Source organism: Lissotriton vulgaris, chromosome 10, assembly GCF_964263255.1.
Source record: "Lissotriton vulgaris chromosome 10, aLisVul1.2, whole genome shotgun sequence".
In the NCBI taxonomy this organism is placed as follows: Eukaryota; Metazoa; Chordata; class Amphibia; order Caudata; family Salamandridae; genus Lissotriton; species Lissotriton vulgaris.
In genome coordinates this window covers 1,052,391,547-1,052,535,725 of record NC_141698.1, presented here as the reverse complement: position 1 = coordinate 1,052,535,725, position 144,179 = coordinate 1,052,391,547, and the positions used below count along the sequence as shown (strand labels likewise).

At 46.4% G+C, this 144,179-nt stretch overlaps 1 pseudogene; it reads left to right on the top strand.

The window, feature by feature from the left end:
- Nucleotides 1–78,461: 78,461 nt before the first annotated feature.
- LOC147689299 (uncharacterized) lies at nt 78,462–126,788 on the top strand (annotated as a pseudogene).
- The last annotated feature ends 17,391 nt before the right edge of the window (nt 126,789–144,179 follow it).

The following is a 144,179-nucleotide window of genomic DNA, read 5'->3' as shown; positions in this document are numbered from 1 at the left end:
CACCACATCCACCATCACCACATCCACCACATCCACCACCACCACATCCACCACCACATCCACCATCACCACCACATCCACCATCACATCCACCACCACCACCACATCCACCATCACCTCCACATCCACCATGACATCCATCACCACATCCACCACAACCACCACCCCATCCACCACCACCACCGCATCCACCACCACCACCGCATCCACCACCACCACATCCACTGCATCCACCACCACCACATCCACCGCATCCACCATCACATCCACCACCACCACCACATCCACCATCACATCCACCATCACCTCCACATCCACCATGACATCCCTCGCCACATTCACCACCACATCCACCACCACCACATCCACCGCATCCACCACCACTGCATCCACCACCACCACCACACCCACCACCACTTTATCCACCACCACATCCACTACAACCACCACCCCATCCACCACTACCACCACCACCACATCCACCACCGCATCCACCATCACCACATCCACTGCATCCACCACCACCACATCCACCGCATCCACTACCACATCCACCACCACATCCACCACATCCACCACCACCACATCCACCACCGCCACATCCACCACCGCCCCATCCACCATCACCACCACATCCACCATCACCACCACATCCACCATCACATCCACCACCGCCACATCCACCACTGCCACATCCACCATCACCACCACATCCACCATCACCACCACATCCACCATCACCGCCACATCCACCATCACATCCACCACCACCACCACATCCACCATCACCACTTCCACCGCATCCACCACCACCACATCCACCTCCACATCCACCATCACCACCACATCCACCATCACATCCACCACCACATCCACCATCACCTCCACATCCACCATGACATCCATCACCACATCCACCACAACCACCACCCCATCCACCACCACCACCGCATCCACCACCGCATCCACCACCACCACATCCACTGCATCCACCACCACCACATCCACCGCATCCACCACCACATCCACCATCCCATCCACCATCACCTCCACATCCACCATGACATCCCTCGCCACATCCACCACCACATCCACCACCACCACATCCACCACATCCACCGCATCCACCACCACTGCATCCACCACCACACCCACCACCACTTCATCCACCACCACATCCACTACAACCACCACCCCATCCACCACTACCACCACCACCACATCCACCACCACCACCGCATCCACCATCACCACATCCACTGCATCCACCACCACCACATCCACCGCATCCACTACCACATCCACCACCACATCCACCATCACCACCACATCCACCATCACATCCACCACCACCACATCCACCACCACATCCACCACCACCTCCACATCCACCATGACATCCACCGCCACATCCACCACCACATCCACCACCACCACATCCACCACGGCCACATCCACCACCACATCCACCATCACTACCACATCCACCATCACCACCACATCCACCATCACATCCACCACCACATCCACCACCACATCCACCATCACCTCCACATCCACCATGACATCCACCACAACCACTACCCCATCCACCACCACCACCGCATCCACCACCACATCCACCATCACCATCACATCCACCACTACCACCACATCCACCATCACCTCCACCATGACATCCACCGCCACATCCACCACCATATCCACCACATCCACCACCACCGCATCCACCACCACATCCACCATCACCACCACATCCACCACCACCACCACATCCATCGCCACATCCACCATCACCTCCACATCCACCATGACATCCACCGTCACATCCACCAGCACATCCACCACTTCCACCGCATCCACCACCACCGCATCCACCACCACCACCACACCCACCACCACTACATCCACCACCACATCCACTACAACCACCACTACCACCACCACCACCACATCCACCGCATCCACCACCACATCCACCACCACATCCACCATCACCACCACATCCACCATCACATCCACCACCACATCCACCAACACATCCACTATCACCTCCACATCCACCATGACATCCACCACCACATCCACCATAACCACCACCCAATCCACCACCGCATCCACCACCACCGCATCCACCACCACCACATCCACCACATCCACCACCACCGCATCCACCGTAGCCACCACCACATCCACCATCAAATCCACCACCACATCCTCCATCACATCCACCATCACCTCCACATCCACCATGACATCCACCGCCACATCCACCACCACAACCACCACATCCACCACCACCACATCCACCACATACACCACCACGGCATCCACCACCACCGCATCCATCGCCACCACCACACCTACCACCACTACATCCATCACCACATCCACTACAACCACCACCCCATCTACTACTACCAACACGACCGCATCCACCACCACCACCGCATCCACCACCACCACATCCACCGCATCCACCACCACCACATCCACCGCATCCACCACCACATCCACCACCACATCCACCATCACCTCCACATCCACCATGACATCCACCGCCACATCCACCACCACCACCGCTACATCCACCACCACATCCACCATCACCACCTCCACATCCACCACCACATCCACCATCACCTCCACATCCACCATGAAATCCACCACAACCACCACCCCATCCACCACCACCACATCCACCGCATCCACCACCACCGCATCCACCGCATCCACCACCACATCCACCATCACCACTACATCCACCATCACATCCACCACCACCACCACATCCACCATCACCTCCACATCCACCATGACATCCACCGCCACATCCACCACCACATCCACCACCACCACATCCACCACATCCACCACCCCCGCATCCACCACCACCGCATCCACCACCACCACCACACCCACCACCACTACATCCACCACCACATCCACTACAACCACCACCCCATCCACCACCGCATCCACCACCACCACTGCATCCACCATCACCACTGCATCCACCATCACCACATCCACCGCATCCACCACCAACACCACATCCACCGATTCCACCACCACATCCACCATCACCACCACATCCACCATCACCACCACATCCACCACCACATCCACCATCACCTCCACATCCACCACCACATCCACCGCCACATCCACCACCACATCTACCACTACTTCCACCACCACCGCATCCACCACCACCGCATCCACCACCACCACATCCACCGCATCCACCACCACCACCACATCCACCACCACATCCACCACTTCCACCACCACCTCATCCACCACCACCACATCCACCACCACCACCACATCCACCACCGCATCCACCACCACCACATCCACTACACCCACCACCATCACTTCCACCACCACATCCAACACCACATCCACCACCAGTTTCACCACATCCACAACCACCACATCCATAACCACCACATCCACCACATCACCACCACATCCACCACCTCCACCACCACCACATCCACCACCACCACCACATCCACCCCCTCATCCACCACCATCACCACCACATCCACATCCACCACCACCATATCCCCCAGATCCACCATTACCACATCTATATGTGTGTGTGTGTGTGTGGCTCTGTGTGTGTGTAGGTGCAAATGCAATGTTCTTGGATTTTGGTCACAATAAAATACACTGAACATAATCTTCACAAAAGTTATTTTCAAACGTTTAAGCTATTGCCATTATAAATTACAATAACTTTTATTTAAGTATTAATTATTTACAAAATTAAAAGCCATTGTTATTTGTGATATAAAGACATCTAAGTCACGTAAATACAACACACATTGCATTACAAATACTATAGGTGTCACATTTGCAAAAGTTAAAACTATTGACATTGTAACTGACAAAGCTATTAATTTTGCTACTTTCAAAACCAACACATAAATAAAAAAAGTGTCATTTACAATACCAATAGCTCAAACTTTCCTAATACGAGACCTATTGCATTTTCAATGCTTGTTTGTGTACTTTCTGGACAGGGGACTACATCTTCGGAGTCCTGTAATGTCATGCCGCAGAATTCTTGTTCATGTTGTGACCAGCCAATCAGAGCGCTCACTCTCGCAGAAGCAAGAAGGGCCAAAGGAAGAAAAGACCCCTCTGCCAATCAGAACTCTATATTTTTCTAATTTGTGCTCATGGGACTCTCGCAAAAGTCTTCAGACCCAGTCATCCAGATATACAAATATTTTGTAACCCTCGGCTCTGAAGCTCCTGAGAGCCTGCCACTTTGCTGCACCGAGCCGTGGCTGCGACGGTGTGATGAGTATGCCCTGATCGCAGCATCCTTGCTGTTTCTTGCCTGGGTGGCTGCTGTGACCCGCCCTGGCCCACCACCAATCGTGGCCTGTTGCAGCCCTCGGAGGACTACTGCGACAGGGGTTGCGAATGAGCCTGAGGACTGTGCCAAGCTTGCATCTGGCGGCTGGGCACAAATCGGCGCTGTAGCCTCCTACCTCACTTCTCTCCCATTGGGGCTACTGCAGAGGCTTTAAAAACGCAGGGAGATGGATGCCCTGTTCCGGTGCAGGCTTCAGTGAGTGAGCCGTGCCCCTGGGACCCTTTGCCCTTATTTTTCTCAACCTTACCTGCACGGGACGGCAGACCCCGTGGGAGGGCTTTCTATGTGGCACACTGGGCTGCACGGTCTTGGGCGCTATTATTATTATGCCCATTCCTCATCTGCTACCTTAATGAGACTGCCGTTTACTGCACCCAAGGTCAGTGTTCATGCTAGGGGGCCTGGAGGTTGCTGTATCATGGCTTAGTGCTCAGCGGCCCTGGATTACCTCTACTCTTTCTCCGGACAATGGGCTGCCTTGTTAATTGTTGTGATGACTTTGGCCCACAGCAATTCCCAACTGCATTCCTGGGTGCAGTGACCCAAAACATCAACAGCTCACCTTAAACCCTGCCAGTACCTCCTGGCGGGGGGACACCGAGGGTGCCCTAGAGGATGACCTGGAGGATGCCCCGGGATTATCTACGACTGAGTGTTCTGCACCTGAGAGCATTGTGGCAATCATGGGTGAGCTAAAAGCTGGGCGCAAATCAATTTGCTCCCACTTCAAGGTTCTCTCCGCCCTATTAGACGGCATGCATGAACGCATGGACAAGCACGAAATACAGCTGGACGCCATGGAGCAGCGTATATCCAATATTGAAGACATTGAGGTTCCACAACAAACAAGTGCCTCGAGAAGGCAGAGAGGTTTCTCAAGATGATGGCTGCCAACACTGAGGATTTAGAGGCCCGCTGACGTCGGTATAATATCCACTTTGCCGAAGTAGCGGAATCCATCAATACTAGGCGCATGGCCAGTTTTGCTGAGCACCTGCTCCTGGAACTGTTCGGTAGGGAGGCACTTTCATCTACATTTGCAGTGGAGAGGGCTCACAGGACCCCTGGCTCAAGACCAGTGCCTGTCACAAAACCTTCACTGATCATTGCTAGACTCCTCAACTACCTCGACCGAGACACTGCACTTCGCCTAGCCCGCGACAAGGGCAGTGGGGATGGATGTGTCCCTTTTCCCTGATTTCACACCACTAGGTCAAGAGGTACACCGCAAACATGCCACTGTTATGCGCACACTTTAGAAAGCTAGTGTACCCTCTTCACCCACCAACTTTCTGAAGATCCATGAACTTCCTCCTCACCAACACATAACACTGCAACGAAGTTGGGGCACGTGACTGCGGCCAGAGGCAAATGTGATACCGACCGCCTCGTACTAGGGCACTGTTTTACTTTTCATATTACTCATGTAGCTTGACATGCTGATAAATATTATGCTAGGATTATGGCCAATTATCATTCTCCTTAGAGTGATGCCACCCCCATAGGAGTACTTCATTTGATAGCTTTCTCCTTGTTCTTGGGATAATTATGTGTTTCACCAGATACTGTTTATTTGTTGTTCAGTGTGGGTGGTGGGTATGGGTTTTCTCTTGTTCTACTATTGTATTGTTCTTTCTTTTCTTTCACAATGAAAACACTGTGTTGCACGCCATGCACTGTTTTATCGTTGACACCTTTGCACAGCCATTTCTGTACCTTGATTCAAATGGGTCCCCTGGATAGGGGGGCTTGGGCGCTGGCCTTAAGATGTATGACTTTAAATGTCAGGGGGTTGACTGAGCCACATAAGGGGAGGCAGATGTTGTCCGACCTGTCCAGACATGGTATTCAACTGGCCATTCTACAAGAGACCCGCTGTGCACCAAACTCCCCCAATTACTGTGCATCAACCTGGGGAGGTAACCGCTTCTTTGTTAATGATAGCACTTTTCCTAGAGGTGTCTGCATTCTGATACATAGAAGAGTACCTTTTGTCAAGCGGGAGGTAATAACAGATCCAGAGGACACTACTTATTAGCCTCTGGCACTTTAGCTACTAAATCTAGCAATGGGGAGAGAAGTTGGCCTAACGGCTAGGGCGGTCGACCTCGAATCTGGGGAACTGGGTTTGAGTCTCGGCAATGACGCTGAACATCCTGTGATTCTGGGCAAATCACTTAATCTCCCCGTGCCTAACAAAAAAAACAAAAAAAACTGAATGTGTCCTCATGTAATGGAACTGGTGCTATGTAAAGTGCTATGATACCCGATTCAGGTCAAGTTTGTGCTATATAAAACTCTGTAAAAAAAATTGTTGACATACCTGACTTTTTTCGTGATATTTCCATACACCTTACTCGCTTGCACTCTGAGTGCATCCTACTTGGTCCCTCAATTGTTGACATAAATTTTTGGGGCTAGAAGTAGGTGGTTGTAGTGATGCATTTATTGCACTTGTTGTATCACAATATGTCAATTCTCGAACCCAAGTCTCAACTGTCGTGCCAGTGGCGCTACATCAGTGTAGGGACACTCAGCGTTTAGCCAATAGCAACACAAAATCGATATAGCGCTTGACCCTGCCCCTAATAGTTTACCATAGCCCTGCAGGTCTATCATACGTAATAAAGTGGAAAAGACTTCCATCCTTTTGTAGCTCACCATGCCACCCCAGTTTAGACCCAGTCAAATGCAAATCAGTTTTGACCCTGCTCCCACGGCAATAGTCCAGCCTGAACTGCCAGGCCAGGTCCTCCCTGGACCGGAAACAAGCATCCTGGTACCGGTTGCGGGGTATCATCTCTCATCAGCTAGTCTACTTGAATCCAGTGGCACAGTGGGCAGTGGACCAAAGTCTGAGCGTACCTTTCTCACTTAAGGTGACAAAAAGAACAAATGATGGACGGAATGCTGAACAAATCAGACATTCACCACCAGAGACAGGCCTGTGTTATACCATTGATTGAATACAAACAATAAGGTAGTAAACATGCATGTTAGTAATGTAAAACTTGTAAACCTTTCATAATGCTCAAATAACACGTTAAATACAACATGAAAGGATATAACAACACTCAAAGTGAACACAAAAGGTCCCTGTTCTCAAAGCGCATGTGCACTTAAGTGAGTGAAAAAGATACACTTACCATCACTCTGCTGCTCAATCTCTTCCGGCTGAGCATGAAGGGTCAGCCTGGCAGCTCTCAGGGCCTTCCTTACAGTGGTATCAGGCAGGGGTGCTGATAATGTGGCTGGAAGGACAAGCCCTAATGTCGCACTGAATGTCCCCGGCCTTATTTCGGGCCAGGCGACAAAGGTCCTCTCAGCGCTTGCGACAGAACTTCCCCCATTTTACCCACCATGCAGGGCGATCCACCAGATATGGGCCAGTGTTGCATTACTCCGCTGGGTCTGTGAACCCCCAAAAAGCTGTGGATAATTTTGAACCACCCCCTCGCTGATAACATCTAATTCAGTGTCCATGAATGGGGTCTTTCCTGTCAAGACCCCTAGTCATGGGGTAGGGTGAGTGCAAGGAGCTGCAGGACGGAAGAGGATGGAGTTGTGGTGAAGTAAGGATGCCTCAGAAAAACCACAAAATGGCCAACTTTCTCTTAATATATCGCATTTCCTGTTTGTTGCAGTGAGCGGAGAGAATCCTTCACATATGAGAGGGAATCTATTGTATAAGGAGGAGATACTTGTCTTGACTTAGAGATGCTATTTGTGCTCATCTTTTGATCTATGCCAAAGGCAACCACCTTGGAAACCTATCATTATTTTGGCTGCCAGTCTGTTGATATTTTAGGGTTTGAAAAGGGGATACATAAATCAAACAAATGTGCGAAATGATTCCCATAGAAGCTTGACAATATATTTAACTTCAGCTGCCTCGTAATTCTAAAGCAGCGTAGGTAAAGGGTACACATTTATACTATTTTCAAATAGCACCTTCACCAAGATAAAGCAGAATTGCTGCACATAGTCTAACTCTGCTTGTGAGGAGCACAATATATGCGATCATCTCACAAAAGCATCCTCCTGTTTCATAAATGGTTTCATCAATATTTTAACTTGTCTTGAAAGGAATATTCAGTCACTGTGTCAATCTGAAATATAATTCTCAGCATCCTCCTGTTCACATGCATGTTTCATGATACTGATCTGTGTAATTACTCTCTTCACATATATGGGCATTAAAAATTGAAGCACATCTTGTAAAACCATAAATGTAAATGTGGTTTAATTTATGTCAGCATTTCTATTCTCCTGTGTGTCACATGGGGGACCCTCTCCAACTGTGTGGACTAGAGGTCTGCATAATTAAAGTGACACCACATGCATATGTCATGCCTTCCTTTCTTTTTCCCACAGTCATTTTATCTGAAGCTGAGCATCGTGTGGGTCTGCATAATGCATGAGGAATTTGCTCCTGTAGCTTCAATGTGAATCCAATTCTCTTCTTCTCTACAATATTCTCTCCAATAGACAGTGATTTATTTATTGAGACAATAAGTGTCAGGGCCCAAGGGTATTTTTGGGAAGCCGCTGTGGCTGGCACAGCTCTACCAGAACCGTAGTGTCTGCGCTTCCTACTTCCATCCCACTCACACAAGAGGAACATGTTGAACTTTTCCAGATCACCTTGTGCTGTAATAATGGCACGGGCTTGATGGTTTTATTATGTTTTTAAATGATGTTGGATTGTTAAACACTCTACAGATTTACTCTGTTAAAAAGTAGACAAACACGCCACCATGTGGAGGACTGTCATAAACAAGTGCAGGTGTTTACATATAGTACCGGCACCATGTACCGGCAAATACCAGCACAAATTAAGACTGTGATTAAACCATCAATTCGAACACTTCGGTATGCGCATTTCGCCAGTCGGTGGAAATTGGACATATTGAAGGTGACTAACAGCAAACCCACTAAGGGATCAACAGTTTATACATTTTGGCAACACGCACTATGCAATGAATACCGTGGGTACGACATCTACAATAATGCAAAGCGAGCTAAAGTCAGGAGGGGTGTGTATTAAAGAAGGCGCAGGTGCGCCTTGAACGTTTGCTGCTTCATGAACTTGCCTAAGCCAGTGATCAAGGGCTATGCTGCCCAAAACATGTTTGCAAAAGAGGCATGCTGAATAATATGCTTGAAAGGACACTGCTTGCAAACCTTCCTTTCAGCCAACAAGATGGGAAATTCTTTTCACAACTGGTGGGCCTTCGAATGCAGAGTGGGTTTTTGGTGGATGTATATATATATATATATCAAACTTTTCAAAGTGTGCATGCCTTTATGGCCAACTGCGCCAGACATGCGCACTTTGAAATAGCTAACCCAGCTGTCTTAAGACTGCTGGGTTAGAGCAACTGCAAGCCTCCATAGCACTGTGGAGTGCTGAGACAGGCGCTCCTTCCAATTAGGGCATTGCTCTGATGCTGGAGAGAGCATCACCCTGATTGGTTGATTGGTCAAGGGAGTTTCCTGGTGGCAGGCTGCAGCGCAATGAAGTCCGGAGCAGGAGGTCCTGTTATCAGGTAAGTGTTTCTTTTCTTTTTTTAAAAAAATATTTTTATTATTCAGCAAGTCAGCAAGAAATTATATATGCAGTATTCATTGGTTTCATACAATTTTGTTAAGCAGGGTTTTTAGTATTAAACAGTAATCGTATTATAGTGAGATAAAAAAAGACATAAAGAACAAGTTCAAATAATATAGAGATTATACTGACACAAAAGACATCGAATATAACCTACTCATTCTGGTTCCTATCAAAAACATTCTGAAATTAGTCCCCAAACAGAATTAAATGTGGTCTGGGCCTTTAAACCCCTAGATTTGGCCAGTATATATTCCAATGAATAAGTCTCCTTCAAAAGAGCCCACCAATCCCTACAATTAGGAGGTTGCACATCAATCCAAGCTCTAGCGATGATCAGTCTACCCATCTTACGAGGTCCCAAGATAATGTCCCTTGAGTTTACAGAGAAGTCAATCCCTAATTTCTCAGAACAAACTTGAGCAAGCTGTTGCCAAAAATCTTTCAATTTAGGACATTCTAAAAGCATGTGTATCAAACCTGCAGCCGGAAGATCACATTTAGGGCATTGCGTACGTATACTAGTTTGATTAGTGTGGGCCCATTTAGTTATTCTTTCTGGTGTGTAATATAAATTACAGATAGTACGAAATTGCTGCATTTGTAGATTAGTGGCATGAACAGACTTCCTCACTATATGCAGGCTTTGCTCAATGTCATTTTCCAGGATTTCCTCACCCAGCATCATGCTCCATTTATGAGCCAATTTATTACTGTCCCCTTTTCGGCTGCTAGTGAGGGTTTTGTACATGCCACTAATCTTGCCTTTAGCTCTATCCTGATACAAAAAGTCCCACATATCGGACTCCGCAATACTAATCAGTTTCAGATGCATCCCAAGAAATCTATTAATTTGTAAATATTTTAAAAAACATATAATCCGGTAGTTTAAACAGGTAAGTGTTTCTTTAATGTATTTTAAGTTTATATTTGTGAATGCCCGTTTATTTAGATTTATTTGAGAGCGCGTGCACCCACTACTCCCATCCCCCCTAACTGATGCTAGCCACCACAGTAGCTTTGTCCTGGGGAGCCCACCCCGGGAAATAGTGGTCTCCCTGCTAACAACAAACTGCATGGACATTTTCGATGAAATTACGTATATACACTTGCTTATGATATTTTTCGTTATCCCATATTTCTTTCTGTTGATTTCATATTCTTTTATTGAAAAACCTTGTTTGTAGGCTGTTCGACCTGGCATCCTTGGGTTGATTTCCCCTGACTTTTTGCCACTACCTCCTGTATTTTTCATGCTGTGCTGGATTTTGTTTTTGCTGGCTTTGATGCTTTGGGCACTTTTCCACTGCTGATCTGTGTCAAAGTGCAAGCACCCTGTGTGCAAATTGTTATTGTAATTGGTTCTCCCTGATTGGCATATTTGTTTTACTAGTAGGTCCCTAGTAAAGTGCACCAAGTGTGCCAGGCTGGTAAATCAAATACTACTAGTGGGCCTGCAGCACTGTTTGTGCCACCCGCATGCGTAGCCCTGATAATATGTGTAAGGCCTGCCACTGCAGTGCCTGTGCACAGTTTGTCGACTTGGCAAGTACACCCACTTGTCAGGCCCTAGCCTTCCCTTTTCTTACATTTAGGACATCCCTATGGTAGGCCCCAGGTACCCCCCTGCAAGGGTGCGGTGTATGTGAAAGGTAGGATATGTACTGATATGTGTAAGATGTCCTGATAGTGAAATACTGCCAATTTCGTTTTTCTCTATTGAAGGGCTATCTTGCCACATAGGACAGAATGGAGAATGCTTTGTAACATTTTACAAGCATATCTTCCCATAGGGATAAGATTGAAAGTTTGTTTGAACTGTGTGTTTGAAAATACTATTTTTAGAAAGTGGCTATTTTCTTGCTCAACCATCCTGTGTGCCTCTGCCTATTTGTGGATTGACTGTCTGGTTTTGGTGTGTTGGGTGGAGAGTTAAACATGGAAGAGCATGGAGAGACAATGAGGAAGACAAAATTGGCCCTCACATGCACTGTAGTGTGAGTCTGACATCAGCAGTGAAAGGACACATCACCCAATCAAAATACTAGTGGGACCACAATGCACCTGGGTGGGACAAACAGAAAAATAGGGAGGAAAGTTATTAAATCAGGAGCAAGGAAATGAGATAGCCAAGAAAGCCATCCAATCATGACCCACTGGTTGACACAAACTTCACTCTATGGAAAAGTCATATATTAGAAACAGGAGGTCTGGCCAACAGACTGCTATAACTGTGTTGATCTGAAACCGTGATAAAAAAGAATTTATGTTTGGAATCATTTTTGTACACATTCTGGCTTCTTTAGTTTCCTTTTTCACATGCCTTTCGATTGCTGTTTCTGCCAGTTAAAATCTAATGGTAAGAGTGAGTGCACAATTTTGCACTTGCCTTAATATATGTAGAAAGACAAAAACTAGTGCACATTTTGTGGCCATTTCACACTGTCATACAGGTGTAAGCAACTCTGTTAGTGGATACTTTAAAGACAGTAAAATGTCAAATATTTCATGTAACATGACAGCACTTTAATAGGCTTTAACATGTTCCCCAAATAATAAATGTACAAAGACAATCCGCTATCCGTATCTGTTCCTTGTAGGACTCTTCAACTCGCTGACTCCCTCTCTTTGTCCTCCCTGACCCTTGCCTTTCGTGGATCCTGTATTTTTCTGGATCGCTAACTTACCCTGGTATTGAATGTGTTATCTTTCTGTAATTAATGCGATTTTCTTTTGCCGTTTGTTTCCCCTCTGTTGACCTGCCGGTTCCGACCCGCCTCCTAGCCCCCTGTCCCTTGTGGCCCTTTGACTAAGCACTTCTTCTCCCCTTGTTCAGGAAAGATCCAATATTCTTACTCTGGAGTCTCAGTCACCCCTCTGGGAGAGTCCACACTGTCAAGTGAACCATGCACAGCTGAGTCATGGCATGCGCCTCTTACCAAAGTACTCCCTCTCCCCTTGTTGGGGAAGGATCCAGTAGGTAGGCCTGGGAGTCTCAGCGACCCCTCTGAGAGCGTCAAATGCATAAAGGGAGCCTCATGCAGCGGAGATGTGGTATTGATACCACTTCCCCTGGGATCACAGCTTACCGGACCTTGGACAAGGTTTTTACCCGTTTACCGGTTTGTGCCCATTTCATGCTCTATCTCACCCTCCCCTCCCGCTTCCCCTCTTTCATTCTTTGCCTACTTACTCTGCCCCTATTCCCTCTCCCCTTAATCTCTCCCCTTGCCTGATACGCCGCCTAGCCCCTGTCCCTTGTGCCTTTTAACTAAGCACTCCTTTTTCCCTTGTTGGGGAAAGATCGAATTACTTATACTCTGGAGTCTCAGTGATCCCTCTGAGAGAGTCCACAGTGCCAATGGAGCCACTCACAGTTGAGGTATTGTATGGTGCACCTTGCCAAAGCACTCCCTCCCCCCTTTTTGGGGAAGGATCCAGTAGGTAGGCCTTGGAGTGTCAGACACCCCTCTGAGAGAGTCCACTGCATAAAGGGAGCCTCTCGCAACAGAGTTGGGAGAATGATACCACTTCCCCTGGGATCACAGCTTACTGGACTTTGGACGCAGCTATTACTCGTCTACCGGTTTGTGCCCCCATCACCCTACCCCTCTTCGTTTATGCTGTGTCTCCCACCCTCCTCTTTCCCTCCTTCATTCGCTGTCTACTTCCTATGCGCCTACCCCCACTCCCCTGAACCTCTCCCCTGCTTTTTCCCTTGCGCATATTGTCCTTATTGCCAGTCTCGACCTCACATGTAACTATGTAGCTATGCTTTAATAATTAGGTAACCTTTGTAATGATGTAACCTGTAACTATGGTCTGATACTCATGTAAAGGGCTCTGATACCTCCGGGTCTAGCCAGCGCTATAAAAAAACCTTTCAAATAAAAAATAAATAAATAAACAATCAAATAATATTTGAAACACATTTGTGCTATTATATTAGCAACTTTCAATACTGAGGAGGAGACTTGCACAATTTTCAAATACTAGTATAATATAAGGAAAAAAAGAAAAAGTCAAGCTACATAATGCAACTTTTTACATCTTAAGAAAATCCTGCATTCTTCAGTGAACTATTGACTTAAACACATAGGAACATGCTGTGGTAGCAGGCAGGAAGGAGGCATGAGCAGTGATAGGTTAACTGTAGAACCCGTAAGTGCAATAACTTCCAACATTATTTTCCTGAGGATGGAGGAAATTCCTACAGTGGAGTGTCTGTATATTAGAATTCATTAAAAAACACCTTGGCTAGATGAGTTACTCGTGGACCAAGTTGGAAAAGCTGGCCGATGAAGGTCTTTGCCTGTATCATGTATGTAAACTTGGTTAGGTTATGACCCTTGCTAACAGACCCTGACAAGATGGAGTAAATCTTTCTGCTGGTGCTGTTGTGTGGCGTTTAGGCTCTGATTGCATTTTCCCGATTCATGCCCTTATTTAGGTATAATTCATATAGCCCTTATATAGGCATAAGAAATCAAGCCCTTATTTAGGCATTGCCCATGCTACCCAAATACAGGCATGGCTACTTCCATCCGTTCACCAAACGTCACAACGATTTCTTGGAAAACCAGACTCTTAAGCAGAACAGACTTCCCCTTGCTTGAATATTGATTTCTTAATGAAACTCATTATTATGCATGAACAACTATTCCTTAGGGGTTCATCCATGACGTTCATATGCCCGACTTTACGTCAAACATGGCATTCCTAAACACCTTCAAGGTATAAATATACCTTCACTAGCTATAGCAAGATACGGTGGTTCGGAGCAGTTCGAAGACCTACTTGCCCGATGCAGCTCGCTACAGCAAGTGCCGAAGGTAGCCGACTCTCCAGCTGACGTACTGATCAGGAAGCTGCCCTCCTCTGCTGAGAAATCGAGCTCCAGTGTTTCTGACTCCCCTTGTCGGGTGTTGGGAAATCGAGTCCCGAGAAAGAGATACCAGACCTCCTTCATTTTAAGGTATGAAGCTGATAAGAACCTAGAGAAACCTTTAGTAGATTCTTGGCAAAAACTAAACCTATGCTAAAGACCATACTTACTTCTTCCGTCGTACTAGACCTAGGTTAGGTACATTGGGGTAGGTATATTTTAGAAGCACCAGTTGAGTATTTTAGTCTGTGTTATTTATGCATGTATTTTTATGGCTTAGAAACCATACAATGCTATTCAAGTATTATTTTATAATACTATTCTCGCTGTACGCATTATACTTTGCATTCTGTCTAACGATTGTAGGAGTTCACCTCTCTTGCATGAGAAAGAAGACTGTTCAATAAACCCTTTTTATTGAAAACACCCATCTCACTATTTCTCTGCAACTCTGTAGAAATGAAGCATGCACGATTTACTGAGTGAAATACTTATCTATTGTTTCTACATCTCTGAGAGATATATTCTTATTCTTGGGAAACAAAGTTGTCATGTTTATGCGGTTGTCAGAAACTAATCCCTTCTTGTGTATTCGAGAAAGTTTCTAGTGACCTCTGAGCTAGCTGGCACTCACAATTAAGTTTAGTGCATTCGATAGAGACCTATTGACATAAGTCCTACGTCAAATCTATAAGATATAATATTCCAATGCGCAGAGCCTATTGGGAATATAGGAACCACACTACAGTTCGCTATCAACTTTGTGGCCCATTTTCGACACAGCATGTGCTGAAATGTGAGCATGGCTGCAGTTTGTCTATGATTCTTGAGACAACTCTAAGAATCCATTGCAAGTCCAGCACAGGGATATTAGATTGTTTAAATATGTAAGTAAAGATGTGATGCAACAAAAACCTCACCTTTTGATCCATGTGTGAGAGTTCTGCCTCAGCCAAGCGGGGGTAACAGCTCCATTTAGCACAGTTGTAAGTGGTATTACCACATGAAGAATGGAGTATTTCATGGACCACCATTCGTACGGATCTGATAGCTCATATGGCAAAAGTACTGCTAGAGTTTCTTCTTCCAGTGGTATGAAAGGTCCTCTCTAATATCCAGGAAAGTGGCTTCTGCATGTCCTTGGTGAAGATGCTGGACATGAGTTCCCTTGGATACTATTTATGTGAATGTTTTGAAAAACTTGGCATTGTCCCATGGCCTTCAAGGAGAAGAGAAAAAACAGTACAAAGTGGGTTAACAGGACTTATGGAGAAGTAGAGAAATGCTTCCTTGGTTTGAGTTAAGATCTGGATAATTATTATCATGTTATCAAAAAACACTAAGTGAGCCACTCTCTGCCCGTGCTTGGAACGGGCCCTTTTCTAGATTGATGCTGGTGCATTGATCTCCTTGTAGATCTCGAACAATTCTCCTGTGTGATTTCTTTCTTTACCAAATGCATTGTAGGACTTTTTGGTCCTCCATGCTCCTCTGTGAAATCCTTTCATGTGGTTGGTGATTGTTTTTTGTCTTTGGGTACACTGAACATTTACTGGGTGTTGGATCAATCTCTTAAAAGCTTCTATTGTTCCAGATTGGAACCATTGTTTTTTGTTGATGTTGATAACCTTTTGTCTTCGGTTTCATCAATACAATTATGACAGAGTAATTTATAGGTTCGGCATAGGAAATGAGAACATACATCAAACGCTAATGCCAAGTAGTTCATAGTTACGTATTACTATCTCATGCGGCCTCATCCAGTTAGCAGTCTAATGACTCTCTGGTCACTCTCCTTAACAGATACACTCACATCTGTCTCGGATTCGTGCAAAGTATTAAGGCCCGTGTTGGGGTTCAGAAATGCATTCCCTCCACTCCCTGAGATCTTCCTCTAGTTTAACACAAAAGGATGGGAGGTAGAGGGAAGAAAGGGCATATGCTCACCCTCCAAAATTACCTTAGTCACAAAAAACGATCTCTGGGGAACAGAAATCGAGAGCCTAGCTGCTAACTATAGTCCTATTCACAACATTCATTGGGGTTGGAATAGTGGATATAGTGATAGAAAAAGAGTATTGCTCTTTTTCTTGTTGTCCCCTCACTCACCAGGGTTGCCCCACGGTGACATGCTTCATCATAGGGGCCATCCCAGTCCGCTGCGGACTGGGGCGTGCTGCGACTTGCGAATTACGTAGGAGCACTTATAATTTGACTATGTGTGGTGCGGGTGTAGTGATGGAGTGGAGTATGTGAAAATGATTAAAAATACCTGCCTAGTAAGCTTTAAATAGTTTATTGTTGGACTGGGATGGCCCCCATGTCACCGTGGGGCAATCCTGGTGAGTGAGGAGACAACAAGAAAAAGAGCAATACTCTTTTTCTATCACTATATCCACTATTCCAACCCCAATGAATGTTGTGAATAGGACTATAGTTAGCAGCTAGGCTCTCGATTTCTGTTCCCCAGAGATCGTTTTTTGTGATCTTCCTCTAGTTTCTCATCCCTTCTGCTTAGTTTCATGTGTATCTCCTCAGCCAGTGTAGATTACTGTATATCCTGATGCCAGAGTTCTACCGTAGGGGCATGTTGACCCATCCATGTTATTGCTACTCTGCCTCTAGCTAATACCAAAAGCAGATGCAGTATTTTATGTGCCATCTTGCGCCTCTTTCGTTTTTTAGGGCTCGCCCCTTTTCTATTTCGCAGGGGTGAGCCCTTATGTCGCTGATCTGCTTCTTTCCCCAAAGGCTCTATTCAGGCAGCTGATAGGCTCTCTTCAAGCCGGATTCCCAAGAGTTCACGAGAATAGAATCACGTGACAAGCTCCTCATGCACAAGCTTGCCCAAGCCTTCCCCCTGCCAGCAGCATTTCTACTGCACTCGGCCCACCCCCCTCCCTCTCCATATGGTGCGCTCTGCCTCAGGCCAGCATCTCACCTCCCATAATTATTCACTGCAGGGCCTGCGTCTTGTCACCCTTCCTCCCAGTCCCCACCAGCAGGCTTCTCCAGTGGCTGCATGCAAATCTGAGCCCCAACCACTACTTGAGGCACCCCCCTCCCTCTCCATATGGTCGCGACAGCACATCAAAGGCAGCCCTTCTCCCAGCAGGCAGCCCACCCCCCTCCCTCTCCATATGGTGCGCTCTGCCTCAGGCCAGTATCTCACCTCCCATAATTATTCACTGCAGGGCCTGCGTCTTGTCACCCTTCCTCCCAGTGCCCACCAGCAGGCTTCTCCAGTGGCTGCATGCAAATCTGAGCCCCAACCACTACTTGAGGCACCCCCCTCCCTCTCCATATGGTCGCGACAGCACATCAAAGGCAGCCCTTCTCCCAGCAGGCAGCCCACCCCCCTCCCTCTCCATATGGTTGCTCGAGTTCCAGGCTTCCCCAGTGTGCGCTCGTTCACTTCACTTTTTCACGGCCGCAGGCGGTGACTCCTTTACCACTGCTTGTTGTTTAAGCACTCAATGAGTGCTTGTTAAATAAAGGGAGATCTGCTTTTCAAAGCAAACCGTGTGTGCGTAGGCGCGCAGCTTTAGATTAGCCACATAAAGACAGCCTTTCCACCCGTATAACTCTCATGTGCGCTGGCTTTTCAGTCTGGGAAACACCGTGAGAAAACAAAGTATACCTTGGTAACAAACGTTGGCTGTGGTGCCTTTAGCCCCTCCTCATGCTGTCCATGGTGAAAATTCCACGCGACCAATTCTTTTTATTTTCTGTTGTGTTCCGCGGTTTGCACGCCCAGATCACTTTCTGCTGATCTGCAGCCCAGAGCTGTCCACTAGGGCTTGCAACAGCATGCAGTTTCCTTTCAGAGGAAGTCTGCAGCACCGAGCCTCGCATTCTCTCGTGCAACCCCACCCGATCCCAGGCAGTGCCATACTTTACCCTTTAGCTGTGCTTCAGTGTCGTGTGCGCTGGACTTTGAGAGCCCCACTGATTTGCAAGATCTGATAAGGGAAACAGTGACGCATATCTCATTTGCATGCAGTAGCCAGCCGAGCAGCTGTCTGAATAATTAAACCCATTTAAGCATTTTACTGATCAGATGGCGAGCTTTTGCTACATACTTAAATGTTCGCACCGTAAATGCTCGCACCGTGTGCCTTTGATCACTTCTTATTGTAAAAAAAACATTATTGGCTTTGAGGTTTCTTTAGGACTCATCTGACTCAGCATGTCATCATTGATCTCCCACAATCCTCCACTCCTGGTGCACCCTTCCCAGTGTGCCTTCTCTTGTCCAGCTCGCACTGTAAACTAATCTACATTCTCCATATCACGATAGGTATGACTTTTTCACAAGTCATGTATGTGCTGTTCTTTAGTTGCCCCTACTACGCCTAAAGTATATACATTGGTTGGCCCTCAACATTTTGAACAGGTGCAGCACCACCAAGCCTGGAATTGAACAACGCTTGGTATGCATGCATTCAAAATCCTTCCTAAGAGGTTTGCATCCTTGTGGACGTCTAGGGCAAAGTTACACTATGGCGAGGCTGCTCAAAATAACAATGGCCTACTAGGTGATGGCTAATTCTCAGTCTGTGGCTCACCAAGGATTCACCAGAAACAGAGGCTCTGCAAGTGACAGCAGCATTCTTCAGATTGGATTGTATTGTAGTGTACAGATGCGGACATGAAATATCAGCTGAGCTAACCAAGAATGTGGTCTAAACTCACACATTCACCAACTCATCCACCTGCACATTCATCCTACTGATAAGGCACCCACTCTAGAGTTGTGTCTGCAGCCTACACCTGTGGTGTACTTATTCTGTGGGCGATGAAAGTTTGTGCTAGGCTGCCCTGCTGGTTTTGTTCTACTGTAAATGGAAGATAGACAAATTGTCTTCTGTGAGAGGGAACAGCTTGATTTACTAATGCCATATTTTCCCTTTTTGGTGAGAAAGTTAACGTTGTGCTGCTGCTGCCTAACTTACACCTGTCCTGTGATGGGAACACATGTGCTGATGCTACTGTAGTTGTCTGTAACTTCCTTCTGAAGTTGGGAAGTTTGCATTGTTTCTTCCCTCAGTGTACCTGTTCTGTGAAGAGGGTTGCTCCCTATGTGTGAGAGACTCTTGTGATAGTCCCTCTGTCACTGCCACCTCTCTTTCACTTATTATTTTTAAGGAAGGTTGCTCTGATAGTGTCTGTTATACATTTACTGTGTTGTGAAGCTATGTATGACACTTTCCACTAAACAGAATACCAAACTATTCACATCGCCAATACTTGTTTTAATGCACGATGTACGTGAGTTAGAGGGAACGCTTAAGTTTCACGCGTGAAACAAGTAATTTTTGTAACCGAATAGAAGACTGTAGACTATGAAAACATAGCTGACTAGTGGCTCTGTCATGCGTAACACCCCCAGCAACTTCTGGCATTTTAGTCATCAACACTTTGTATGCTGGGATTTTGAGCCTATGATGAAACAGTTAGAAGCAAAACTACAAGCCCAGTGATGCAGAATGATGTTAGTAGGAAAAAAATTAAAATAGACCATTGTATCTTTTTCATGATACCAAAGAGCAGAGTTGTGAAAGGCAAAATACAATGTAGTTCCTAGCTTGGTCCCTTTTATTCTTCTAGCCAAAAGTTGGTTTACAGTCTAGTATGTGAGAAGGGAAAGGTAGCCTGTCAGAATCAAATGCCTGCATCTTACTGCTAATGGATTAGCATTAGAACTCCCTTGAAAACCAAGGACATTGTTTTACCAGAACAATGTCAGAAAGCAACGGTTAGACATGTGGAGACAGAGAGAGAGGAAAAAATGACCTGCTCCCCCCTCTAAGCACATTCTTGGTCTTGAAGATGGTTCAAATATGTTATCTCAATGTCTCAAGCTTTATTACAAATGTAACAAAAAGATGTTAATATTTCACTTCTGTTCTTGGATTTTCGTCACAATAAAATACACTGAACATAATCTTCACAAATGTTATTTACAAAAGTTTAAGCTATTGCCATTATAAATTACAATAACTTTTATTTAAGTATCAATTATTTAAAAAAATTAAAGTTCATTGTTATTTGTAATATCAATACATCTAAGTCATGTAAATACAACACATATTGCATTACAAATTTTATAGGTGTCACATTTGTGAAAGTTAAAACTATTGGCATTGTAAATGACAAAGCTATTAATTTCGCTTTTTTCAAAACCAACACATAAATAAAAAATGTATCATTTAGAATACCAATAGCTCAAACTTTCCTAATGCGAGACCTATTGCATTGCAAATGCTTGTTTAACATGGCCCAGCAAACAGTGTAATGGTAGTCTGTCTATGTGAAAGTCCGTACCCCTCCTACATCTGACACCATCCGAGTCCAGAAAGAGTATCCCATAGGACACCTCCACGGCAAGTGTAAGAAATGGGCTACCCCCACACCACCCCGTGGGCAATCATCGGACCGTGCTGGGGTGATGCGGCGGAGTCTCTCAGGTGACATGTATGTCTTATGCAAAAAATTATAATGCACCAGCTTGAAGCGGGCATTGCAGGATATTGTCCATGTGAGTCCACTTGTTGAATCGTAGCCCATATTACTATCGATGCCCGGGCTGCTGGCGCAAGTCGCCTCTTAGTTTCCATTCTGAATAGTTACCAAATAAAGAGACGGGCGCTGGAAGCAGGAATCACAAGAACAGGATTTATTTCTCATGAGGAGAGCCTGTCATTTCGGACACGAAACACAGTGTCTTTCGGGAGGTGCTCTAACAAGTGAGCTGAGACATCGTCTTTTATACCTTACAAAAACACTTGGCATTACAATCATGACATTGTGAAACAACGAAAAGACATTCCCATAATCCTCGTGTCAATCCTACCCCACATATGTTTACAATAGAGACCCTTGAACTGTCTATAAGAGAAGGGGTGATGACGCAGCTGAGTGTTCTGCTGATTATTAGGATATGTGCGCCTGATCGTATCCCAAGGGGTGGGGAAGCCAGAATCAATAGTGGGTTCTTTGAAGAGGAGTGACTCCATACAATAAGGGGCAATAAACAGTATCTTCCGGCTTAGGCGATGGCCTCGGACATGTGGACAGTCCATCGCGGAGGGAGGGTTTACTAACAGAGGGGTTGTTCATGAAAGGAAAGGAGGTGCTGGTCAGGTGCGGCTGTGGCTCCCAAGGACGGGGTCTTGCAGATGAAGGAGGTTTATGACTTGCCCATGTGAGGGAGGAGGGGAGAGCCAGGGTCAGAGTCGCACAGAGAGAGAGAGAGATCTTGTGACCTGTACATGAGAGAACGGGGGCAGTCAGATACAGCTGGGGGGTTATGTCAGCTGAGGCGAGGGATGCTTTATCAAGAGGAAATGGGGGCTTTGCATGGGTCAAGCAAGAGGATTGCTTTTCATTGCAGGGTCGCGCAGAGGGAGAGGGTTGCATGGTCTATGGATGTGAGGGGGGGGGGTTCAAACACGCGCAGGAGGGAAGCCGGGGATTCTGATGAGTGGGCAAAAGGCCATGGTGTCTAAGATGGCTATCAGGTACATGTGGGTACGGGCCTTTACTGGCGGAGTGGTATGGCTAAAGTACAGGGAAGGGAATGGGAAAGGGCAAATGAACGCTGCTTATGTACATCAATTTCATTATTTTTCCACACACTGACTGCGGTCCATGTAGTGTCCTCTAACGGAGTTCCTAGGTCTATATCCCAAGCTGCTCGTAATTTAGCCGGGGGACAAATCCTGTCCAGCCTCATTGCTCTATACAACAGGGTTCTCAAATGTTGTCCTGAGCCACAGGTTAATAATATGTCCAGTGTTTGGGTGGTCTGCGGGATAGCAGGGTATTCGAACCACGTTATTTTGGAATATTTCAGCCAAACCAGTGTAGTGTAAGCAGTGCCCCTGTCCCAATGCAATATCCCCACAAGCCGGTTTGTATGTAATGAAGGGTTCACCAGGGTATCAATCACCTCACAAACACAATCCCTCCACGCCTCAAAAGACATGACGATCAAAGAAATATATAGTGATGAGGGAACAGATTCCTAAAAGTGTTTTCCTCTTAAATTACCTTAATTAATCATTGGTGCTTTCACATACATCTAGCATATTTATTTTGACTATTCGAATCAGAGTCACAATTAGCTCCTTCAACATAAATTATAAATTCTGCTTAGTGTCAAACAAAACATTTATGCAGATAAAAAATAGACTGTAAAATGACATATACATACACTTAAACAGTACATAAAACATGTACCATACATATACTATATTACTCCTCTCAGTCTTACGATTAATTAATCAAAAGTGGTGCTGGCGGAGCGGAGTCACCCACCCGGGGTTAATCCTGCTCAGGCCCCTGCGTTTCCATAGACCCAAGTTGCCTAGTACCATCTTCACTGACCCTAACCCTACGCTCCCCCAGCTGGACTGTGTTCGGATCTTCTGCGGACAGACTGAGTTGGCGAGTCCCCCTCCCAGCACAGGAGCCCCAGCCACGATGCTGGCTGCCTGCCTCGTGGGATGGCAGTGCATATCTCCTGATCTCAAGCCGTTCCCACACTTCCTCAGGGGTCTCAAAAAAGGGTGCTCTCCCCTGTGCCAGAACTTTCAGCTCAGCAGGATACAGGAGCATGTATTGGAGATGGTGGTGGTGGCGATGGTGTGGAAGGAATCATCCTTTATTTGGAGCCCCCTCAAATCTCATTTTGAGAGCATCAGGACCACCGCAATAGGGCCAGGAACACTGCCTTTCACTGTACTCTAAATGAAGTGGGGGGGACAGAAGTGGGAATATGAGGCTTCTGTCCCATGGCTTTCATGACATGGAACCGGGAGTGGGACAGTAAGAGCAGTACCAGACAGCCACTGATTCTACTGGTGACGCCTCATCCATGAGTGTACCTCTAATATAATTAATGCATCAAGTTTAGGAAAGCAGAATGTCTCCTAACGTACAAAATAAAGTGTTTCTATTGCATTATGCAAGAATGCATTCTGCATTCCTCTAAGAGAACGTGTAGAAAGATATTTGGCAAAAGGTGCTGTCAGGATTTCCTTACCATGGGTATTTTCTAAAAACGCATGCTTCTGTAATGTGCCTTACAGTATGCCTATGTGGCTACTGTGTATGTGTGTGAGAGGATCTCTATACTATTGAAAGGTATACCCACTTTCCACCATAAGCACTGACTACCAAGCCAGAAGGAAGGACAGAAGGATTAAGAGTCTGAATGCTGATAGGAGATGGCTTTGTATTTATTAATGATTTAGTTTCAGATAGATATAACAGTGATGCATTAGAATATTGAATAAAGAAATATAATCTTTCTCGAATATTGTGCTATAAATATTGTAAACAATCAATCAATCAATCAGTGACATTTATAAAGCGCGCTACATACCCGTAGGGTCTCAAGGCGCTGGGGGGGGGGGGGGGGGGGGGGGGGGGTGCCGCTACTGCTCGAACAGCCAGGTCTTCAGCTTCTTCCTGAAGGAGAGGTGGTCTTGGGTCAGGCGCAGGTCGGTCGGGAGGGAGTTCCAGGTCTTGGCGGCTAGGTAGGAGAAGGACCTTCCTCCTGTAGTTGCTCTTCGGATGCGGGGGACAGTGGCGAGGGCGTGGTTGGCTGATCGGAGGTGGCGTTTGGGAGCGTAGAAGTTGACTCGGCTGTTGAGGTAGCTCGGGCCTTGGTCGTGTAGGGCTTTGTGTGCGTGGGTGAGGAGGCGGAAGGTGACTCTCTTGCTGACGGGGAGCCAGTGGAGGTCTCTCAGATGTCCGGAGATGTGGCTGGTTCGTGGGATGTCGAGGATAAGTCTGGCTGAGGCGTTTTGGATCCGCTGGAGTCTCTTCTGGAGCTTGGCGGTGGTGCCGGCGTAGAGGGCGTTGCCGTAGTCCAGTCGGCTGGTGACGAGGGCCTGGGTGACGGTCTTCCTGGTCTCTGTGGGGATCCACCAGAAGATCTTCCGTAGCATGCGTAGGATGTTGAAGCACGCCGAGGAGACGTTGTTGACTTGCCTGGTCATGGAGAGGGAGGAGTCCAGGATGAAGCCCAGGTTTCGTGCATGGTCTGTCGGTTTGGGTGCGGTGCCCAGGGCGGGAGGCCACCAGGAGTCGTCCCAGGCGGAGGGTGAGGAGCCCAGGATGAGGACCTCCGTCTTGTCCGAGTTCAGTTTCAGGCGGCTGGTCGTCATCCACTCGGCTACCTCTTTCATCCCTTCGTGCAGGTTGGCTCTGGCGGCGGCGGGGTTGTTGGTCAGGGAGAGGATCAGCTGGGTGTCGTCGGCGTAGGAGATTATGCTGAGGTTGTGTTTGCGTACGATGGCCGCGAGGGGGCTCATGTAGACGTTGAAGAGGGTGGGGCTCAGAGATGATCCTTGGGGGACGCCGCAGATGACTTCGGAGGCCTCTGACTTGTATGGTGGTAGGCGGACTCTCTGTGTTCTTCCGTCGAGGAAGGAGATGATCCATTCCAGCGCCTTGTCCTGGATTCCGACGTTGCTGAGGCGCCGTACTAGGGTGCGGTGGCAGACCGTGTCGAAAGCCGCGGAGAGGTCTAGGAGGATGAGGGCCGCTGTTTCTCCATTGTCCATCAGGGCACGGATGTCATCGGTGGCGGCGATGAGGGCGGTCTCGGTGCTGTGATTGGCTCGGAAGCCGGACTGTGAGGGGTCGAGGGATCCGTTCGTCTCGAGGAAGGCGGCCATCTGCTTGTTGACGGTCTTCTCGATGACTTTGGCTGGAAACGGGAGAAGCGAGATGGGGCGGTAATTCTTGAGGTCGGTGGGGTCCGCTGTTGGTTTCTTGAGTAGAGCGCTGAGTTCGGCGTGCTTCCAGCTCTCCGGGAAGGTGGCGGTGTTGAAGGATGTGTTGATGATGTCTCGCAGGTGGGGTGCGATGACCGCGTCGGCCTTGTTGAAGACGTGGTGAGGGCAGGGGTCGGTCGGTGATCCGGAGTGGATGGAGTTCATCGTGCGGATGGTGTCTTCGGTGCTGATCGGGGTCCAGGCGTGGAGGGTGGTGGTGGGGGGTGGTTGTTCGGTCATGGTGTGCGTTGGTTGGTTGTTGAAGCTGTTGTGTATGTCCGCGATCTTGTTGTGGAAGTATGAAGCGATGGAGTTGCAGAGGTCTTGTGATGTCGTTGTTTCCTGCGCTGGGGTTGGAGAGCTCTTTCACGATGTTGAAGAGTTCCTTGCAGTTGTGTGCGTTGTTGTCCAACCGGTCCTTGAATGCTGTTTTCTTGGCGGCGCGGATCAGCTGGTGGTGCTTCCGGGTGGCAAGCTTGAGGGAGGTCCTGTTGTCCGGTGTCGGTTCCCTTTTCCAGACTTTCTCGAGGGCTCGGCAGTTCTTCTTGGAGCTCTTGAGTTCGTCGGTGAACCATGGGGCCTTCTTGCTGCCGGGTCTGCTGGGCGGGGTCCTCAGAGGGGCGAGTTCGTCCGCGCAGTTGCTGATCCACTTCGTGAGGTTGTCGGCGGCCTGGCTGGGGTTCGCTGAGCTGGCAGGAGGGTGCTGGCTCAGGGAGGTGGCGAGCTGGTCTGCTGTGATCTTGTTCCAGCCTCTGCGGGCGGCCTGTTGCTGGTGATGGTGGGTCGTCGTTCTCTTGAAGGTGAAGTGGACGCAGCTGTGGTCCGTCCAATGAAGCTCTGTGGCGTGGCTGAAGTCGATGTCTGTGCTGGATGAGAAGACGGCGTCGAGTGTGTGTCCGGCAAGGTGGGTGGGGGTGGACACCAGTTGCTTGAGTCCCAGGTTGGCGAGGTTGTCGAGCAGGGTGCTGGTGTTGCGGTCGTTGTTGTTCTCCAGGTGGAAGTTGAGGTCTCCCAGGAGGATGTAGTCAGCGGAGGGGAGGGCAAGCGGGCTGACGAAGTCGGCGATGTCCTCGCTGAATTGTGTGCGTGGTCCCGGGGGTCGGTAGATCAGGGTGCCTCTGAGGGTGGTGTTCGGGTTGGTGTGGATCTGGAAATGCAGGTGTTCGGCGCTGGTCAGGGTGTTGTCGGTGCTGGTCGTGAGACGGATGGTGTTCCTGTGGATGATGGCGATGCCTCCTCCCATCTGGTTGGCGTTGCGGTCCCTCCGGACGATCTTGTAGCCCTCTGGGATAGCGATGGCGATGTCGGGAGCTGAAGAGGCGTTCATCCAGGTCTCCGTGAGGAAGGCAACGTCAGGGGCTGTGGCGTCTAGAAGGTTCCAGAGTTCGATGGTGTGTCTGTGGACGGAGCGGGTGTTGAGCAGGATGCACTTGAGGTGGGTGCTGCTGGTGTTCGGCTTGGCGGGTGCGGGGCTGGACCGGATGCATGAGAACTTGCAGGCGTGGCAGCTGAAAGGTCCGTTGGTACGTCTTGGAGTGGCTTGATGGCATTCTGGGAGTCGGCCGGTGTTGAGAGCGCTGAGGGTGGCGGCTGAGTACGTCAGGCGGGTAGGTCGGGGTCTTCGTGGGCCAGGGGTCCTGGCGCTGGGCGCGGTCCGGTCGCGGACGGGCGCAGACGGGCTTACCTTTGGCGCGCCTTCGGCGCACAATCGGCGCACCCGCTGCGCGTGGCCGCTGCGCGTTCGCACGGTCGCCATTTAAGGCGAAGTGCGCGGGTGGCGGGAGCGGGGAGGGAACAGAAGGCAAAAAGGGGCGGGGTCTGCGGTGGTGGCGGGAAGCGGGGAGCGGGGAGGGAGGACGGAGGGCGGCGCGGTAGGCGGGCAACCAGGAAGGAAACACTGACACGGCAACGCAAAATACAATCACAAACCAATGGGGATAAAGAGTTAACACGGGCACAGAATTTAGACAGCAAGCACAAATTACGGTCAAAACAAGGGAAAAAAACAAAACAATCGACAGCGGAGTCAGCCGGCAGCCGGCAGCGAGGCGGGCAGTGAGCGAGGCAGGGTGCACACGCAGCAGCTGGTGGCCGTGCGGCGCGGGGGTGTCCCACAAGTGGGTCACACTTACCTGTGTCGCACGGTCGCCTTTTAAGGCCAAGTGCGCGGGTGGGCGGAGCAGCTGGGAGGCGGGAGCGGGGAGGGAACAGAAGGCAAAAAGGGGCGGGGTCTGCGGTGGTGGCGGGAAGCGGGGAGCGGGGAGGGAGGACGGAGGGCGGCGCGGTAGGCGGGCAACCAGGAAGGAAACACTGACACGGCAACGCAAAATACAATCACAAACCAATGGGGATAAAGAGTTAACACGGGCACAGAATTTAGACAGCAAGCACAAATTACGGTCAAAACAAGGGAAAAAAAACAAAACAATCGACAGCGGAGTCAGCCGGCAGCCGGCAGCGAGGCGGGCAGTGAGCGAGGCAGGGTGCACACGCAGCAGCTGGTGGCCGTGCGGCGCGGGGGTGTCCAAACAATGATTCTAATATTAACTTTGATCGGTCATATTCTGACACAAATGTTATTTTACCACATCAATTGTGAGAGGGACAGAATAGGATGAGTTCACTGGAAAAATAAATTTCGTTTTCTCCTCAGACGACTGACAGACGATGAAGAGTATCTCAAAGTTCTTGCCCTGCTAAAGCAATCAGTGCCAATCAAGCTAGAATATCTAAGCTGAAAAAAAAACGTGTTTATTCCAACAAAGATCAAAAAGTGCATAACGCAGAGTATTGGCCAGCAGACAAGAGGAGTTGTCAGTCTAATACAGACTACATGCGGTTCAATAAAAACAACATACAGGTGAAATGAATTGAAATAATCAATCCCCCTGGGACTAAGGACAGTATTGAAGCTATGACACATACGGATATTCTTAACCTCATATTAAGTGATAAAGCATGACAGAGCATTGTAGTTTAAATCCTCGGTTATCCCATTAGGGCTGCTCTGCTGCAAGTGCTGAGAAGAAGCTTCCTAAGATGTTAAGGAAGGCACCTTCAAATGCATCAAGAGACTAACTAGAAATGCACTTAAAGGAATGTATTGCATATATGTTAAGATTATAGCTCTATATATATAAAATTCAGTTTCCCAGAGGTTTTGCTGCCTATTCGAACTGGTGCTCAGTGCAGAAGCCATCAGTCCCTCCTGTCATCGGAGAACAAACAAGCACATCACACGAGGGCATCCAAATGATGGTAGATTTAAATAATTGTGCAAATATACAAACACAGAATGGCCTGTGCACAAACTTATTATTGTATGTGTGATGTAGTATTACAGTAGTACTACTAAAGTATCTCGCCTTCACCTCGCCTATCCTTTCTACAACGAGTACTCCGCCACCTGTGCAGAGATCTCTGCGCACATGCATGTATGTTGCTTTAGTAAGTGTGGGAGGGGCTGGAAAGGGGTAGGAATGCCTACTACTAAATAGGAGTAGATTATAGAGGGGATGGGGTGGGTTTAGGAAGGTGTAAGGAGGGGTTGAGAGAGAAACACATACAAATACACACTCACAAAAGACTAAGGGCATGATTGCGAGTTTGGCGGTGTGGCCGCGGGCCACCACGCCTCACTGCCAACCTCATATTGAGACTGGCTGCCAGATTCCGCCTTGAATCGAGGTCAGGCTCATATCCCAAGTAAGGATCGACTTGGGACAGCTAAGCATGTTTCTGCATGCATTGGCCTGTGAAGTCCATGCTGTGAAGCAACTGGGGGTACAAGCAGAAAGGGAGCACACCATGCACCCCCTAGCCCTGAGGAAACATGGGACCCCCCTAGTTTCCTAACCGCCACACTTTTCATTGCGGGTTCACTGCCATGAAAACTGTAGGGGTGAGGAAACTCATAATAGGCTTGGCGGTGCCACAGCGATACTGCCAGCATATTGCGGGTCTCAGACTGCTGCAAGACTGCCAGGGATTTTGGGTTCCTGACGGTAGCAGCGGTACCATGGTGATCCAATCGCCCAACTCGAAATATGGCAGTCAGACCGCCAGCGCAGCGGAAGCCGCACCGCCACCGTGGACCACCAAACTCATAATTGGGCCCCCATTCCATTGCTATTCACAGACTGCACGTCTAAAGTTACTACATCCAAAAAGGACTCAAAACAGTAGCTCATGTACTCCAGCCCAGTGTTGGGTTAAGTCTAGCACCACAGCGGCCACTCACAGGTGCATCAACACACTCCCATAGAAACAAGCATTTGCAATGCAATTCTCGCTGGTGGGACCTTGTAAGTGTTTAGCCAGAGCTATTGCCACTGCCAATGTGTTTAGGTTATGTTATATAAAAATACTTACTCTAAAAGCTATTAGCGATCCCTATAAGTGATGCCTCCACCCACTATGGTGCAGCAGAAGGCAGCAACTCAGCCCTTCACAGTTATGATTCAGAGCAGTAACCTGTAGTTACACACTTTTGGAAGCGTGTTGGAAACCGGAATTACGGGTACATCCAAAGATGTCCCTAAACTGGTTTATAGTCTCCCTCCTGTCACTTGTCCTGAAGTAAGGTCTTTTACTGCTGCTGGCGGCACTGAACTCCAGAGGTCCTGCCACCTATACTGCTGCGATAAAAAACAAGATGCTGCAAACCTTAAACCAAAGGAAGTGAAGCACGTGCTAATCAAAGAATTTTAAATCAGGGTAAAAAATATATATATACCTGCGTGTATATTTATGCCCTTAAATGCTCCCTCTCTCACACTCACAAAACACCTGTAAATATTTAGATATTACCATACAAAAGGATATAAAATGCACATATGCATATATGGTTGCATGCATATTTAGACACACATGTACATAAACACTCTTACAAATGCGTCTGTTATATATATATATATACACACATATACATACATATTTATTTCATATGTTACAAACAACCCCTACTCCACTAGGAAGAGAGCACGCACACGAGGGCTGTAGGGTTAAGGCTTCTCTATTTCATGGGGCCTCCTCCGACCTAGGGACTGGAGAAAAGCGAGCCGGCTGACTCAGCAGCCTTTCTCAATCTGGTAAGCGCCAATAACTTTCAAACATTTATAACTTAGCCCCCTCATAGACATGGAAAAAATTCATAGACATAGAAAAACGTTGGCATGGTCATACATTGAAAAATGTCAAACTGTCTGTGGGAAACCGAAAGATACCTTCATGATAAGTGCATTATGTTTGGCTAGTGGATACTACTACAGCTGAAAACATAGAAATGCAGAGTGCATGAAATGCTCAAATTAAACACGTAATGCATGTTCTGGCCACTTTGCCATGTGTACAACATATACAAAATTGACTACTACACAGAGAAGGCCTCTTCGTGCAATGTAGGGTCATGTAAAAATACCATATCAAATTTAGAAACCCAATATTTAAGCACAAATCCCCTCAGTCCTTACTGATAAATTAAAACGTGCTGCGTGTTAAAATAAAACATTGGGGCCGATTAGGATGGCAGACGGATGCATGACCGCTGAGCTGGAGGCAGCGGAAAATGCACCTCATCGTCCGCCAGCAGCGGGCCTTCCGTCCGCCATATTAGGAAGGGGAACTGGGCACATTTACCGTCCGCCGCGTAAAAACGTGAACCGCCGCGGGAACACACCAGACACCACGACGGACTGAGCCAATCCAGGCTCACCGCCGTGCGGAATGACGTCCCGACCGTCCACAATATTACGATGTCGCAAACAAACCAGAACACCGCAGCTGAAACACCTCCATCTCATAGACGGCGGAAGCACCACAACGGAGAGGGAAAGCATTGCCACGAGACCCACTGCATGGACCCGACCGCCCTACATGCCTTCCCGGCCCTATTCCTACTTCACTACCAGCAAGTCATGCACCGTCGTGGACGCCGCCGCAGGTACGCAAGCATGCAATACACACATACCACGCCACAGCATGCATGAACACTGTCCACACCAGACACCCTGGTGGGGACAGGAACACACACAAGTGCACCCACACCAGTCCCACCTCAGCACAATCACCCCCGCATCAGGCACATGCCGCCCACGCAACACCACAGCCCGCCCACGGACGGACTCCGCTGCAATGTCGGCGGTTGAGTCTGTTACCGCGGCCACTCCCTCCGCGATGGTTGTTTTTTCTATGGTTCCGCCCGTGGTCGGCGGTCTTTGGAGACATCCGTCCGCCGCGGTCGGGTTTTACTGGAGGGCAATCCTAATAGCACCGTCCATTTCCCCACGGTGCGGTCGGACGGTCATTTCCCGCAAGACTGGCGGTCCGGACGTTTTCCGTCCGCCATCCTAATCGGCCCCTATGTGTGACACTGGAGAGACCTATTCAACCTTCAGTACTTCATTCATTGGTGTGAAGACTCGTCCGGGCCGAGCCTATGAACTTTGCTTGTGTTGTTAGACTGGAAAATAAAACTGTTCATAGCCGCATTAAATGGCCAAAGCTGTTATAGACGTGAGGTTGAAGACACGTAATGTGTACTTTTAAAACTCAAATGCTGGCCTCGAGGTTACATCCATTTGATGCTCAAACTACTATTCCCATAATGCCCAAACAACACAAAAGTGCACAAATTACTGCAAAACTTCAGACGTCCAAAGGCAATTTTTTTTTCGTAAAGCAAATAATCCTAAGAAATATCTACAAGATTGTGAAAGCACTCAGAACAGTTCCAGTCCAAACACAAAATCACTCAATGGATCCAATTTGTTCACTAAACTGTGGACACAGCCTCCAAGTGAAAGCCATGTAATTGAACAAGTAGTTCAAACCCAAGCAAAATGTCAGTTGATGTCTCGAGGTCTCCACAGCCACAGGAATGCACTCCGAAGCATACAATACTCACACACACACACATATGGCTATATTTAGAAACGTACTCTCACTGAAGCAGTGCACACGCACTGTATGCAGCAACAGATGTTCAAACACACAAATATTTAATCACACACATACAATAAATAGAGGTGCTCTCACGCACAAAAATGATAATTTCTTGATATTTACACACACACAGTTGCATACACATATTTTTAGGCACACACGCATGCAACACAAAATAATTGAGAGTTTACGAGCTCAGGTAATTTTATGTCCGGTGGCTTCGTAGACCGGCAACCTCAAACCACGTTTCGTGCAGCCAAAGTGAGCGTCGCTTCAGCTCCGTCCCCCGGCTGCACTGCTCCCACGTTGAAGTTCTTGGTAGGAATGGAAACGTGAGACGTGGCAGTTATGTGAAGAGTAAACAAAAAGTGGGTTCATGGATGTCACCCGCTGTGTGGGAGTTCAGAGACAGGCAGGGTCCCGTGGGTGGTGTGTGCGGCGGCCGCCATTGTGAAACAACAATGAAAGTGAAAGCTCGTACAGTGTGCAGAAAATAACAAGCATTGGCAAAGGTGCAACTCCGCTCCTGGGCACCTCTCTCCCTAGAGTACTGGTGGCAAGCGGGCAGGGCGGGGGGTATGGAGCGGGAAGACATGGAACAAAATAGTGCAGGAGTGAAGGGCGATAGCTGTGGAAGGATACAAATGACAAAATGCTCATCAGGAGGAGGGACTAACAATGGCCGAAACCAATCAGAAGGCAGCATTTAGTGAGCGGAGTGTATACTGCATGCCTCGCAAAGCATTCGCTCTGCAACGCTCGGCGAGACTTAAAAAGTGGAAGCAGGGACTTAAAATAATACTAATAGGAATAGGAAATGATGTTAAATAACTAAAATTAGATCAACTTTAGAATTAAATAAAAAACACGTATATATATATAAATATGTATCTAGAAAGAGTGAATATATACATATTTAAATGTCAAAAGCTATATAGAATTTACAATTTTCAAAGATTAAACGCAGTTCAAACTAAAACTAATAAAAAATTAATTAGACAGTTAGGTTTTAATAAAATGTCCTAAATAATAATTGCATATCAAATGCTAGTGAGGATTTTGTTTATTATTTTAAATAATAATATTTTGAAAATAAATTATTAAATGTAATCTATTTATTTATTAGACATTTACTTTGATGGGTTAATGTGCTGTAACTTTGAATTCCTTAGTTCTAGGTCAATGAAAATTATTTTCAGCTAATTTACATGTTTATTTTACATTTATTTTAAATTAGCATATTTTAATATGTTTGTGATAATTATTACACTATATAATTTTTTTCCCTATACATTACCAGACTGGGACCTGACTTTCAAAAAGACTGGCTGCTGAAAGTGGTTGAGGCTCTCTCTCACAGCTATCTGCGACCTAGAACCATAGAACCTTTCCTAGCAGTTCTGGAGCTTTAGGACTCCTTAGGAGGAACGTATCGGGTATCTGAAGAAATCGGGGGGCATATTATCAAGGACCGGTGTTAAAATTATCGCCGTTTTAGCGGCAGGAAACCGCCGATAAAACGGCGATAATGGGCTTGATAGTATGCCCTTGTTAATTCCCATAGACGCCCATGTTCTGATGTTAACATGGGCTTCTATGGGAATTAACCCTTCTAAGGAAGAGTGGGAGTATACTCCGTCCATAAATCAGACCCTCCAAAAATGGCCCCCGATTACAACTGATGCTCTCATCTCCATTATGAAAACGATTAAATCTGGCTCTCCACAGGATCCTATTCCCATCAATATAATAAAATTATTAGATATGCCCGCCTTCAAAATCATTGCAGACACCTTAAACTCATCTTTAGAGCTTTCCACAGTACCAACTATATGGAAACATGCCATAGTGACCCCACTTCTGAAAAAACCTACAGCAGATCCGGATAAACTGGCCAACTACAGGCCAATCTCACTTCTTCCTGCTTTTTCCAAATGCTTGGAAAGACATGTGCACTCAGCCCTGACTCTTTTCTCAGAGGAGAATGCCCTTCTTCACCCCACCCAGTCAGGTTTCCGAGCGGGTTTCTCTACAGAAACTGCCCTAGTGAGGTATTTCTGAAATCATTAGGAAACTCCTCGATGATGGACAGACGGTTGCGCTTATTTTACTTGATTTAAGTGCAGCTTTTGACACTGTGTCGCATAAAAGGCTACTCGACCCTACTGGAAAAAAACGGAATATGTGGAAATGCACTGCAATGGATTAGATCCTTTCTGAGTCAACAGACTTTTCAAATAGCTTCGGCTGCGGCATGCTCGGGAAGTTTCAATTCCCCTCATGGAGTACCTCAGGGCTCCATCCTTAGCCCGCTCTTTTTCAATCTATATCTTAGACCCCTAGCGGATCTTGTGGAAAAAGCAGGTCTTACCTTCATGTCGTATGCTGACGATTCTCAGATTGTTTTTTCACTGTCTGAACCCCAAACGTCATCTTCATCTCTCCTTAAAGATGGCCTGCTGTCCATTTTCAACTGGATGTCAACCAACCAGTTGAAATTAAATGGAGACAAGACGGAGATTCTCCTTCTGGGCAAGCAGCCAGAGCTCTGGAGCTCATTACATTGGCCTGCTCAGATGAGAAATCTCCCTACACCAGTACCTCATGCTAGAAATCTGGGTGTAATCCTGGACAATTCATTGTCCATGAAACAACAGGTTAACAAAGTAGTGGGCCTCTGCTTTACCATCATGAGGTGGCTCAAGAAGATCCTTTGGATGCTTCCTAGCTCCATGCAGAAAACGGTGGTCAATGCCTTAATTACATCCCGGCTTGACTACGGGAACATCCTGTATCTAGGTGCAAACAAGGCAGTTACAAAGAGACTGCAGCTTGTACAAAATGCGGCTGCTCGACTCCTTTGTAGCATACCTAAAAACAGCAGCGTGTCCCCCTACCTGCGCGAGCTGCACTGGTTGAGGGTTGAGAATCGTATTAGGTTTAAGGCCTTAAACTACATGTTTAAAATCAAAGCAGGTACCGCTCCCAAATATTTGCAGGCACTAGCTTCTCCCTACATTCCTAAAAGAAACCTACGATCCCAATCAGCGGAAAAATTCTGTGTACCCAGATTCAAGCTGGCCAGGATGGGAGGAAGATCTTTTGCCCACCTGGGTCCTGTCATCTGGAACACACTTCCAATCCACGTACGAAAGGAGCAAAGTCTTCTCAGGTTTCGAAAGGAGATAAAGACCTGGTTGTTCGCCCAGTAACCCTGAACGACCTCTGCTGTATACTCCATCTACCGTGCTGTGTTCTAGACGCCGGGAAACCCTTTTTGGGTAGCTGTTTTGCGCCATATAGGTTTATAAAATAAATAAATAAATATAAATAAATTAACAAGGGCTTATTATCAAGCCCATTATCGCCGTTTTATCTGCAGTTTCTGCGGTCCTTGATAATATGCCCCTCGGACTCTTGACAGTAGCCCTACAGAAGCAGAAGTAAAGGGATTCTGTCTCCTCCATAGATGTGTGGCTCAAGTTGCTCCAGAATAACGCTTAGCAGACTGGGAGCACTTGGGTGTACCAACCTGGAAGTTAATTGACTGCTCCCCTGCTATCTCAGCCCTGCGGGCACAGCAGTACAGGTACATGCTTTTGTTTTTGGGGTAAGACTGCCCTGCAAAGGCTGCATTTAGCAATAAAAATAGGCTAACATTAACTAGTGTTCTCTCATTGTTTCTATGGGTATTTGTTGACGTATTCTTCCAAAATTAATATCTCATAATCCCCTTCTCCCTTCTAATGAAATATTGCTGTTTCTTTTTATTGCTACCAGGACAAAGGCTACGTTTTTCAAACTAGAACTGTTTTTTTTACCCCTGAAAGCTTTCCTACTTAAATGGAAGGATCTCCCTAACCAATAACACAGGATGGCAACAAATATTAAAAGCAATAAGACAGAATTTTCTTCATGAATTATGATGCTTTCTAAGCCTCTGTTCCATATTTGCAGATAAAGAATTCTGTCATGCCTGCGTTCACTGTCCTTGTCGTTGTTCTTTCTATGAGACAGCATGGTTCCATCATCAGGAGTAGTACAAGAACATGTGGGGTGGTGTGGTGAGGTGAGGTGTGGTGTGGTGGTGTGTTGTGTGGTGTGGAACAGTGTCAACAACCTTTCTTCCCTTGAACAGGTACAAAGAAGTACATTGAATAATCAGGTGCAGATTGTTGGAATAGCCTTGAAGGAACAAGCGGGTGTCCCACTTGACATTGAGGCATAAAGCAAATGGTATTCAACTTGTTTAGTTCAGGGTGTATATGAACTTCACAGTTTTCCCATTTGTTGGACCACCTTGTGGCATTCTTAATATGCCTGGGGGTCAAAGCTCTCAGCCAACCAGCAAGCAACTGGATCTAAATTGGAGAGCCATTTTGAGTTGGCAGTTCCTGGATCTGCCCTTGAGTTGCAAGCAGGTTTTCCACTTTCAGGATGACTTCATCTGCACAGGTCACTTTAATAATCTCAATTTCATGATGCCCATAATTTTCGCCTTTCACAGACAATAATAGACTGTGTTGTGTCAGGGCATATGTGTCACTCTACTGTTGTTGTTCTTCTAGGTGGGCACTGGAAGGAGGAGATGATGCCTGTGCAGGGAGTGCAGCTGTAGGTCCTAATGCAATGGGGCCCTCTGGAGTTAAGGAGGGGTTGGGTGCAAGCCCAGATAGTGGTGTTACTTGTTCTTTAGTCACCACAGTTAGTTGCTGCTGAAGGCCAAAAAGGCCCCTACCTCACTGGTTGGGCCTCTTCTAAAACATTAAAAAGATGTGTTTCAAGTATTTATACAAGGCAACAAAGCATTGTAAAAGATTCTTTTATTTGAAATTGTATCAAAATATTTTACTAAGTATTTATTATTTTTGCGATTTTGTAATTTAATGGGTTACAAAAATATAGTGGTTAGAAAGTGAGGTGAAGATACACAATGTCAGCATCACACTAACTTTGACAAAATGAAAATATAGCATCACACAAGATGTATTTGTAAAGCACATGTTCACCCCTTTGGGAAGAATAATAGATGTTGTTTGATTTTTAAAATCAATATTATTGACCTCACAAGGATAAAAGGTGGAGTGGAACCATGGGGATTTGAACCTGGGACCAATCAATCAATCAATCAATCAGTACATTTATAGAGCGTGATACCCACCCGTGAGGGTTTCAAGGCGCTGCGTGAGGGTCTCAAGGCGCTGCCAAGGTGAGGTCAAACACCGACTCCTGAATGGGATGCTTTAGTCCACTGTGCCACCAGACCCAGCTACACGAACATGAATTTTAGATTTCGATTTTAACTGTTACGTTTTCACAAAATATAGATTTTTAGGAGCAATTCCAAAATGCCAATTTCAGATGATTAAAGCAAAAAATAACAAATGATGCTCGGAACACTGAACAAATCAAAAATTCACCCCAGTAACATATCTGGGTTTAATCCATTGTTCTTTTGCTCACCATGCCACCCCGGTTTGGACCCAGCCATATGCAAATACGTCTTGGCCCTGCTAACCATGGGAACAGTCCAGCCTGAACTGCCACGCCAGTTCCTCCTTGTACCAGAAACAATCATCCTGGGACCGGTTTCTGGGTTTCACCCCATATCAGCCAGGATTGCTTGAATCCAGTGGCACAGTGAGGATGGGACCCACATCTGGGCATACGCGGCGCACTTAGGGCAACAGCAAAAAGAACAAATGATGGACGGAATGCTGAACAAATCAAATATTCTCCCCAGTCACGGATCTGGGTTTAATCCCTCCATTGGTTAGTCAATCCAAACAAGCCCTTAAATTCCTGGGCCATCTTTCGGGCCCAGCGATAAAGGTCCTCTCAGCGCTTGTGACAGAACTTCCCTCATTGCACCCACCATGCAGGGCGATCTGCCAGATATAAGCCAGTGCTGCATTACTCAGCTGGTTCTCTGGACTCCCATACATCTGTGGATACATTTGAACCACCCCCTCACTAATGATATCGAATTCAGTGTCCATTTTTTTTGAGTTTTATATAGTGCAAACTACATTCGAGACATAGGGTATAAGAGCGCTTTACATGAGCACCAGTTTCGTTACATGAGGACACATTCATTTCTGTTAGGCACCGGGAGATTAAGTGATTTGCCCAGAATCACAGGATCACTCAATGAATCAATCAGGGGTTTATAAAGTGCGCTACTCACCTGTTAGGGTCTCACGGCACTGGGGGGGGGGGGGGGGGGGTGAGCTCCGGATCAGTCGAAGAGCCATGTCTTGAGGTGCTTCCTGAAGGTGTGCAGGGTTTGCGAGCATCTGATGTTGACGGGGATCTTGTTCCAGGTCTTGGCTGCGATGTAGGAGAAGGCTCTGCCACCTGTTCTGCTCCTGAGGAAGCGGGGGACCTCTGCCAGGTTTGCGGAGCGGAGGTTCCTCTTGGGTACGTGGAAGGAGAGTATCGTTGAGGTATTTGGGTCCGATGTTGTTGTGGGCTTTGTAGGCGTGGGTGAGGAGTTTGAAGGTGAACCTCTTCTCAACCGGGAGCCAGTGGAGATCTCAAAGGTGTTGGGTCATGTGCTTGTGGCATGGGGTCCCGAGGACAATTCTTGCTGCGACATTTTGGATGGTCTGGAGTCTGTGTAGGAGAGATCTGTTGATTCCGGCGTTTAGGGCGTTGCCGTAGTCCAGTCTGCTGGTTACGAGCGCATGGGTGACGGTACTTCTGCAGTCGGGGGTTCATTTGAAGGTCTTGCAGAGGATGCGCAGGCTGTTGAAGCTGGTGGAGGCAACGGCGTTGACCTGGTGGTTCATGGCGAGGGAGGAGTTGAGGATGATGCTGAGGTTGTGTGCGTGGTCTGTGGGGGATGGTGGGTCCGAGGACGAGAACCTCTGTTTTTCTGCTTTGTGCTTGAGGCAGCTGTTGTTCATCCAGTTTGCCACGTTCTTCATATCCTCCTGGAAGCTGAGTTTGGTGTCAACAGGGTTCTTCATGAGTGAGAGGATGAACTGGGTGTCGTCTGCGTAAGATACGATGCTGAGCCCATGCTGTCTGACAATGGCGGCAAGGGGGGCCATGTAGATGTTGAAGAGCGTGGGGCTAAGTGATGAGCCCTGGGGTACTCTGCAGTTGATGTCGGTTGGTTCAGAGAGGACGGGTAGAAGTCTGACCCTTGGGGTTCTGCCAGCGAGAAAAGATCGGATCCAGTCAAGGGCGGTTCCTTGTATCCCGGTGTCGTGAAGTCTTGCTGCAAGGGTGCGATGGAAGACGGTGTTGAAAGCAGCAAAGAGGTCTAGAAGGATGAGGGCGACAGTGTGTCCCTGGTCCAGTAGCAGGCGGATGTCGTCTGTGGCGGTGAGGAGAGCGGTCTCAGTGCTGTGGTTGCTGCGGAATCCAGACTGAGAGGTGTCTAGGTTGGAGTTATATTCAATGAAGGTGGTCAGCTGGGTGTTCACAAGTCTCTCAGTGACTTTGGATGTGAAAGGGAGGAGGGAGATGGGATGGTAGTTTTTCAGGTACGTAGGGTCAGCCGTGGGCTTCTTGAGGAGGGGTTTAACCTTCGCACGCTTCCAGTCATCTGGGAAGGTGCCGGACAGGATAGAGGCATTCATGGTTCATTTCAGTTCGGGTGGGATGGCGGCGGCGGCGGCCCTGTGGAATATGTGTGGTGGGAAGGGGTCAGTGAGGGCTCCGGAGTGGGTTTTGTGCATGTTGGCAGTGATGAGTTCGATGGTAGCGGGCTTCCAGGTCAAGATTGTTGGCTGGTCGGCCGCGATGGGGGGAGGGGGGATGTCCTGCGTTGGTTCGCTGAAGTTGTCGTAGAGGTCCTTGATCATATGGTGGGAATATGTGCTGAGCTTGTCGCAGAGTTGCTTGGAGGGTGTGATGTCCGTGGCTTCACAGAGTGGCTTGTTGAGCTGCTGTATGACGCTGAACAGTTCCTTGGCATTGGTTGGCCTGGATTTGGTCCTTCATGAAGGTCCGTTTGGTGTCCCTGATGCTTGTGGTATTCCTACAGGGCGTTCCTGTGGGTGTTCCATGCTTCTACGGTTTTCTGGTTTCGCCAGGTTTTCTCTAGGCGTCTGCACGAGCGTTTGGTTTAGTTCGGTGGTGAACCAGGTGGCCTTCAGCGGGCGTTGCTTGGCGGGGTGCCAGAGGGGTGCGAGTGTGTCAGTGCAGCGGGTGATCTAGAGGTGGAGTTCTGTGGCTGCGGAGTTGGTGTCAGTCGAGGTGCTGGCGGGGTGTTGGCAGAGGGTGGTGGTGAGGAGTTCCTCTGTGACCTTGCTCAACTTTCTTTGTGGCATTCGCAGGACGGGCTTGGGTGCGCTGGTGGTGTTGCAGTTGAAATGGACTGAGTGATGGCCTGTCCAGGGCGGGTAGGTGGTGTGGCTGGTTGTTTGTTCCTCCCGCAAAGATAGGGTCCAGAGTGTGGCCAGCTCTCTGCATCGATGTGTTGACCATCTGTTTCAGTCCGAAGTTAGTGAGGCTGTCGAGAAGGATGTTGAGCTTCGTTGCCGAGACTCGAACCCGGTTCCCCAACTTCAAGGTCGACCGCTCTAGCCATAAGGCTACATCCTCTCCCTTCCTGTCAAGACCCAGAGTCATTGGGTAGGATGAGTGCAAGGAGCAGCAGGATGGAAGAGGATGGAGTTCTGGTGAAGTAAGGATGCCTCATAAAAACCACAAAATGGCCAACTTTCTCTTCCTATATCTCATTTTCTGTTTGTTGTAGAAAAAAGGAATCCTCCACAAGTCGTAGGGAATCTATTGTATGAGGAGGAGATGCCCGTCTTGACTTAGAAATGGTATTCATGTCCATCTTTGGAAGTATGCCAAAGGCAACCAACTTGGAAACCTATCATTATTTTGTCTGCCAGCCTGTTGATAATTTAGGGTTTGCAGAGGAGATATATAAATCAAACAAATGTGAGGAAAGATTCCCATAGAAGCTTGACATTTTTTTGAACTTCAGCTGCCTTGTAATTCTAAAACACCCTAGGTAAAAGGTAGCACCCACTGAGTTACTAATATACAAACACAAATGTATACTATTTTCAAATAGCACCTTCACCAAGATAAAGCAGAATTGCTGCACATAGTCTAACTCTGCTTGTGAGGAGCACAATATATGCGATCATCTCACAAAAGCATCCTCCTGTTTCATAGATGGCTTCATCAATATTTTAACTTGTCTTGAAAGGAATATTCAGTCACTGTGTCAATCTGAAATATAATTCTCAGCATCCTCCTGTTCACATGCACGTTTCATGATACTGATCAGTGTAATTACTCTATTCACATATATGGGTATTAAACATTGAAGCACATCTTGTAAAACCATTAATGTAAATGTGGTTTAATTTATGTCAGCATTTCTATTCTCCTGTGTGTCACATGGGGGAACCTCTCCAACTGTGTGGACTAGAGGTCTGCATAATTAAAGTGACACCACATGCATATGTCATGCCTTCCTTTCTTTTTCCCACAGTCATTTTATCTAAAGCTGAGCCTCGTGTGTGTCTGCATAATGCATCAGAAATTTGCTCCTGTAGCTTCCATGTGAACCCAATTCACTTCTTCTCTACAATATTCTCTCCAATAGTGAGTGATTTATTTGTTGAGACAATAAGTGTCTGGGCCCAAGGGTATTTTTGGGTAGTCGCTGTGGCTGGCACAGCTCTACTAGAATCGTAGTGTCTGCGCTAGCTACTGCCATCCCACTCACACAAGAGGAACATGTTGAACTTTTCCAGATCACCTTGTGCTGTAATAATGGCACGGGCTTGATGGTTTTATTATGTTTTTTAAACAATGTTTATTTGTTAAACACTCTACAAATTTACTCTGTTAAAAAGTAGACAAACACGCCACCATGTGGAGGACTGTCATAAACAAGTGCAGGATTTTTACATGTACTACATTTACATGTAGTACCTGCACCAAGTACTGGCAAATACCACCACAAATTAAGACAGTGGTTGAACCATCAATTCAGACACCACTGTATGCACACTCCTGCCACATCAAGAGATTTGACCTCCAGTTGAACTGCTGGCCTGGTTACTAATGCTGCTATAGATTACACACACACATATGTATATATATATATATATATATATATATATATATATATATATATATATACATATATATATATATATGGAACAATCCCTGCTAACTCTCGCCCGGAGCCCAATCCTGGATACCGCAGCGCAGGAAGAAGAGAGGAGACCTCAGGTACAGGTGAGCAGTGTATTTTTATTTCGTCGGGGAGACGGCACACCTCAGCATGACGTTTCGGCCTTCACAGAGGCCTTGATCACATGACGCATGCTAGGGAGGGGGCAATTTTTAAAGTGCTAGTGCTCGATTAAGTGCAACATCATTGGTGGAACAAGGTCACATGTAGAATGATTAATATCATAGACATAGACAACAGTTATATGCGCAGCTCATCGCGGGATAATCCCTGAATTCAGTCTATATCGCTAAGTGCAAATAACAATACTTAAAGTGCAAATACTATATAGCCACTGTGCGCAATACACAAGAAGAATAACTGGATTATCCAGTTAATTTGCAGTGCAAAATAGGCAAAAGTGCAATATATTTGATAAAGTGCAAATAGTGTCATGTAAACAATTTGTCATTGCTATAAATAAGCGCAACATACCTAATGTACAATATCATGTTTAAAATCAGGTGTAAAAAAAGGTTTTTTATATACAATATAGATCATGAGTTATAAATATATATATATAAGTATAAAAACATGAATGTACAAGCATCTTGCCAATAAATATATATACACCCAACATACACTATTTACACAGGATGAGACCTCAGGTGGACAATTAGAACATAACTGCATGAATGCATGTAAGGCCTTACCACCGAGATCGCAGCATCCTGTTTGCATTATACGCACAAATTTATCATGTGTCTATGTAAGGCTAGAGGGTTAGGAGGAGAGGAGATGTTAACTCACCGCTAGGTTAGGAAAACATCGCAGCCTCTCCTCCTATATCTCCCTGGAAAAACAAGTGACCATTGGTTGAACCACACCATACCAAAGATATACCTAAGTGAGTAGTGAAAAGGACGTTACCGTGTGCATTTTTGTGAAAGTTTTTTTAAATGGAGTTTTTTATCTATGAGTCCTCTTGTTTTTTATTTGGTCATGATTTCTCATGATCAAAATTTTCTTACGCTTTTGATACATCCTTGTGCAGCCTAAGCCTAGGCTGCACTGCACACTGAAACCATCCGCAAAACTAGACATGTGCTGGTTCATGAAGAAATAATCTTTACTCATTAACAGTCAGATGAATTAACAAAACAACTAGGAGGATGGTATCCTGTTGGAAAAGGTTAGGCCCACAGGTTTACACTTATGTTGGCAATTCAGAGACACGTGTAAAAATCTTCTGTAGAATTAAATCCCCCCGGGGCCCGACTATCCATTTCCAGTATGTACCTAGTCTCCAATTTTCTTAGAGCACCATCCCTATCTCCTCCTCTTTTGAGAGGGCCCACACAATCTACAGCATAGTATCGTAACAGGGAACTGTCATTGTTGTGGTGCTCTTTGAAGTGGCGGGCCACCGGATAAGCCGGATCGTTAGTGTTGATGGCCCTTATGTGCTGAAGTATCCTCTTGTGCACCTGCAGCTTGGTACTACCCACATACCGCAGGGCACACGGACACTCCAGCACATACACCACATATTCACTCTAGCAAGTCAGTTGTTTTTTGATCTTGCGTGCACTGGGGGTGAAAGTGACTACATATTCAGTTTTATTCAGCCCATGCTGGCATGCCTTACAGGAAGAACACTTCCTGAAGCCCTTACTCTTCTCTAACCAATTCTTTCGCATAGGAACTACTGGGCTGGATTTGACTAAGGCATTTTGCATGGAATATGCCCTCCTATATGTGATAGAAGGAGTGGTTGGAATTTTGTCACCTATGACAGGATCACATTTAACCAAACCCCAGTGCTTAGAGATAATTTTGCCAAGTGCCCCATGCTGTCTGTTGTAGGCCCAGATCAATCTTACTTTTTGATCCAGGGAGGTGGAAGGCGCATTTGTAACTTTGCGTTGCAAGGCTTGATGACGAGACAGGGCATTTGCTTTAGTTATGGCCCTATCAATCACTGCAGCCTTGTACCCCCTTGCCAAAAATCTAGACCTACTGGCTTGCTGAGCTAGATTGCATTGAGCTTCAGTACTGCTCAGACGTCTAATGCGCAGCATCTCGCCATACGGGATACTGCGTATAAGGTGAGCAGGGTGATGGCTGCTGGCATGGAGTATTGTGTTTCCAGCCGTTGCCTTGCGGTACAACCTGGTTTCAAGTTTGTCTCCTCCTGGTGTGACTGTCATGTCTAGAAAATGCACCTGATCTCTGCTAATGGTCGAGGTAAACTTCAAGTTGAAATCATTACAGTTTAACATATCAACAAATTGCTCATCTTCTAGATGAGTGCCCTTCCAGACCAGGAACACATCGTCTATATAACGATACCATCTTGTTATAGACCGCCTGGCAATGTCAGAGTGTTCGCCAAAGAGGACCTGTCTCTCCCAGTAGCCCATATGGAGACAGGCATAACTGGGAGAGAAACAGGCCCCCATGGCTACACCCCTGACTTGCTGATAATATCTGTTGTTAAACATAAAGAAATTATGGTGTAAACAGAATGAAATCATAGAAAGTAACATACGATTATGGTCAGCCATGATGATTGGTCTCAAACCTAAGTAGAATTCAATGGCTCGCAGTCCGTCTTGGTGGTTGATACTTGTATATAAAGACGTGACGTCTAATGTAATGAGCCATGAGTCCGAATCCCATTCAATGTCCTGTATCTTCCTCACAAAATCATTGGAGTCTTGGACAAAGGATGGTAAACTCTGCACAAACTCCTGCAGGAATGAGTCCACATAGACAGTTGTCTTTTCTAGCAGCCCCCCACACGCTGCTATTATTGGTCTTCCCGGGGGTTTATGTGGGTTCTTGTGGATCTTCGGGATTAGGTATAGGACTGGCATGACCGGATTGTTGTTCTTGAGGTATTTAAGTTCATCCATACTCAGCAAACCAAAAGATCTCCACCCCATTAATAGCGAGTAGAAATCTTCTTGGGCTTTCTTGATCAGTGAGATGTCGCTGTGTCTGTAGCAGTCTGAATCGTTTAATTGAGAGAGGGCCTCTTCTAGATATAGTTTTCGCGGCCATAAAACTATATTCCCTCCCTTGTCAGACTGTCTAACAATGACATTTTCATTAGCCTGAATCTTATGGATGAGTCGCAGGTACTGGTCATTCTGTGTGTATTTCTTTCGTTTTGAATTGAGCACTTTAGAATGCAACAACTTGATGTCTTTTACTACAGCATCATGGAAGATGTCAAGGTTGTCGTAGAGCATTACAGGAGTATAAGTGGAGCGTGGTTTGAAAGACGTTAATCCCCCCACCCTGTTATGCTCACATCCTGAGACTTCTTGGGATGATGACTGCTCCATCCTCAGGGATTCTAAAGCCTCCAAACCTGGCACATCACGAGCTTGCAGCCCTTCATTCGCTGTTTCAATCCTCAACGGGGGACTACGCGTTTTGCCACCTGCAAAATGCTTCTGCAGCTTTATCTTTCGGACAAATTTGTATAGGTCAATTCTAGTGTCCGCATAGTTGAAGTCGCATGGAGGACAGAATGAAAGGCCTTTTGACAAAATGTGATGTTCAGCCTCTGACAAGACCATATCCGTCAGATTAATAATGGAGGGGGCGATGTCTGTTGCTCCTGATTGTAAACGTACTTCCTGTTCCATCTCTTTGTACTTTTTTTCTTCTTTTTCTGTTGATTTTTTTCTTCCTCTTGATTTGGCCTTGCGGCGTTGGTAGCGCTTGGCATTGAGTCTTTTGTTCCTGAGTGCAACTGGGTTCTCGGGCGTAGGGTCTCGCGCCAATCTTTCCTTATGCAGTCGAGTTCCTCTGCTGGCGTAAGTTTGGTAAACCCCAATTGCCCGCCTGATTGTGTTAAACTGGAGTCTGAGTCACTATTCACACTTGAGCTGAGATTAGACTCTGAGGAGTCGTCCTGCTGAGCTGCACCTGATCCATGCCCTTGGTTAGGGCGATTTGCTGCTGCCCCAACTTTTAGACGTCTTGAGGCTTTAATGGCATCATATTTTTTCGCAAAAGTGAAAATGCGCCCCTCCGCATAGTCCGCCTTATCACGTTGAAATTTCCAGGCTTTCCTTTTGCTAATCGCATCCTCTTCTTTTTGGATCCTTGCCATCATGTCACTTCTAAGTTTGGTGCATTCACTCATGCAGTCCACACTGGCTGCTTCGATGACCTGATTGAGCTCCTCAATTTTGGTCTGCGTCTTAAGACGGTCACTCTCTGCATAGCGCACCAGTATCTGGACTAGCTTGCGCGATGACTCCAGGTTACAATCTGCCCATTCTCTGAGCATTTCTGGGTCTGGGTCCTCGTAACTCGGGGCCAACATAACCCGCAGACCTCGCGGTATCCTGTTGACCTCCAAGTAACGACTCAGTGAGCGGTGCTCCCACCACTTCGAGAGTTCTCTTTTCATTAATTTCTCCAGTTGTTTGAATTTTTCACGAACGCTACCAAGTTCGTTAGCTGGTACATTGTGTGCAGATGGTTCAGAGGACCCCCCAGCCGGGGAGTCATCAAACGCATTTAGCGCTGCCTGTTCCCTTGCTCTCAATGCGTCAGCCGACATGCCGCTCCCCCGCAAATATTACGCGCAATGCGCTCTCACAACTGCTATGACGATGTTAGTCAAATGCAAACCGCCGTGCAGTCAGGTACAAACTTCTCTCACCGGTGTAATCTGTGCCGAATCGGAACACCGCAACCCAACTTGAAGTGTCTCGTAGAGAGCAGGACGCTCTCCGGGCTCCTCGTCAGGTCCGTGGACAGATCGGCGTTAGCAGTAACCGGGGGCTGGAACAGTTACTCCCTAACGGGAGAAGACAAACGACTTCCGGGTCAGCAGAGGTCTTGGCTTCCTGTAGTTCCGCCACTTCCAGGAGAAGGGGTCATCCAGGTACCGGCGAAGCACTCTGCCGGTTTTGAAGATATGGAACAATCCCTGCTAACTCTCGGCCGGAGCCCAATCCTGGATACCGCAGCGCAGGAAGAAGAGAGGAGACCTCAGGTACAGGTGAGCAGTGTATTTTTATTTCGTCGGGGAGACGGCACACCTCAGCATGACGTTTCGGCCTTCACAGAGGCCTTGATCACATGACGCATGCTAGGGAGGAGGCAATTTTTAAAGTGCTAGTGCTCGATTAAGTGCAACATCATTGGTGGAACAAGGTCACATGTAGAATGATTAATATCATAGACATAGACAACAGTTATATGCGCAGCTCATCGCGGGATAATCCCTGAATTCAGTCTATATCGCTAAGTGCAAATAACAATACTTAAAGTGCAAATACTATATAGCCACTGTGCGCAATACACAAGAAGAATCACTGGATAATCCAGTTAATTTGCAGTGCAAAATAGGCAAAAGTGCAATATATTTGATAAAGTGCAAATAGTGTCATGTAAACAATTTGTCATTGCTATAAATAAGCGCAACATACTTAATGTACAATATCATGTTTAAAATCAGGTGTAAAAAAAAGTTTTTTTATATACAATATAGATCATGAGTTATAAATATATATATATAAGTATAAAAACATGAATGTACAAGCATCTTGCCAATAAATATATATACACCCAACATACACTATTTACACAGGATGAGACCTCAGGTGGACAATTAGAACATATATATATAGTGAAAGATATGTGTTTCTTTTAGGCAGGCTGCGCAATATAAAACATGCAATCGTAAGTTTAAAAGTTAACCAGCATTTATAAAAGGCAGCAAAGTGCTAATTAAAACACGAACTTTCAATCACATTTGAAAATCATAACGCAGATTGTCATTAAGTAATTGCGTGCACAGCAGTAACAGACAAAAGCAAGAAAGGAACATTAAACAAATATAGGCGAACATGGACAAAAGGGATGCAAAAAGGAAAGAGCTTTTGACAAAAATGTTTGAAAAGGGTAACAAACAAGCTGCAACAACAAGTGATCCAGATAAACAAAACACATCAATAACAACGGACATGAAAAGCAAACTGAGACAATGGGAGAAATTAAGCAGGAAATAAATAAATAAATCCTGGGAATTAATTACCCTAAACAAATATTTGGAAGTACGTCGTATCCCAAGGGGATTAAGAAGCATGCTAATACCAAATCAACAAGATGCTTCCAATGAGCTTCTACAGCAATGGGGTGAATACACAGGAAAGCGGAGAACATGAACGCCGGGAGAAGCATCTGCGTGAGGGCTGCGTTGCAGCCCCCAGCCCCTTTCTGCCCCAGGCAAGGCCGGGGCGGGCTGCTAGTATATATGTATATATATATATATATCCAAATGAAACAAAGGTTGCCGCTTGGTTGTCCCCTTGGAAGGAGGCCACACAGCAGGTAAGTAAATTATTTGCTTTTAATATGAGAGCTGCAGCGCCACGTATGATAAAACGGCATTCAAAATAACAAAGTCCAATTGCCGACGCATTTCGTGCGCGAAGCGCACTTCTTCATGGGCGGACACTAAAAAGGCGCCAAGCAGTCCACGGCACCTGAAATACTTATGACACTCAAGAGAATGGGCGGAAACATTCGCGCTGCCTTCTGGTCATCCGAGTGCCGTGTAATCAAATTCGAGTGAATTGCTGATGCGCCCTCAGGATAAAACCAAAGATTGTCCACAGTAGGTTAATGCCCGCTTTTCACATGGGGGGCTGCACCATATGACTCTCACTCCGCTCGTACCTGCCCCAACAGCTGGCGTCGTTTGGAGCCCTCCAGGACTGTGCAAGCACAGCAGGGCTTCTTCCGCGGCAGGACTGGCCGCCAAACATCCAAACGAAACAAAGGTTGCCCCTTGATTGTCCCCTTGGAAGAAGGCCACACAGCAGGTAAGTAAGGTCTTTGCTTTTAATGTGAGAGCTGCAGCGCCACGTATGATAAAACGACATTCAAAATAACAAAGTCCAATTGCCGACGCGTTTCGTGCGCGAAGCGCACTTCTTCATTGGCGGACACTGAAAAGGCGCCAAGCAGTCCACGGCACCTGAAATACTTATGACACTCAAGAGAATGGGCGGAAACATCCGCGCTGCCTTCTGGTCATCCAAGTGCATTAACCCACTGTGGAAATCTTTTGTTTTATCCTGAGGGCGCATCAGCAATTCACTTGAATTTGATAACACTGCACTCGCAATACGGGTGTCCCTGCCGCACAAGTGACCCAGACGCTGGATTTGCTTCACAGCAGTTTTGGAGTCGAGGGATCGACTAGTCCGGAGACCACCACAACGCTTTGGAGGGACCTAGGAGGTCCGAGGTATTTACCTCGGGAGGCCAACGTGCACTGCACAAGAGGCCCCTGTTTAGTATTTTTCCAGAACCCAGTGGCAGCGACAGCCCGAGAGGACCCAAGGGCAGGCTTTGTGACTTTGGATGCGGAGTTAATCAGCCCGTATTGAAAATCTTGCACCATCAACTGGCATTTGTTTGACCTCCGTTTCACCAACCAGAGTGTGCATCATGGAGCATTCTGGGAGCTGTAGGAAGCATTGGACTCCAGTAAAGCAGCAGGTGAATGCTATTTGGTGGGGGAGGAGCAACTGACATCTGTAAACTTGTGAAGGGGAGCGGGACTGAAAAGTAAACTTTTTATAGTGAAGGGCGCTGATGAGGGCACACACATTCGCCCGAAATGCATACGCCACCACTATTTTGCTGTGCCCAATTAATAAAAGCTTACCTGAAGGAATCCCCTCTGGACCCCAGCCTGCTTTCTTCGGAGGAAGGTGTTTTTCGATATATATATTGGACTTCTAACTGCAGGGGGCTGTGGCAGTAATGAGGAGACCAGAGGAGAGGCTTGGTAACCATGGGGACAGCTGAGGAATTTCACCGTGCTCTGCTTGACTGTGTGCTCCGCAGCTTTGAATTTCTATACCAGCTCTCCCCCTATTTTTGACCTACCTGTGCTCCTGAACATTTGAAGCATTCCGGGAACTGGAGTTCGGTACTATACAAGCGAACTGCAGCAGGTGATCGTTATCAGGAAGGGGAAGGCGCAGACTCAGGCCAATCATTTAAAGGCAGCAGAAATCAGTACACCTGGATTTCCACTACAGGTGTTGGGCGCTGAGGAAGGAGCAATCCGAAATGCATTCGCCGCCGCTTGAATTGTCACGTGGTGAATAAAGGCTCTCCAAACGGTCTCCTCCGGGCTCCTGCTTCTTCTTTTGGGGAAGGTTTGTCGATATATATATATATATATATATATATATATATATATATATATATATATATATATATATATATATATATATATATATATATATACATATTCTGTCTCTTCTTTTTCCGTGAAGAAGGTTGGTGTGCATCAATTCAGCGCCACCCAGGGGCGCTTTCAGAGACCCACATCGCACTAGGGAGAAACCAGCCTCACTGGGACTTTGGACTCTAGAGGTTCGTGTATTTTGCCAGCGTTTGTTGGACAGGCTGGGAATCCGCCACTGAAATCCAGGGAGAAGTGTGTGCAGTTTTGGGATTATTAATCCCATGCCGGGTAGGGCCCACTGTGGCTCGTCCCCTGCAAAATACGGACTCTTGGATCTACGTGGTTGCGATGTTAAAGGGGGACTGGAGGAGGCGCCCACCAGTTGGAAACTCCAAAGCAAGACAGCACGCTCCTCTCCTGCCAGCCCGCAATGACTTTTCAATATTTCCAGTCATTCCCCTGCACCATGGTTCCTAACATCGATCCTGCTGCATTCTGGGACCTGCAGTTCCGCGCCACACGTGGAACTGCTCACAGGTGCGGGGACTTCAGCAGAAGGGCGGAGCTGACGTGCACCAACAAGCCTACTTGAGAGGAACTCACACACAGCGTGGTGCTGCATCGAAGGGACGCTTTGGGCGCTGAGGAAGGCAGTACTACTGCCGAAATGCATTCGCTGAATTTCCAATAAACTGACGTCTCCTACCTGGTCCTCCTGGGGTTTCTGTCTCTTCTTTTTCCGTGAAGAAGGTTGGTGTGCATATATATATATATATATATATATATATATATATATATATATATATATATATATATATATATATAAATATATATATGTGCATCATTAGATGTTAGCAGCCCAGAATTAAAACAAAAGGACACTTGGTTAAAGGCCAAATCTGGTTTTCGTAAGTGTACCCACTGTAGGGCATGTAAATTTGGTGAAAACAAGACACATTATCGTACGCCATTCAGCCCTACAGAGATTCCAATAAAGGGTTGCTATGATTGCAAAACTGAATTTGCAGTCTATGTTCTGACGTGCACCTGTGGGCTACATTACATCGGAAGTACTAAAGCCCAGGTGCACGTCAGAATTCTGCAACACCTTAGGGCAGCGGTCTTCAATCTGTGGGGCGCGACCCCCAGGGGGGTCGTGGAGGCCTGGGAAGGGGGTCGCAGATTCTGCAGAGTGCAGTTCCTGGCATTGGGCTGAGGGTGCTCACGGTGGAGGCCTAATTCACACCAAGGTGTGAAAAACATCAACGCCTCATTAACAAGTAAAAGGTCTTTTAAAGACCTGTCAAGTACTTGGGTGTGACTGTGTGTGTGTCCCTGAAGCTGTTACTGCCGGACTCACATACACGAGCTGGGGGGAGCTGGGGGGGGGGGGAGAGTGGCTGTAGTGTGGCCCTTTGAGTTCAATGGATTTTGCGCACCTGGAGCTGTGGGTCCCGTGACACGTCCCCCGCTCCCAGCAGGGAGGCACAGAGATGCCCTCCCCTGAGCGGGAAAGAAGAAGGATGACGACACAGAGAGATACTGATCCCCCCCCCCCCCCACCCCCCCATGAGAGAGGCACAGAAAAGGTGGTTGGATGAATGATGGGTGGATGGATGGATGAAAGGCTGAAGGATGGATGGATGTGTGAAAAGGTCGGTGGATGAATGATGAGTGGATGGATGAATGAAAGGGTGGATGGATGAATGATGGATGTAGGGATGGAAGGATGAAAGGGTGGATGGATGATGGATGTATGGATAAATGGGAGGATGAAAGGCTGGATGGATGAAGGATGGATGTATGTATGGATGGGAGGATGAAAGGGTGGAAGGATGTATGGATGGATAAAAGGTTGCATGGATGAATTATGCATGGATGGATGTGTGAAAAGGTGGGGGGATGAATGATGGGTGGATGGATGAAAGGGTGGGTGGATGGATGTATGGATGACAGGGTGGATGGATGTATGGATGGGAGGATGAAAGGGTGGAAGGATGAAGGATGGATGTATGGGTGGGAGGATGAAAGGATGGATGGATGAAGGATGGATGTATGGATGGGAGGATGAAAGGATGGATGTATGAATGGATAAAAGGTTGCATGGATGAATGATGGATGTATGTGTGAAAAGGTGGGTGGATGAATGATGGGTGGATGGAAGGAAGGGTGGATGGGTAAAGGATGGGTGAATGGGTGGATGATGGATGTATGGATGGATGTGTGAAAAGGTGGGTGGATGAATGATGAGTGGATGGATGAATGAAAGGGTGGATGGATGAATGATGGATGTATGGATGGAAGGATTAAAAGGTGGATGGATGAAGGATAGATTGGTGAAGGATAGATGTATGGATGGAAGAATGAAAGGGTGGACGGATGAAGGATGGACGGATGAAGGATGGATGGATGAAAGGGTGGATGGATGAATGATGGATGGATGGACATGTAAAAAGATGGATGAATGAAGGGTAGATGGATGAATGAAGGGGTGGATGGATGAATGATGGATGTATGGATGGAAGGATGAAAGGGTGGATGGATGAAGGATGGATGTATGGATGGGAGGATGAGAGGGTGGATGGATGAAGGATGGATGTATGTATGGATGGGAGGATGAAAGGGTGGAAGGATGTATGATGGATGTATGGATGGAAGGATGAAAGGGTGGATGGATGATGGATGTATGTATGGATGGGAGGATGAAAGGGTGGATAGATGAAGGATGTATGTATGTATGGATGGGAGGATGAAAGGGTGGAAGGATGTATGGATGGATAAAAGGTTGCATGGATGAATGATGCATGGATGGATGTGTGAAAAGGTGGGGGATGAATGATGGGTGGATGGATGAAAGGGTGGGTGGATGGATGTATGGATGACAGGATGGATGTATGGATGGGAGGATGAAAGGGTGGAAGGATGAAGGATGGATGTATGGATGGGAGGATGAAAGGATGGATGGATGGATGGATGGGAGGATGAAAGGGTGGATGGATGTATGAATGGATAAAAGGTTGCATGGATGAATGATGGATGGATGAATGAAAGGGTGGATGGATGAATGATGGATGTATGGATGGAAGGATGAAAGGGTGGATGGATGAAGGATAGATTGGTGAAGGATAGATGTATGGATGGAAGAATGAAAGGGTGGACGGATGAAGGATGGATGGATGAAAGGGTGGATGGATGAATGATGGATGGATGTGTGAAAAGATGGGGGATGAATGATGGGTAGATGGATGGATGAAAGGGTGGATGGATGGATGGATGAAAGGGTGGATAGGTGAAGGATGGATGTATGGATGGGAGGATGAAAGGGTGGATGGATGTATGGATGGGAAGATGAAAGGGTGGATGGATGTATGAATGGATAAAAGGTTGCATGAATGAATGATGGATGGATGTGTGAAAAGGTGGGTGGATGAATGATGGGTGGATGGAAGGAAGGGTGGATGGGTAAAGGATGGATGTATGGATGGAAGGATGAAAGGGTGGATGGATGTATGGATGGAAGGATGAAAGGGTGGATGGATGGATGTGTGAAAGTGTGGGTGGATGAATGATGGAGGGATGTGATGAGGTCTAACAGGCGCATTTATGGTTGTCAAAAGTTGATGATGAGGAGTACCAGTTTCTAGAAACTTTTGTCGGAAGGGGGTCCTTACGCCTAAAAAGGTTTTACAAGGGGGTCTCGGCATCAAAAAGTTTGAAGACCTCTGCCTTAGGGCGATATTGCACACTGAACCTTCCTACCCTGTTGCCCGCCACTTTGCAGCTAGGCATAATAAAGATCTCAACTGCCTCAGGTACTTTGTGGTAGGATCAGTATTGCCCTTACGGAGAGGAGGCAACAGAGAGTTGTTATTGCGACAACTCGAAACACGGTTTATCCTAGAGTTCGATAGTAAATGGCCAAATGGCCTGAATAACACCGAAGATTTTTACAATTTTTTGTAAAGGTACTACGAATTCTCTCAAATGTCTAAAAGGATCCAGTTGCCCCTCTTCTAGTAGTAACCCTGTGGAATATCTTGTTGTCAGTCTCAGTTACACATATCTCTCTGACTTAATGAGTAGTCAGGTTTCCTGTTGCTCATTCCTGCACCGAAGGATGGAAATGTATCCATTACCACTATTTATGACAATTAATAAATAGTCAGGTTCCCTGTTATCTATCAGGGTTTGATACTCATGACTGTTTGCACTTTACATATGTATAATAACATGAATTTTCTTTTATCCATGAGTTACATAATTTTGTGCAACTTTTCGATTTGCGCCCCTCTGACAATTTTAGATCAATGGTATGCTCACTTGTTGGTATGTTGTGTTGGGTCATGTGCTTGTGGCATGGGGTCCCGAGGACAATTCTTGCTGCGACATTTTGGATGGTCTGGAGTCTGTGCAGGAGAGATCTGTTGATTCCGGCGTTTAGGGCGTTGCCGTAGTCCAGTCTGCTGGTTACGAGCGCATGGGTGACGGTACTTCTGCAGTCGGGGGTTCATTTGAAGGTCTTGCAGAGGATGCGCAGGCTGTTGAAGCTGGTGGAGGCAACGGCGTTGACCTGGCGGTTCATGGCGAGGGAGGAGTCGAGGATGATGCTGAGGTTGTGTGCGTGGTCTGTGGGGGATGGTGGGTCCGAGGACGAGAACCTCTGTTTTTCTGCTTTGTGCTTGAGGCAGCTGTTGTTCATCCAGTTTGCCACGTTCTTCATATCCTCCTGGAAGCTGAGTTTGGTGTCAACAGGGTTCTTCATGAGTGAGAGGATGAACTGGGTGTCGTCTGCGTAAGATACGATGCTGAGCCCATGCTGTCTGACAATGGCGGCAAGGGGGGCCATGTAGATGTTGAAGAGCGTGGGGCTAAGTGATGAGCCCTGGGGTACTCTGCAGTTGATGTCGGTTGGTTCAGAGAGGACGGGTAGAAGTCTGACCCTTGGGGTTCTGCCAGCGAGAAAAGATCGGATCCAGTCAAGGGCGGTTCCTTGTATCCCGGTGTCGTGAAGTCTTGCTGCAAGGGTGCGATGGAAGACGGTGTTGAAAGCAGCAAAGAGGTCTAGAAGGATGAGGGCGACAGTGTGTCCCTGGTCCAGTAGCAGGCGGATGTCGTCTGTGGCGGTGAGGAGAGCGGTCTCAGTGCTGTGGTTACTGCGGAATCCAGACTGAGAGGTGTCTAGGATGGAGTTATATTCAATGAAGGTGGTCAGCTGGGTGTTCACAAGTCTCTCAGTGACTTTGGATGTGAAAGGGAGGAGGGAGATGGGATGGTAGTTTTTCAGGTACGTAGGGTCGGCCGTGGGCTTCTTGAGGAGGGGTTTAACCTTCGCACGCTTCCAGTCATCTGGGAAGGTGCCGGACAGGATAGAGGCATTGATGGTTCATTGCAGTTCGGGTGGGATGGCGGCGGCGGCCCTGTAGAATATGTGTGGTGGGAAGGGGTCAGTGAGGGCTCCGGAGGCACAAGCAGGCAACAGGGGCACACGGAGGCACAAGCAGGCAACAGGGGCGCACGTGGGCACAAGCAGGCAACAGGGTCAGGAAAACAAGCACAATCAGGCAAAAGGGTCACAAGCAGGAATTGTAATTTAGACGGGGCTGAAGTGGAGAACGGTCAGTAGGGAAGTAGTGCGACTGGTGCAGTGGTACCAAGCCGAAAGGTGAGAGGGGCTGTCTGCACCCCAGTTTGGACAGTTTCCACTACCTAACAGGGATTGGTGGGAGGGGGGCGTACATCTCGCTTGCTTTAGGGCTGTTACTTTGGGGACGCAGTGCACGCTCCTGCCTGCTGCCGCCGGGACACGACAACAGGCAGGGAGAGGACAGGCTGGAAATTCTGGTGGAAATGCAAGAAGCTGTCAAGTTGAGTTGCTCTCACCTTGTGCAATATCAAACAAGTCTCTGCCACAGCAAAGCCAAGTGAAATAAACACGGAGAAGGCGGTCTCAAAGTCGTAGACCCCCACTTCCGGAACCAACCAGAGCTATCCTCGCGAGATCAGCTTAACCACCTGGGGGGTGCAGTGAGCTCCTGCAGGGAGGGCTGTGAGGTGCAGGGAACTCCTGTAGGGAGGGCTGTGGGGTGCAGTGAGTTCCTGCAGGAAGGATTGTGAGGTGCAGTGAGCTCCTGCAGGGAGGGCTGTGAGGTGGAAGGAGGGCTGTGAGGTGGAAGGAGGGCTGTGAGGTGGAAGGAGGGCTGTGAGGTGGAAGGAGGGCTGTGAGTTGGAAGGAGGGCTGTGAGGTGGAAGGAGGGCTGTGAGGTGGAAGGAGGGCTGTGAGGTAGAAGGAGGGCTGTGAGGTGGAAGGAGGGCTGTGAGGTGGAAGGAGGGCTGTGAGTTGCAGGGATTCCTGCACTGTGGGCAGCATCTCCAGAAATCACAGAAATATTTGTAATGACCGGTAAATAAGCCGGCCCTACCAAAAGAAGCAGCATATAGACATGTACACACGCATACATACAGAAAGACAACTTGCCCAACGTAATGGTGCATTTAATACACTGCTCCGCCACCCCCAAAAAATATTTAACGTTTGTCAATTCTGCCTACACTACAAGGGAGACTCGCCCTTTCACCTTCTTAGATCTGTAAATTAATGATCACCTATTTGGGTACAAGTAACAGCTGACATTTGCAGCGTTTTGGAAAGGCCTGAAGGGAGGTAGAAACAGTGTAGAGAAAACCCAAGATATTTTAAAGATGGCAATTCTGTGCCTGCCCATGGAAAGCACAAACTACTTCCTTGGGAGCAAGGGTCTGTTCGTTTCAAGGAAGAAATGCCACTCAGAACACCAAGAACCCAGCCCCGGGTGTCATTTGGAGGCCTGATGCATCCTGGGAGCTGTAGTCATCCACCTAGACAACGGATTGTTGCAAGGTAGCAGATGACGGTTGGTCGGGTATCGGAACAGGCAAGGCATCCAGTAACAATTAGTGAAACTGGTACCCCCAAAAAATAGTGTGCATCTTACACTACACCCTGAGCGTGCATAATGATTCATTCAAATCAAACCGTTTTTTATACAGTAACTACCCCCCCCCCCCCCAAGAGCTGAATTATTTTGTTTGTTAGAAGCCCCTTGCACCCCCGGAGATCTTCCCACCCCTACAAAAACGAACCTCTGAAGGTAAGGAGTATTACAACTTCTGAGCAGAGCGTACAAAACAGGTCTCTGAAAGAGTCATTTATCCTGCTTCACCTGGAGGCATCTCGACACGTGGGAAGGGGGTGGGGCACACGAGCACCGCACGCCGTCTGAAGGGACTTTCTTTAATGGTTGCTTATTACTCTGCGCAGCACACATGCGCCCGCGCCAGTAACAATTAGTGAAACTGGTACCCCCAAAAAAATAGTGTGCATCTTACACTACACCCTGAGCGTGCATAATGATTCAGTCAAATCAATCCGTTTTTTATACAGCAACTACACCCCACCCCCCCAAGAGCCGAATTATTTTGTTTGTTAGAAGCCCCTTGCACCCCCGGAGATCTTCCCACCCCTACAAAAACGAACCTCTGAAGGTAAGGAGTATTACAACTTCTGAGCAGAGCGTACAAAACAGGTCTCTGAAAGAGTCATTTATCCTGCTTCACCTGGAGGCATCTCGACGCGTGGGAAGGGGGCGGAGCACACGAGCACCGCACGCCGAAACAGTTGCATTCTCCTCCAAATGTCATTAAAGAAAGAACAAACGTCCAGGTTCGTGGGACAGGATGTTGTCTCTTGGCGTGGAACCAGTGGGTGTCACTTTTACAATCGGGGGAGTTTTTTACCATGGGGAAGGCAAACTATGTACATACTTGTTTCAACATGTTAAATAAATATTGAGAAAAGTTCTATTGTGTGGAAAGATTTCTGTTTGAAATAGTTTTAGGAAAGTTGCACGTGCGGGGTTAAGAAAAACAGGTCTAAGACAGTGACAATGTCATGGGCTATTCATTCAAATATATATAGTCAAAGTAATACATTTACTTCATTAAGTGCACACATCTATGGGAAGCTCTTAGATTAAAAGCATATAAACACAATCGTTTGGTCACAATATTTAAATTTTATTACATATTACACAATGTAAAAACATATTAAAAACATTTTTCATAAATATGACCACCACAATGTTAAAAAGTCAAAGAATCAAGAGGTCGACGCGGCGTTTCGGCTTTTTTCTAGTATGCCTTCATCAGGACTGATTCTAAACAATTAAAATCATAAAACACAAAGTTACCAAACGAGTAGAATACATGAAAATACATTTTTTCGTGAGCACTCATATATCCTAACCCCCTTAATCTAGGATAAGCAGTTTTTCTTGCTATACATGCATATTGTCAGTACATTCCCTTAAGCCTTTCTTTATTATTGTGTTTTTCGAACAGTGCAATTTTTTATATATCCTCTTATCTATGTTTTTGCCTTCCCCTTGGACCCTAGTGCCCCGTTATTAAGGACCCCCAGTGATGCCATTACCAAAAAAGAAGTACCTCCCATATATCAGGTGCGTACCTTGTTTATCCAAATGGATATAGTTATCCATGTGGTTTGAACTGATAGTTCTGACAGAAGTCCTTTCTGGTAATATGGACCTCGCTGCTTTGCCTCAGAATTATTCGCAAAGTTGCTCTATTTCATAAATAAACAACATACATATGCTTGATAAATATTATGTTAAATCTTTTTATGACACAAGCTTTAGTTATTTATAATGATAACCCTCTTTCATACCGAAGTTGTGGGTGAGTTAAATTTCCCCTCTTTCAACTTTTGCTTGGATTCCCAGTGGTCAAGAATTTCATTTTCAATTTTAGTCCGCCTGAGGGTATAAAGATGACAATGCATATCCCTGTTTTTTACCACCAAACTTGTTCTTGTATACTCATTTATCTTTAGGTAGACACATACCTCAATATGGCTATATTTCTGCCGTGTATTTAACTGCCAGGAGGAGCCACCGTTCTGTGATTTAGGTGCCGAGCTCCCTATGGGGTGAGTATTTCTATTAATAAAACAATTTTCCTTTGTATTTTAATTATTCATTTTTGACAAAGTGTGGTACATTTACTTTTATGGCTGCTTACCGTTGGAACTGTCTGGTTGATTATGGACCTCAAACCTCTTTAAATTAGGTGAAGGTAAGTTTCACTGACATCATCTTCTTTCAATCGCTGATGTCTGTGGGGGTTATATTATCAGCATTATAATTTTATTTTCTATAAGGTTTTGTTCTTCAAGTTCTAAAGTATTAAGCCTTTTAGTACACTTCCATTTTTACTCTAATTATTATCTTTTATCTGCTCTATTGAGTTTGGAACTTTAATATTATGTTCTAGCGCTAAGTCTATTCACAAGATTCTTCTTACAGGACCATTTGGTCTTCAGAGCGCTGAGCGGGGCCTCTTACCTGTGATATAGCAGTCGGCCTCCCTGCTCCTTCCTTCCTGGCAGTTCCTTCGTCTGATCTCCGCACGGCGTTCAGTTGGAAATGAAACGACCGTGAAAGGCGGTAGCTTAAATAATGCTTTCTGGATAATTTGGCGCCAAAAAAGGCACTGCCGGCCGCCTGGGTGAAAGCGTGATCGCGTTGCCGCGTTGTTATGGTTACCTTTAATCACTCGGCGTTTGGGTGAAAGCGTGCTCGCGTTGCCGCGTTGTTATGGTTACCTTTAAACACTCGGCGTTTGCATTGCCGTGGTAACGTGTTTCTATAAGCGGCGTATAACTTGTGCCGAAAGTGGGTTTACGCAGCGGCTTTCCTCCATCCCGAGGACATTTTCATAAAAAGAACACCAATTACTTAGGCGCCTCTGGTGTGTTATTGTTATTTATTTGATTTATGTTGCCGGCGGATTACTGTTTTAATAGCGCTCCCACCATTGGTTATCTGTGTGTTCTAAGGCCATCCGCTATTGGTTTAAAATAGCAAAGCAAACGGCCGCGTCATGAATGCTTTGTTGCCGCGTTGCTATAGAAATGGAGAGACATCATTGCTAGGAGGGTGCATCTCGTCCACGTCTCTCGTGGCACTGATCTTTTTGTTGCAGATCGGACTGCCCGATGCTGCTCAGCATATTTTTATACGCACAAACCTTGGGGTTTTGGAATTTATTAGAGGGGGACCTTGTTTTTTTATTAGATTTTATTAGGACCCTATTGGGTACATGAGGCCCACTATTTGCCGCTAGGTTCCAAATGACCAAATTTGACCGCATTGTTCTTTACGCTTACCGGTCACTATGTACGGTTTTTATGTGAGGATTTATAAATCATTAGGACATGTAGTTATGGCCTCTGGTTCCCGGTACAATAATTTAATCGCATTATTCTTTTGGAGTAAAGGGTAACTATCGTTACTATTTATGAGGGAAATCTAAAGCGATTGCAGCAGATCACTATCCTTCGTACTGGATTTAAGCGGAAATGGATACATTCGGATCTCAGAGACACTTATTTACATAAGTTATGTTCTTAATTCAGAATTATCTTCTCCCAGTCCTCCCTTGAGTTCAATCCACATCTCACACTGTTAAAAGAAGACATGTAAAATTGCTCTCTCCTTTTCCTCTTGTTATCTAGATTGCCGCCTCTTTTGGTCCCTGTGATTTTCTCTAGTCCGCACCATTTTAAGTCCTCAATTTGGTGCCCTGCCTCCTTCCAATGTTCAGTGAGAGGTGCCCCTAATTTGTTTGTCCTTATGGCTGACTTGTGCTCATTCAAGCGTAGTCTGACTTCTCTGGACGTTTCCCCTATGTAGGATTTCTGACACGGACATTGGATTAGGTATATGATATTTTTTGTCCTACAGTTCATGAAACTTTTTATGTTCACTGATCTTTCATTAACTGTCACTGTTTTGCCTTTAATGATGCTACTGCAATTATTGCACCCTGAGCAAGGGAATGTTCCTGTTGGCATCGGGGTATTATTGATGGTACGCTGGTTGATAGTGTTACTCTCTCTATATGTGTGGACTAGGCAGTTCCTAATCGTTCTATTTCTTCTGTATGAAAAAATGGGCCTAGCTATCGGGATCTGGGTTTTATCTCTTATTAGGTGCCAGTTCCTGTTTATAATGTTCTTTACTCTATGGCTCACTTGGGAAAAGTTAGTTACAAACATAATGGGATCCTGAGGATCCTGGGTCTTTTCTTTGGGTTGAAACAGATTATCCCTATTAAAATACTTGGCCCTTTTGTACGCGTGTCTAATCATTTTTTTGGGGTAACCCCTATTTAGGAACTTCTCCTTGAGGTTGTCTGCATGTTTTTCATAATCCTTCATTGACGTACAGTTCCTTTTAAGCCTTAAGAACTGGCCGAAAGGGATATTGTTCTTCTGTGAAGCGGGGTGATTACTTTGAAAATGCAGCATTGTATTTCTGTCCGTGGGTTTCGTGTACAATTCCACGGTCAGGTGGCCATCAGTGTGCTTGATTATAATGTCTAAAAACTCAACATGTTCTTTATTGATATGTGAGGTGAACTTGAGATTGGGGTCTCCAAGGTTTAACCAACGGAGAAATTCCTCCAGTGTTTCTTCTTCCCCTGTCCAGATGAAGAAAATGTCGTCTATGTACCTTCCCCATTCTGAGATATTCTCATAGAAAGGGGCAACAGGATTGTGGATATGTATATCCTCAAACCTGGAGACGTACAGACATGCCAGACTTGGGGCACAGGTGGCCCCCATGCTGGTCCCCTTAATCTGCCTGAACAAGTTATCTTGGAATAGAAAGATATTGTTTTTTAGGATTAATGTAATACATTCTAGGATGAAACGTTGATGGTGTTCAGTCATATCCTGTTGGTTGCCTAAGATTTCATCCATAATCTCTATGGTACTATCTTGCGGAATATTCGTATATAGCGCTTCTATATCCAAAGTCACTAGTGTCTGTGTGTCTGGGTTGAACGTCAGGCCCTCAATTTTCTGGATCATATGAGTGGTATCCTTGATGTATGCTTCTTGTTTTTGGACTATGGGCTGTAAAAATACTTCGACATACTTGCTCAAAGGTTCTGTAAGGGACCCTATACATGAGACTATGGGTCTCATTGGTGGATCTTTAAGGTCTTTGTGGACCTTGGGAAGGCCATATAGAGCTGGAATTAACGGGTCTGAGTTCATCATAAATCTAAACTCATCCTCACATATTATGGCATCCTCTTTTGCCTGTCTAAGCGTCCTTCCTATATCTTCTTTCAAGGTCTGCCATTCTTCCTTGTTTGATTTACTATAATGGTCTTTGTTGTTAAGGAGTTTATACATTCTATTGTTGTAGTCCATAGTCTCCATCAGTACAATGCTACCCCCCTTATCCGCTGGTTTAATGGTTAGGGTCACATCCTTTTCTAAGAGTTCCAGTGCTCTTTTCTCTTCTCTGCTAAGATTTTGTGGTGTCCAGATTTTTTGTTTTAGAAGATCTTCTATGCTCTTATCTATGCATCTTTCAAAGGCCTCTATATCCTTATGTACTAAATTAAGGGATGGAGTCCAGGTGGACTTATTTTTAAGACCTGATTTGTTATGTCTTGGAGGAATATCTTTTCCTTCAAAGAACACACGAAGTCTCACTTTCCTAAAAAAGTTTTGTAGATCCCTTTCTAGTGCATATTTGTCTACAGGGGAGCAGATTGCAAAACCCAAACCTTTCTCTAGTAGTTTTGTTTCTATTGGGGTGAGATCATGATTAGATAAATTTATCACTGTCGCTTTCTGTATGTTATTTAGTCCCATTGCTTCTGGCTCCTGGTACGTGGACGTTGAGGGTGTTGGGTCTGTGGGTATTGTGGTTGTTGGTTGTAATTGTTGCGACCTCTCCCCCTCCCCCTTTGTTGCCCAAACTGCTGGTTGCGGTTGCCTAAAAAAGATAAACCTTCTTTCATCTGTGGCTGTTTGTTATGTTCACTGCTTTTGGTTTTGTCATTAATCTGTTCCCCTTCTGAATCACTGCTTGTATAAGAAGTGTCAAAAAACCTCACCTTTTTTCTAAGGAAATTTCTAGGTTGATTGTGCCACTGTCTACGGGGTTGGTATTGTTCCCTAGGACGGTCGTAAAAGTCCTTTTGCAGATAGGGATACACGAATTCCGGATTATAGTTCTCTATGTCTTTCTTTAGCTTGTTGCTCTTTTTTTGGACCAGATATTCACTATAGCCTATAATGTCATTTTGTATTTCTTCTAATTTTGCTTTTGCGTCTTCTACCGCTGTACTATCTTTTAATTGACTTTCCAGTTCTTCATAACAACGCGGCAACGCGAGCACGCTTTCACCCAAACGCCGAGTGATTAAAGGTAACCATAACAACGCGGCAACGCGATCACGCTTTCACCCAGGCGGCCGGCAGTGCCTTTTTTGGCGCCAAATTATCCAGAAAGCATTATTTAAGCTACCGCCTTTCACGGTCGTTTCATTTCCAACTGAACGCCGTGCGGAGATCAGACGAAGGAACTGCCAGGAAGGAAGGAGCAGGGAGGCCGACTGCTATATCACAGGTAAGAGGCCCCGCTCAGCGCTCTGAAGACCAAATGGTCCTGTAAGAAGAATCTTGTGAATAGACTTAGCGCTAGAACATAATATTAAAGTTCCAAACTCAATAGAGCAGATAAAAGATAATAATTAGAGTAAAAATGGAAGTGTACTAAAAGGCTTAATACTTTAGAACTTGAAGAACAAAACCTTATAGAAAATAAAATTATAATGCTGATAATATAACCCCCACAGACATCAGCGATTGAAAGAAGATGATGTCAGTGAAACTTACCTTCACCTAATTTAAAGAGGTTTGAGGTCCATAATCAACCAGACAGTTCCAACGGTAAGCAGCCATAAAAGTAAATGTACCACACTTTGTCAAAAATGAATAATTAAAATACAAAGGAAAATTGTTTTATTAATAGAAATACTCACCCCATAGGGAGCTCGGCACCTAAATCACAGAACGGTGGCTCCTCCTGGCAGTTAAATACACGGCAGAAATATAGCCATATTGAGGTATGTGTCTACCTAAAGATAAATGAGTATACAAGAACAAGTTTGGTGGTAAAAAACAGGGATATGCATTGTCATCTTTATACCCTCAGGCGGACTAAAATTGAAAATGAAATTCTTGACCACTGGGAATCCAAGCAAAAGTTGAAAGAGGGGAAATTTAACTCACCCACAACTTCGGTATGAAAGAGGGTTATCATTATAAATAACTAAAGCTTGTGTCATAAAAAGATTTTACATAATATTTATCAAGCATATGTATGTTGTTTATTTATGAAATAGAGCAACTTTGCGAATAATTCTGAGGCAAAGCAGCGAGGTCCATATTACCAGAAAGGACTTCTGTCAGAACTATCAGTTCAAACCACATGGATAACTATATCCATTTGGATAAACAAGGTACGCACCTGATATATGGGAGGTACTTCTTTTTTGGTAATGGCATCACTGGGGGTCCTTAATAACGGGGCACTAGGGTCCAAGGGGAAGGCAAAAACATAGATAAGAGGATATATAAAAAATTGCACTGTTCGAAAAACACAATAATAAAGAAAGGCTTAAGGGAATGTACTGACAATATGCATGTATAGCAAGAAAAACTGCTTATCCTAGATTAAGGGGGTTAGGATATATGAGTGCTCACGAAAAAATGTATTTTCATGTATTCTACTCGTTTGGTAACTTTGTGTTTTATGATTTTAATTGTTTAGAATCAGTCCTGATGAAGGCATACTAGAAAAAAGCCGAAACGCTGCGTCGACCTCTTGATTCTTTGACTTTTTAACATTGTGGTGATCATATTTATGAAAAATGTTTTTAATATGTTTTTACATTGTGTAATATGTAATAAAATTTAAATATTGTGACCAAACGATTGTGTTTATATGCTTTTAATCTAAGAGCTTCCCATAGATGTGTGCACTTAATGAAGTAAATGTATTACTTTGACTATATATATTTGAATGAATAGCCCATGACATTGTCACTGTCTTAGACCTGTTTCTCTTAACCCCGCACGTGCAACTTTCCTAAAACTATTTCAAACAGAAATCTTTCCACACAATAGAACTTTTCTCAATATTTATTTAACATGTTGAAACAAGTATGTACATAGTTTGCCTTCCCCATGGTAAAAAACTCCCCCGATTGTAAAAGTGACACCCACTGGTTCCACGCCAAGAGACAACATCCTGTCCCACGAACCTGGACGTTTGTTCTTTCTTTAATGACATTTTCCCCACCGTCCTCTACGTAGTAGAGTGGGGTCCTCCTTATTGCTTTCACATTCTCCTCCAAATGCACACGCCCTCCCTTCTTCACCTGCTGTTTGTCCGCCAGCACCTCCTCGGCTCGCTCCTCCACCTCCTGCAGGAAACGCAACACAAGGTCGGGTTCCCTTGCTTGAGCCAGCGCCATCCTACCTGGAGCTTTGGAGCTTCAGATGTGAAACCTGTGACAAGCCCAATCACCCGTCAAGAGAAGCCGACAACAAACAGACTTTCTACTAAAAGTAGCCCAATACAATACCTAATGCTCATCAACTTCAAAACTCACCGGACTGCTCCCAGGAGGCGGCGGGGCGCTTGCGGTGTCCTTCCTCTGCCGGGGCCTGGGCTCTCTTCTCGGGTGCCGCGGGCGGGTCTCTCCTGCACCGGGGCCTCGCTGGCGGCCGCACTCCTTTCTCCCGGGCACTTTTCCCCTGGCAAAGAACAAGCGGCGGCGGGACTTCCAGCTTGCTTGCGGCCCGGCCGGAGCAGATTCGGGGGCGTTCCCGGCTTTTGGCTGACGTAGCATGACGTAGCCAAAAGCCAAAAATTCTCGGGAACGCCCCCGAATCTGGTCCGGCCATGACGGACGCCTCTCTGTTCCAATGGCTAGCCTCCATTTATGGAGCTAGCCAATGGAACAGAGGGCGGATTCCCGAGCAACATACTGTTATCATTAGATTTCTCCTTCGCAAAAGCTGCTTGCGCAGCTTTTTGCAGTCGAAACCTAAAAATAGGGAGGAAGATTGTTAAATCAGGAGCAAGGAAATGAGATAGACAATAAAGCCATCCAATTGTGACCGATTGGTGGACATAAACTCCACCCTATGGATAATTCTTAGGTTAGAAACATTAGGTCTGGCCAACCAACTGCTAAAACTGTCTGCATCTGAGGCCTAGATAAAAAGAGTTTATGTTTGAAAACATTTTTGGACACATTCTGGCTTCTTTGTTTCTTCTTTCACATGCTTTTCGATTACTGTAGCTACCAGTTAAAATGTGATGGAAACAGCGAATGCTAAACTCAAGCGAGCACAATTTTGCACTTGGCTTAATATATGTAGCAATACAAAAACGAGTGCATATTTTTGGGCACTTTTCACTGTCTTACAGGTGTAAGTGGAAACATTAATGACAGTGAAATATCAAATTATTCATACCACATGACAGCACTTTAATATATTTTAATATGCTCCCCAAATAATAAATGCGCAAAGACAATCATATAACATTTGAAACACATATGTACTATTATACTAGCAACTTTCAATACCAGGGAGGAGACTAGCACAATGCTCAAATACAAGAAAAATATAAGGAAAGAAAGAAAACGTCAAGCTACACAATGCATCATTTTATATCTTGAGCCAATCCTGCATTCTTCAGTGGACTATTGACTCAAAAACATAGGAACATGCTGTGGTAGCAGGCAGGAAGGAGGCATGAGCAGTGATAGGGTAACTGGAGAACATTGTCCTGAGGATGGAGGGAATTCCTCCAGTGAGCTGTCCAAACATCAGAATTCATAGACAACAAACACATCGGCTGGATGAGTTACGCTTGGGGACGCGCTTACCGGGGCATTTCTTACACATTTTCCTGCCGTGATGGGAACGGCCTTTCTCTGGCGGTTGGGCGCAGCAGCAGGTACACGGAGCAACGAGTGGGGCATTTTCAGACATCAGCGCCGCCGTGAGGGAAACGGCTCCTGAACACTACATCCCCCAGAGTTCCTTGTCCGGCACAGGCATGCTGACATCATAGCAGCGACGCCTTGGCTGCACTAAAGCGCTCCCGCCCCACGCAACGCGGGACGAGCGCGGGCGTCGCCGGGCTAAGCCCAGGCAAAGGGTGGGCCGAGCCCGGGCAAAGGGCGGGCCGTCTGTGGCCGTCTGGGGCCAAAGGAGGCTGGGCCGGGCCACCCTCCTGACAGTCCAGTTGACATACAAAGGTACTGTTGATCCCTTCCAGGAGTGTAAAGGAAACGATCTGTGTAACTATACTGGGACAGTTCTGTGGGCCAGCAACAGGGGCTACCTGAGTTAGTGTGGGGGTCTGGGGACTGAGGTAGAAGTAGATTTTGGACGTTTGAGTAGTGACTGAGGGGGGCTTTGACATCTATCTCGCATTATTGCCCAGTAAAACTTACCTGGTAGTACTGTAGTAAGTTCATCTATCAACAGACCGACTATACAATGGCTAGCACGGTTCAAACCAGGTCAGCCAGGCATACCTTACGTACTCCACCTGACCTCCGCTCGGCTGGCTAACCAAAGGGAATAGCCCCCCCCCACACTATACAAACCCACAGCAATAGACAGAATGCTGCGTAAAGCAATAGGGGTAGTGGCAGAAGAAATTGAGCGCACAGAGAGCCTTCTCTCTCTAACACCACGAATTGAATTAACGGCATCACAAGTGGATTGTGAGGTGGAAGAGTCACCAATTCCTACACACATTTCATTAGACCCCAATTTAACTGACATCCCCTGCGCTCAGGGTGGGAACCCCAAAGTACAAGAGACAAACAAGGGGGAGGTATCGGCACAATTGGGTAAGAATAAGAGGAAGTTGAGCTCCAAGAGAGCAAGGCAGAAGAGGGGTATACCAGTTGTGGCTGTGAGCAAAAGGTCTTGTACCGTAGACCCGCCCCAGGACGAGGATCAGTCACACACACAAGCCCCCCCCTCCCCCCCATGTGGGTAGCTCAAATTATCTCAGACTTACAGGTCCACTTTGAAAATGTTATCAACACCCAAATTAAACTAATTATTAGTAGGCTGGATAAGGTAGTCACCTGAGTAAAAACAAAGGGGTTGGGTGGCGGGAGCACCCTCCCCACATCAAATAGTATTACAAGAGGGAAGCCTATCACAACAAATATGGCCAAGGCTACATGCAGTAACCCCGAAATTGGACCAAACACCATCGGCACATCCCCCTCTCGAATTATTGGCCCTCAAGGGTCACACATAATTCAGGTCCCGAAAGGTCATATTGCCACCGGGGGCGAAGTGAACACAGCCGTCCCAAAAACTACTCACCAAGTTATAGTCCACAGACGGTCTTCTCCAACTTCCCTGACACGGCGCCAAGCAGAAGGACCCCCTCCCAGGGTACCCATGAACACCTTACCTAATATAAATTTACCGCCTCAAGCACCCCCATATGTAATTGTTCTAACAGGGGTCCCCCAGCTAAGGCCAGATCAGACTGAGGCCCATGACGAGCTCAAAAACAAAGTCATGTTTTGGGTAAATAAGTACAGACCCAGAGCAGAGAACAAACAGGGGGAAATCTTGCTGGTACGCAGGGTGAACTGGGTGGGGAATAGGTCTAAGGACACCAGTGGGAACTGTGTGGTAGTAAACGTCAGGAACCCCCGCATTGTTGATCAAATAGTAAGCTGGGGATCGTTCACCAATTATAGCAATATTAGATCGATGCCTTTATGCTTTTTCTGTCCAAGGGGCATGTACAACCCGAGCCATGACCTGGCTTTACAAAGCAGAAGCGAGTGGAACCGGGTGGGGTTCCGAGGTCCTCCTTCACAAGTTCCCGTCAAGAATCAAGGATCGTTACCCCTGAAGAACAGATTTGATCCCTTGATGCACCTGGAAGAACTAGATTGACTAGTGAAGGATAGACCACCCCAAAAGAGAGGCTGTTGTAATAAGAGTCCTCACATAAATGTTGTACAGTCCACAGCTTTATCTCAGCACCTCCTAACAAAAAATTCATTAGACACTTCCCCTGAACTGGTGGGCGGATCTAGAGAAGGCCTAGAAGTTTGGCCCGCAGCTGATATTGAAATAATGGGATTGGACATCACAGACTTGTCCCCTCAGCACCTGAACTCGCACACCACAACAGAACCTAATGAAGCCCTATATGAGAACAGGACAGAAAACAGCAATCCCATCACCCCTTTTAGTGCGACCCATAACCAGGAAGGGTTATGGCTGCTTTCCTGGAACATAGCTGGGCTTGCAGCGAAATTCAATAACCAGGACTGGAAGGAATATATCACCAGGTTCCAGGTAATATGCTTGCAGGAAACCTGGGTGATTGATTATAACCCTTTTTTCCTATAAGGTTATAAGTGCTTCTCGGTTCCTGCCCAGAAGTCCACATCAGGGAGAGCAATGGGAGGACTGATTACGTATGTGGACCTGCAGGTAGAAGGTGTGTGAACTGACCTACATTGGCGATCACATAACATGCAGGCCATGGTTACATATAAAGGGGCTAAATATTACTATTGTCAACCAATATAAAGCGGTGGGAACCAATGGGAAGGAATCCATATCAAAAGAACTGGACAGATGCCTTAATGCAGAGTCAGTCTTTGGCAAAAGGGTGGTGGCGCCACTCTTTGTTATTGTTGGCGACTTCAACTGCCACCTTTGCCCGACCCTGAGACCTATTAACAAGGACTGGTCCCGTTGCATGTTAGAGGATGGCCCACATTTCCAGCACTCAACCGAGGGGATGGAACTAGATAGGCTGTTGAAAGGTCACGATCTGGTGCACACAATTGACCTAGTGGCAGCAGAAGATGGAGAGGAGATTAATCCCACTTTTAAGGGCAGAGGTTGCCGCTCCTTTATTGATTATATCATGGTCTCTAGCTTGTTTAAAGTTTGGGTGAAAGGAGCAAAGATTGAATGGAGTATTCATAGCGACCACAATCCCCTAGTGCTGGAGCTACAAAATCCTCCTATTAAAAGGGTATCCCGGGGGTTGGCCAACATTGAGAGGGCAACTGACCAGGGACGGGGATAGGTTTTATAAATCGTTAATGGACAGAGGGGGAGACGCCTTTAAGGTGTGTCTCGACCTTTCCCTAGAGGGTGTTGCTGTTGTAAATGCGTTCGAGGACATAGCACACCTGATTGATGGATTTCTAACGACCAACAAGAAGGCGAGTTTAGATATTACCCCAAGATGGTTTGACAAAGCCTGCTCGCAGGCCCACAAGAAGTTGAAAGCCAGTCTCAAAACACTACCCTGAGATAAGTTACACATTGCTCAATGCAGGCACATATGTAAGGAAGCTTTACAAACTAGGAAACAATCTCTTCAATGTCAAGCCTGGGAGGATTTAAGGGAGGCTGCGGAGAGAAGGGACCTGACAACATTTTGGAAAATTATAAATAAACTCTGTTTCCAGGATGCAAATGCCCCCTGAGATATGTAACACAATTCTCCCAGAACAATGGCACACCCATTTCAAAGATCTATATAACCACACGGGTGCAAATTATGAGGGTAATGTGCCAGACTACCGGTGGGTCGCCAGGACCGAGTTTAGGCTGAAAGAAGTAGAAGGGGCAATTCAGGGCCTATCTAAAAATAAAGCCCCAGGCCCAGATGGCATACCACCTGACCTCTATATATGTGAGGTGGAGCTGTGGGCCCCCATTTTGACCAGGGTTTTGAATGCAGCAGCCGAAACAGGTCTCCCACGATCGTGGTCTACAGCAATAATAGTCCCCATCTTTAAAAAAGGGAACAGGGACGACCCCCAATGCTATCGCCCGATATATCTAATTGACGTTACGGCTAAGGTGCTGGGTCGTGTTGTCCTTAATCGCCTTAAAGAATGGGCTGACTCACAGAACATCATCACTGATACACAATATGGGTTCCGGGAGGGAAGGTCGACAACGGACCAATGCCTGAACCTCTATCTCCTGGTCGCCAAGTATAAAATAGCTAGGAAAGAGGCAGTGTACTTGGGGTTCATGGATCTCTCTGCGGCTTTTGACCATGTAAATAGAGAAAAGCTTTGGGCCCTGATGACAACTTTAGGGGTAGAGCCCGACCTTGTGAACATATTGAAAGCATTACATTGGAACTCCTCTGCCAAAGTGCGTTTTAATCCAGAAGGAGGTATTACATCACCTTTTCCACGCAACAGCGGGGTCAGGCAAGGTTGCATTTTAGCACCCTTTTTGTTCTCTCAAACAACCTATATAGTGAATTAGGCGAACTAGGAGTGGATTCCCCCCAGATAGGCTCCCGTACGGTCCCCGTTTTGTTGTACGCGGATGACGCGGTACTGTTTGCCCGTAACCCTAAAGGCCTGAGGAGGTTGATTGATGGATTTGTTAGTTTTATGAATTCACTTGACCTATCTGCAAATTTGGATAAATCCTACATTATGCTGGCAGGGGTCAAACCCTGTAAGAATTTTGTATATAAGATAGGCAACTATAAACTAGGGCTGGTTCAGTCCTTTACATATCTAGGTTTGCTCTTGATGGGTTGCTAAACTTTAAACTCCTAGTGGAAAATCATTGCTCCAAACTGGTGGCCTCCACGGGGGCTATAATGAACTTTGGTCGGAGGCTGGGACGGTGGTCGCCTGAACAAGTCATGAATTTATACAGATCAATCTGTTGTTCTAAAGTGACTTATGGGTCGGAAGTTTGGGAATTCACAAACACCAACAGGTACAGGCAGGGGAAAAAAAATACTTTAGAAAGGTCCTTAAAACCCCACAAAATATCCCTGCTCATATCGTACACGATGAACTAGGGGGTGAGTACATTGAAGACCTAATAAAAGTTAGACCTCTTATAGCCTGGCTGAAGATCTGGACCAACAATGAGGCAGATCTAAGTAGACAAAACATCAAAGATTGTTTGAAAAGGTATCATGGACTGAGTATCCCCTGGCTTAAATATGTAAAGGGCATATTTGAGGGTATTGGCTGCTTGAACCTCTTCACCAACCCTGAGGAAAAACCGCCCAGGACAAACTGAGAGTTAAAAAAATATTTGGGGAACAGGTTGCCGCACGTAGGGCTGTAACCGAAGATCAAAAAGTCACAGTGGGTGCTTACAGACTCCTGAAAACAGAGCTAGGAATGGAACCCTATGTTGCACTAACACATAATGCACAGGATAGATTTTATATGACCAGTTTTAGGCTCAACCTTTTACATCACATATTGGCCGACCCTTCAGGTTTTACCCCATTGGTTGAGCAGAAGGGTACCTGCGGCTGCGACAATAGGTCTCCGCAGGATACCCTTCATTTTGTATTGTTATGTTCATTTTATACTTTACCCAGGCGTACGTTTTTAGTGGGTATTTTAAAACAAGCAAAGTTTAAACACGCTAAGGTTGCACTATTGTTTTTGCAAAGGGCTAATGATCCCTATACCCTGTTTTGTATAATGTATTTTATCAAGATCTCTGTAAGGCTGAGTAATTCGAGGGGGCGGTGTTAAATGTACTGTTTGTAAACTGTATAATCATGGGTCAATGAATTGTATTTTAACTATTTTTTACTGTTTTTATGCACTTTTATGGCATTTTTTAAATACCTAATAAAGTCAAATTGAATTGAAATGAAGTGACGCTTGGATCAAGTTGAAAGGCTGGCTGACAAAGGTCTTCGCCTGTATCATGTCTGTAAATTTGATTATGTGGTGACCCTTGAAAATAAAGCCCGAAAAGATGGAGTAACTCTTTCTGCTGGTGCTCTAATACCTTTGTTGCAATTTTCTACGCAGCATGTGCTGGAATGTGTGCATGGCTTCAGTTTGTCTATGATTCTCGAGACATCTCTAAGAATTCATTGCATGTCCTGCACAGGCATGTTGGATTGTTAAAATATGCAAGCAAAGATGTGATGCTACAAAAACCTCACCTTTTGATCCATGTATGAGAGATCTGCCTCAGCCCAGGGTTGTAACAGCTCCATTTAACACAGTTGTAAGCGGTATTACCACATGAAAGATGGAGTATTTCATGGACAACCCATCATAGGGATCTGATAGTTCGCATGGTAAAAGTACTGCTGCAGTGTCTTCTTCCAGTGGTATAACAGGTCCTCTCTAATATCCAGGAAAGTGGCTTCCTCGGTAAATGATGCAGGACATGAGTTCCCTTGGATACTTTTTTATGTTCGCTTTTTTTTTAACTTAGCATTGTCCCATGACCTTCAAGGAGAAGAAAAAAACAGTACTAAGCGGGTTAAAAGGACTTATGGAGAAGTCAAGAAATGGCTCTTTGGTTTGAGTTAAGTTCTGGATAATTATCATGTTATCAAAAACCGATAAGTGAGCCGCTTACTGCCCATGCTTGGAACACGCCCTATTCTAGATTGATGCTGATGCATTGATCAACTTGTAGATCTCGAACAATTCTCCTGTGTGATTTCCTTCTTTCCCAAATGTATTGTAGGAATTTTTGGTCCTCCGTGCTCCTCTGTGGAATCCTTGCATGTGGTTGGTGATTGTTTTTTTGTCTTTGGGTACACCAGACTTTTACTGGGAGTTGGATCAGTCTCTACAAAGCTGGTATTGTTCCAGATTGAAACCATTGTATTTTTGTACAACCTTTATTTTTCGTTTTCATCAAACATATGGCAGCAATACAATCATGACAGAGTAATGTATAGGTTTGGCATAGGAAATGAGAACATACATCAAACGATAATGCCAAGCAGTTCATATTCACGTATTACTATTACAAGCGTCCTCACCCAGTTAGCGGTCCTGTCTCGGATTCATGCGAAGCATTTAAGTCCATGTTGGGGTTCAGAAATGAAAGGCATAATTCCCTCCACTCCCTGAGATCCCCCTCTAGTTTCTCATCCCTTCTGCTTAGTTTCATGTGTATCAATGTTATTGCTACTCTGCTTACAGCTAATACCAAATGCAGTTGCAGTAGCTTATGGCATCTTGCCATTTTTTAACATGGCCTAGCAAACAGTGTAATGGTAGTCTATCTATGTAAAAGCCCGTACCCCTTCGTACATCTGTCACCACCGAGTCCAGAAAGAGTGTACCAAAGGGGACATCCACGCCTAGTGTAAAAATGGGTTCCCCCCACCTCACACCATGGGCAATCATCGGACGGTCTTGAGGTGATGCGGCGGAGTCTCTCAGGTGTCACGTATGTCTGATGCAAAAAATTATAATGCACCAGCTTGAAGCGGGCATTGCAGGATACTGTGCATGTGAGTTCAGCGACTGAGGTCCACGTAGTGTCCTCTAATGGAGTGCCTAGGTCTACATCCCATGATGCTCGTGCTTTAAGCGGGGGCCAATCGTGTCCAGCCTCATTGCTCTACATAACAGGGTTATCAGGAGACACAGGATAATAATATGTCCAGTGTGTGGGTGGTCTGTGGGATAGCAGGGTATTCAGGCCACGGTATTTAGAATAATTCAGTCAAACCAGCATAGTGTAAGTAGTGCCCCTGTCCCAATGCATAATCCCCACTAACCAGTTCGTATGTGATAAAAGTTTCACCAGGGTATCAATCACTCATCACCACACAACCATCGTCCCTCCACACCTGAAAAGACCTTTGAGCCATCATCTGCTGTACTGGCGCCAGAAGCTGTATGGGGAGTTCCCGTTGGAATGGGGAGTGTTTCAAGACCTGCTTCATGTACAGCTGCCAGATATGTGCAGTGTGTCACACTATGTAGGGTCTATCCTCAGTAACCCCGCTCCCTCCATCAAGGCAACAGGCAATCGGTCCACGGACATTGGGCCCGTCAATAAGCATTTCTCTCCTAATTGTCCACCTTATCAAGCCACTAAGCTGCATGTTGTAAGTGTGCTGCGTAATAGTAAAAGCCCAGTCTTGGTACTTCCATCCCTTCCTCTTCGTACCGCCAAGACAGAGTGTGCAAAGCCACTCTGCTTTGGCGAGCAGCCCAAAGTAAGGCGGTAATTGCAGATTTTCAGTTGTTTGAAAACTGCCTTGGGTTGGGAATAGGGTATAGTGAGTTTTGAAGTATGTACAGGCAGTGGGGCAATGCCACCTTCTTGGACACTGCCAATCTGTCCATCAATGAGAGCGGTAGCATGTTCCAAAAGTAGAAAAGGTTAAGGAGGACCCCTCTTGGTGATTATGTGGGACCAGGGGGAGAATTTGTAAAAGTATGGGGTGTCCCGTTTGTACAGGCCAAATGGCCTGGTCGTCAAAGGAGGTGATATGTATACCTTTGGCTAGTCAGGGGTCTAAATGAGCCGAGTTAACTCTTTCACGTGGGGTTTACAACTATGAGCAACAAGTATCTGATGTACAAATCACTGAGTTCTAAGAAAATAATTACAAAACAAGGCAAGATAATATAGCTGTATATAAGTTTGATTATCAGGTGACAAAAATGTAAACTAAAACAGAGTACTTTGGTAAAAAATATACAAATGTATTCTTATTTCATATACATTTCATTAATTCATCACGGTTAAAAACAACAATAAAAGCAAACATATAACTAATATTTTCACATAATGTCATACAGTACGTATTAATAAAAATGGGGTACAACGAATTTAAAGAATCACAGGTAAAGTCGACGCAGCGTTTCGTTTTTCTTATACGACACCTTCTTCAGGACTTTCACTTACTCATTTCGGTATTCACAGAAGTTAGGAGTCCTAACTTTAGGACTCCTAAATGCCTTCTGTGTATACCGAAAGTCTTAAAGTTTGGATTTTTCACAGTTTTAGGACTCCTAAAATGAGAAAAATCCTAACTTTAAGACTTTCGGTATTCACAGAAGGCATTTAGGAGTCCTAAAGTTAGGAGTCCTAACTTTACTACTCCTAAACTGAGAAAAATCCTAACTTTGAGATTTCGGTATTCACAGAAGGCATTTAGGAGTCCTAAAGTTAGGAGTCCTAACTTTACTACTCCTAAACTGAGAAAATTCCTAACTTTGAGACTTTCGGTATTCACAGAAGGCATTTAGGAGTCCTAAAGTTAGGAGTCTTAACTTTACTACTCATAAACTAAGAAAAATCCTAATTTTAAGACTTTCGGTATTCACAGAAGGCATTTAGGAGTCCTAAAGATAGGACTTATAACTTATGTGAATACCGAAATGAGTAAGTGCCTTCTGTGCATACCAAAATGAGTAAGTGCCTTCTGTGAATACCGAAATGGTAGTAAGTTTAGGATTTTGTCTTAAGTTAGTTCTGTGAATCGGGCCCTCGATCTCTTCAGGGCCATATGCCGTGGCAGAGGGTAGCAGCGATGGTCGAGTCCCACCTCAGCCGGGGTCAATGATCTGCCAATCCTGTCCATAATTCGGGCCACATCACGGTCTCCGCTATGGCCCAAGCCTCGATCATAGGCCGCCATTCACAATGGCGGGTCCTCCTCACTGCCCGGTGCACTTGACTTTCGACCGTTATCATAGGACACTTGACATCTGCTGCCCGTGGGCATCAGTTAACACTGTTTGTTGGCTTCTTCTGGCAGGATTAGACAGGAATACTCAATCAGGCTGACTGGGAGCTCCAGGGCTCACGTCCTGTTAGCGATGTTCCTGGCCACGCCCCCCTGATTGAAACCCTTGTTACCCTTCTTAGGTTTTAGTTGTCATTTCTTTAGTTTGTCAATGGATATCTTTGTTTGTTAGGAATCTAGGATCTGTTCTGGGTCATTTACTGGTAGTTCAGTGTTGTGTACTACATTGAATACATTCTTGGGCTGCAATTTAGAGATGCTTTTAAGGGTTGTGACTTGGTAGGATTTTATTTATTACAATTCCTGATTGAGCAAATTGGTGCCTTAATGGCGGCAAGATATACATTAATGTCCCACTGTCCAGCAAGGCATTGCCCAATTGGACAAGAGCTGTCACACACCATCCTCAATCTTCCAGTGAGTGGCCTATTAGGTCCAACAAACCTTTTAATAGGGAGACCCTAGCCTTGCTCTATCCCCAGTCCTCGGAGCTAAAAATGAAGTTTAAAAGGTCTGTGATGGGGTTTATGGCAGTCCAGTCTGAATGAATGTGGATGGGTGTCGCACTCTTTCAACACATTAATCTAATTTAAACGGTATGTGTGCTGCTCTGTATTAATGCCTGCTAGGCATTGCTGAATAAACTTTGAATTAAGGCCTAACCCCTCATGGGCCGCTAGGACTACAGTGCGCACTACTTATATAAAGTATAAACATTCAATGAAACTTTTTCAAGTTAATCCACAGTGTATTCAATGCATTTCATTTATTTTGATCATCAATAGAATCAAAAAGTTATTCATGAAATCAATTCATTAAGTCATTCGCACTATTCTGTATTTATAAACAATTTTCTTGAACCACCACCCAATGCATTTCGGGACGTTCTTGTCCCTTCGTCAGGGGTTCCAATTGTCAATTGTCAATTGTCAACTGAAAAGAACAAGGAAACAATATGAACGATGCCGTATTACATACATATTTACATTAACTCAATAGTCATAGAAAAATGTCATCAATATAGCGTCGAAAAAACACAAGGCCCTCTTGCCAAAGAACATGAGGAGGAAATCTACCACATCAAAGAGGATTTGTCAGCAAGAATGGAAGCAGAACCGTGGGAAACATTTTTGGCTGAAATGGAAAGTAGGTTGGATAAATATGGAAAAGAACTTCAAGAAACCAAACTCAGGAAATTCAAAAGAGACAAATTTTTTCTAATTTGGCGTTGTTCAGAAGATTCATTGGTGAACAACATTACTCGTCTCAACTCAGTCGATCCAGGGATACAGTTCACATCCACGATCAGTCACGGAGAAATCTCCTTTCTAGATGTCATGGTACAACTGAAAAATCAGGCCATTGAAACCAGGTTATTCAAAAAACCGACAGACAGAAATAACACACTGCTATACAGTAGCTTTCATCCGAAAAATCTGATTGATAATTTGCCAACATCTCAATTCATGAGAATTAAACGTATTTCTTCTAATGGGATTGATTGTGCTGAATCATTGCTTGAACAAAAGGTCAGGTATATCCAAAGAGGATACCCAGAATCCTTACTAAACAAACAAATCACAAAGGTCAAGAACATGGAAAGAAGTGTGTTACTCACAAAAAAAGAAAAAGTCAACACCAACAGAATGATTTTTGTATCCAAATGTTCTTCGGCATCTAGAGATATTAAAAGGATAATCTCACGAAGATGGGAACTATTGGAAGTGGAACCCGACTTTGGGAACCTATTCATTGATAAAACATTATGTGTATACACAAGAGCCCAAAACTTGAAAGAAGTGCTTACCAAGTGAACAAAAGCTAAATTAAAAGGACGATCCTTCCGTGGCACTACCAAATGTTGGAATTGCAACAACTGTAACAACGTGATATTAGGGAATACATTACTACATCCCAGGACAGGAGAAAAAATATCACTATATCACACGTCTGACTGCAATACTGAGTTTATTGTATATTCAATTAAATGTCCTTGCGGACTGTTATATGTGGGTAAAACCACAAGGAAATTCAAAACACGCATATCTGAACACAAAAGTCGCATACGGAACCAAAATTGTACATCACCATTAGCTGTACATTGGATTGAAAAAAGACATACTATTGCACAAATCAAATGTCAGATCATTGAAACAGTACCCCGACATGAAGGTAGAGATAATGATCAGGCACTCCTCCGTAGAGAGGCTTTCTGGATAAAAAAACTACAATCTCTGACCCCACAGGGGCTTAACGATAAATTTGAAATGAGTTGTTTTCTGTAAATACATGTCAGGGGCATGATGACAGCCTTAAATAGCCTCTTAAGAATCCTATGACTCACAGGACATACACATCTGACTACACACTAGATGTCAGGGTAAAGTAAACTGTTGCTTTTGTATGAGAGTTTATCACCACAGACATTTCAGTTGTAAATAGAAGGCAGGCAATCCATAATGATGTTGATGTCAATATTATGTATGTCAAGGTGTAAATAGTAGGCAGGTAGTTTTAGAATGATTTTGCTTGTAGTTTTATATTTAGTTTTATTTTTACATTTTATAGTGGTCATCTGTTTTCAATTTTCTGTGGTTTTCTTTAAACTTGAGGCACTTATTGTTTCTTTTTGACTCTTTGTTCGCCACATAAAGCTATCCGTGGTTTAATCATGACGTTTCGTTTTTCTAAATAAGGTACTGGCGTAATTTTGTAGGGTACGTACGGACACTCATGTTATTTATAAATATGATCTGTTTTCACACGAGACGAGTTGTTTTTTATACTTCGCATTTTTCATACATCGCAATTGCAACACGGCTAATCTACTCGCACTTAGTGCCGATAGGATGAAGCAGTTCAGAGTCTGCCGTCTATGTCTATCCATCACCCGGCAACTTTGTTTATAAACCGAGCACGATGACACGGAAGTGCATCGTTGAATCAGCTAGGCGGGTCCGTTTGGAGCCACTTGTGTTGAACACAGGTAAACCGCGTTCGCCAGTCGACTTTAACTCTGTTCATCAGTTCGATGTGTAAAGGGACTGATGTTACCCTCATTATTTTTCTGTAGGAACAGAAGATTCTGCATACAGACCAACTCCATAGGTTCGGTTGCACAGAGGTGAGCGTATCAACATATTAATGATTTCACACAACGCTAACATTATTACGCTGGCACTAAATGCAGGATACTTGTTTTTTAACAGAGTCGGCAGTTTCTAATTCTATCTCATACGGTAATTGAACCATGACGTTCGTCTGTTCGCTAAGGTGAGCATGAGCCGTTTTTATAATGTTTACGTAGATCTCACACAACGCTAACATTATTACGTTGGCACTAAATGCAGGAAACTTGTTTTTTAACAGAGTCGTCAATATCTAATCTCATATGGTTATTGAACCACGACGTTCGTCTGTTCGCTAAGGTGAGCACGAGCTGTCTTCAAAATATTTACGCAGGTCATGGCGTTTACATTGATTAGTCAAGGTGACTGTTTGGTTTTGCATTTCTTTTGAGTTCTGTCAGTGCCCATCACGTTTTGACTAAATACGTTTTGGTTAGATTTGGAATTAGTTTACTTTTACTTAAGGTTTATGTACTTTACATTTGACCATCTTTCATTGCATTGTGATTTTTCACCTGTGACATGTGAGAACTATGAATTAGTCCTGTTGCTATAAACATGAAATGTCTCTCTTGAAGGTTTGACTTTTTATGTGATGTCTGACTATTGAGTTAATGTAAATATGTAATACGGCATCGTTCATATTGTTTCCTTGTTCTTTTCAGTTGACAATTGGAACCCCTGACGAAGGGACAAGAACGTCCCGAAATGCATTGGGTGGTGGTTCAAGAAAATTGTTTATAAATACAGAATAGTGCGAATGACTTAATGAATTGATTTCATGAATAACTTTTTGATTCTATTGATGATCAAAATAAATTAAATGCATTGAATACACTGTGGATTAACTTGAAAAAGTTTCATTGAATGTTTATACTTTATATAAGTAGTGCGCACTGTAGTCCTAGCGGCCCATGAGGGGTTAGGTCTTAATTCAAAGTGCAGTCTGAATGGCAGGTGGTGGCAATGGTGTGGCAGGAACCATCCCATATTTGAAGCCCCTCCAAAGCTTATTTTGAGAGCATCAGGACCACCGCAATAGGACCAGGAACACCGCGTTTCCCTGTACTCTAAATGAAGTGGGGGGAACAGAAGTGGGTATATGAGGCTTCTGTCCCAGGGACTTCATGACATGGAACCTGAGACTACGGCCAGTGAGAGCAGTACCAGATAGACGCTGATTATACTGGTGACCCCTCATCCATGAGTGTACCTCTAATGTGATTAAGGCATCAAGTTTAGGAAAGCAGAATGTCTCCTAACGTACAAAATAAAGTGTTGAACTTGCCTTATACAAGAATGAATTATGCATTCCTCTAAGAGAACGTGTAGAGAGATATTTGGCAGAAGGGGCTGTGAGTACAAGTGGATTGTATCTCAATGGTTTCCTTACCATGGGTATTTTCTAAAAACATATGCTTCTATAATGTGCCTTACAGTATGTCTATGTGGCTACTATGTATGTGTGTGAACCTTAATGTAAGCAATACTATTAAAAGGTATAACCACTTTCCACCATAAGCACTGACTACCAAGCCAGAAGGAAGGACAGAAGGATGAAGAGTATCAATGCGGATAGTAGATTGCTTTGTATTTGTTAATGATTTAGTTTCCAGATAGATATAACAGTGATGCATCAGAATATTGAATAAAGAAATATCATCTTTCTTAAATATTATTCTATAAATACTGTAAAATATGATGTCTATTATTAACTTCAATCGGTCGATGTTCTGACAACAATATTCTGTTCCCACATCAGCTGTAAGAGGGACAGAATAGGATGAGTTCAATGGAAAAAGAAATTATGTTTTCTCCACAGACGACTGACAGACGATGAAGAGCTTCTCATAGTTCTTGCTCTGCTAAAACAATCAGTGCCAATCCAGCTACAATATCTAAGCTGAAAGAATGGCTTATTTAATTCAACAAAGATCAAAAAGTGCATAACGCAGAGTATTAGCCAGGATACATCAAAGCGGGGATGTCGGTCTAATACAGACTACCTGTGGTTCAAATAAAAAAATACGGTCAAATGAATTGAAATTACCGATCCCCTGGGACTAAGGACAGTATTGAAGCTATGACACATAAGGATATTTTTAACCTCATATTAAAAGATAAAGCATGACAGAGCATTGTAGTTGAAATCCTCTGTTATTCCATTAGGGCTGCAAGTGCTGAGAGGTAGCTTCCTATGAAGTTAAGGAAGGTACCTTCAAATGCATTAAGAGACTAACTAGAAATGCACTTATGTGCGTCCGTTCTTTAAACAAAATGTACTAAAAGAATGTATTGCATAAATGTAAACATTATAACTCTATAGATATGAAACTCAGTTTTCCCTGAGGTTTTTCTGCCTATTTGAACATGTGCATATCAGTTCCTCCTGTCATCGGAGAACAAAAGAGCACCATCACACAAGTGCATCCAGATGGTGGTAAACGTAAATAATTGTGAACATATAAAAACACAGAAGGGCCTGTGCACAAACTTCATATTGTGTTTCGCCACAAACACTGTAATAATTCTCGGGATGATGATGCTGCTGTGAAGGGAGGATCTGTAGAAAGGGATCCAGGTCAAACTCTGACAGAAATGACAGGAAAGGGGTGAGTATGCCCGACTTGAAGCTGGCGGTCCGGCTTATCAGAAAGCCAACTCGTAATGCAGACCGTGGTGCAACTTATCTGTACCACCCTATGGCAGCTGTTTTTCCCCGACCACGACCCCAGCATTTGGCTGGAGATGTCAGCTGCATTCTTTGCAAAGCCAATACGTGCATCTCATAATATGGCGTTTGGACCGCCAAGCCCGCGGCGGTTGGAGCACGGTTATGGCGATCCATGGACTACTGAACTCGTAATAAGTCCCTAATTGATTTGCCCATAATCACAGGATGTTGAGCTGACACCGAGACTTGCACCCAGTTCCCGAGTCGGTAGGTCCAGCTGTTATGCCACATCCTCTCCAACCGGACCCGTTGAGTAGCCGTGTATGATTGCAGCATTTGCCTGAGGGTTTTACTGCCCTAAGAACTTATCCCCATTGGACAGAGTAGGTAGGGTCCAGGATCTTTCAGCCCCAATCTTGGAAGTCTGCCTCGGATGTTGAATTTGATTTTACAGCGAAAGATGCGCACACTAACCGTTGGAGTAGATTCACTGTCAGTTGACCATGGCCGTAGCAACCACAGGTTCTCATTCTCAAGTGTTTTTACCCCGGGTGGTCTTTCAAAACTAAAGACCAGTACCGGCTCGTAGGAAACAAGAGTGGAGGGATGTTGGGGTACAAAATACCACCCAAAAAAAACCACTTACCTCCTCGCCGCATTTCTCCTCCGTCGTCCCTCGTTGTCTCTCCGTGGCTGGAATGAGGAAGCACCCGGCTCCCCATCGCCAATCACAATGCTGCAATGCAGCTTTGTGATTGGTCTGAGCGCCATGGTTTGGCGCTCAGATGAGCAATGGGAGCCTGGGCACGTTCCTCACCAGGCTGTGCAATGCAGCCTGGTGGGGAACATGCAAAGTGCGCATGTCTGTTTGGCCGGCCCAAGACGTCCGGCCAAACAGACAGTCATGCACACTTGAAGTGTGCAACCATCCCTGTGCCACCAGCCCCTCCCCGCCCTAACCCGGCCACGAACCTACGAAAAATAAAATGATAATAACTGCGTTATTATCATTTTTTTTCTACTCTGAGAGGAGTGGAGCGACGCTCCTCCGCCTCAGCAGAGGGGCCGCCCCTTCCCTCCACATACGTTAATTAGCTGTTCTAAAGCATGCGCTGTGCTAGTGGTTTCAAGGCGCTGAGGTTAAGCAGTAAACTATTTTGAAAAGGGAGACACAAAAGTTCAGCACTTGGTCAAAAGGTGGGTTGGGTTTTCCGGGAAAGGTGGAAGACTGCGAGGGATGATCCAGATCAAAGGGAGAAGGAATTCCAAGAGGTCGGAACTCTACACCCAAGACCCACGCAGGTTCCTTGAGCCATCGGGGTTGGGATGCGCCTGCTGGCTTAAAAAATAAAATACAGTGGCGCTTTAAAGATGATATGCTACCAAAACTTGATAAAGCTCACGGTCACCTACCGTTTCATGGCCCTAAGATATTTCCCACTTTACATTATTTTTTTTAAAGCTTCAAAGATGGTATGTTACCAAAACTTAATAAAGCGCACGTTCACGTACGTTTTCATGGCGCCTAGATACTTCCCCATTGTTAACTGGTTGCTTCTGGGACGATAAATTATATCAGGGAAACAAAATACAGCTAATGAACAGCACCTAGTTTTTAACTTCACTTTCATCCACCTCCGTTCCCACTGCCCTGCTCGCTTGATCTAAAACACCCGCAGCAAACTCCTGCAGCCCCTGCTGGTTTTTAATATTAAAACCAGTGCTTTAAATGGAAAACAATAAGTGCAGGTACTCAACAAATTGAGATGTTAGCTAGGGGGCGGGGCTTGGGTGTGGTTAGGGGGCTGAGTTTGCAGCTGGGTTAGGGGGCGGGGCTATTGGCAGTCCAAAGGGATCCATCCAGGGGCACACATTTAATGTGATTGAGATTTAATTGGTGTGCAGATGTGCATAATGATACGAAATAATTTCAGGTATATTTTGATTATTCCATTTCCCTTATACATACAAAACAGTGCATTTATTATGAAAGTGAGCTTCTCATGGTGCAACGCCTAGATCACATATGACTTGCACAAGACAGTTTCCTTAACATATTTTGGAAAGGTTTAACTATGGTTAACCCTCTTGTCTTTTACAAAGCAACACATGGCCATGTAAGGTGGCCTTCTGGTGCTTGGAAAATCTAACTTTAGTACTGTGTTGCCCTTGCAACATCTAGCATGATTCAAGAGCAATGCAATTCAATGATAAATCGGTCCCTCTGTTTCAAACATAAGTCCAGTAGGACAGATTCATGGAAGATTTTCAGGATCTTCAATTACGGGGACACATCAGAGGAGGAATAGGATAGTGTTTGTTTCTTCTTGAAACTTGTTTTATTGCAAAGCATGGAAAGCATGACAGAGACTACAGATCAGGTTAATGTAAATACAACACATGTGGATGCTGTTCGCTGTAGCACTCCGTGTGTTTTCAGGAAGAATCTAAAATAGACATATGTGTGTGCAGATTATATTCATATAATGTTGTATCCCTGATGCTAAATGAAAAGACTAAACATGTTCAGCATTTGTCTCTGATATGTCCTGCGATCTACAGTTCACAAGTTCAAATCTCAGCAAGTCGAACTCAGCTTTTTATCCTTCTGAGGCCTGTGAGTTGAGGACCATTAAAATAGGTAGTAGTAATGCTGTAACACAAAAGAAGTGACAATGGGTGGTTTGGATCAGATGATCACAGAGAAATCAGTCCTGTTTTGAAAATAATGATTTTAAAATCCTATGTACTGGGTGCCCAGAGAACAGGATAGTGAAGTGATGGAGAGGATGTGCAAGGAGAGGTACAAATTCTGTTGCTTAGCCTTTTAGAGAAGATGAAGACCTCTGCTCTCTCCAGTACAGTGAATTTTAAGCTTACACTATAAACCAAACTTGGTCTCAAAGTGATGTTTCATGGTTCTATAACACCCTCAATGGTTTCAAGTCACAAGATGACAAACAAGAAGGCAGCCTCCGTTTTTTACACATAGAGAAACATTGGTCCAGACTCACAAAATCCTTCTCCTTATAGGCAGGGCCACTGGTATTATGTGATTGTGCAGCTGTGGTGTTTTACGCATAATTGTAGATTTGACACATGTGCCACATAATTCATACTCTGCTGCATAATCTGCAGATTTTAACTAAAAGGATGTTTCTAGCTCATACGGTTCAAAAGTTACTAAAATTGCCTTTCTAAGTTTCTACTTTGTTTTCACAATTGCACGTATAATTGTTTTTTTGTTCACCAATAACAGTGGAGAAGACAGAACAGAAGTGAAAATATACAGGTGATATTTTTCCTTTATGTATTTAGACAGTAGCCATTAAGAACTAGGGGCCCGATGTAGGTAAACGCGATTTTCCGATTTCAAAATACCGAGGCGGGCCGAATCGGTATTCTGAAATCGGAAAACGAGATGTAGGGAAAAAAAAACAAATGAATACCGATTCGGTCGGCATCGGTAATGAGATTCGGTACGTTCCGATTCAGCTCGGTCCGAATCGGAAAGTACCGAATCGGCCAACAACGAATCGGAAATCACCGAATCGGCTACCACCGAATCGGATATTCCCGATTCGGCGAATACCGATTCGGTAAAAGCCGATTCGGTAAAATCCGATTCGGCAATCATAGATTCGTAGCCATGAAAACAGACCCATGGCGAAAAAGCCCATAGGAATGCATTGAATGAACCGAATCGGCTTTTACCGATTCGGATAATACCGAATCGGATTTTACCGATTCGGATATTACCGAATCGGTAAAAGCCGATTCGGCAATAGGCGATTCAGCCAATGAGGTGGCTCCCCCTCCCCCACCCAAACAGGGAGTGGCAACCCTGGCAGGTGCAGCTAATTAAGAAGTTTCTGGAAAGCCTGCCTGAGCCCAACACTCACAGTTAGCAGCAGTGGGAGAAGGAGGTTGCCAACTGAACTGGAGAACATGGCAGAGCAGTCAGGAAGCCAGAAGTCCTCCCAGAAGAGGAAGCCCAAGTTCACCACCACCGAACTTCAGGTGCTGGTTGAGGAGGTGGTGAGGGTGCACCGCCAGCTGTTTGGCAAGCTGTCCCTCAACGTGCCAGACAGCACCAAGAGGAGAATCTGGGCCGACATCGCCCAGAAGGTGAATGCTGCGGGTGTCACCCCCAGGTCCATAGAGGAACTGAAAAAGAGGTTTTATGACATCCGCAGCCTCACGAAGAGGAAGCTGGCTGACATACAAAGGCAGGCTGGACTCACTGGAGGAGGCAACAACCCGGCGCCACCCCTCACCGAGCTGGAGGAAATGGTCTCCAGCACCATTGAGAGGGAGAGTGTCGTTGGAATCGGGACCCTGGACAGCTCTGCGAGAGCTACAGCTACAGGTAAGAAGCATGCGCATCATGACACACCCTACCAGACACCTCCCCATTAGACACAATGCATAGGCAAACACCAGCACTGTACTGTCACCAACATACAAGAGACAAGCATCATGGTACATGTAGTCAGCAGAAGTTAGCCAAATATGTCAGTGCAGAATCACAAGACAGGAAACAGTGTGACACGGTGTAAGGAGATGCAAGGACATGTGGAATGCCATAATTGTACTGACTGTAATACATCGGCACTCAGTTTACAAATGCTTCTTTGTACCTAGGGGCCCCATCAGGTGGAACAACTGTGACAGCAGAGGGAGCAGCAACGTCCAACACTGCAGTCGCAGGGCCGAGCACCAGCCAGGCTGGCCAGGAGGAGGATGAGGAAGGAGACACCCCAGGGCTAGGAATGGAGGGAGTCCTGGTCATTGACTTCCAAGCAGTGCACTCCCCAGTACTGCCCAGCACACCCCCCTTGCAATTCTCACCAGAAAACTCCCCTACAAGGCACACCATTCCGCCTACACCAGCTCCTGCCACAACCGTGGCCTTGCCACCTGTCCAACCTGTCCTGGGAGCAGGGGCTCAGGGACCGGCCAGCTTCACACTCCCACCAGTGGCACCCCAGCCCACTCAGCAGGCCGGAAGCAGCAGTGCCCGACGCCGTGCCATCACCACCACTGCTGCACCAGCACGGGAGGGCAGTGTGTTCCTGGGCCTGGAGGGACAGATGGTTAAAATCCAGAGGCAACAGGCAAGATCCACCATGGCCTGCCAACGCCAGCTCCTGCAGCACAACATGCAGATGGGGGAGTTGGTGAAGGGATTCCAGGCTGTTGTGGAAACCAACAAGGAGGTGGCAGCAGGGTTAGGCAGGCTGACCACTGCCATCACCCACTCATCTGCCAGACAGGAGGAGCATGAGCTGGCGCGCAGGCGGGATGCCCGGGTGCTGAACCGGGCCATGGCCCGCCTTGCAGCGGCGACGGCACAACTGTGCCATCGCAGCTCCAACCAGGAATCTGTGCTTAGTCAGCATACGGCTGAGCTCACTAGGGGGATGGCCAGGATCACCACGGCTATGGAGGCCATGATAATTTCAAACACCGCCTCCAATCCTGCCCTGGACCTGGGTGATGCTGGAGACAGCAGCAGCCGCAGCAGCCCGGCCAGCGCTGCATCTGAGCCACGGAGGAGCACCAGGCGATCCGCTGATGCTGCTGGGCATTCGGAGGGGGCTGAGGGACACCCCAGTGGGTCTGGCAAGCGGGCAAAAAAATAGCCTGGCAAGGGGGGATGAGGCAACCAGAACCCTGGACTTTATTTGATTTTACATACTCCATTTTTTGATGCACATCAGTGCTGTAACTGTGGTGCAACACTATTAAAATTTGTTTTTTGCAAGCAACATTTAGCTGTCTTTGCATCTGTACTCAGTCAGAAATAGTTCTCAGTGATCTCCTCACGTCTGTATCTGCCATCACTTGGCGTACACACCCCAGCTGGCTGTGTCAGTGGCACAGCTTCGTCGTCGTCATAGTCCTCGTAGTCAGACAACTCCACCTCAGTGCCCTTCTTGACCGCAAGGTTGTGTAACATTGCACATACAGCTATGATCTTGCAGCAGGTGATGGGGGTATACTGCCTTGCACCTCCACTCTTGTGCAGGCATCTGAATCTACTTTTCCAGATGCCAAAGGTCCGTTCAACAACATTCCTTGTGCGTATGTGGGCCCGGTTATACCTCCTTTGGCTGGGTGTGGAGGGGTTGAGGTAGGGGGTGAGTATGAATGAGCGGAGGGCATATGCACTGTCGCCTGGAAGAGAAAGGGGTCACATTAGACACATGCATACATGTATTCCACCTACCTACTATGTGTTATGGGGGTCTGATGATGTGTCTCACCTAGGAGGTATCCTTCTCCAAATTCGCCAGCCATCAGCCGTGCATATATGCCGCTCTGTTGGAATATATAGGAGTCATGGGTACTCCCTGGAAATTTTGCTACCAGGTCTGTGATGGTGCACTTGGCATTGCAGATCACCTGCACGTTGATGGTGTGTGTAGATTTCCGATTGCGGTATATGTATTCGGTGTCCGCTGGTGGGCAAATCGGAATGTGCGTGCCATCTATGCAACCGATGATTTGGGGAAATTGTGCCATCTGGTAGAAGTCAGCTTTAGTTTGTAGCAGTTCTGCGTGGGTTGCAGGGAAAGAGATGTATTGGTCCATCCTGTCTATCATGGCGTCAAGGAATATGTGGAAGAACCTTGACAGGCTGCTCTGGCTCACCCCTCCTGCTGCTGCTACTCCACTTTGATAGCTGCCAGACGCAAGCAGGTGTAGGCTGCATAGCACCTGGACGTGCGCAGGGATGGCGTGTGCCCTTGGGGTGTGGTGGTCCAAGAATGGCTTAAGGTCCCTGATGAGCTCAAGTATGGTGTCAGAGTCCAGCCTGTATCTCTGTAGGATCTCAGCCTCAGTGAGCATGAACAGGGTTATCCTCTGTCTGTAGACCTGTTCATTTCTTAGCCATTCCCTCTGTCCTTCCTGCTGTAGCCGTAGCCGCCTCGCAATGACATAGAAAGCTGCCATCCTGCAAGTTGCAATGCATTTTGGGACTGTTTATATGGGTTGGAGTTGGTTACCACCTGATTGCAATCCATGGTAAATACCGAGTGAATTCTACCGATTTTGAGCCGATTTCGGTGTTTCTGTGCCTCCCTACATCTCCCCAACTGTCGGAATCGGGGAATTTCCCGATCGGAGATTCATACGAATCGGCATGTTTTCCGATTCGGCTCATGTCCGATTCGGTATTTGTACCGAATCGGTAATTGGACCGAATCGGTGATTTTCCGATTCGGTGTCACTAACGAATCGGTAATTGGACCGAATCGGTGAATTTCCGATTCGGTGTCACTAACGAATCGGTAATTGGACCGAATCGGTTATTTTCCGATTCGGTGTCACTAACGAATCGGTAATTGGACCGAATCGGTGATTTTCCGATTCGGTGTCACTAACGATTCGGTACATGGACCGATTCGGTCTTTGCATCCGATTCGGTGTTTTTCCGATTCATACATATCCGATTTTCGGTATGTACGTATCGGATTCTTTCCCATTCGGTACTCATTCCGATTCGGTTTTCTATCCGATTCTTTCTGTTTTTGGTTCCCTACATCTCGATGGCTGTTTACCGATCGGTAAGGGCCAAAAATCGGTATTTTCGGCCGTTACCGATCGGTAACGCCCTACCTACATCGGGCCCTAGGTCCTGAAGAAAGCAGTGATAAAGCACATCACACTTGCTGAAACATGTTGACCATACTGAATAACAGATATTTTGTTAAATCTGTTTGTTTATTCACATTTTAATATTGGGAGCTTTGAGGGAACTGAATAAATATATGCATCCACTCAATAGTTACCTAATTTTAACATCACACTTTTTTTCACATTCACTTTGGCACTGTAATTTGGTTACCCGCATAACAACATTTTGACAGTCCTCACAATATACTTTAGAAATTTTCTAAAGTTATACTACCATTGTCAAACTGGTAGTAATACCACACTTTCTCCTGGGCAAGGAGAGCCCAGATGATGTAGGGCGGACTCAGGCGGGAACTGATGGGCACTTTTCTCCACAGAGGAGAATTAGTGTACACTAAGACACATAGTCACGTCACTACAATCACCATACAATGTGGTTTTTTGTTGTTTTCATAGTAGATTCTGGTTTGGCCTATTCGACTCCCAGACACTATTTTTAGTTGTTTACTAAAATTGCATCGACATGTGTTGCCGCGCAGTGAAAGGCCCTTTTCAAAGTTTGACTGGCCACCTTTCTGTTGCTCATTGCTCTATTTGGGTGTTAAATTGGTACTAAGGCGGTGCAACCAATGCCCAGACTGTTAATAAGTTTAAATATGACAAAAATAATAAAGTAATACTATCTCAAAATGTGCCGCATTATGCCTAATAATATGCTGTATCTAGCTGCATAATTAACTCAACCCTGCCACATAATGTAGCCACCCCCTACCGCATAATTCCAGTGTCCCTGCGTATAGGTGAATTTTGACCACACACAGATTCCCAAAGAACACTTGGAAGTTCAGAAAATAGGTTGCAAGGCCACATTAGCATATGCACTCCTTCCCAGGCAAACATTTTGCATGTGAGGACATGACTACTTGTGTAACAAGCACACACGAAAGAACATCCTTCATTAAGAATAATTGTGACACTTCTGTAGTAAACTCTATCGTTTACCTGGACTCTAGGAGCTGATAACAGGTGTTACCCAACTGAATATTACTCATTTTGTTGAGCTCAGCGGGGTAAAAGGCAGAGTGGACCCATTGAAATTCGAACATTAGACTTTCAGGTGAATCAAAGATCTCTGGATTGGTTGCATTAGTCCTCTGAACTATCTTATCATCTGCCAATTAGAAAGGAATGCTCTGCTGCACCTTTGATTTATCTTTTCCGCCTTAATACAGCAGAGGAAGGCATTGCAGTTTAATTTGCAAACTCCATCCCAAAGATGACATCCCAGAGTGGTGGGGTACTGACACATATGAGTTCCTTAGGGCATGGGCTCCCCTTGGTGACGTAGGCGCAGCGGCACCTGGGATCAGCAGGCTCTGGTCACTGCACCCACAAGGCTCACCTGAGCCCATGCACAATACTACTAATGCATGGAGGACCAGGCGGACTTTACACATATAGAATCTGTTCTTGCTGTCTCCAGTCTCTGCACAGAGGCCTCGATTGTGAATTCAGAGGGGAGTACCTTGCCTCACTGTGTCCCAAATCGGCCATTATGTTTAGACTTTCCTTTGCTTGAAATCCATCATTCTTGAACCTGACATGCCACCGCGCTAGCACCGGGTGAATTTTTATTTTTGTATTCCTAATAACAGGGAAGTAAAGTTTGACGAAATTCTGTGAAATTCAATTCCACCGATCACGCAGAAAGAGGCCAAAGCCCTGAGAAGTGGCCTGTCGGGTAGTTCATGTGGTTTTCTCTAATAAAATCAGACCCACACAGACTACACAAACTGCACAGTTAAGTGGCATTACGAGCAGCTCGTCTGGTTCGCCCTGGATCCCATGGGATCCAGGGAGAACCAGACGTGTCCAGGGCGGGAAAAAGAGGGCGCGCAGAAGTCTACCTGGGGTTAAATAGCTCATCCTTGCCCCACCCTCCCTACCTGTGGAATCCCGCCGGAAGTGCGTCATAAGTTGCCCCGGAAGGACTTCATGTCCAGTAGCCAACCGGCTACTGGACAGACAATGTCAATGTGAAATTTCAAATCTAAACATTTCTCAAATTCACCACTGAACATATTTGTGCAGTGTTTGTGCCCCAGTTTTACAAGTTGATAAAAATGCAGATTTTTCTTTAAATGCTGGTCAACTCTTCTTTTACACATAAGTCACTTCTGCAATTTACATGTATTGCATTATACCTGAGAATTAAGGCTTTAATCCACTGCTGTTTATTAAACGGCAAACGCAACTCTGTGCTTTCACCTAGGAATTATATTCCAAGTCCATGTTTTGTCTTAATGGACACTAATTTTCGAATACCCTCCTGGGAAGCACACAACAGCATTTTTTGTATGTCATTGTTTTTAACAGTCATCTGTTAATACACATTTCTCAAGTTCGTCTTAGATCAAAGTTCTTAAAATTTTACATGGAAATGCCACCTTACTGAGGCCGATGTTCGGACTGTCACCTCCTGAGCACGACACTTCCTGCCTGTCGTGGGGGATCCCTGGAAAGCCTCACCTACATAGATACATCTCACATAGCCCATCACCTGCTTCATTCAGCTCCTCACGAGCATACATACATCTCCATAGTTTTTCTCAAACAGAAGAACAGCTTCCCTTCACCTACTTAAATACAGCTCCCATCTGCATGCATACAGTTTCCGTTCCATCCCTGGCCTCATCTGCACAAATACATTCTTCTTAAATCCAGGTCTGCATAAAGTACCCACTGCTTGCATAAACACAGCTCTTTTATACACCTCCCAGGCATTAAAAGAGAACCCATCTACTAGGGCTAGGCTGAGGACCAAAAGCAACCCTGGCACAAATGCTCAAACCAGTCCAGTTCCCTTCCTCCCTTCTGTCCATCCATCCAGTCTCACTCCGCTCCCTTCCCCAACCCCCTCACTTTGATCTCTCTCCCCTTAAAGTTCCTGCAGTGCCTCTTGCAGCTAAACAAGAAAGTGATATTAGGGCCAGTAGCCCTAGGACTACATAGCCTAGCCTCCTACAGATCTAGAGCCCACCCATTCCCTCTAACACACGAAGAAAGTGCAGTAAGCATAGACAGACAGCCCACGCATCATAGATTAGGTTAACGCATTTCAGTTCCTGTCCCGCATCACCCCACTGAAATGCAATGTCACACATTACCAGTGCCGCTTTGCTTCGGCATCCATTGCTGGAGTCGCTTGACAGCACAGCAGGTTACATCCAGCGTGATCCCCACTACAGTGCCCAGAGGGAGTCAGAGAGCTCGGGGTCAAGCGGAGGTGGAAGGTTGCCATGGGTATAGTCACAAACCTGTGCCCGGTTTGTTTTGATCACGTGGTTGCAGACACCGTGCCACACACCTCATCACCCTCTGTGCTCTGATGGGCCAGGCCACTAGTCAGCATAAAGAGTTGAGCTAGTTCATTATCTGTGAAGGCCAGCCCTTCAAAGTGCCCCAGTAGCCCGGCAGATCAGCAAATTCAGAAGAGAGAGAGCCTGTCTCTAACAAAGAAGCAAAGAAGCCTGGCTGTTACCAGCTCAGGTGCATACTGACATGGTCGAACTGGGAGAGAAAATATGCCAGAGGACCAGGAAAGTGACCCATGTTTGCAAACGGTGGCAGCTTTAAACTTGTAAAGTTTGTGTCCCACAAAGCGTGAGTCTGAGAGCAGGTGCTGCGTGTCTTTAAAAGGCACAACAAGCACGGCTCTCAGACAGCGGTGCACTTAGCAGATTATCTCAGGGTCATCACTACCAGTGTAAAGCAGGAAGGCAATCAATGAACGAAATAACCTTAAGTATTGCCCGGCGATGTTGCCTCTTAACCCACAAAATATTAATCAATGAAGAGGCAGGCGCTGGAGACTGGAAGGCAGGAAACAAGGGTTTATTCTCTCCGGAGGAGAACACATCAGATCAGACCAACAGGAAATCTTCTCGAGGTGCTCTAACTGCATATCTGAGGCCTCGCCTCTTATACACGCATTTATGGCAGGAAGACATTCTTTATTACAATAAAGGTTCTTTGAAGTATGAAAGACATTCCCAGAATCTTCCGCTTCAGGCCCGTTCCCACACACCCTTACAGTGAGAATCCCCTCCCCAGTCACAATACAGGATCGTTATCAGACGGTAGGAACAGCAGGGCATTCCGCCGATTCCCGGAATGCGTGTGGTGTGACGGATCTCATGGGGTGGGGGCCTTGATCTACTGTAATTCCTTTGGAGAGGGGTGATTCTTTACAGTCGGGGCCATAATCTACATCCGCAGGGCTAGGTGATAGCCTGGGAACGGCCTGGACAATCGGACATGGAGGAAGAGGAGTGTCAGAGGGTGCGATAGTGAATGGGATGAGAGGGAGGTGTCGGGCAGGCACGGGGTGTGATTCTCAGGGAAGAACAGCACAGATGGAGGGGGTTTATGGCCCATGCATGAGAAAGGGAGAGAGCGGGGGTGACCAGTGCGTGGGGGAGATGCTTGCGAGGGTGGGGAGCCGCGCTGGGGATCGGTGGCGTGCAGAGAGTGGGTCTGATCAAGGCATCTAAAATGGTTGACGTGTGTGACAAAAGTGTGGCATTGGGAAAAAGGCAAGATGGCGCGGATAACGTTTATCAATACGAATTAATTTTCCACAGTCCTCCCTTTAACATTCCCAAGACATCTTGCTGGCCTATTTTCTATCCTTAGCAATAACCACAGGCAGTAAAAATGGGAGTTTAGGTGGGGGACCAGTGCATAACAATTACATTTGTGGGGTCGTGCATGTTCAGATCTAGAGGTGGGTACATTACTAGGATGATGCGGGAAGATCATAATACCACCATGTCAGACAAAAAAACGTTCTTGCAGTAAGAGTGCATTGGGTACATTTCACAGAGGCCTACAATTATTGGGAATACGGACTAGTGGGTATATCCATATGTATAACTGTCGATTCTACGATTCTTTACCATATAAAGTTTAACGTTTTCTTCGTTACAAATATACAGGCGAAGGTGACTGAGGTAGTGTCTCAACAGATAAATCCTTTTTTACACCCAATTGGAGCATACTCAATTCAAAGTGGTTTTAGGAGAAAAATGCAACTTACTATAAGTGACAGTCGGGGGTGATAATGTTCAAAAAAGGGTGTCGTTCTTTCCAGCGTCGTATTACAGCGGGTCATCACTGGTAGGTACTAAGTGTTCTTCTTCGTCTTCCTTTGGCACTGTTGAGCACCGGCGGTGGAGCTATGCGTCCAGCTCTATTCCAGATCTCGCGTTGCAGGGCGTGGCCATTCCTTGTTCCCTGGCCAAAGGTCCTTCTGTGCCCTGTACCCTAACTACTCTTTTGTGGGTACCTTAGACAGGGTATCCATATTCCATTCCTTTTCGTAACAAACCCTATTCTATCTGAATGCAGTATTCCTTTTTTAAGTCAATTGTCACGAAATGCATGTGGAAAAAAGGGGTTTGTGGGGGCAGTCTTTTCGAAAAGTCGGGGGAAGAGAGGGCGGAGTGGGGTCAGATCGGGAACAGACCAGGGGGACAAGAAATTCTATGCAGGTGGGCCCATTGATCGGGCTCAGAGGGCTGGGACTTTCCGGCACATGTTGATCATTGAGCAGGGGCTTCTGGTCAGCCCTTTCTTTCCTCCTTGTCGGAAATAGCGCCTCGTCCTGCGACTCTTTACCTTGCGGTTCCACCTTGGTCGAGGTTGTAGGCGCTCCACGATCTGTTGCCAGGCTGTGCATCACCACGTCCGGCCCCTCTCCTCCGGCAACTGTATGGCATCCTTAAATAAGTTTGAAAAACAATTTTTTAGTGACCTCGCAGGAGAAGGTAATTATACAAGTCTATTTTTCTCTCAACCCCAAGCAACTGGGGAAACATCCGTCACATTGGTGTTTGCTACTAATTTATAAACCACTTCTGGTGTGTAGGGCTGCAAGTATTTCCACAACCTTCCATCATAATTTTGTCTTTGGCTTTTGTTTTCGTTACATTTATGATCGTGGTATGAAGTCTGAGACCTATTCTTTACAATTGTTTCTCACATTCAGGTCAGCTCTTCTGGCAGGGACCTGTTCTTCTAGTACAAATCCTGCAAAGCTATATCGTCCTTCAGGGCTTTGTAAGTCACGAAAAAGTGCGAAGTGCTATCATCATGGGCTGATAGGTATCTTTCTGAGAAAGGAACATGGGCTAAGCAATTTTTTCATTATGTCGGTATATCCTATCCTTCAGCTAAATATTTTACTTTCAGCGGGGTCTACTGCAACAATTCTCTATTTCGATCTAATTCAACTTCATAAGCATCATTCTAATTTCTATTGGGGTGAGGGGTTACCATCTTACTTTGTGTCATAAGCGCGTTATCTAGCCGAAGGCTACAGTTCAGTCAGCAGGGATTCAGGGACATTTTTCGCATTCTAAACTCGGTAGCTTGCTTGTTAATTAAATCATTTCTAGGAACACAGCTGGCCTGTGTCAGTTGTTAGTCAACCCGTCTCTTACAACCGGGGCGCGAGCCACATTTTTCAAGCTCTGGTCCGGGGCAGCTGATACAAAACTGGGGCCATCCTGGGAAAACGGGGGCATCCGGATCACTCTGATTTGGGCATTGAGACAATCTGGACGGTGAAGGTCGTGTTACCTAAGGCATTTTAAAAAAAGAAAACCACTGACATATAGCTCCCTTTTTAAGGGTCAGATTAGGGAACATCAGTCATCTTACCTGTCCTTTCCTTCTTGGCCAATTTATGTTTCATCAGTGTTAACAGAAAGGAGAGGTAGTAACATGGCATAATACGATATTTTGTTTCAGTCAATTTGTGCAAATACTGTTGTATTTGGAGCCAATTGAGTCGTGTACCAGGGGTCAGAGGGGGGGTGTAGTGGTCGGTCAGTCAGGAGCGAGTCCTCAGGGTGAGAAAGAGGGAGAGAGAGAGAGAGAGAGAGAGAGAGAGAGAGAGAGAGTAATGCGCAACAATAGGCTATCCAGTACACGTGCAACATTGAAAAGTGGTAAGGAAGAGAGTGGTAAGAGAGGGAGAGAGTAATCGTGTACAATAATAGACTATTCAGTGCAGTACACAACATGGAACATTACGGGTCTGTTTTACATATAAAGCATGCGGTTTGGGACGTACGAGTATTAGAACAGGACATACATCAAGTACAAAAAAGGACAGACGGACTATCTTACATAAATTTCGTACTCTCGGCCCTTCGCTTAATTAAAATCAGGATCAGGCGCATTCCTTTTAGATATTGTTTGATGTTACTGCGATAACCCTCTAGGACCCTGTGGTGAGCTACCCTCCTACGTGTCTATTTATTTGTCATATAAAAGTACGACATCCAGGCCTGTTTTCTTCCTCCCACGGGCCGCTCAGTCAGTATTCTTGTCACACAAAAACATTCCCGGATCAACCTAAGCAGACAGGATGTAGACGTACTTACTACATGGATCATGATACATGCGTCTTCATATTGCACAAGTTATACCACATGCGCATTCATACTGTACAAATCATGCCACGTACGCATCCATATCATACGAATCGCTCTTCGCTACCAGAGATAGCCTCTGCACTCAGCATACCACCCAATTGTACTAGTCCTCCTGTTGTGCGGAACACTGTGCGTAGGTCTTCTTTTGTTCTTGGGTCAAGAATTCCGTTGGTAGCCTGGAGAGGAAGGAAGAAAAAGGAGGGGGGGGCAGCATTCAAAGTACATTAGCGCGCATGAATACAAAAACCTTTTACTTACCACGTACCCGATTTATCGGCGGTCCACTGCATAGGTCGCTCAAGTGTGGTATTGCAGACCGTGTGTAGGAAAGGGTCAAAAGCTAGGAGTACTCAGTATAAGGTGAAGGAGGTGACGGGTTCATGTTTTTCTTTGAGGAAAAGATATGGTCTACAATGGCATGGGGCCGTCCCTATCCGTAGAGCATGGAAACTCTAGGGGGCGGCAGGCTTCCCTGAGGGCTTTTGAGCTTTCAATAGTACGTATCTTGCCTAAGGTCCGACTAGATGACATTTTCTTCGGTGAAGTTTTAGGAACAAGTTGCCTCGCTTTTACTTGTCTTTTAAATTCGAGCTTTCTTCCTCGTGAGTGTGTTCCTCGATTAATCGTACATGATGGGACAGAATACCATACCTCATATTCGACAATCAGTTCAAGTTAAAGCAACCATTCTCTCATAACCTTAGGAAAGACAGGCATGGTGGATAAAAATATCTCAATCAATCCTAATATTCAGACAAGGAGTCTGTATTATCTGTATTTTTACTTTTATTGTGAAAAAACGTCAATATACAAATACGGGTCTTCAACCATATAGGCCGGCCACGGGGCAGGTTAGAAGCATATAAGGTAAGGGGACATTACGCTGTAGCATATAAAGAAATACGTAACAGGCAAGCCATTAATTGCAAAACTAATTGCGTCTAATAGTTGCAGGATCAGTGAATGCAATTTTAATAATCGAAAGTATAACAGGATCAGTTACGATAAAAATCGTCCAGATGCATACCGTGGGCGAGTACTGCGAGTAACACTACTTTGAAGCTACGATAATACAATAATCAATAATTAATCAAAACCAACGCCAACAGGGCTGTCTGCATGCTCAGTCAGTATCCTTCCCCGCCCGATATGTGCCCAAAGACCAAGTACATATCCCGTAACATCAAGGTTAAGCAGCCAGGGCACCGTAAGGATTTGCAAGTCCCACCTATATTTGCGCCATTTTGGCCGAGGTCGGGCAGGTCCAAAAGTTTTAGTTCAAATCCTTCTAATAACCCGCGGCCGGACCAGAACCCCTTTCAGCAGTTCAAAAAGTTCGTCAACACCAACAGAAAGGACAGGCAGCATGGACCGTTACTCAAAGGCGGGGAAAGGCAAAATCTTAATTAATTAATTAATGACATTTGTTAAGCGCATGGTTGCACAAGGAACAGTGCGTCCCTGCGCTGACAATCCCACTAAACATCTCTTCAGCTTAGCTCACGGAGGAGGAGCACTTGGGCCAGGGGAAACTATACTGATTATGTCTTGGGGAAAAGATGGGTTTTCAACCTTTGTCTGAACCTTGTTTCAGACGGTTCCATCCTCAATTCGATGGGTAGGTCATTCCAGCCTTTACTGGCAAGGTGTCTAAAGGACCGTCCTCCCATCCTTGCTCTGTGGATCCATGGAACTACTAATAGTATGCTGCCCATCGACCTAAGAGGGCGTGAAGGACGATAGATAGGAAGCAAATCCTGGAGATATGAAGGTGCTTTTTTGTGAGCTATGCGATGGGTAATGCACATAGTTTTAAATTTAATTCGTTCCTTTATTGGAAGCCAATGCAGGGAACGCAATGCATGTTTCCCAGAGGCCCTCCTAGGGAGGTTCAGGACAAGCCTGACAGCTGCATTCTGGATGCGTTGCAACTGCATTAGACCTTTTTTACTGAGTCCACATAGGAGGGAATTCCCATAGTCTAAATGGGAGGTGACCAAGGCATGTACCATTGTTTTTCTGGTGCTGGGAGGCATAGGTCCAGGATTTTCCTCAGGACCTTCAAGATGCCATAGCATTTACCGGCAACATTACCCACATGATTAGTGTAGGCTAGATTAGAATCAAGAAGTATGCCGAGGTTTTTGACTGTGTCCACCGGGGCAGGGACAGAGCCCAGTTCTATTGGCCACCAGGCAGATGTCCAGATGGAAGGACAGGGACCAACAATAAGAACTTCCGTCTTATTACCATTGAGGCGGAGATAGTTCTGCTTCATCCACCCATCAAGTGCCACCAAGCAGGCCGAGAATTTCTCAGCATCCACAACTGAATCACGGGACAGGTTGATCACCAGTTGTGTATCGTCTGCGTAAGAGACTATGGCAACACCATATGACTCCACCAGTTTGGCAAGGGGTTCCATGTACAGATTGAATAACGTGGGGCACAAAATCGAGCCCTGTGGAACCCCTTGTCTAAGACATCTTATACTGGATTTGCATGGTGGACAATGCACTTGAAATCTCCTGTTTTTAAGGAAGGAAACCAACCACTCATGGGCAGGCCCGGTTATTCCCTTCTCACTCAGACGGTCCAGTAATACGGAGTGTGATACGGTGTCAAACGCCGCACTTAAGTCCAATAGGACCAGTGCGGCCGTGTGACCCTCATCCGCCTTACACCGCAACAGTTCCGTAGATAGAAGGAGGGCGGTCTCCGTCGAATGTTTGGCTCTGAATCCCGACTGAGACGAGTGGAGGAGCTTATTTTCCTCCACAAAGCTCACCAGCTGTCGGTTAACCAATTTCTCTACTACCTTCGCACAGTAGGGGAGGAGGGAGATTGGTCTAAGGTTGTCTAGTTGTGTTATGCTAATATGGGCTTTCTTTTTTATCGGGACAACTTGGGCCAGTTTCCAGACGTCCGGAACTAGACATTCATGGAAGGAAAGAGAGGCCATGTTACCTATGTGCTCCGCTACCTGGGGAAGATGACTGCAAAGAATCCTCGCTGGGACCGCATCTAAGGGAGAGCCAGAGTGAATGTCCGATAAGATGTTAATTAGCTCCTCTGTTTGGGGGACCACAAACTTCCTAAGTTTTTTCATAACCTGTTTTTCACAGTTAGGGTTTGGCGAATTTGTGGGTTCTGTGTTAATCTGAAAAGATGCGTAGATCTTTTCTACCTTCCCTATAAAGAAGTCTGCAATCTCATTGCATGACTCTGTCGAGGGGGGGACTTCCCCTGAACTCGCTAGCGGGGCGGAGAGTTCCTTCAAAATCATAAAGAGCTCTTTAGATGTGTTCTCTGAACAGTCAATCTTCTTATTATAGTAGTCTCTTTTAGATTTCCTAATCTGTCTGTGATAAGACTTTAATTGACTCTTGTAGACTTCACGTAGTGAGGGGGCATATTCCACTCTCCATTTACGCTCCAGAGTCTTACATTTGGTTTTGGCGGCTCGCAGCAATCTTCCCTACCAGGTCACGTTGAGGTTCCACCGGAACTGATCGAGTTGGTAGTCTACAGTGTTCCTTGGTAATTCGGACAAAAGCTGGCGTCAGTATGGGAGCACCACCATCTCGCGGCAATGTCGTGGCCACTCCGGAGAGCGGGACAGTAGGCGTATCCCTCCGCTGATGCACTGGATCAGCCTCTCTCGCAGCACCAGATGGGGATAAGACGGTAGTTGCCCGGAGCAGGGGCACATCAATGGAGGACGATCGAGCAACAGTGGCGGTCGCCCCCACCGGAAGCCCGCGGGGGTTGAATGCCCACGACTCCCGGGGGATCTTTAGAGCTTGGACAATGTCTTCAAGAGTGTGGCTCATACCCGAGCAGGCAAGCATTCGAGTTCCAGGGTAGTCCGGAGCCGTTCAGGCCCAAATCCGGGGAGTCGGCCGCCATTTTGAGTGTTCCGCAGCAGCAGCCGCTCTTCACCCCGGCCACCGGAGCGGGTCCCCCCGGCCATCCACAATGGCGGTCCTGGTGCAGCTGTCCGGCAGGTGAAACGCTAATCGCTGACCTGCTGCAGCTGACTGGCGAGTGAAACGCTAAGGGTCGCCCTGCTGCAGCTGGCCGGCGAGTGAAACGCTAAGGGTCGCCCAGTTGCAGCTGAAGAGCCTCCACCTGGGGAGGTGGGGGAGGCCCGTTCGGATCGCCTCCCCCCAGGGCACCCCACGCCGTCTCTGGGCGCAGCATTATAGGATGGCCGGACCAGGCCCGATGTCACGTCGTCGGTCGATGGCTGCCGGCAAGGTCCCGGCTTCCACGTGTCGGAGGCCTCACCTTCCGGATGGGTGTAGCTGCGGACCTGCTAAATTCCAGAGCTTCCGGAATGGAGGGTAGGTCCCTGCTGACTTTTATCTATCTCATGTTGCCGTTACTGGGCGGGGTGGGTGGTAGGACAGACATGTTTAGGCAGCGAGGGCGGCAGAGCCGAGCTACCTCGTGGCCATCTCCACCGCGAGCTTGGCCCCTCCCCCTAGTTTCATATTTTTCGCGAAGGGCTATTTCCTAGTGTTTCTATTTTAGCAGGGTCAAAAAGATCCTATCAGTGGCCTACTGATTTCACTCGATTTCTTTTCTTTCCTTTTCTAGTGATTTTTATGCCATAGTTAGCTAAAAGGATACAATGACTAATCTGTATTTTATATATAAATCCTTTTTATTAGGGGTGCCCTCCGGTGGAGCCAGATGATCTACCTCTAATAAATGGTCCGGGTAGAACCAATTACCAATCAATGGGGAGACGATAGGCATGTCAGGTTTCAAACGGTGGAAAAAATCTGCACTACCCATCCTTCACTACTTGCAAAAACTAGACAGAATACTTCTATTCTACGTTATTTGCAAACAATGAATGCCTCAAGAGAACTAGATCCAAACAAACAATCAGTGGGGAGAAGATAGGCATGACAGATTACAAAGGGGGACAAAGTCCGCACTACCTATCCTTCACTACCTGCAAAGACTAGACAGAATATTGCTATTCTACGTTGTTTGCAAACAGTGAATATCTCAAAAAGGAGCTACTCTAACAATCAAAAAAAAGGGAGCTACCCTGACAATCAATCAATCAAACAAACAGTGGGGAGAAAAGATAGGCACAACAGATTACAAAGGGGGACAAAAGTCCGCGTCACCCACCCTTCACTGTCCACAAAGGAAGATAGAGTATTTGTACTCTTCCTCGTTTGTAAGCAGCGAATGTCTCAAAGAACCATCATCGTTTCGCAATTTGTCGTTTTTACACAACCTTACCCGGACCGCATGGGCTGTTTCTCGTCTTCCGTTTCCAGCGCCCGATCGTCCTCTACTCTCCGTTATTGCTGTGGCACTCCTGATGGTTCCCAGTCAGGACCGTAGATCACTCGAAAGAGGTCGATTCAGAACCAGTGAAGTTCGGATGATCGGCTGCCAGACGAGGGTCTATCGGGCAGGAGCTCTTTCCCGATCGTTGCAGTCGTTCACTCTGTCGTCAGGACCTCTCCCACTGGATCCACGTGTCGCTGATGGGCCCCACGCTTGGGACGCCAATTGTAAAGCAGGAAGGCAATCAATGAACGAAATAACCTTAAGTATTGCCCGGCGATGTCGCCTCTTAACCCACAAAATATTAATCAATGAAGAGGCAGGCGCTGGAGACTGGAAGGCAGGAAACAAGGGTTTATTCTCTCCGGAGGAGAACACATCAGATCAGACCAACAGGGAATCTTCTCGAGGTGCTCTAACTGCATCTCTGAGGCCTGGCCTCTTATACACGCATTTATGGCAGGAAGACATTCTTTATTACAATAAAGGTTCTTTGAAGTATGAAAGACATTCACAGAATCTTCCGCTTCAGGCCCGTTCCCACACATCCTTACAGTGAGAATCCCCTCCCCAATCACAATACAGGATCGTTATCAGACGGTAGGAACAGCAGGGCATTCCGCCGATTCCCGGAATGCGTGTGGTGTGACGGATCTCATGGGGTGGGGGCCTTGATCTACTGTAACTCCTTTGGAGAGGGGTGATTCTTTACAGTTGGGGCCATAAACTACATCCGCAGGGCTAGGTGATAGCCTGGGAACGGCCTGGACAATCGGACACGGAGGAAGAGGAGTGTCAGAGGTTGCGATAGTGAATGGAATGAGAGGGAGGTGTCGGGCAGGCATGGGGTGTGATTCTCAGGGAAGAGCAGCACAGATGGAGGGGGTTTATGGAACATGCATGAGAGAGGGAGAGAGCGGGGGTGAACGGTGCGTGGGGGAGATGCTTGCGAGGGTGGGGAGCCGCGCTGGGGATTGGTGGCGTGCAGAGAGTGGGTCTGATCAGGGCATCTAAAATGGTTGCCGTGTGTGACAAAAGTGTGGCATTGGGAAAAAGGCAAGATGGCGCAGATAATGTTTATCAATACAAATTAATTTTCCACACCAGGGGAACACTGCCGCAGGCATCACAGTGTGAGTTTGCCCCCTCCCAAACTTCCTGCCAACTCTGAATAAATGCCAATGGGCCACGGCTCTATTAGCACATTTAAAGGGCCGATTCGAGGGCTTCGGGAAAACAGACACGCTCGTTCTCAGCTGTATTGCTCTTCTTTTTTTGTAAAAGCCAATATCACTTAGCTTGGCCCATGAGTACCGGTAGTCTCTTTTGACAAAGAAAAAGTTACGGTACTCAAGGGCCGAAAATTTTGAAGTTCCGGTACTCAGTCCCGGTGAGTACCGGCCCATTTGAAGCACTGATTAAAACATTAAGTATTAATAAGGTTTCTGCCAGCTTGACTGTGGCTTTCTTAGAAGTGGTCGTCTAAAGAGGAGGATGTGGGGCGTTCATGCTGCTGGTGCAGAGGCATGCGAGCTCAGCATCAATAAATGTATGAAGCGCTAACAATGCGCCCTGATGCTTGTCCGAAAACAGCGTCTCCATATAAATGTTACGGTACGCGTGCTGACGCGTGAAGCTTTTCAGCAGAAAGTAACTCTTGTTCCCAGAAGGGGGCGCCCTGCAGGTCACAGCTGGAAGTGTTGATTGACCCCCTCAGTCCGCCATCCTTCTGAAGACCACAGCAGGTCTATTGTCGTATCTTAAAACAATGTTTACGCAACTAGGACGCCCTGAGATCTATACCACCCCCAACTGTATTACTAAAGAGGACGTTGGGTGGATAAAGGTACACTTCCTGAACATGCTCAGTATGGAAAGAGAGGAGCAGGAGCTTAAGAAAGTTTCTGTAAGGGCAAATTCTTTACTATCAACATCGCCATCAACTGAACCTTATCTGATTATTGTGAATCGCCCCTTTCATAGACAGCTCCTAACGAGGTTTCGTTTTGATATGATATATTTAACTCTGGGTGATTTTCCATCCTGGGGCAAGCCGGAAGCCTGTAACCCTTGTAAATGTGACAACTTTTCAAATCAGGATACGCTACATTTTGTCATGTTTTGTGACTTTTATAAAGAAATGAGAGACAAATACTTGTTACCATTGTTGAAAGAGGCTGGCTTTATACAAGTCAGACCAGCTCTCTTATACTTACAAATGTTAAGCTGTCCTCGGGTCATGGTTTGTGTTGCGAGCTTTCTGGTGGCTGCTGTTCGGAAAAAGAAATCTTTAGTCTTCCCTTGTCTTCCTGGCACTTAGCACTTTGGATATAAATATGACGAGAGCAGGCTTCCCAGTTGTTTTAAGTGATGAAATGTATATTATGTCCTTAGGAATTATCTGTAGTGTAAATAATGTTTTTAGTTTGATTTTTAATGAAAGTGTGTTTTTATGTAAACGGACATCTGAACGTATTGTGATCTATGTACATCCTACTTACACTGTATTTAACTATGTGTATATATTTGTATATTTGTATTTATGTATATATGTTCATGATTGTCTTTTTATGATTTTTAATAATCGAAATAAAATGCTTTGACTGACTGACTGACTGAGTGGGATAACAAAGCACATGCACTAGGACACTCTTGCTGATACAGCCTGCACTGTCCCCCTTCTTTGTCAGTATCTCTCCCGGTCATAACATTCTCAGAAAAGTGTTTCTTCATAATATAAAGGATTCCTCAACAGCACCAAGAAAATCATTGAGGTTGGAGGAAGCAAAGCAACCTGACCAAGGTCAAACCAAGTGTCCGCCCTGGGCCACCATTTTACAGAATTCTTTATATACTTTTAAAAGCGCAATGTATGCTCTCACAGGTATCTTTCAAACTGAACCTCACACCCCGCGTTGACATAACCATGCAGCTCACAGAGCTCCACCGGCTCAGCAACAAACCAGCTCTATTCAAACTCACACACACACACACAAAGCCTTACACGGCATTGGCCCTGCGGACCTCAACAACTGCATACACTTTTTTTACATTTATTTAAAATGTATTTGATTGATTTTTGGCAACAATATAATACATTAACAGTTAAAGCATGTAACGACAGACACATTACTACAGGATACAAACAAATGAGGTCCCTTCCTCTCAGCAGCAGTTCATATCGTGAGGAGACCACTGTTATCCTCCCTTAGCTATTGGCATGGAACGTTCAGCACATCAGGGGAATTATCCCCGCGTGTGAGTGTTCCACCGCTCTTGACCAGCCCAGCTCGTCATGAGCACCGGAGCACCGTGACTCATGACGACCTGAGCTCGTCATGAGCACGGGAAGAGTTAAGTCAGCGAGCCAGTCTTTGAAGTTGAGCGCTCTCCTCCTGACCCATCTGCATGCCGCACGACGTTTGGCCAACAGCAATGCAGTAGCGAGATAGCGGCGGTATGGTTCGGGGTTGAATTTGGTGAAGCCTAACAAAGCAACTAGTGGAGTGCGTTCTGAGGATAGCGTTGTCATCTGTTCTAGGGCATCGAAGACCTGTCTCCAATATTTATGCACTGTTGGATATTCCCAGGCTATATGAAGGAAATCTGCCCCTGGAGCGCCGCATCTATCGCAGCGGTCTGATTCTTTTAGTTGGTATTTATACATTTTAGCTGGGGTGTAGTACAGACGATGTAGGAATTTATAGTGTGTGATGCGCAATCTACTGCTGGTAGAAATTTGTTCTGTTTGAAGACAGCAATATGTCCAATGTTCATCCATCAGTTTATAACCTAACTCAAAAGTTCCAATGCGCACGAGAGGGGCACGGGGGCTCCTCTAGCTGAGTGTGTGCGGTGTGATAAAGTGTGAAAACCAGGTGTCCCGTGGAAGTAGCTTGTAGCATTAGAAGCAAAGGGGTTAAAATGGGGGGTTCTTGAGGGAACTCCGAGGTAATAGATCACACGCCCTTCGTTGGGGAATACATCCAGAGGTAGATCTTGTGGAATAATTGGTCTAGTGACCGAAACAAACCGTTGCTGTAAAGGTCCCCCATGTTGCAGTCTTAGTCCTCTCTGCGAGCTTGAGGAAGCCCGTCTATTGAAGTACTTGCATGCGAGGATGGTAAGAAAGTGCCAGTGTCAGTGAGTATAGCATGGGTCAGTGCAGGAGAATCAATAGGCAATTCCAGGCATCTAGCGTGTTCAGAACTGTGGTAGGTGCCTTGGCCCGTGGGTGAGCAGCAGCGCAAATCAAGCCATTGAGGGGTATGTATCTGCCAGCCACTGCTCTGCCGCGACCTGTGGCATGTAGCGGGCGGATAGATCCAATAATAGGCGTAGTGAGCCTCCGCACATTTGTAATAAAGTTCGAAGTTGGGGATATCAAATATTCCCTGTGAGTAGGGCCTAGTAAGGATGTTCCACTGAAGGAGCAGCTGTTTGCCTCCCCATACTAGCCTAATAATTTCCCATCGCAATGCTTTAATGAAATGTCTACCAGGGTAATACGGGATATTAAGGAAAAGATACAATAGCCGTGGGGGTACTACCATTTTGATTAAGGAGGCGCGTCCTGCAAGGGAGAGGGGAAACGAGATCCAGCGAGTGACACAGCTGGTTATGCGGTCCAGAGCGGTACCATAGTTGAGGCGCAGTAATTCTTCCCTGTCTCCGGAGATGCGGATCCCCAGATACCACATGTCTGAATCGCACCACTCAAGTGGAAAATCCAGGGGAAATGGTGTGGCCGCGGGGTGAGAGGGAATATTTGCGACTTCCCCTAATTAATATGGATCCCAGAAAGTTTCCCAAAGATGATAAATTCCTGTAGGAGTGGGTTGATGTTATGTTGCAGGTCTCGGACATAAAGGGTAATGTCGTCCGCGTAAAGAGATATGAGTATCTGACACAGATTGGAGCGCTTTATCCTGGTGGTGTTGTCTCAATTTAGCCGCCAGTGTCTCATCCGCAAGGGCAAAGAGCAGGGGGGACAGTGGGCACCCCTGTCTGGGACCTCTGGTGATGGGAAAGGGTGTGGACAAGTGGCCATTAATTAGAACTTTAGATGTTGGGAGATGGTATAGTCGCCATATCCATGAGAGAAACAAAGGGGGGAAACCCATTCTTTGTAGCACCCCGATGAGGTAATCCCACTTGACAGAGTCAAACGCCTTGATGGCGTCCAAAAAAACGTCCGCCAGCGGCAGGTCGGGACAGACATTATGCAAAATTGAGAAAAAAGTGCTCTCAGTCTGTCTCTCTCTCCCAGTGAGTCAGTCTCTCTCAGTCAGTCATTCTCTCTCTACCTCAGTCAGTCTCTCTCTCTCTGTCAGTCAGTCTCTGTCAGTCAGTCAGTCAGTCTCTCTCAGTCAGTCAGTCTCTCTCTCTCTCTCTCTCTGTCAGAGTCTGCCTTAGTCAGTCTCTCTCAGTCAGTCAGTCTCTCTCTCAGTCAGTCAGTCTCTCTTTCTCAGTCAGTCTCTGCCTCTCTCTGTCAGTCTCCCTCTCTCTGTCAGTCAGTCAGTCTCTCTCTCTTAGTCAGTCAGTATCTCTCTACCTCAGTCAGTCATTCTCTGTCAGTCGTTCAGTCTCTCTCTCTGTCAGTCAGTCTCACTCTCTCTCAGTCAACCAGTTTAATTCTCTCTCAGTCAGAGAGGTGCAATGTTGAGTTCCCCAGGGGTCCTCCCTCTCCCCTCTTTTGTTCAATCTGTATATCTTCCCACTTATTTTTGCTTTACAGCAGCTGGAGGTCACAGTCTTTAACTATGCCGATGACCTCCAGCTTATCTTTAACCTTTCACACTCCCCTGAGTCCATTCACAATTTCCAATCGGTTATGATTTTCATCAGGGACTGGATGAACTCCAACCACCTTAAACTTAACCCAGATAAAACAGAGCTAGTTCTCACTGGGGGTGCATCCAGTCCCTGGACCCCCACTTTCTGGCCCCCCTCCCTTGGTTCCCCTCCTTCACCTTCTTACTCAGTCAAAACACTTGGGATCACGTTGAATCAACACCTTACCCTGCACTCCCAGATCAGCACGGTGGTCTCATCTTTTGTTTTTCACCCTTCGCACCATTAGAAAGATTTCCAGATTTTTTTTCCTTTTCTGCTTTAAAACTTATCTTTATGGCGATGGTTCTATCACGCCTAGACTACAGTAACATCTTGTACAATGGCGCTCCCGCCTATGCCCTTCGGCGTCTTCAATTGGTCCAGAACTAAGCTGCTCGCCTCCTTTATGGTCTCCCTAAGTCACACCACGTCACTCCCCTACTAAAGGCCTTGCACTGGCTCCCCATCAGAGAGCGGCCTCTTTTTAAGCTGGGATGCACAACGTTTCTGGCCCGAGCTGGAACAGCCCCAGTATTTATAAACTCGGAAATTAATAACTACAGTCCCGCTCGAGAACTACGCTCTTCCACCCAGTTCCTCCTTTCTGTGCCGCGATTCAGGAGGAGCAAGTTGGGGGGCACGAAATTCGCTGTCCTCTGCCCCATTTTCTGGAACTCCCTTCCCCTTACTTTTAGATCTATATCCTCGTAAACTGAGTTCCGCAAAGCGCTCAAAACCCTTCTTTTTCTGCAAGAGTTCTCCCCTTAGCCCCTGGTCCTCTGTCTCTCAGGCTTCTGCTTCCCCTAGTGCCAAGAAACCGCCTGGTATATGTGCGCTTAATAAATGCTTTTAAATTCAAATTTAATCTCTCAGCCAGTCAGTCTCTGAGTCAGTCAGTATTCAGTCTCAGAGTTAGTCAGGCAGTCTCTCTACTCTCTCTCCACTTTCTTTTCCTCTCTACTCTCTCCCCACTATCTCTCCTCTCTCTCTCTCTCCACTCTATCTCCACTGTCTCACTCTCTCTCCACTCTCTCTCCACTCCCTATCCACTCTCTCTCCACTCTCTCTCTCCAACCTCTCCACTCTCTCTCTCTCCACTCTCTCTTCACTCTACCTCTCCACGCTCTATCTCCCCTCTCTCTCCATTGTCTCCCTCCACTCTCTCTCTCTACTCTCTCTTCACTCTCTCTCCACTGTCTCTCTCACCACTCTCTCTCCACTCTCTCTCTCCTCTCTCTCTCTCCACTCTCTCTCGCTCCACTCTCTCTCCACGCTCTATCTCCACTGTCTCTCCACTGTCTCCCTCCACTCTCTCTCTACTCTCTCTCTCCACTGTCTCTCTCTCCACTCTCTCTTCACTCTCTCTCTCCACTCTCTCTCTCTCCATTCTACTCTCTGTCTCTACTCTCTCTCTACCTCTCCACTCTCTCTCCACTGTCTCCCTCCACTCTCTCTCTACTCTCTCTCTCCACTGTCTCGCTCTCCACTCTCTCTTCACTCTCTCGCTCCACTCCATCTCTCTCTATTCTCTCCACTCCACTCTCTCTCTCTACTCTCTCTCTCTCCACTCTCTCTCTCCACTCTCTCTCTCTCCACTCTCTCTCTCCACTCTCTCTATCTCCACTCTACTCTCTCTCTCACTCTCTCTCTACTCTCTCTCCACTCTCTCTTTCCACTCTCTCTCTACTCTCTCCACTCTCTCTCTCCACTCTCTCCACTCTCTCTCTCCACTCTCTCTCCCAACTCTCTCTCACAAAGTAGTGTGCGTTTTAACAAGAGTGCTTACCTGAGGGCACTGTTTTGCTGCCTTGTCCCTTCTCATATGAGCATTGCCCTGGAGAATGCTGTCTCTGGGGCCCCCTCCCCCACCCCCATCCTTGTCCTCTCCTGTCCCAGAGGCTGTGCCCCGTGGAGAATGCTGTCTCTGGGACCCCCACCTCTATCCTTTTTCCAGGCCTGGCGTGCTCTGACTGAAGAGAAACAATGTAACTTGTTACATTGTTTCTCTTCAGTCCAGGGTCAGCGCAAGGAGCTCTGAGCAGGCTGCAGACACTGCAGCTGCTGCTTCAGAGCCTCTCACAGATCTCAACCTGAGCTGAGGGGGCCCCCTTCATCTACTGAAGACTGGGGGGGGGGGGCTGGGGGGTGTTTATTATGCCCCTGATTCACGTATTACTATCTCATGCAGCCTCACCCAGTTAGCGGTCTAATCTCTGCTCACTCTCCTCAAATACGCTCACATCTGTCTCGGATTAGTGCAAAGCATTTACGTTCATGTTGGGGTTCAGAAATGCAACGTATAATTCTCTCCACCCCCTGAGATCTTCCTCTAGTTTCTCATCCCTTCTGCTTAGTTTCATGTGTATCTCCTCAGCCAGTGTCGATTACTGTATATCCTGATGCCAGAGTTTTGCCGTACGGGCATGTTGACCCATCCATGTTATTGCTACTCTGCGTGTAGGTAATACCAAAAGCAATTGCAGTAGCTTATGTGCCATCTTGCGCCCCTTTTGGTTTTTTAAAATGGCCCATCAAACAGTGTAATGGTAGTCTATCTATGTAAAAGCCTGTACCCCTCCTACATCTGTCACCATCTGAGTCCACAGAGAGTGTTCCATAGGACACCTCCACAGCAAATGTAAGAAATGGGCTGCCCGCACACCACACCGTGTCAATCATCGGACCGTGTTAGAGTGATGCGGCGGAGTCTCGCAGGTCTCATGTATGTCTGATGCAAAAAAAGTATAATGCACCAGCTTGAAGCGGGCATTGCAGGATATTGTGCATGTGAGTCCACTGACTGTGGTCCATGTAGCGTCCTCTAGTAGAGTGCCTAGGTCTATATCCCAAAATGCTTGTAATTTAGCCGGGGTACCACTCGGGTCCTGCCTCGTTACTCTAAACAACATGGTTACCAAATGTTGTCCGGAGCCACAGGTTAATAATATGTCAAGTGTTTGGGTGGTCTGCAGGATAGCAGGGTATTCAAGCCACGTTATTTTGAATATTTTAGCCAAACCAGTGTAGTGTAGGTAGTGCTCCTGTGCCAATGCAATATACCCACAAGCCAGTTTGTATGTTATAAAAGTTTCATCAGGGTATCAATCACCCTCACCTAAGAACCACCATCCCTCCACGCCTCAAAAGACAAATGACGATCAAAGAAATATATAGTGATGAAGGAACAGATTCCTAAAAGTGTTTTTCCTCTTAGATTAACTTAATTAATCATTGGTGCTTTCACATACATCTAGCATATTTATTTTGAATATTCCAATCAGGGTCACAATTAGCTCCTTCTACATAAATGATCAATTCTGCTTCGTGTCAAACATAACATTTATGCACATAAAACATAGACTGTAAAATGACATATATATACACTTAAACTGTAAGCGTACATAAAACATGTACCATACATATAATGTTTTACTCCTCTCAGTCTTACGAATAATTAATCAAAAGTGGGGCTGGCGGAGCGGAGTTACCCACCCGGAGTTAATCCTGCGCAGGCTCCTGCGTTTCCATAGACCCAAGTTGCCTAGTACCATCTTCACTGACCGTAACCCTACGCTCCCCCAGGTGGACTGTGTTCGGATCTTCTGTGGACAGACTGAGTTGGCGAGTCCCCCTCCCAGCACAGGAGCCCCAGCCATGATGCTGCCTGCGTGCCGTGGGATGGCAGTGCATATCTCCTGATCTCAAGCCATTCCCACACTTCCTCAGGGGTCTCAAAAAAGGGTGCTCTCCCCTGTGCCAGAACTTTCAGCTTAGCAGGATACAGGAGCATGTATTGGAGATGGTGGTTTTGAAGGAATCATCCCTTATTTGGACCTCCTCCAAAGCTCATTTTGAGAGCATCAGGACCACCGCAGTAGGGCCAGGAACACCACCTTTCCCTATACTTTAAATGAAGTGGGGGGAAACAGAAGTGGGTATATGAGGCTTCTGTCCCATGGCCTTCATGACATGAAACCTGGAACTAAGGCCAGTAAGAGCAGTACCAGCTAACCACTGATTCTACTGGTGACCCCTCATCCATGAGTGTACCTCTAATATGTTGAATGCATCAGGTTTAGCAAAACAGACTGTCTCCTAACGTACAAAACAAAGTGTTGCCTTATTCAAGAATGCAGAGAATGCGTAGAGAGATATTTCGCAGAAGGGGCTGTGAGTACAAGTGGATTGTATCGAAGTAATTTCCTTACCATTGGTATTTTCGAAAAACGCAAGCTTCTATGACGTGCCTAACAGTATGTCTATGTGGCTACTATGTATGTGTGTGAACTCAGGGAGAGGATCTTCCAACCTTAATTTAAATTGAAAGGTATAAACGATTCCACCATAAGCACTGACTACCAAGCCAGAGGGATGGACAGAATAATTAAGAATATGAATGCCGATAGCAGATTGCTTTTTATTTGTTAATGGTTTAGTTTCCAGATAGATATAACAGTGATGCATCAGAATATTGAATAAAGAAATATCATCTTTCTTAAATATTGTGCTATAAATATTGTAAAAAATGAAGTCTATTATTAACTTCAATCGGTCGATGTTCTGACAACAATATTCTGTTCCCACATCAGCTGTAAGAGGGACAGAATAGGATGAGTTCGATGGAAAAAGAAATTATGTTTTCTCCAAAGACGACTGACAGACAATGAAGAGCTTCTCATAGTTCTTGCTCTGCTAAAACAATCAGTGCCAAACCAGCTACAATATCTAAGCTGAAAGAATGGCTTATTGAATTCAACAAAGATCAAAAAGTGCATAACGCAGAGTATTAGCCAGGAGCCATCAAAGCGGGGCTGTCAGTCTAATACAGGCTACCTGTGGTTAAAAAAAATACGGTGAAATGAATTGAAATTACCGATCCCCCTGGGACTAAGGACATTATTGAAGCTATGACACATAAGGATATTTTAACCTCATATTAAATGATAAAGCATGACAGAGCATTGTAGTTTAAATCCTCTGTTATTCCATTAGGGCTGCACTGCTGCAAGTGCTGAGAGGTAGCTTCCTATGAAGTTAAGGAAGGTACCTTCAAATACTTTAAGAGACTAACTAGAAATGCACTTATGTGCGTCCGTTCTTAAAACAAAATGTACTAAAATAATGTATTGCATAAATGTAAAAATTATAACTCTATATATATGAAACTCTGTTTTCCCTGAGGTTTTTCTGCCTATATGAATATGTGCATATCAGTTCCTCCTGTCATCGGAGAACAAAAGAGCACCATCACACAAGTGCATCCAGATGGTGGTAAACGTAAATAATTGTGAACATATAAAAACACAGAAGGGCCTGTGCACAAACTTCATATTGTATTTCGCCACAAACACTGTAGTAAATTCTCGGGATGAATATGCTGCTGTGAAGGGAGGATCTGGAGAAAGGGATCCAGGTCAAACTCTAACAGAAATAACAGGAAAGGGGTTAGTATGCACGTCTTGAAGATGGCGGTCCGGCTTATCAGAAAGCCTACTCGTAATACAGACCATGGTGCAACTTCTCTGTACCACCCTATGGCAGCTGTTTTTCCCCGACCCCGATCCCAGCAGTTGGCTGGCGATATCAGCGGTTCAACTGCGTTCTTTGCAAAGCCAATCCGCGCATCTCATAATATGGCCTTTGGACCGCTAAGTTTGTAGCGGTCGGACCTCGGTTATAGCGATCCATGGACAACTTAACTCATAATAAGTCCCTAATTGATTTGCCCATAATCACAGGATGTTGAGCTGACACCAAGACTTGCACCCAGTTCCCCAGTTCCAAAGTTGGTAGATCTGGCTGTTATGCCACATCCTCTCCAACCTGCCCCGTTGAGTAGCCGTGAATGATTGCTGCATGTGCCTGAGGGTTTTACTGCCCTAAGAACTTATCCCCATTGGACAGAGTAGGTAGGGTCCAGGATCTTTCAGCCCCAATCTTGGAAGTCTTCCTCGGATGTTGAATTTGATTTTACAGCGAGAGATGCGCACACTAACTGTTGGAGTAGATTCACTGTCAGTTCACCATGGCCGTAGCAACTACAGGTTCTCATTCTCAAGTGTTTTTACCCCGGGTGGTCTTTCAAAACTAAAGACCAGTAGCGGCTCGTAGGAAACGACAGTGGAGGGATGCTGGTGTACAAAATACAAGCAAAAAAAACACTTACCTCCTTGTCGCATCTCTCTTCCGTCGTCTCTCGGTGGCCGGAACCAGGAAGCACCCGGCTCCCCATAGCCAATCACAATGCTGCAATGCAGCTTTGTGATTGGTCTGAGCGCCATGGTTCGGTGCTCAGATGAGTAATGGGAGCCTGGCCACGTTCCTCACCAGGCTGTACAATGCAGCCTGGTGGGAAACATGCAAACTGAGCATGTCTGTTTGGCCGGCCCAAGACGTCCGGCCAAACAGACAGTCATGCACACTTGAAGTGTGCAACCACCCCTGTGCCACCAGCCCCTCCCCGCCCGAACCCGGCCACGAACCTACGAAAAATAAAATGAAAATAACAAAGTTATTATCATTTTATTTTTCTGCTCTGAAAGGAGTGGGGCGACGCTCCTCCGCCTCAGCGGAGGAGCCGCCCCTTCACTCCACGTACGTTAATTAGCTGTTCTAAAGCATGCGCTGTGCTAGTGGTTGCAAGGCTGAGGTTAAGCAGTAAAAACGAATTTGAAAATGGAGACACAAAAGTTCAGCATTTGGTCAAAAGGTGGGTTTTCCGGGAAAGGTCGAAGACTGCGAGGGATGACCCAGATCAAAGGGAAAGGGAATTCCAAGAGGTGGGAACTCTACACCCAAGACCCACGCAGAGTCCTCGAGCCATCGGGGTTGGGATGCGCCTGCTGGCTTAAAAAAAAGAAAGCAGCCCTTTAAAGATTATGGGGCAGATTTACAAGCCCCATGCGCCACTTTTACATCATTTTTCCGATTGTAAAAATGACGTTACTGTGGCGGAAGGGGCTTGTAAATCTGCCACTATATGTTAGAAAAATTTGATAAAGCACACGATCACCTACCGTTTCATGGCCCTAAGATATTTCCCACTTTTTTTTTTTTTTTAAGCTAGTGCTTCAAAGATGGTAGGTATGTTAACAAAACTTAAAGTGCACGTTCACGTACGTTTTCATGGCGCCTAGATACTTCCCCATTGTTGGCTGGTTGCTTCTGGGACGATAAATTATATCAGGGAAACAAAATACAGCTGAGGAACAGCGCCTAGTTTTTAACTTCACTTTTATCCACCTCCGTTCCCACTGCCCTGCTCGCTTGATCTAAAACACCGGCAGCAAACTCCTGCAGCACCTGCTGGGTTTTAATATTAAAACATTAAGTATTAATGAGGTTTCTGCCAGCTTGACTGTGGCTTTCTTAGAAGTGGTCGTCTACAGAGGAGGATGTGGGGCGTTCATGCTGCTGGTGCAGAAGCATGCGAGCTCAGCATCAATAAATGCATGAAGCGCTAACAATGCGCCCTGATGCTTGTCCGAAAACAGCGTCTGCATATAAATGTTACGGTGCGCGTGCTGACGCGCGAAGCTTTTCAGCATAAAGCAACTCTTGTTCCCAGAAGGGGGCGCCCTGCAGGTCAGAGCTGGAAGTGTTGATTGGACCCCCTCAGTCCCCATCCTTCTGAAGACCACAGCAGGTCTATTAGGAGTGGGATAACAAAGCACATGTACTAGGACACTCTTGCTGATATAGCCCGCACTGTCCCCCTTCTTTGTTAGTATCTCTCCCAGTCATAACATTCTCAGAAAAGAGTTTTATCATAATATAAAGGATTCCTCAACAGCACCAAGAAAATCATTGAGGTTGGAGGAAGTAAAGAAACCTGACCAAGGTCAAATAAAGTGTCTGCCCTGGGTCACCATTTTACAGAATTTCGTTTTATACTTTTATTTAAAAGCGCAATGTATGCTCTCACAGGTATCTTTCAAAATGAACCTCACACCCCGCGCTGACATAACCCTGCAGCTCACAGAGCTCCACCGGGTCAGCAACAAACCAGCTCTATTCAAACTCACACACACACACACACAAAGCCTTACACAGCAATGGCCCTGAGGACCTGAACAACTGCATACACTTTTTTTTACATTTATATAAAATGTATTTGATTGATTTTTCGCAACAATATAATACATTAATAGTTAAAGCATGTAACGACAGACACATTACTACAGGATACAAACAAATGAGGTCCCTTCCTCTCAGGAGCAGTTCATTTCATGAGGAGACCACTGTTATCCTCCCTTAGCTATTGGCGTGGAACGTTCAGCACATCGGGGGAATTATCCCCGCGTGTGAGCGTTCCACGGCTCATGACCAGCCCAGCTTGTCATGAGCACCGGAGCACCGTGATTTATGAAGAGCTGAGCTCGTCATGAGCACGGAAAGAGTTAAGTCAGCGAGCCAGTCTTTGAACTTGGCGCTCTCCCCCTGAACCACCTGCATGCCACACGACGTTTGGCCAACAGCAATGCAGTAGCGAGATAGCGACGGTATGGTTCGAGGTTGAATTTGGTGAAGCCTAACAAAGCAACTAGTGGAGTGCATTCTGAGGATAGCGTTGTCATCTGTTCTAGGGCATCGAAGACCTGTCTCCAATATTCATGCACTGTTGGACATTCCCAGGCTATAAGAAGGAAATCTGCCCCTGGAGCGCCGCATCTATCGCAGCGGTCTGATTCTTTTAGTTTGTATTTATACATTTTAGCTGGGGTGTAGTACAGACGATGTAGGAATCTATAGTGTGTGATGCGCAATCTACTTCTGGTAGAAATTTGTTCTGTTTGGAGACAGCAATATATCCAATTTTCATCCATCAGTTTATAACCTAACTCTAAGTTCCAATGCACATGAGAGGGGCACGGGGGCTCCTCTAGCTGAGTGTGTACGGTGTGATAAAGTGTGGAAACCAGGTGTCCCGTGGAAGTAGCTTGTAGCATTAGATGCAAAGGGTCTAAAATGGGGGGTTCTTGAGGGAACTCCGAGGTAATAGATCACACGCCTGTCGTTGGGGAATACATCCAGAGGGGAGGGTTAGATCTTGTGGAATAATTGGTCTAGTGACTGAAACAACCTGTTGCTATAAAGGTCCCCCATGTTGCAATCTTAGTCCTCTCTGCGAGCTTGAGGAAACCTGTCTATTGAAGTAGTTGCATGCGAGGATGGTAAGAAAGTGCCAGTGTCAGTGTGTATAGCATGGGTCAGTGCAGGAGAATCAATATCATGAGGTAGTCGCACATTCAAACATTTAGCCCCAGAGAAGGGAAAGGGGAGGGAGACTGCTCAAGGGAGTGTAAGGTAAAGGAAGAAGTAAACACAGTTAAGGAAACAGGTGATAAGTACAAAGGCTTACAACAAAATCATAGTGATTCAAATACATAAGCCCAAAAATCAGGGCACACAATGATGAATTATTTAACAAAGAACTTTCAGCGGACACACAGTCAATATAAAACTGTAGAGGGCTTGTGCCGGAAGTTTAAGAAGAAAGCCGTCGACGTTTCGACCCCTATGTGTAGGCTACGTTCAGTCCTTAGGCGGGGTCTTCATCAGGACATATGCAACAGGGAAAAGTAGGGGCAATCCTATCAGATAAATTAATAGTAGATTAGTAAATGTTATACATTGTGATGTTGCACTATAGCCCTATCATTTAGGCTATGGTGAAGAATTATAATGATGATTACAGAAATTACCATGGAGTCGGGGCCCAACTGGGCTCAGGACGTGGGGATATGATGGACTGTGCAGTAGTCACAGGTCGATCACAGCGTAATTAATTCGCAGTGCTACAGAGGAGAGAAGAGACAACCAATGATCAAGGGACCTTTACCTTCATATATGCGCTACTGATTAAATTACTTTATCAAGACCTAGGTCTGAACTGGTGCATAAGGGTCAGGAAAGCACCTGAAATGCTGGGAATGGTGGGTGAAACCCACTAGATTTGAAGATCTATCTATCACTTAAAAACTATCCACAAGACAGTCGCCCCGAAGCTCACGGAGAAATTTCGACCAGGAGGAACACCTACAGGTGGTGAACCAGGCACTCAATCAAGATCAGACTGTGGAACCCACCACACCAAATATCAGTAGGTCATCCCCCAACCCTGTGATCAACATTTCTAATCACAACCTAGATGAAGAAGAGATTAAAGTTCTGAGCAGAGGTCTCTCCTATGTCCCCACGGCTCCACCCAACAAATGTCTGCTGAAAACTGAACTATACAGATTTTTTAGGAAAATTAGGTTAAGATACTATTTCCGAAATCAAACTACTAGACAACGTAGCTCTATCATGGGCCTCAGAGAACCCTCCACTTTCTTTCCACCTACTTATGCCATGAGCCATAAGATTTTGGCGTTTGAAGAAATTGTGACCTCTGCAGTGGACCGAGCATTGGACCAACGCAAATTTGCCAGATTGAATCTGCCCAAAACAGAGAAAAACGCATTAATGGAGCTGTGCAACAACAAATAGGTCGTCATCAAGCCCGCCGATAAAGGCGGGGCAATTGTCATTCAGGACCTATGTAAATACCAAGAAGAGATCTATAGACAATTGTCAGATGGAGTAAGTTATCAGTTATTATCAACTGACCCCTCACGCGAACTGGCAACCACTATTTTGTCAGCCACACAAAAAGGATTGGATGCTGGCTCTCTTAGTGAGCAGGAATTCAAATTCCTCAATCAAAAGTTTCCACGACTTGCCACTATATATACCTTACCCAAGGTACACAAGAACTTAGAGAGTCCCCCTGGCCGCTCAATCGTGTCAGGTTGTGGGTCCATGTTAGAACCTCTGTGCAAATATGTGGATTTTTTCCTAAAGCCGATTGCTCTTGACACCAAGGCGTATCTTCGTGATACCACACAAACTATTAACCTCATTGACGAAAGACCATTCAACCCAGAACACGAACTCTTGGTGACATGCGATATTGTTTCGCTTTATACTAGCATTCCTCAACTTGACGCTTTGGAAGTGATGAGACAAGCCTTAGACAAGCGACCGGCACCTGTCCAGGTTCCGACTGACTTTATAATCGAGCTGTTGAGTATTGCTATGAGACAGAACTTCTTTATTTTCCAAGAAAACTTCTACTTGCAGACGAAGGGGGTAGCCATGGGGGCTACCTTCGCCCCAAATCTGGCCATCATCTTTATGGATCATTTTGAACAACAATATATTTTTTCCATTGATAACCCTTTTCACAGTAGGCTGACCTTATGGGTCAGATACATAGATGATGTCCTGTGTATCTGGGAGGGTAGCAAAGAACTACTGCTAAAGTTTCATGTCTGGCTCAATTCCAGAAACCCCCATATCCAATTCACGATGGATTCAAGCAATGAGAAGATTCCAGTCTTGGACATTTCGATCTATGTGGATGACAATCGGCTACAAACCACCTTATTTAGGAAACCAACTGAGCGAAATTCCTTACTGCAATACGGGAGTCATCACCCCCGAGGTCTCAAAGACAATCTCCCAGTCGGCCAATTTCTTAGAATTATGAGAAATTGCTCCACTCGTGGAAATTACATCCAAGAATCTGAGGTCTTAAGTGAGCGCCTCATCTCACGAGGTTATCCAACTAGAATGGTGAGACACGCTAGGAAAAGGGCCTGGTATAATCAACGCGATATTCTGTTGAATCCAGAAATCACCAACCAATCGGAAATGGACCGGATCATCTGTGTAACCACCTTCTCCACACGGAGTAATGAAGTCAAACGTATTATCAACTAGAATTGGTTCCTTGTGTCAGATGAGATAGAGCAAACGCAGTTCCCTCTCCATTCTTTCAAGAGGGCCAAAAACATACAGGACATGGTGGTCCACTCGTATTTGGAACCTGTCAGTCAACCTACTCTTACAAGTTTGTGGAATCTGCCTCCATTGGTGGGACACTATAGATGTGGCACATGTACAGCATGTGACACCACTATTCAGATTAAGACTTTTGACCATGGAGGACGGACTTACAAGTTAAAACACCACACGAATTGCAATTCGAGTTGTGTGATCTACATTGTCCAATGCCCATGTAGACAGTCACGCATATCATCCCATAGTAGCAGGTTACGCTGTAATGTGGTGGGTGCCCCGCTAGTAGAACACTGGCAAAAGGCTGGGCATGCTGTCTCAGATTTGAGATGGTTTGTCATTGAAAAGGTCTCTCTGGGGAGAAGAGGAGGTAATGTGTTGACAGTACTAAACACCCGTCAATCTAAATGGATGTCCCTTTTAGACTCAATCAAAAATGGCCTTAACGAGCAAGATAGCAGTCTAGCACAGTTGGCAGCCCTGGGCTAATTGGGTTACTGAGATCCTTCCTAAATTATACGGGGTCACACACCCTTTGGGCTTGGCATATAATATAAGGAATTCCAATGGGAATATGCTGATGTTCTGTGTGCTCCTGTTTTATATTATCTCAAGATTCAAAATGCTTTTTGTCATTATTCTGGGCTCTCACGAAAAGCAACCAGCCTTCTACCTCATGGCTGAGAGTTGCGCGGGTATTATAAATTATGTGATTATCGTCCTCAGGATTTGGCATATAATGAATTGTGTATTGGGAATATGCTGATGTTCAATATGCTCCTGTTTACACTATCTTAACATACAATTTCCTCTTGTTATCATTCTGGGTTCTTACGAAAAACCACCCGCCTTCAACCTCATGTTTGAGAGTTGCGCGGGCAGTAAGAATTTTGTTATGTTTTCCAATTATCTCCCGCATGATTTGACATAATGAATTTTGTAATGGGAATATGCTGATGTTTCCGTATACTACTGTTTATACTATCGTAACATAAAATGTCTTTTGTTATCATTCTGGGCTCTCACGAAAAGCAACCCGCCTTCAACCTCATGTTTGAGAGTTGCGCGGGCAATAAGAATTTTGTTACGATCTCCCAATTGAGTGTTCATAAATGACCAGCATAACTTTGGGTAGACTCCGGCATGCACTAGAATTTTTCTGTCATACGGTTATCTGAGCCCGAATGTACTACACAATTAAATATTTATTGAAATTAATTTTCCTTCTGTGAGATGGTTACATGAAGGTCCAGTGTTTTTGGTTACACTAGAACCACCCGTACTCTGTATCATCTATGCAGTAGTAATCGTAAAGTTCACCGAGTAACTCTTCCCTTTCCATCACTGAGATGGTTTTATCTGACTCCGCCCCCTAAACTACACGTAGCGGGAGTTGCGGAGTTATTGTCCACGGACGCTTCAGATCCGATGGGGTACGTGTCAAACAGTGCGTTTTTTGCAAGTTACCCTTGGTAATTGACTATCCTTGCCCCTTATCATTAATCTCCGGTTTCCCTCAGACTTACCCGTCATCGTGACTGACGGTGTGGCAGCACGACCCCCGCCGGTTGCAAGCTATCGGATGCCGGCTGATTACTCGAAGACTTGGCTCTGACGAGTGTTTATGAACAGACGGTTGGATTTATCCCCCCTCTCGCTCTTTATTTAATTACAGGTATGTTATGCTTCTGCAACTGGGTGAAACATGCCGCGCTTTTTGTATAATTGAAGAGTGTTTCGGCTACCGTAAGCCCTTAACATGGGGGTGCCCACAATTATAGTTGCTCGTGGTGAGACCCTAATGAAATCACCTTGGCCTCAATATAATTGACAGCATACTCCTTGGCCCCGCATGCAACACTGGGCCCTCTGTATTGTATTGTCTTGTGGATAGTTTTTTAGTGATAGATAGATCTTCAAATCTAGTGGGTTTCACCCACCATTCCCAGCATTTCAGGTGCTTTCCTGACCCTTATGCACCAGATCAGACCTAGGTCTTGATAAAGTAATTTAATCAGTAGTGCATATATGACGGTAAAGGTCCCTTGATCACTGGTTGTCCCTTCTCTCCTCTGTAGCACTGCGAATTAATTACGCTGTGATCGACCTGTGACTACTGCACAGTCCATCATATCTCCACGTCCTGAGCCCAGTTGGGCCCCGACTCCATGGTAATTTCTTTAATCATCATTATAATTCTTCACCATAGCCTAAATGATAGGGCTATAGTGCAACATCACAACGTATAACATTTACTAATCTATTATTAATTTATCTGATAGGATTGCCCCTACTTTTCCCTGTTGCATATGTCCTGATGAAGACCCTGCCTAAGGACTGAACGTTGCCTACACATAGGGGTCGAAACGTCGACGGCTTTCTTCTTAAACTTCCGGCACAAGCCCTCTACAGTTTTTAATTGACTATGTGTCCGCTGAAAGTTCTTTGATAAATAATTCATCATTGTGTGCCCTGATTTTTGGGCTTATGTATTTGAATCACTATGATTTTGTTGTAAGCCTTTGTACTTATCACCTGTTTCCTTAACTGTGTTTACTTCTTCCTTTACCTTACACTCCCTTGAGCACTCTCCCTCCCCTTTCCCTTCTCTGGGGCTAAATGTTTGAATGTGCGACTACCTCATGGTATTGATAATAAATTACAGTACCTTGACTGATTTTTTCGGGCATCTCTTGTTCTGTTAAGTTGTTTAAATAACAGTTGATGTGTGTTAGACACAACACGTCTCTCTTGCGGGGACCCCTTCTATACGTACCAGTCATCTGTTCTAGGGCATTGAAGACCTGTCTCCAATATTCATGCACTGTTGGACATTCCCAGGCTATGTGAAGGAAATCTGCCCCTGGAGCGCCGCATCTATCGCAGCGGTCTGATTCTTTTAGTTTGTATTTATACATTTTAGCTGGGGTGTAGTACAGACGATGTAGGAATTTATAGTGTGTGATGCGCAATCTACTGCTGGTAGAAATTTGTTCTGTTTGGAGACAGCAATATGTCCAATGTTCATCCATCAGTTTATAACCTAACTCTAAGTTCCAATGCGCACGAGAGGGGCAGGGGGCTCCTCTAGCTAAGTGTGTACGGTGTGATAAAGTGTGGAAACCAGGTGTCCCGTGAAAGTAGCTTGTAGCATTAGATGCAAAGAGGCTAAAATGGGGAGTTCTTGAGGGAACTCTGAGGTAATAGATCACACGCCCGTCGTTGGGGAATACATCCAGAGGGGAGGGTTAGATCTCGTGGAATAATTGGTCTAGTGACCGAAACAACCCGATGCTGTAAAGGTCCCCCATGTTGCAAACTTAGTCCTCTCTGCGAGCTTGGGGAAACCCGTCTATTGAAGTAGTTGCATGCGAGGATGGTAAGAAAGTGCCAGGGTCAGTGAGTATAGCATGGGTCAGTGCAGGAGAATCAATAGGCGATTCCAGGCATCTATCGTGTTCGGAACTGTGGTCGGTGCCTTGGCCCGCGGGTGAGCAGCAGCGCAAATCGAGCCATTGAGGGGTATGGATCTGTCAGCAACTGCTCTGCCGCTACCTGTTGCATGTAGCGGGTGGATGGATCCAATAATAGGCGTAGTGAGCCTCCGCATATTTGTAATAAAGTTCAAAGTTGGGGATATCAAATACTCCCTGTGAGTAGGGCCTAGTAAGGATGTTCCACTGAAGGCGCAGCTGTTTGCCTCCCCATACTAGCCTAATAATTTCCCATCGCAATGCTTTAAAAAAATGTCTACCAGGGTAATATGGGATATTAAGGAAAAGATACAATAGCCGTGGGAGTACTACCATTTTGATTAAGGAGGCGCGTCCTGCCAGGGAGAGGGGAAACGAGATCCAGCGAGTGACATAGCTAGTTATGCGGTCCAGAGCGGTACTATAGTTGAGGCGCAGTAACTCTTCCCTGTCTCCAGAGATGCGGATCCCCAGATACCACATGTCTGAATCGCACCACTCAAGTGGGAAATCCAGGGGAAATGGTGTGGCCGCGGAGTGAGAGGGAATATTTGCGACTTCCCCTAATTAATGTGGATCCCAGAAAGTTTCCCAAAGATGATAAATTCCCGTAGGAGTGGGTTGATATTATGTTAAGGGTCTTGTCGTCCGCGTAAAGAGATATGAGTATCTGACACAGATTGGAGCGCCTTATCCTGGTGGTGTTGTCTCAATTTAGCCGCCAGTGGCTCATCCGCAAGGGCAAAGAGCAGGGGGGGACAGTGGGCACCCCTGTCTGGTACCTCTGGTGATGGGAAAGGGTGTGGACAAGTGGCCATTAATTAGAACTTTAGCTGTTTGGAGATGGTATAGTAGCCGTATCCTTGAGAGAAAGGAAGGGGGGAAACCCATTCTTTTTAGCACCCCGATGAGGTAATCCCACTTGACAGAGTCAAACGCCTTGATGGCGTCCAAAAAAACGGCCGCCAGTGGCAGGTCGGGATCGACATTATGCAAAATTGATAAAAAAGTGCTCTCAGTCAGTCTCTCTCTCCCAGTCAGTCAGTCTCTCTCAGTCAGTCATTCTCTCTCTACCTCAGTCAGTCAGTCTCTGTCAGTCAGTCAATCGGTCTCTCTCAGTCAGTCAGTCTCTCTCTCTCTCTCTCTCTCTCTCTCTCTCTCTGTCAGTCTCTCTCTTAGTCAGTCTCTCTCAGTCAGTCAGTCTCTCTCGCAGTCAATCAGTCTCTCTTTCTCAGTCAGTCTCTGCCTCTCTCTGTCAGTTTCTCTCTTTCTGTCAGTCAGTCAGTCAGTCAGTCTCTCTCTCTTAGTCAGTCAGTATCTCTCTACCTCAGTCAGTCAGTCTCTCAGTCGTTCAGTTTCTCTCTCTGTCAGTCAGTCTCACTCTCTCTCAGTCAACCAGTTTCTCTCTCTCTCTCAGTTAGTCTCTCAGCCAGTCAGTCTCTCAGTCAGTCAGTATTCAGTCTCTGAGTCAGTCAGGCAGTCTCTCTACTCTCTCTCCACTCTCTACTTCTCTCTACTCTCTCTCCTCTCTCTCCAATCTATCTCCACTGTTTCACTCTCTCTCTCCACTCTCTCTCCATTTGCTGCCTTGTCCCTTCTCATATGAGCATTGCCCTGGAGAATGCTGTCTCTGGGGCCCCCACCCCCATCCTTGTCCTCTCCTGTCTCAGAGGCTGTGCCCCATGGGGAATGCTGTCTCTGGGACCCCCACCTCTATCCTTTTTCCGGGCCTGGCGCGCTCTGACTGAAGAGAAACAATATAACTTGTTACATTGCTTCTCTTCAGTCCTGGGTCAGCACAAGGAGCTCTGAGCAGGCTGCAGACACTGCAGCTGCTGCTTCAGAGCCTCTCACAGATCTCAACCTGAGCTGAGGGGGCCCCCTTCATCTACTGTAGACTGGGGGGGGGGGGGGGCTGCAGGGTGTTTATTACACCCCTGATTCACGTATTACTATCTCATGCAGCCTCACCCAGTAAGCGGTCTAATCTCTGATCACTCTCCTCCTCAAATAAACTCACATCTGTCTCGGATTAGTGCAAAGCATTTACGTTCATGTTGAGGTTCAGAAATGCAACGCATAATTCCCTCCACTCCCTGAGATCTTCCTCTGGTTTCTCATCCCTTCTGCTTAGTTTCATGTGTATCTCCTCAGCCAGTGTCGATTACTGTATATCCTGATGCCAGAGTTCTACCGTAGGGGCATGTTGACCCATCCATGTTATTGCTACTCTGCGTCTAGCTAATACCAAAAGCAGTTGCAGTAGCTTATGTGCCATCTTGCGCCCCTTTGGTTTTTTAAAATGGCCCATCAAACAGTGTAATGGTAGTCTATCTATGTAAAAGCCCGTACCCCTCCTACATCTGTCACCATCTGAGTCGACAAAGAGTGTCCCATAGGACACCTCCACGGCAAATGTAAGAAATGGGCTGCCCCCACACCACACCGTGGGCAATCATCGGACCGTGTTAGAGTGATGCGGCGGAGTATCGCAGGTCTCATGTATATCCGATGCAAAAAAATTATAATGCACCAGCTTGAAGCAGGCATTGCAGGATATTGTGCATGTGAGTCCACTGACTGTGGTCCATGTAGAGTCCTCTAGTAGAGTGCCTAGGTCTATATCCCAAGATGCTCGTAATTTAGCCGGGGGACCACTCGGGTCCTGCCTCGTTACTCTAAACAACATGGTTATCAAATGTTGTCCTGAGCCACAGGTTAATAATATGCCAAGTGTTTGGGTGGTCTGCAGGATAGCAGGGTATTCAAGCCACGTTATTTTGAATATTTTAGCCAAACCAGTGTAGTGTAGGTAGTGCTCCTGTGCCAATGCAATATTCCCACAAGCCAGTTTGTATGTGATAAAAGTTTCATCAGGGTATCAATCACCCATCACCTAAGAACCACCATCCCTCCACGCCTCAAAAGACAAATGACGATCAAAGAAATATATAGTGATGAGGGAACAGATTCCTAAAAGTGTTTTTCCTCTTAGATTACCTTAATTAATCATTGGTGCTTTCACATACATCTAGCATATTTATTTTGAATATTCCAATCAGGGTCACAATTAGCTAATTCTACATAAACTATCAATTCTGCTTAGTGTCAAACATAACATTTATGCACATAAAACATAGACTGTAAAATTACATATACATACACTTAAACTGTAAGCGCACATAAAACATGTACCATACATATAATGTTTTACTCCTCTCAGTCTTACAAATAATTAATCAAAAGTGGGGCTGGCGGAGCGGAGTTACCCACCCGGAGTTAATCCTGCTCAGGCCCCTGCGTTTCCATAGACCCAAGTTGCCTAGTACCATCTTCACTGACCGTAACCCTACGCTCCCCCAGCTGGACTGTGTTCGGATCTTCTGCGGACAGACTGTGTTGGCGAGTCCCCCTCCCAGCACAGGAGCCCCAGCCACGATGCTGACTGGGTGCCTCGTGGATGGCAGTGCATATCTCCTGATCTCAAGCCATTCCCACACTTCCTAAGGGGTCTCAAATATGGGTGCTCTCCCCTGTGCTAGAACTTTCAGCTTAGCAGGATACAGGAGCATGTATTGGAGAAGGTTGTTTTGAAGGAATCATCCCTTATTTGGACCTCCTCCAAAGCTCATTTTGAGAGCATCAGGACCACCGCAGTAGGGCCAGGAACACCTTTCCCTGCACTCTAAATGAAGTGAGGGAAGCAGAAGTGGGTATATGAGGCTTCTGTCCCATGGCCTTCATGACATGAAACCTGGAACTAGGGCTAGTAAGAGCAGTACCAGCTAGCCACTGATTCTACTGGTGACCCCTCATCCATGAGTGTACCTCTAATATGTTGAATGCATCAGGTTTAGCAAAACAGACTGTCTCCTAACGTACAAAACAAAGTGTTGCTGTTGCCTTATTCAAGAATGCAGAGAATGCGTAGAGAGATATTTCGCAGAAGGGGCTGTGAGTACAAGTGGATTGTGTCGAAGTAATTTCCTTACCATGGGTATTTTCTAAAAACGCATGCTTCTATAATGTGCCTAACAGTATGTCTATGTGGCTACTATGTATGTGTGTGAACTCAGGGAGAGGATCTTCCAACCTTAATTTAAATTGAAAGGTATAACCGATTGCACCATAAGCACTGACTACCAAGCCAGAGGGATGTACAGAATGATTAAGAGTATGAATGCCGATAGCAGATTGCTTTGTATTTGTTAATGGTTTAGTTTCCAGATAGATATAACAGTGATGCATCAGAATATTGAATAACGAAATATCATCTTTCTTAAATATTGTGCTATAAATATTGTACAAAATGATGTCTATTATTAACTTCAATCGGTCGAAATTCTGACAAAAATATTCTGTTCCCACATCAGCTGTAAGAGGGACAGAATAGGATGAGTTCAATGGAAAAAGAAATTATGTTTTCTCCACAGACGACTGACAGACAATGAAGAGCATCTCATAGTTCTTGCTCTGCTAAAACAATCTGTGCCAATCCAGCTACAATATCTAAGCAGAAAGAATGGCTTATTTAATTCAACAAAGATCAAAAAGTGCATAACGCAGAGTATTAGCCCGGATACATCAAAGCGGGGCTGTCAGTCTGATACAGGCTACCTGTGGTTCAAAAAGAAAAAATACGGTGAAATGAGTTGAAATTACCGATCCCCCTGGGACTAAGGACATTATTGAAGCGATGACACATAAGGATATTTCTAACCTCATATTAAGTGATAAAGCATGACAGAGCATTGTAGTCTAAATCCTCTGTTATTCCATTAGGGCTGCACTGCTGCAAGTGCTGAGAGGTAGCTTCCTATGAAGTTAAGGAAGGTACCTTCAAATGCATTAAGAGGCTAACTAGAACTGCACTTATGTGCGTCCGTTCTTAAAACAAAATGTACTAAAAGAATGTATTGCATAAATGTAAAAATTATAACTCTATATATATGAAACTCAGTTTTCCCTGAGGTTTTTCTGCCTATTTTAACATGTGCATATCAGTTCCTCCTGTCATCGGAGAACAAAAGAGTACCATCACACAAGTGCATCCAGATGGTGGTAAACGTAAATAATTGTGAGCATATAAAAACACAGAAGGGCCTGTACACAAACTTCATATTGTATTTCGCCACAAACACTGTAAAAATTCTCGGGATAAAGATGCTGCTGTGAAGGGAGGATCTGTAGAAAGGGCTCCAGGTCAAACTCTGACAGAAATAACAGGAAAGGGGTGAGAATGCACATCTTGAAGCTGGCGGTCCGGCTTATCAGAAAGCCTACTCGTAATACAGACCATGGTGCAACTTCTCTGTACCACCCTATGGCAGCTGTTTTTCCCTGACCACGATCCCAGCATTTGGCTGGCGATGTCAGCTGCATTCTTTGCAAAGCCAATCCGCGCATCTCATAATATGGCGTTTGGACCGCCAAGTTGTGGCGGTCGGACTGCGGTTATAGCAATCCATGGAATGCTGAACTCATAATAAGTCCCTAATTGATTTGCCCATAATCACAGGATGTTGAGCTGACACCGAGACTTGCACCCAGTTACCCAGTTCCAAAGTTGGTAGATCTGGCTGTTATGCCACATCCTCTCCGACCTGCCCCATTGAGTAGCCGTGAATGATTGTTGCATTTGCCTGAGGGTTTTACTGCCCTAAGAACTTATCCCCATTGGACAGAGTAGGTATGGTCCAGGATCTTTCAGCCCAATATTGGAAGTCTGCCTCGGATGTTGAATTTGATTTTAGAGCAAGAGATGCGCACACTAACTGTTGGAGTAGATTCCCTGTCAGGTAGAGAAGAGACAAAGCCTCTGTGAGGACCTATATTTCTTTTAACATTGAATATATCCAAACATTTTAGGAAAAGATGCCAAGGGAAAACTTTGAAGTATTATTCAAACATGAGGGATTTATTTGACTATTTTTTTCATTTTCAACTTTTTCAACATTTTTCAAAGAATACTTGTGCAAAAGTACATTTCATTATCATTGTGAAGAACACATTCTTACATACGAATTTTAGTAATAGTAATCCTATCATTCAAAAGGTGCCCTCTAATAGCAGTTCATCCTAATGATCATGCAACACAGACTCATACATCAGTCATACATTTTCTAAAAGGTAAAAATACATTTCTAACAAACTAGACACATAGACAATATAATACAGAACATTAGACTAACACAGATGGTAGCTCTAAGGTGTACTTAATATGATACGTATAGGAACCTAGATGGTATGGTTCTACTGGTTATGTTGGAATTAGCCAGATCGTATCCAGGACAGTAGATGGTAGGCCGACGTACGTTTCGGTGGGTGTCACCTTCCTCAGGGCCAAAGACAACGGACATACAAATAATTCATATACTGTATTAAAAAATATGAGGGCTTAGTACAGAGTTCTATGATATGGATGAACTATGCGTATCATAGAAGAAAAACTGGCTGGTTTCATTAAGGCATTAGCTCAGTTTCCAAAGTGCGCTCCTATTGAGTATCTTAGTTTTTGAGCCACCTGGGGGACTTCTGTGCAGCAACAATTATAGCTGATCGTTCATAAAGCGCGATGATTTTATAAAGGGTACATTGAAAGTTTGATGCAAAGAACACCTAAATCTGAGTGAGAACGTTCCAGTAATGTAATAGATACCTCCAGGGATACAGCTACCCACGGGGAGTTATACGAATGCATATGTTGACAGGCTCTTTTGTTTAGAGTGCTGTTGCCGCAACCGGGGGTTCTGGTCAGTTGTCCCTACATGATTCCCTGTCAGTTCACCATGGCCGTAGCAACTACAGGTTCTCATTCTCAAGTGTTTTTACCCCGGGTGGTCTTTCAAAACTAAAGACCAGTAGCGGCTTACCTCCTCGCCGCATTTCTCCTCCGTCGTCCCTCGTTGTCTCTCCATGGATGGAGTGAGGAAGCACCCGGCTCCCCATAGCCAATCACAATGCTGCAATGCAGCTTTGTGATTGGTCTGAGCGCCATGGTTCGGCGCTCAGATGAGTAATGGGAGCCTGGGCAGGTTCCTCACCAGGCTGTGTAATGCAGCCGTATGGTGAACATGCAAACTGAGCATGTCTGTTTGGCCGGCCCAAGACGTCCGGCCAAACAGACAGTCCTGCACAATTGAAGTGTGCAACCACCCCTGTGCCACCAGCCCCTCCCCGCCCTAACCCGGCCACGAACCTACGGAAAATAAAAAGATAATAACAAAGTTATTATCATTTTATTTTTTCTGCTCTGAAAGGAGTGGGGCGACGCTCCTCCGCCTCAGCGGAGGAGCCGCCCCTTCACTCCACGTACATTAATTAGCTGTTCTAAAGCATGCGCTGTGCTAGTGGTTGCAAGGCTGAGGTTAAGCAGTAAAAACGAATTTGAAAAGGGAGACACAAAAGTTCAGCACTTGGTCAAAAGGTGGGTTTTCCGGGAAAAGTGGAAGACTGCGAGGGGTGACCCAGATCAGAGGGAAAGGGAATTCCATGAGGTTGGAACTCTGCACCCAAGACCCACGCAGGGTCATCGAGCCATCCGTTTGGGATGCACCTGCTGGCTTAAAAAAAATAAAGCGGCGCTTTAAAGATTATGGGGCAGATTTACAAGCCCCATGCGCCACTTTTACATCATTTTTCCCATGGTAAAAATGTCGTAAAAGTGGCGCAAGGGGCTTGTAAATCTGCCTCTATATGTTAGCAAAATTTGATAAAGCACACGATCACCTACCGTTTCATGGCCCTAAGATATTTCCCACTTTAATTTTTAATTTTTTAAAGCTAGTGCTTCAAAGATGGTAGGTATGTTAACAAAACTTAAAGTGCACGTTCACATACGTTTTCATGGCGCCTAGATACTTCCCCATTGGTGGTTGGTTGCTTCTGGGACGATAAATTATATCAGGGAAACAAAATACAGCTGAGGAACAGCGCCTAGTTTTTAACTTCACTTTTATCCACCTCCGTTCCCACTGCCCCGCTCGCTTGATCTAAAACACCGGCAGCAAACTCCTGCAGCCCCTGCTGGTTTTTAATATTAAAACATTAAGTATTAATGAGGTTTCTGCCAGCTTGACTGTGGCTTTCTTAGAAGTGGTCGTCTACAGAGGAGGATGTGGGGTATTCATGCTGCTGGTGCAGAAGCATGCGAGCTCAGCATCAATAAATGTATGAAGCGCTAACAATGCGCCCTGATGCTTGTCCGAAAGCAGCGTCTCCATATAAATGTTACGGTGCGCGTGCTGATGCGCGAAGCTTTTCAGCATAAAGCAACTCTTGTTCCCAGAAGGGGGCAACCCTGCAGGTCAGAGCTGGAAGTGTTGATTGGACCCCCTCAGTCCTCATCCTTCTGAAGACCACAGCAGGTCTATTAGGAGTGGGATAACAAAGCACATGTACTAGGACACTCTTGCTGATATAGCCTGCACTGTCCCCCTTCTTTGTTAGTGTCTCTCCCAGTCATAACATTCTCAGAAAAGTGTTTCATCATAAAATAAAGGATTCCTCAACAGCACCAAGAAAGTCATTGAGGTTGAAGGAAGTAAAGCAACCTGAGCATGGTCAAACAAAGTGTCCGCCCTAGGCCACCATTTTACAGAATTCTTTATATACTTTTATTTAAAAGTGCAATGTATGCTCTCACAATTACCTTTCAAACTGAACCTCACACCCCGCGCTGACATAACCCTGCAGCTCACAGAGCTCCACCGGCTCAGCACCAAGCAGCTCTATTCAAACACACACACACACACACACACAAAGCCTTACACAGCATTGGCCCTGCGGACCTCAACAACTGCATGCACTTTTTCTTACATTTATTTAAAATGTATTTGATTGATTTTTGGCAACAATATAATACATTAACAGTTAAAGCATGTAACGACAGACACATTACTACAGGATACAAACAAATGAGGTCCCTTCCTCTCAGGAGCAGTTCATATCGTGAGGAGACCACTGTTATTCTCCCTTAGCTATTGGCGTGAAAGGTTCTGCACATCAGGGGAATTATCCCCGCGTGTGAGCGTTCCATGGCTCATGACCAGCCCAGCTCGTCATGAGCACCGGAGCAACGTGATTTATGAAGAGCTGAGCTCGTCATGAGCACGGAAAGAGTTAAGTCAGCGAGCCAGTCTTTGAACTTTGGCGCTCTCCCCCTGAACCACCTGCATGCTACACAACGTTTGGCCAACAGCAATGCAGTAGCGAGATAGCGGCGGTATGGTTCGAGGTTGAATTTGGTGAAGCCTAACAAAGCAACTAGTGGAGTGCGTTCTGAGGATAGCATTGTCATCTGTTCTAGGGCATCGAAGACCTGTCTCCAATATTCATGCACTGTTGGACATTCCCAGGCTATAAGAAGGAAATCTGACCCTGGAGCGCCGCATCTATCGCAGCAGTCTGATTCTTTTAGTTTGTATTTATACATTTTAGCTGGGGTGTAGTACAAACGATGTAGGAATTTATAGTGTGTGATGCGCAATCTACTTCTTGTAGAAATTTGTTCTGTTTGGAGACAGCAATATATCCAATGTTCATCCGTCAGTTTATAACCTAACTCTAAGTTCCAATGCGCACGAGAGGGGCACGGGGGCTCCTCTAGCTGAGTGTGTACGGTGTGATAAAGTGTGGAAATCAGGTGTCCCGTGGAAGTAGCTTGTAGCATTTGATGCAAAGGGGCTAAAATGGGGGGTTCTTGAGGGAACTCCGAGGTAATAGATCACACGCCCGTCGTTGGGGAATACATCCAGAGGGGAGGGTTAGATCTCGTGGAATAATTGGTCTAGTGACTGAAACAACCTGTTGATATAAAGGTCCCCCATGTTGCAATCTTAGTTCTCTCTGCGAGCTTGAGGAAACCTGTCTATTGAAGTAGTTGCATGCGAGGATGGTAAGAAAGTGCCAGTGTCAGTGAGTATAGCATGGGTCAGTGCAGGAGAATCAATAGGCGATTCCAGGCATCTACCGTGTTCGGAACTGTGTTCGGTGCCTTGGCCCGCGGGTGAGCAGCAGCGCAAATCAAGCCATTGAGGGGTATGGATCTAACAGCCACTGCTCTGCCGCGACCTGTGGCATGTAGCGGCGGATGGATCCAATAATAGGCGTAGTGAGCCTCCGCACATTTGTAATAAAGTTCGAGGGTTTTGTACACTTTCGCAAATTGCGAACTTACCTGTCGGGTCGCAAGTTTCGCGAACTTGTTGTTTCTACGTGTCCAGCCTGTTTGGGACACTCTTCTTCATCACTGCCACTCTCTGTCACCACTGCCACTCTCTGATTACTCATGCCACCCTCTGGCCCACCCATGCCACCCTCTGTTTCATCACAGCACCCTCTGGTTGTCCAGTCAGTGTACATTATTGTGGCAACGCAAGCACACCTTCCCTGCCTCAAGTGACCTGAATTAATTTGGGGCTGATTAATGTGTCACAGAATATTTTTTTAGCTGGCACCTGCTTCCTTAGTGCTTCCTGATTAGTGATCTTTCGCACTTGCTAAGTGCTTTCATTGTTGCAAAATTAGTTACAGCACCTGCCCTGCCCCAACTGACAATAATGAATTAGGGGCTGATTAATGGATTTGAACTTCCAGCCTGGCTCCTGCTTGTCTCCCTTAGCTGTAATTCAGGACCTTTGTGGCATATGTGTAACTATTCTGAGGTTCAGAGCAGGGTCACATAATAGTTGCAACTGGCAACTGAACTCTGGAGGGGCCCCTCAGGAAGCACTACAGGAAATGGCTACTAATGATGAGCCTGAACTTTTGAACCTGGTAAGTAGTTTCAGTTTTGCTAAGATCGTATTTCTGCAATTTTGCACTTATTCGCGGGGCGCGAAGTTGTACTGGGAAGCCGCGAACTCACGCGAACAGTGCGAGCAGTGCGAGCAAAATCCGCTGCTCGCGGATTTGCGGATTTTGCGGGAGATTCGCGAATCTCGCGGATTGCGAATTTACCGAAAATCCGCAAAATCCGCGAGCGAAACGGATTTTCCGCCCATGCTTACTCTCAGTCAGTCTCTCTCTCCCAGTCAGTCAGTCTGTCTCAGTCAGTCATTCTCTCTCTACCTCAGTCAGTCTCTCTCTCTCTGTCAGTCAGTCTCTGTCAGTCAGTCAGTCAGTCTCTCTCAGTCAGTCTCTCTCGCTCTCTCTCTCTGTCAGAGTCTCTCTTAGTCAGTCTCTCTCAGTCAGTCAGTCTCTCTCGCAGTCAATCAGTCTCTCTTTCTTAGTCAGTCTCTGCCTCTCTCAGTCTCCCTCTCTGTCAGTCAGTCAGTCTCTCTCTCTTAGTCAGTCAGTATCTCTCTACCTCAGTCAGTCAGTCTCCGTCAGTCGTTCAGTCTCTCTCTCTGTCAGTCAGTCTCACTCTCTCTCAGTCAACCAGTTTATCTCTCTCTCTCTCAGTCAGAGAGGTGCAATGTTCCCCAGGGTTCCTCCATCTCCCCTTTTTTGTTCAATCTGTATATCTTCCCTCTTATTTTTGCTTTACAGCAGCTGGAGGTCACAGTCTTTAACTTTGCCGATGACCTCCAGCTTATCTTTTTTTTTTTTTTTTTTTTTTTGGTGTAAGACATTTATTATGATAAAAGGGACAAACGGTTACACTGCGTCACGCCAACAACCCGGAGGCAGGCCGCTATGAGGTGTGCACATCATCTAAGTCAGCAAAACAGTCGACAGTAATACAACTTTTGTGGAGCTCCGAGCTCTCAGCAGGGTGTCCAACATTGCAATGTATCATACGTGAGCAACACAACCGTAGCACAGTTAGTGATCTTACATTTTTTCAGTGCAGTAGATAGATGACCATAACAGGAGCCGTGGAAGCTGTCTCGGGGCAATCCGCAGGCCCCAACTCTAGAAACAGCAAGTGGGAAGCACACATCTAGTAGCACCGTTTTCACCCAACCGTCCCCAACAAAATAGAAAAGAAAAGAAAGGAAACGTAAACAACGTAACAGTGGTGCAAACATAGCAATTCAACCACGCAGTCCCCCTCGCTTTGGCGGGGCCGCGTGTGTCCGTCGGCTGGTAGCGATCCGTGGCAGTAGTGGAGGTGAGGCAGGCAGCAAGCATACATGGCGGAGGTAGAGAGAGGGGTGGGGTGACGCGGGGGGGGAAGGGAGATATCTTAGCAGGGCAAGGGGTCGGGACGAGTGGTCTAAGGGAAGGCAAAAAGGGGAACAAGACGCGCTGCTAGTACAAAGTGAAGGAGGGACAGCAGGGCAAGCGTGGTACATAGCCAGGGCGTGACAGTGCTAGAAGGGAACATCAGTGCCAAGTCAGTTCAGATTCGCACAGCAACCACTCAGCCCATATCATCCGAAACACCCACATCAGGCGATCCTCCAGATACTTCCGATCCCGCCCGCTCTCTCGTCCACTGCAGAAAGGGCTCCCAAATGTCATTCGGCCTAGAGGCAGTGGGCATGGTCTCCCAGTAGTGAGTGAGTTGCGCGTGCCCATAGGTGACATCCCCGACCCACCCAGTGAACAATGGCAACGCCCTCCTGCCCCAGTGTAGTGCAACCTGTCGTTTAGCATAGAGGAGGAGGAGTGCATGTAATTTTCTGTCACAAGGTTCAGTGTCCTTGACGTAGCCCAGCAGGCCCAGGAGCGGCGACGGCATGTCGTTCCTACTTAAAATTTGGTTGATAGCTGCAAAGACACCTGTCCAGAAGTCTGTTAGTTTGGGGCAGCTCCACGCCACATGTATGAAGGACGCTTCTGCCCTCCCGCACTTCCAACAGGACGCATCCGTACGGATGCCCATGCGATGAAGTAGCATCGGTGTCCGGTAGTATCGGTGTAAAAATTTAAAGTGAATGAGCTGCAGCCGGTAGTTCGGGGACAGTGCAGTCAGTTGTTCACAGCAGTACTTCCATATGTCATCTGTGAGGGGGACGTCCAGGTCCGTAGCCCAAGCATCTTTGGCGGTAGCCACAGTGATTAGGGCCTGCTCCTGCATGCAGTTGTAGAGCCTCGATACCAATTTTTTGGGAGAGGGTTTCGACAGCAGGTTCTGTAGGGCATCTAGTGCCTGCGGCTCCTCCGGGAAGTGGGGTCCCAACTGTTTGCATGATTCCCTAAGGGAGTGGTACAGCAGCGTGTCCGCAAAAGATTCAGGGTGGTCCCCAACAACCGTGTGCAACTCGACAAAGGTGCCTTCAGGGTACAAGTCGGCGAATGTGTGCAGCCTTTGCCCCCGGAGCGTGAGAACATCGCCTCTGGCAGCTAAGCAGGGCAGCAGTGGGTTCCCCCGCAGTGGGATCGCAGGTGCATACAGGGAGGAGAGGCCAACTCTTCTCTGCAGTTCTCGCCAGGTCCAGCGTACCATTTCTACGGTGTCGATCTCCGCTGAAGGGCGCGTAACCTTCCCATATAGGGCCACGCGCAGGGGCAACGGGGCCAGCGCAGCCATTTCCACCGCTACGTGCGGTTGGTAGGGAGTGGGGAAGGCCCAAAAATGCAGAAACTGCGCCTGTGCACACAGAGAGTATAGCTTCAAGTCGGGAGCTCCAAGGCCCCCCTGCCTAAGTGGGAGTGTGAGCAGGTCCCAGGAGATCCTCGCCTGGCCTCCAGCCCAAACCAGTTTCAACATCAACGAGCGCACCCGCGCATTGAAGTGTGATGTCATGGGCAGCGGGATGTTCACAAACAGATACAGGAATTTGGGAAGAATCACCATTTTTGCCAACGCTATTCGTGCAACTAGGGACAAAGGTAGCTTGTTCCAAACCTCAATCTTCCCTTCCATCCAATCTACTGCCTTTCCAAAGTTCAGAGACCATAGTTCTTGCACATCCCGGCTAATCCAAATCCCCAGGTACTTAACAGCCTCAGCTTCCCCACGTATAGGGTAGTCTGCAGATGGCTGGCTCGTCTCATCTGTCAGTGGGAAAGCTACGGACTTTGACCAATTGATGGATATTCCCGCCAGGCCTTCAAACCTCACAAACTCACGGAGCAGCGGGTTCATGTTGTCTTTGGGGTTGACAATATACAAGGTCACATCGTCAGCATATAACGAGATCAAAAGGCTCCGAGAGCTAAACCCGATGCCCCTCGCAGTGTGGTGTTGTCGTATCCGAGCCGCAAGTGGCTCCATCGCGATGGCGAAGAGGAGGGGGGATAGTGGGCACCCTTGCCTGGTTCCTCTAGTGATATTAAAGGATCCGGACACCAGGCCATTTACACTTACTCTGGCTCTGGGTCCAGTATACAGCAATTTGATCAGGGTCATGAAATTGCGACTGAAGCCCATTCTTTCCAGCACCTTGAATAAATACGGCCATTCCAAAGAGTCGAACGCTTTGGTCGCGTCCAAAAACACCACCGCCGCCTGCACAGATGGATGTAGGTAATGAAGGACCGAGAAAATGGTCCTGAGGTTATGGGACGTGGCTCTACCGGGGATGAATCCGGACTGGTCAGGCAAAGCTATAATCGGCAACATCGGTTGCAGCTTGTCCGCGATTATTTTAGCGTATATTTTGGCATCTACATTAATGAGGGAGAGGGGCCTATAGGAGTCCAGGAGCATCTCATCTTTGTCAGGTTTTAGAAGAGTGATTATTAAGGCCTCGTGCATGGAGTCAGGCAGGGAGTTCAATTCAAGGGCCTCCACAAACACGGAGTGTAGTTTCGGCGCCAGTTCATTAACATAGGTTTTGTAAAAGGACGTTGTCAGGCCGTCAGGGCCAGGGGCCTTGTTAGCCGGCATGCTTTTTATCACCTGAGCGATGTCCTGGACGGTAACAGGCAAGTCCATGTACTGTCTGTGGTTGCTATTGAACCAAAGTAATGCAATGGAGTCAAGGAAACTAGTTAAGGAGGCCGGGGCGGTGGGTTGTTTAGAGGCGTATAGAGACGCATAAAAGTCAGTAAAGGCGCGCAATACAGCCTCTTGGCCCACGGCTAAAGTCCCCTCTTTGTCATAGATAGTGTGGATGTAGTGTGACTGTGTCCGAGAGTCTATCAACCTGGCGAGTGTTCTGCTGGGCCTATCTCCCTCTCCGTATCTGCGGGCCTCAGCACGTTTCCCCAGAAAACGCACCTCTCTCTCCGCTTCCTCTCGAAAGGCAAGCAGTTTCGTTTTGATTTCACCTGCTGTTCCTAATGTCGGGGCCAAGCTAAAGGCCGCATCCAGCCCTCGCAACTCTCCCTCCAGTTTAGCCAGGGTGTCTCGAATCGATCGTAGCACTCCCGCCTGCCTCGCTATGCACTGGCCTCTTATTACTGCCTTAAAGGCGTCCCATTCAACAGCCTCTGAGGCGACGGAACCTGCATTTTCAGCAAAGTATTTAACAATGTCGTCTCTTATCTCCTCAACGAACACCTGGTCCGTGAGTGCGTGTGGGGGCAATCGCCATGTGAATGCTCTGTTAATGGTATCAGGAAGGCGTAGCTCAAGCTCACAGGGGGAATGGTCCGATAGGGACCTAGCCTGTATTTCGACCCTTGTCACCCATGTTGCAACCTCAGGAGACACCAGCCAGAAATCCAATCTGGACCAAGCCGCTTTATGGCACGTGTAACAGGACCCCATTCTCACATCAGGGTGACGAACCCTCCACACATCCGACAACAATCCCTCACTCATCACGTCAAGGATAGCCTGGCGCGCACGGGCATGCATAGGTCTACTCACACCACGTCTGTCCATATCATCATCCAGCACAACATTAAAATCTCCCCCCAACACCACCGACGAACAGTCAAGCAAAGCAATCTGCGCCCACACGTCCCTAAAAAAGTCCGGGTCATCTACGTTAGGACCGTAAACAGCTGCCAGCACAACAGGCCGCCCCTGCAGGGAGCCATACAAGATCACGTATCTGCCATTCACGTCATACACGTGAGCATGTTCCCGCCAGTCTAACCCCCTGCGCACAAGTATAGCAACCCCTCTGGCATAGTTGGAGTAAACAGAAGAATATACCTGAGACCACCTAGAGTTCTTCAACCTGGGCGAGGGAGTAGTATTAATATGTGTTTCCTGCAGGAAGCAGACGTCAACATTATGCCTGGCCAACGTGCCATGCATCAATCGAGCCTTTCTGTAGTCCCGAGGCCTCTAATATTCCAGGTCCAAAGTTTAATCCCACCCATATTTGAAGTCTTCCAGTGTTGGGACCATCCACGTCCCAGCCCACCCCCCACACCCACAACGGACCCCATAACTCCTTGCCACGAATCGCGTACCTGAAAATGAAAACATAGCGGCCAGTACTGTGCACCATGTCGGAACAAGAAATAACAAAACAACAAACCCCCCCCATTGCCCCCCACCCTCAGCAACCTCCCAATCAGGTCGTGAAATACCCCATAGTAAGGCACACAAGGTGTAACCTAGAACCAACAGCAAAAACAGCGGGAGGCACCCCATGGGGCGTGGTGTGCCCAGCGAACAGCCCCGTGTGAACGGGGTGGCTACAATTAGGGATAAGGTTCCATGAGTTCTGCGAGTCCCCCTCCACGGGATCTAGCAGTCGCACCGCCTCCAGGATGACTGTACTCAGTAGGGCACAATAAAACACACCCAGGAGTCCCGGGACAGGACCCAGTTCCACCCATTGCGCTCCCAGGGAGCATGTACCAGCAACGAACCCAATGAATCCGCGCCAACTCACATGAAGTTTGAGGTGGCGAACTTACGACATCCTAGTACCCCCACTAGAACACCAGTTAGTCATTGTCACTTAGCTGTTCGGACGTATCTTCATGTCTGGGCGATCTTCTCCTGGACCCCGCCCCGCCGATGTGTTTGGCGAACTTGAGCGCCGACTTTGCGTCCGTGAAAAAGTGGGTGGTGTTGTCATGCAGTACCTTCAACCTTGCAGGGTACAGCAGAGAGTACGGCACGCCTGCCTGCAGCAGTAGTTTCTTCGCCGGAAGGAACTCCTTGCGAGCCGCTTGCACCAGGGGGGTGAAGTCCGGATAAAAGGAAATGTTATTACCTTTATGGGTGATTTTGCCCTTCTCCCTCGCCAGGCGCAAGATCAAGTCTCTGTCCTGGTAGTTGATCAGTTTTGCGAGGATTGGCCAAGGTGTGGCACCTGGCGGTGGTTTCTTCCCTAGCGATCGATGCGCTCTCTCGACCGTGAAGACTGGGGATAGGTGCGGGTCGAAGAGTTCATGCAAAAGGTCCGCCACATAGGTCTCCATTTTGTCGATATTTGTAGTTTCTGGAATTCCCGTTATGCGTACATTGGATCTGCGGGAACGTGCTTCCAAATCATCCGACTTGGCTCGCAATACATCTAACTCTCGTTCCAGAGAAGTAATATGCTGCTTGGCTTGCTGCTGGAATTCACAGCATTCAGTCTGCCTGTTTTCTAAGCAGTCAAGCCGAGTTTCATGTACGTCCACCTTGGTCTTCACGGATTCCAATTGCGCAGACATGGTGTCGAGTTTAGTATCGATACTTTTCAGGCTGGATCTCACCTCCATGATTAGCGCCCCAAAGTCAATATCGGCCGGCAGCCCTTGAGACGACGCCATGTCGCCACTCGATTCTGCAGCAGGGTTCCTCGGAGTGCGCTTGTTATCAAAGCTGATCTTGGATTGTTTGGCTTCGTTCTTCCCCATCGTGGCTGCCGGTCATTAACAAAGGGCGGTTCAGAAACGCAGGGATCCCCTGTGCAGTGTAGAGGCGTCAACCCGTGTGAGGCAGGGGTTGCGTAGGTAGTCCCGGGGAGCTCGGATCCACAGCCTGGAGTCCAGGTCCTAGTGGCGTGAGTGCTCTCCGCACGCGATGCCAGTAGCGTGCCAGGCAGGCCCAAGATGGCGGGCTGAGTGCTTGGGGTATGGTAATGGCGCCGAGACCCAAAATGCGGCAGGGCAGGTGACCAAGTTATATTCTCAGGGCTGGAGCCCCACAGTCTTGTGGCTGGACAGGCAGCACGCCTATGGTCTCAGCAGTTAGTATGCACCCCTTCCAGGTGGAGCAGGTAGGGCATCGAGGACGCCAGCAGGGGCCCCTCCGCACGTAGCGCTTCTCGCTGCACCCCGACCGCCACCGCCAGCGGTCACAGCAGGGTAGGAACAGGCGCTCACCAGGATTCCGCAGGTCTGGCCGCCCCCCGTCTTCTCCACTAAGGCGGCAGGTCCGGGCTCCGCTTCGCAGGCGAATCCGCCGCCAGGCAAGGGATCTAGCCCCCGATCGCCTCCAATCCGCCCACAGTTCTCCCGATCGGTGCAGGGCTCAGCAGGGGTCCGCTAGGGGACGTCTGAAGTCGCGGCGCCGCCGCCGATAAGTTTTCGCGCCCACGATCTCCGGTCTGCTAGGGGCCTCCAAAGCCTCGGGCTGCAGTGCGTCGCGCCGCCCAGGGATGCGCACTTCCGCCCAGTGCCAGGACGGGCTGTCCAGCCGGCGGAGTTTTGAAGGGCTCCGGTTTCGGGATCGCTGCTGCAGTGCGTCTCAGATTCACACTCCGGAGTTATGGAGGTGTCCTCTGCCAAACCCCGAGGGAGCGGGGGCCCGCAGGCGCCAGGAGCAGGATTACAAAAGGATTAATTGGTGTAGCCGGCGGAGGTCACTCAACGAGCGGCCATCTCGCAGCTCGGCTTAGCCACGCCCCCCAGCTTATCTTTAACCTTTCACACTCCCCTGAGTCCATTCACAGTTTCCAATCGGTTATGATTTTCATCAGGGACTGGATGAACTCCAACCACCTTAAACTTAACCTAGATAAAACAGAGCTAGTTCTCACTGGGGGTGCATCCAGTCCCTGGACCCCCACTTTCTGGCCCCCCAACCTTGGTTCCCCTCCTTCACCTTCTTACTCAGTCAAAACACTTGGGATCACGCTGAATCAACACCTCACCCTGCACTCCCAGATCAGCACAGTGTCTCATCTTGTTTTTTACCCTTCGCACCATTAGAAAGATTTCCAGATTTTTTTTCTTTTCTGCTTTAAAACTTATCTTTATGGCGATGGTTCTATCGTGCCTAGACTACGGTAACATCTTGTACAATGGCGCTCCCGCCTATGCTCTTTAGCGTCTTCAATTGGTCCAGAACCAAGCTGCTCGCCTCATTTATGGTCTCCCTAAGTCACACCACGTCACTCCTCTACTAAAGGCCTTGCACTGGCTCCCCATCGGAGAGCGGGCTCTTTTTAAGCTGGGATGCACAACGTTTCAGGCCCGAGCTGGAACTGCCCCAGCTTTTATAAACTCGGAAATTAATAACTACAGTCCCGCTCGAGAACTACGCTCTTCCACCCAGTTCCTCCTTTCTGTGCCGTGATTCAGGAGGAGC